This window comes from Uloborus diversus, chromosome 8 (assembly GCF_026930045.1).
Source record: "Uloborus diversus isolate 005 chromosome 8, Udiv.v.3.1, whole genome shotgun sequence".
Taxonomy (NCBI): domain Eukaryota; kingdom Metazoa; phylum Arthropoda; class Arachnida; order Araneae; family Uloboridae; genus Uloborus; species Uloborus diversus.
Genome location: NC_072738.1, coordinates 89,315,446 through 89,459,624, shown reverse-complemented (window position 1 = coordinate 89,459,624; position 144,179 = coordinate 89,315,446). Strand labels below are relative to the sequence as shown.

Sequence of the window (144,179 nt, the reverse complement as noted above, 5' to 3'; positions counted from 1 at the left end):
TGAAGAATGTGTTTATTTTACAACGGGGGGGGGGGAGGGATGAGTGATTTTCGCTTATGCAGAGAACTGTTTTTACCTTTATAATTTTTCAAAACAATATCCTTTCGATTGTTTTATTCTTTTTTATATGAGGGACGTTGCAGCGGGATTTCCCGTTTGTTCTAGATGGGTAGTTAGTTTTTTACACTTAATATTTGAGGACGCTTTTTATCGTTTGAGTATGGCTGAAGAAATAAATTATCAAGTACAGGGGAAAAATCGTTAATAAAACAACTGCTCAGTGGGCATTAGATAAATCAAGTTCTAATAAAATATACGCATTCTGACACCAAGCAGCTTAAAACATTTTCTTTTTACTTATTTTTTTCAAAAAAAACGATTCAAACACTTGATAGTTTCTTGAAATTTTTTAACTTTTCAATTTACAAAGTTTGAACAGAACAACGTCTGTCGGGTCCTCTAGTAAGTCATATACTTTTACACTTACCACTAAAAATGATACATAAAAATAAAGATAAACTGTCGGGTCCTCTAGTAAGTCATATACTTTTACACTTACCACTAAAAATGATACATAAAAATAAAGATAAACTGTCCAAGTTTTTTTTAACGTACGTAACTACTTAAACGTGCACGTTCCGCACTGCCGCAGCCAGAAATTACTTTAAGAGGGGGTTTTTTTGGTCACAACAGTCCTTACATGTTAGAATTGGCAATAATGTTAAAACCGAGACCTCTGGGGGCTGTTTTCACCCTCCCTCTCCCCACTTCGCTACGCCACCGCTGTCCGCAACGCTGGATTAGCCGTGCAGGTGATGATGATTTACTTTTTATACGTTGGCCAGTCAGATCCCCAAACCTAACCCCTAATGTTTTTTTTTCGGGGGGGGGGGCTTTTGTCAAAGACAGTGTTTATACCCCACCATATCCTAAAACATTACAAGAACTGAAGGATTGCATATTTGTAGCATCACGAAAAATTGACAGCAAAACACTCCAAAATGCATGTTAGATGTATGTCGCGTTACGAAAGGCGCTCACATCGAGCATTTCTGAGTGAAAAGAAACTTAGACAGTAAAGTAAAGGCACCAGTAACAGATAAGGGTCTAGCCGCCATCTTGGGGCCAAACGATGCTTTCTTCAATGTCTGCTATGGGCAAGTAGCGTGTTTTGCTTCTTGATTGGAGGGTCTTATTAACTCCATGTTAATCCGCAATCAAGAAACATCACATTCAAGTAGCAAAACACGCTACTTCACCATAGCAGGCATAGAAGAAAGCATCGTTTGGCCCCAAGATGGCGGACGTGTCGCTGCTTAAGCTACAATCTACAGCTTTAGTAACAAACAGTCGGAACTTTGGATTTAAATAATATGAATTTTAGGCGAGTGAAACTGATGTTGCTGCTACCCATGAATATGGTGCAAACATCTAGTGTTCAGTGGCGGATTGGTTGAAAAAATCGGCCCTGGCATTAGAAGGTGTAGCGGCCCCATAGCTCCTATAGATACTAAATTTTACCTAACGATTGGGATATCACTTAAATATGAGGAAATTATTCTTAACAACTAAATATGTTTTATTTAAACAAAATTTAACAGGTATGAACACTTCTGCGCTTTAATGGTGAGCAAATTGATATAGTATTAGCTAAACTTTATTTTGGAGGAAAATTGTGATTGTAATTGTCCATTTAAGTATTTTTATAATGCCCGGAACACTTTGAATATTTCCTTAATGGTAACACTGCTTGGCTAGAATGTCCTTTTCTGCAGTCAAAACAAGTAACTTAATAGCCCTGTTATATGAAACTGATCTAGCGATGTTCATGGGTGAAAGACTAGGGCCGTCTTAAAACGTGATGGATCCCTTGACACAAACATACATTACTGGGCCTGTCATAAACATTCCCTTTTTTATACTGCCATATCCTGACGACCCCCAGACTCGATGCGAGGTCAAAAACCTGGTGGGAGGGGTCGGGTACGAGTTTGGCAGCCCCTTAATATTTTTTCAAACGCATGTATCAATACAAAGAGAGAGAGAGAGAGAGAGGACTTAGCTTTCTGGCTTCTGGAAGTCATCAAAGTATTTGCAAACTTAATGGAGAGATTAACATTGAGTTTGAAATAGGGAGGGGGGGGGTCCAGGGGGCCTCTCCTCCGGAAATTTTTTGAAATTGTAGTCTTAAAAACTCAATTTTAAACAATGTGTGGTGATGTTAGGGGAGCGTAGATTCAGGGTTTCTCCTGCTGCAATTTTTCAGAAGTGGAAATTCAAAAACAGAATTTTAAATTATCTTCGAGTATATGGTGTGAAGAGCGGTTCCGGGGTCTTTCTCTAAAAATTTTAAAAATATATTAGCTCTGAAAACGCAATTTTAGAATATCTTTGGTGATTTTTAGTCGAGATAGACTCCAAGGCCACCCACGAGAAAATTTTCAGTTTGAAGACTTAACAGCCTTTTTTGGTAAAGACTAGGACACCGGCAGTTACTCGAAAATTAAGTTCCAAAAACGAAATTTTTGCTGACCTTCAGTGATGTTAGGAAAAGGAGTTTTCAGGAGGCTCACCCCAGAAAATTTTCGAAATTGAAGCACTAAGAACGAGATTTAAAACGTTCTTCATTCATGATGCTGAGAGAGGAGGGGACGAGGCACTTTCCAAAAAAATTTTTGATACTGTTAATTTAAAAACACAGTTTTAGACCATCTTTGGGAACGTTAAAAAAATAGGAGAGGATCGAGTACTTTCCTCCAGCAAATTTTCGAAACTGGGTGCTCCTCAATGGTATTTTAAGGTTGCATATTTTGAAATAATTTTACGGAAAAAAATATTTTGTCACTTTTATTCTAATTGTCATAAACAGGGTCACCGAGAGCAAAAGCGGATCCGAGAAAAAAATGACAAAAGTCAATTTTTTCACAAGCCTCCTTCTACACCTTTCACCATTAGAATATTGTACCCTCTGCACGAGTTCAATTCCGAGCCGGGACCCAATTCTCCAACTAAGCTGACATGACCTCACGTCGGCTCAGCGCCGTGTCCAAGGGGAGGGTTTTAGGGGTTAAACCCCTCCCTTGGGGAAAAAATAAGCAAAATGAAGAAAATGTATATTTGACTTAAATTTCCTTTAATGAGAGTTTGCGTTCAGCGTTTTTATTTTATTTTAATTTTCTCTGATGTTTTTTGCGATTTACAACTGCTAAAGCCTTACAAACTGATGTAATATTTCGGAAAAAGCAATGGCGGATACAGCCGGCGGGCAACCGGTCATTTGCCCGGTGGGCCGGTCATGCTTTGGGCCGATCAACTAACAGCAAAGTCTTTCGGGCCTATCTACTAACAGCAAAATCAAAATTTTGCGCGTTATGTGTTTAGAATAACGCAAATTCGGAAAACACAGCCTCAGCTCCTCTTTACGCAAAGGCTAAAGCTTGCGGGTGGAGGGAGGCAGGGCCGTCACCAAGAGAGGGGGGAGGGATTTCTGAAATGGGTTTGCTCAGGGTCTGATTACCACACAGGCTGACTAGGCCTAGGCCTGGGGCCCCATGTTTCAAAGGGGGCCCCACATTTTTTTAAAAATTATGCATAGCATTGAAACGATAAATAAAATACATGTATTTTTTTAAAAAAAAAATAAAAATTGAAAAAAAAACTTCTTCAAAGGGGAGTTTTTTTTATCATTCTGCCAGTAACGAATTTACTTGGTCACGATTATGAGGGGGCCCAAAGGGGATTCATAAATGCACATAAGTGATTTATACATAGTTGTGTGATTAGACAGAGGCCTCCAAAAGTGCATTCGTGCTTTAAAAATGTAAATAAAACACTGCATGGTCTTCAGGAAGCCTCCAAATTAATCGGGGCCTTGGGCCTCACTAACCCAGGGCCGGACTAACTTTTAGTTAGTCGGGCCCTGGAGCTGCCAATATATTTTTATTGGTTCCTTTAAAAAAATGAATTAATTAAAAAAAAACAGGGAAACCTTATCGATCGAAAAAAGTTAAAATACTTTTGGTCTCCTTGACGCTTTTATTTATAAATGACAATTCACAGTTGCTATAAAATGCAACTTACAACATGGGCCGACGTGAGGTCATGTCAGCTTAGTTCGAGAATAGGGGCCCTGCTCGGAATTGAACTCGGGCAGAGGGTAAAATAACCTAATGGTGAAAGGTGTAGAAGGGGGCCTGTGAAAAAAATTGACCTATGTCATTTTTTTCCCGGATCCGCTTTTGCTCTCGGCGACTCTGTTTATAACAATTGGAATAAAAGTGACAAAAAAAAATTTTCCGTAAAATTATTTTAAAAAATGCAATCTTAAAATACCATTGAGGAGCATGAAAGACTCTACATTGTAAAGATAATCAAATCAAAGGCCAAAGGCCGCCGAAATGTGAGTTTCAAACATTTTTTGACGAAACATAAAGTATTCTGTATGTAGTACGAACTGACGGCTTCGGCCCCTCAATTTAAAAAGAAAATAAGTTGATAAAAACTTATTAAAGAATTCCAGTGGTCCCCAGAACTCCCCCCCCCTCCTAATGTCATCGAAGATTGTGTAAAATTTAAATTTTGGGGCTTCCATTTTTAGTAACTTCATCAGAGAACAGCCGAATGCACTCCCGCTATAACATGGAATTCCAGTTTCGAAAATTTGCTGGAGGGAAGTATTCGAACCTCTCCCATTTTTTTTAACATTCCCAAAGATGGTCTAAGACTGTGTTTTTAAATTAACAGTATCAAACATTTTCTGGGAAAGTGTCCCGTCCCTTCCTCTCTCTCGGCATCATCAATGCAGAACGTTATAATCTCGTTTTTAGTGCTTCAATTTCGAAATTTTCCGGGGTGAGCCTCCTGAAAACTCCTTTTCCTGTCATCACTGAAGGTCAGCAAAAACTTCGTTTATAGAACTTAACTTTCGAGTAACTGCCGGTGCCCTAGTCTTTACCCAAAAAGGCTTTTAAGACTTCAATTTGAACATTTTCTGGTGGATGGCCTTAGAATCTATCTTGACATAAAATCACCAAAGATCTTCTAAAACTGTGTTTTCAGAGCTAATATTTTTTAAAAATTTCAGAGTTGAGCACCCAGAATCGCTCATCATACCATATACTCGAAGATAATTAAAAATTCTGTTTTTGGATTTCCAGTTCCGAAAAATTGCAGCAGGAGAAATCCTGAACCTACGCTCCCCTAACATCACCAAATGTTGTCTAAAATTGAGTTTTTAAGACTCCAATTTCGAAAATCTTTCATGGGAGAGGCCCCCGACCCCATTATTTCAGACTGAATGTTAATCTTTCCATTAAGTTTATATTGCTAATACTTTAATTACTCCCGGAGGCCAAAAAGCTAAGTCCACTCTCTCTCTCTCTCTTTGCATTGATACATGCCTTTGAAAAAAAATAATAAAGAGCTGCCAAACTCGTACCCGACCCCTCCCACCAGGTTTTTGACCTCGCATCGAGTCTGGGGGGTCGTCAGGGTATGGCAGCTTAAAAAAGGGAATGTTTATGACAGTATCCAATGTGTGTTTGTGTCGAGGGACCCATCACGTTCTAAAGACGGCCCTAGTCTTTCACTCATGAACATCGCCAGATCAGTTTTATAAAACAGGGCAATCAAGTTACTTGTTATGACTTCAGAAAAGGACATACTAAACAAGCAGTGTTTATCATTACGGAAATATTCAATCAAGTTCCGGACATTATAAAAATACTTAAATGGACAATTACAATCACAAATTTCCCCCAAAATAAGGTTTAGCTAATACTGTATTAATTTGTTCACCATTAAAACGCAGAAGTATTCCTATCTGTTAAATTTTGTTTAAATAAAACATATTTGTTGTTAAGAAGAATTTCCTCATATTTAAGTGACATCTCAATCGTTAGGTAAAATTTAATATCTATAAGAGCTATGGGGCCGCTACATCTTCTAATGCCAGGGCCGATTTTTTCAACCAATCCGCCACTGGGAAAAAGTATGGCGAACGAACCGCTGAATGATCTACCAATGCAAAGAAAGAACATTGCTTATTGTAAGGAGCTTATGGTGAATTCGGCATATGTTACGTCTATGAAGATGCGTTAGTGATTGTGCTTGGGTATGTAATTTGCATCTGCAAAGAGCTCTTTCTTGTTTAGTTTATTAAGCATTATTTCAGAACATAACAACCTGATATATATTCTACATTATAAAAGAATTTGTGAAGAGTTTTTAATACTCATTGCAATATACTGCATGGTAAACAGATTTAATTAAAAAGAAGCAAGAAAAGTTTGATTAAAGCGAATCTGTGAAACGAAGGAATACTTTGGTAACTTGTACAGCTATCCTTCAAGAATACAGCAGTCCTTACATGTGAGTAAGGGGGTTGAACTCCCCCCCCCCTACTGGTAAGATTAAAACCCCTCCCTTTATGAAAATCTGGACACGGGCCTGCGTCGGCTCTTGTTGTAAGTGGCATTTTATAGCAATTGTAAATTGGCATCTATAAATAAAAGCGCCAAAGAGACCAAAAGTATTTTAACTTTTTACGACCGCTAAGGTTTTCCTGTTTTTTTTTTTTTTTTAATTTTTTTATTACACCATTGGCAGCCCCAGAGCCCGACTAACTAAAAGTGAGGCCCTAGGCCCACATTAATTTGGAGGCCCCCTGAAGACTATGCAGTGTTTGATTTACATTTTTAAAGCACTATTGCACTTTGGGAGGCCTCTTTGTCTAATCACACAACTATGTATAAATCATTTAAGTGCATTTATGAATCCCCTTTGGGCCCCCTCATAATCGTGACCAAGTAAATTCGTTACTGGCAGAATGATTAAAAATTCCCCTTTAAAGAAGTTTTTTGCAATTAATAAGTCTTAATTTTTTATTTTTTAAAAATTACATGTATTTTTCATATTGTTGCAATGCTATGCATAATTCTTTAAAAAAAGTGGGCCCTCTTAGGAACTTAGAGCCCCAGGCCTAGGCCTAGTCAGCCTGTGTGGTATTTAGGCCCTGGGTAGCCCCATTTCAGAATTTCCCCCTCCCCCCTCTTGTGGTGACGGCCCTACCTCACTCCACCCACAAGTTTTAGTACATGTGTAAAGAGGAGCTGAGGCTGTGTTTTGCGAATTTGCGTTATTCTAAACACATGCAAAATTTACATTTTGCTGTTAGTAGACAGGCCCGAAAGACTTTGCTGTTAATTGATCGGCCCCAAGCATGACCGGCCCACCGGGCAAATGCCCGGTTGCCCGCCGGCTGTATCCGCCACTGCTAGTGTTATCAGAGTGAATTTTATGATCCAGTTAGTATTTACAAAGCAGTGGTGGAAGGTTACGAATAACCACCACGAGGTCAGCTGGTGTTTTTTAGGTTCATTTGAAAGGTTTTAGATCTAAAAATAAAGATCTTTTGCACATTTTGAAGAGAAAAGTGGGATTGTGTCCCTTAAACATTCTTTCCTCATCCTACGTGTTGCTGGGTATCGTCATAATTTTTGGTGTCTGTTACTGGGGGGGTCGGACCTTTTTTCGAAATCCAGAAAATAAAAATCGAATTAACTAATTCAAAGGATCTAGAAGCAGCGAAACGTTAGAAGAGATGTAGTTGCACGAGAGAAAAATAGTTTGAAAAGTCTAAATACATTAAAAGGCTCAGGAAATTGAGTTAACCTGAGAGTGATGTTTTAGGCATGTCTGTTACCGGTGCCGTTACCCTACATCTTTATTTTTATATATATTCTATAGCAGTGAGTGTAATAGTTTATGACATACGAATTTTCAAAACCCGGATAGTGTTTCATGCAAACTCTGCACATTAAAATTTAAAATATTGGATACAAAAGATGCATTTATCCGAAAAACTTTATAATCGCGACAATCATTGCCGAAATTGTGTCATAAGTTCAACTTTAAACCTTGTTCGAAAAATAGAAATTAGAAAATGAAGTGTTTTGTTTCCACTTCCCGTTCATCCTGAATCTCTCCGTGGCACAACTATAGTAAATGTGTGAATGTGTGTGAAAAAGATGCCTACCTCCATCATCTTTCAACCTCCAGAGGGAAAGTTTTAAGTTTATATTTTACTGTATATATTATTAGATACCTAACTGGAAACCCTATATTGCCGTGCTGTTATAAATTGAATCTTTTATTTTAGAAGGGGATCAAATCCCATTTTTCGGTAATCTGTGTTTTAATTTGTATATTTTATTGGATATCCCATTAGGTTTTGAAAAGACCCATTTCTAACTCGACTTGATTCATTGCTGTGAATGGTAGAGAATACGCTAACTAAAAAAAATTCCTGCAATACTAAAAGTTTTTTTTTTTTTTTTTTTTTTTTTTGAGAAGTTACGAATTGCTTATCATCCCCACTTGACCAAAATTGATGTTGCTCTGATTTTTCAGATTGCCATGACGACAGCTGTTTTTAATATTTTTTCCGAGAGCAATATTTTTGTGGTCATAGTTACAAAGCGTCTTCAGTTTGATTTTATTCAAATTTTTTCAGGGCTTAGCACAATCAGACTTTAGATTAAAAAGGAGATTTTTTGCGTAAAATTACGTTTTTTTCAGGAAAAAAAACCCTTTATAGATATATGTAAACAGCAAAACTTCATCCCAATACAAAATTTCCAAATTGCTAATTCCCATCATTTAAGATTGATAAGGAATAAAAAGACTTAATGTTATGCGTTGTAAATAAGCTTTATGATAAGTGTGGATATCAGCCATAAAATCGTTATCTTTATTACTGCATCTTAATCACCATTTCTTTTTTTTATCGACATACTTCGTATTACTTATTCTAGAATATTACCAGTCATAATATGACGGGTGCAAATTTCTTGGCCATTTACATTCCATTTCATTATTTGCAGAAATGAGAAACCCAACAAGTAGAGTCCTATCACCATTCGTGATTGCAAGAAGCAATTTGAATTTAAAACGTCATTTTTTTGAGCAATCACGAATTGCTTATTGTTTTCATTTGATTGTTCAATGATGTCTTTTGATTTTTCCCCCGCCTTCTTCTGCAGCAATATTTTTACAGCCCCTCCCGATGCTGCTCCTCTAGCGAAAACAGTCTCCAGATTGCGTCCATATCCTACAAACACGCCTACATACACACACAAGCCTACATACACGCGCGCCTACACGCATGAACGCTTACACACACGCGTACATACATACGAACGCGCGCGTAAATACACACACACGCCTCACACGCTCGTGATTGCGAAAAACATCATTTGAATTCAAGGTGCCAAAAATTCAAATTTCTTTTTTTTTTAATTATTTTTTTAGCAATCACGAATTGCTTAATGACCGTTTTAGGGGTCTGTCCATCCGTCCGTCCTTTGATTTTATTTCTGCACCCGTCTTCCTGCGATACATTTTGAAAATGACTAGTTTTCTCATGCGTGACAGAAGTTTGTGTCAAAATATTAGAAATTTTTATTTATTTTTCTTGACTTTCCGGTGCTGGGGAAATGATATTTATTACACTTACCTATTTCTATGTGAGGGGACTCTCCATATCTTGACGCTACACTAGTTAAATGCAGTCCCAAGACATTCGTTCATACCGGCATGCGTAGTGAAAAATGTAAACAAACCGCATGTTGCACGATTAACGGTTCAGTTAAAACTCACAGTGAAAAGATTTTTTTTTCGTCAAAGTAACAGTTTCAACGAAATTAAGTGTTGCCAATAATATTTTTTGAGTTTCTTTGGAGAATTTCATCGTACAGTCAAGTTGCAACTCCAACAAACTATTGGGGGCACTGCAGCCACCGTCTAATGGCGGATGAAAAAGGTAAAACAAACGCACGTCGTAGCGTAGAAAATGCTAATAAGCCTAGTAATTTTTGTTGGTATGCATGACTTTTTTGTTTTATTCCTTTTAAATCAATTTTCAAAGTCTTGTGGATATTCTGGCCAATGTAAAAAGAAATGAGAATTCAAGAAGCATTACTAAACATTAGAAATTAATACAAATTTCGTAGTTGTTAGCAGCCATTTCCACGATGTTGAATTCGAAATTTATCAATTCCTGATGAAACTACATTTTTATTGTAGCCATATGAACACTATAAATATTTCATGTAAATAAACCTTTGTTGACCAGTGTTATCAAAAGAGGAAGATGAAAGTTCTTTGTTTTGTTTGACTAGCGCTAATTGTTTTACATTCGGTTTCGTATGTTTCTAATTTCTGAATTATGATTCAATTCTGTCATGCATCATCAATAAAATTCTCATGGATGCATGGCGGTAGTTTTCTTTTTAATTGATCGTCCATTATTTCTTTAAACTTATCGAATTCTGTTATCTTTCTACCATTTTAATCCACACATGATAAAATAAAAAAATGATTTACAACTGAACATGAAAAATCTCGCCAAGTGTTCTTTGCTTGCACAATACTAAAACTATAACCCTAAACTATAATCGCACTATTTTGGCGATGAAAATTCTCAGCGTTAAACATTTTTCATTCCGTTCTACGATAATATATTCAGGAAAATATTTTGCATACTATCCTTCTTTTGAGCTTAAGATTTGAAAAAAAAAAAAAAAAAAACATATTCTTACAAATTCACACAAAACAATAAAAAAATTTACCTGGTATAAAGTTATCCTTTTCCAAAAAAAAAAAAAAAAAATGCTTCGAATAGACTTGCAAATGCGAAGTTTGTAAATCCAGAGTTTTCTTGCGTTTAGGATTTCACGCCATTTACGACAGTCAACTCCCTTTTTAGAGGGAAATAATAAAGACTAACATTACTTTGAGGAGCTCGAGAATACCATTAAGGGACAAAACACTTTCTATTGCTGAAAGCAATCCAAGACACATCGAATGCGTTAATAAATATTCATAACAAACCGCCTATGTTTACGTCAACAGACACACGTGGAACGCAATGTTTTAGTTTTTTCGGCAGTTATGTAAATCACCGCAAGGTAGCGTATTCGAGCGCTGGAGTTGCGAAGAGTGAACATGTAAATTGTGTGGAACGTCGTTGAGGTGGTATTTAAGCGGTGGACATCCGTCCATCGATCTCGCTTTCTCCTTCTTCCCAGGGCTTGGTCATCCTGCTGATGATGGAATCGTGCTTGATCCACCTGCTGAATGAATAAGTTAGGCCGGTCGGCCTTGCGTGAACTGCTCAAGATTTGGATTGGAAATTACCTGGTTGAAGACGATTCAAGACTACTGGACTTGTTTGTTATCAAGATGAATTTTTAGGAGCACCTGTGGTATAGCTATTTTTTTCTTGTTCTTGTTATGCTGCAATATTGTTTCATTGCTGGATTAGGATTCTACACGAATACCCTATTTTTTAAGAAGCTTTAGAAATGTTTGCTAACATGTTGTATTTTTACTGTACTAATAAATGTTAATGATTTACTTAAATATGCTTCCTAATTTGACTCAACCAAGACACATTTGTGAGGTCCGCTAAGAACTGTAAATAGTTTTTCCTCCTAATTGTTTGTCTCTCAAAGTCTGAAAATATACCATATACAGATGATTCTCACCAAAAAGGTTAAAATCATTTCTGAACAGAAAATCTTGCAAATAGCATTGATGAATGAGTTTACGCATGGTAAAGTTTTCGTGATGATATTTCTTATCGCTCATCATGTTTACACAATTTCTGTACCCAAAACGCCATCAAATCAATATGTTTTCTTATAATGTCTACCCTTGAGTATTAAAACAAATCTCCTTTTTCCCATTTATCTAATTCTTCTGCTGACCGATTCTCAATACTTACTTACGTCTTAGAAACTGCCTCATCAATAACGACATCATTCTTTGTTCTGATGGAACCGTCTGTTGCCATCGATTTGCGCAAAACTTTTCGTCTTAACTTCGTTTTGTTTCTCAAGACGAAATTACGATGTGTCACTATGACCTGTGCTCCAAATATTACAAATAATGGCATCATTCTTTTGTCATCATCTCTTACCTTATTGAAATACTTTTCCTAAGGATTGTTGTAGTGGAATGCTAAGCTGTCGTTAAATAAATAAGGAAATGTCCCGAACAAAGAAATTGCATTAACTTTTTTTTTCTAACGAATCGTTGCAATTTACTTTGGAACAGGTTATTTTAACTTAATGATTTGTAATAAATAGGGTCTAAATAACAATTAAGTTATTACACCACCATCACATTTTAAATACTTGTTCGATGAAAGTGCATTGATAAATAACATTACTTTGCTATTTTGCTAAGTTTCATTACTGATGAATTGTGTTTTTAAACACCATTAAATGCTACAAACAAAAGAGCTCTTATTTTCAGAATTCATTCCCGTATAATCTTTTCTCTTCTTTTAAACTCGTATTTCGTGAATATAAATCTACAGCAAATTCGAAGTAAAAAATAATTCAGGGTGGCGACAGGAACTGTGAAAAAAAGTTCCCTGACTTTTCCCTGATTTCCCTGATTAAGTTCACCAAATTTCCCTGATTTACGTTACCAATGATAATGGTTTTCTTTCTTTACTCTACTTGAAATCCATTGTATCTTTGTATAAAATAAAGTATTTTAAACGTTTTAAGTTGTGCAAAGTTGTTGAACTACAGATATGTTTTTTAAAAATGCTACTTTTTTAATAAAATGGTTAGAAAATAATATCAAGTCAATTTTTTTTGGAAAAAAACCCTACAAAACAGTATATTAATTTTTTCTACATGGAAAGATTATAGAAAATTTAAAAAAAAAAATACTTTACTTTCAGAAACCACTTAGCATAAAAATTTTAAGAAACTATTAAAATTACTCTTAAAAACATATGTGTATTTCTGATAGAACTAAAAAGTAATTGAAATTATTTTGAACTAAGTTTTCAAACAGTATAATAATTGTTGCAAGAATAACAAGTAATAGTGAAAGAATAGAAGTAATGTAGTTATTCTTATATAACTAATTGACATATTTATGCAAAACAGATGAAACCATTTGACATCCATTCATACGGAGCTTTTCTCTAATCAAGAACATAGGTTTTAATGAATGAATACAGAATTTTAACAATAAAAAAATAAAGATATTTACTTAAGTACACAAGTTAACTCTATTTCAAATGATTTCAGTACGTAACGAAAAAAAATCTTAGATTGCTTTTGTAACAAACAACTTTGAAATGCAAGAAAAAAAAGAAAAAAAAAGCAATTAGTTAATTTCAAAATATATAAAAGAAGAAAACAACTTGGTTATAAAATTAAAGAATCACTTCAGTCTGAAGAAAAGAAAACCTTTATAATTTGCGGCGACAACAAATAGTATAACGGCAAAAAGCAAAGTTTTTTTAATTGAAAGTTCAATTTTAGCAATTAAATTAAAAACGCGAAGAAGTAATAACTTTTAAGCTTTTATAGTATTAATTCAAAAATCAAAGATTTCTTCTTGAAATCGTGATTACAGTACGCTAATTACTTCGAGACAATGGAATAAAGGCAAAGGAGCTAAGGCATTAATGAAGGTTTCCTCTTTGCCTGTATGGTTGTTTATTTTACGTAGCATTGAAAGCGTAAAAGGAAATTTCAAGCTAGGTAAAATAAACAACCTAACAGACACAGAAGCAATCTTAGGAAGTCATCCTGTGGTTAATAAGTAAGATTCAGGACTTTGATGTGGGGGGAAAAAGATGCACAAATATGCGGCAGTGTATAATCGCACCTCATTAATTTTACTTTTTGTTTGAACAGATAATTGGCGGAAAATGCATAGGAATTAGAGTACTAAATTTTGTAAAGCGAAAAAAAATTTTTTTTTCTTCATAAAATAAATTTTCCCTGATTTTTTGTATTTTTTTCAAAATTCCCTGATATTTCCCTGACTTTTCCCTGATTCATAAAGTTCCCTGACTTTTCCCTGATCTCCCTGATTTCCCTGATCTGTCGCCACTCTGTAATTGGCATATTTTTATAGGGAAACACATCAACAGAATGGTTCAGAATTCATGATCTATGCAACAAACTGGAGTGTTATCTTCCATAAAAATACCATTGGAGTCGTAGGCTCACAGAAGAATATATTGCCGCTCCCTTGGATACTTAGTTTCGGCTTCAAATGGGCACAACATCACTCTTTGCTCGCAAGTGCAACGTGAAAACCAATTTAAACTCTTCTTTTATTATTATTATTGAAACTATTAATTGCACAAGTATATGATGTTTATTCGCTGTTTCAGACCTTAAATACGCCCCTTTGCGGTGATTAAAGAAATTAGCCAAAGAGGTAATACATTCAATTCTTCCCTTGGAACAAAACGTAGGCTTCAAACAGTTTGTGATGTAATTTCAAAAGAATACAAATGAAAAACCTAATAAACACGAAGAAAAATTACTGTATAATTCAAAAAGCTTAAGAGCAGTTAATAAGTTAAAGGATTTGTTAGTTTTACCTCTTTCAGCAGCCATCAGCCAGAGACTGCAGCGCCTTCTGTAGTTAATTGGAATTGCGAACTGTCACGCGATCATTTTACATACACTGCTTGACAATTGCTAAGGAACAATTACGTTTTCTGGAATAGTTAAGATTATACAATGATTAAACACACGGAACTAAGTATATAGTTAGTAGGGTTAGTTACTGCCTTTATTATAAGTACAAAATAGTACAGATATTACTGCATCAATGAAGTAGAAACTTAAAATTAAGAAAAAAACCCTACTTAGATGATTTTCAAACAACAACAAAAAAACTGATCTAGGTCAAAATGATGGAGACATGAGTACTTTAGTATGACGTGTGATTACCATGGACACTAATACACATTTTGCATCTGTTTTCCATACTCCCCATTAAACCATCAAGGAGTTCTTGGGGGATATTTTCCCACTCCTCTCTCAAGGCGGATTTGTGTTCTTGTACTGTTCTGGGAAGGATGGTTCTTTGCGCAACACGCCTGCTAAGACCCGCACAGGCATGTTCAATTGGATTTAAGTCGTTAGAGAACGCAGGCCACTACATACGGAGAATGTTTCCACTTTGCAGTGCGTCTGATACTTTAATGCTCCTGTGTGGCAGTGCATTACCGTCCATAAAGAGAAAGTCTGCACCTACAAACCCCCTAAAATGACTGACATAATCCAGTATAACTTCTCTGCAATACCTTTGCGACTTAACAGTTCCTTGTTCAAAAATGTGAAGCGCTGTTCCGCCATTGTGCATGATACCTGCCCGCACCATCACGCCTGGGCCGTATCGATCACGTTCACAAACAAATTTTTGTGCATAACGTGTTCCACGCTCTCTCCACAGTAGCTGGTGACCAGAATCACTTGTCACACTGAAACGAGATTCGTCAGAGAACATCACTCTAGACTAATTTTGACGATCCCAACCAACATGTTCCTTACAACAGCATAATCTCTCTCGACGATGGCGTGGTTGAAGTGGGATGCAACGTACGGGCTTCCGTGCATACAATCCAACATTTTTTAATCGCCATGAGATAGTTCTTGCAGAAACATGCACACCGGTAGCGGTTGTAAAATTTACAGCTATCCCTCCAGGAGTGAATTTTCTGTTCCTTTTTGCCACGAGGGCTACATAGCGATCCTCTGATGGTGTGGTGTTTTTACCACGACCCCCAGCATGCTTTTGCAAAGCATTTCCACCTTCAGCGGCCTTCTTTAATCGCGAAATGACACTTTTTATTACACCCATTTCAGAAGCTACAGAGGTGACACTTTGATCTGCTTCCAGTCGTACAACTGCTCGTCCACGATCGTAGGTTATCAAATGATGTCTTGCTGACATTTTACTCTGAAATATTTCAAGAACCAAACAGAATTTCAGAGAAAAAACTTTTTCAGCATCCAGTACTATTTTTGTTAAACACCAAACAGCGTGAAATTTCGTACGAATCTTGAGTTTGTATGCACTGTTTCTCATGCAGATAACGAGCCTTGATCTACCATGCCATCTGATCTTGAATTTATTTCCATTGGTCAGCTGTCTGAGGCACGAATTTGCATAAAACACTTGTTCCTTAGCAATTGTCAAGCAGTGTAGTTAACTAACGATATTTATTATTATATTCGTTTGAAGGTTGATATTTGAGTTATAAACAATTTGACGCAAAATTTGTATAGGAAACTTTTCATTTTTACTTTCTTGTACAAAGTACGAAAATGATTGTAAACAAAAAATTGTTTTGGTTTTTTTTTTAATTTCGACCATTCCATTTAATTTTATTTTATCCCTCACCCCCCCCCCCGGTAAATATTGGTTAGTTTTTTCGGCACATCCCTGAGTGCATTATATATCTTTACAAACAGGGTTTTTTCTTTTTTTTTAATTTTATTAAAGGGAGGGGGGGGATTTTTAGGTTTCGTGTCTTCAGGATTTCGGGATTTCAAAATTGGGGTTGGTACAATAATGTGCGTCCATCATGAAAGAACCTATGTTCCAAGCATAACTCTTGCATCTAACGGTAAAGGAACCCGGGACAAGGCGAAGAACATCGTATTTTAATTTTTAGACATAATTATAGCACTATTCTTGGATTGGTAAGAAAATAAGTACGAGAGACTCTGCTGACCAAATCAAAACGCTAGTAGAGAGGTTCGTTTATTTTTGATCAAGTGTTTATTGTTTGAAGAGCCTGCGAATCCAATTTTTGTTTATTTATCTATATATATAAATGGATGTATGTTTGGTGTGTGTGTGTGTGTTCCTTATACAAATCCACAGTTTTAGTCGGATATTTTCAAAATTTGACACAGAGGTTAATTGTTGCTCAGAAATTCATATAGGGAGGTTTTGGAATTTTGAAATGTACCCAAGAGGTCTAAATTTATATTTTTATTCTTTAAATTGCTCTCCTGAACACGAAAGAGTTTTCGTATAGTAATGAATTTAGTCTGAATAAAAAGCCTGTAATAAAACTGAATACATGAAGTTTCTTCAAAGATTAATTGCAATCGTTAAATTTGTGAACTTTTATTCCAAGCAAATGAAAATGATTAGCAACACATAACCACCAGGAAGTATTTCAAAGACAATCGGCACAGAAAGTATCCTTAACATTGGACGATAATGCCTATTAGCGCAAAGTGTAGAACATGTTTGGCAAGTAAGCTGAACAAAGGAAAAATGTTGCTATTTAGCGTTTCTTAAATTGCACTCTGCGAAGCCACAGAAATGCATTGAGGCCGCTGACGGTGCTACTTATAGTTTGCGTACTTCCTTTTACAAATATTTTTTCCAAGCAATAAATCCGTAACAAAAAGGGTTGCGCGAAATTTGTGATCAGTATTTTTTTAATCAATAGTACGAAAATACCAAAATGAGTTGGGTATTAATAACGCATTCATTATCGATGTACAATCTTCGACAGTTTTGGCATTAGAATAGGTAACTTTCATTAATACGATAGAGATATTTAGTGTTGTATGATCCTTATGCGAACCAATATGCAATATGCATATGTTCTTTATACTTTTCTATGATTTACGTCGGGTCTTTACTTAATTTGGTTCGTCTATGTTTAGCAGAAGTCGTTCCAGGCTAGCAAAGAACAGGGGTAAAAATTGTAATAAAGCAAATAAATTGCAAAATGATCATATTTATGCATAATAGCGTTAGCTATTAAAATACACTCTGTCACAAAAAAATGCATTCACCCAGAAGGAAACGAGCGATCTTCGTGAAACTTAAATTGCATGTAGTCTATTGAACGATATGAAAAAGATTACAAATTCATAGTAAAAGATTGTTTTATTAAGAAGTTGTGACACAATAAAGGTTACAAAACCGGAAGTAGTATAGCGTCCTCTAGCAGCTATACAAGACAAGACACGACGTGGTATGGAGTGAAATAGGTTACCTATGACCACTGGGACTAAATCGGGAGTCATCGTTGAAGATAAGAAGCCTACTATCTGTCACAACCCAGCTAATCAACGAAAAACCAATCCATCGCAATGGACGCCGATTCTAGAGACTAGCGTCTTCCAGTCTACTCCGGATTATTTTTCTTGATACCATCAGTTTCTTGCAAGGTGTAAAGCGGCATGGAACTAATGTTAGCGACCTTGTGGATACAGTAGTGGCCGCGCCTTTGATTTGCGATCTTCGTGTTCATATCTGTTTCTAGAATGCCTTAACCAACCGCAATGGAGTGATTCATTTTTTACTTTCGCCTACACTAAGCTACTATCATATCGCTCCGACCGAGGTGACGCAGATATGCCCGTACAACCAACCTACTTCTCTGAGACCTACTGTACGTCCCATTAAAAAGTCCAACAATTGTTCGTATACCTCTAAAAAGTCGTCCAAGTCACAATAGCGTCCTTACAACTCAACAGTTTCGTTTGAAGTGCCCTTTAACACAAGCTTTCCCACTTTCAATCGTACCGCATCTTGTATGCTCATAGCGCGCTTATCCTTTCCTCACTGGGGTCGAAATTTAAGTTATCTCTTACCAAACTACATTCCTGCCGAGTTTGTTGGTTGCAGCCGAATTTATTCTTGATGCATACATTTTTTTTTTTTTTTTTTTTGACAAAGTGTATTTCAACTTCTGAATACAGTTCAGTTTGCGCGATTTAATCACTCCCAATGATTCTGATTTTGAGCTGATAATTTAAGTTTAAGTCCTAGCATTAGAAAACATTTAATGAGATTCAAAAATAGCGGTAAAAAATAGTTGTTCGTTTTTCCAAGCTCTGAAGTGCCCTCTATCGGCATTTTTTAAACTACATCTTCAAAATTTATTTTCATGAAAATACTGATAAAAAGAATAATTTTACCGAAAACCGCAAACGAATCGACCAATTTTTCCGTTTTTTATGATCATTTGAAATTTTGGACCCTACACTTTAATGGCGCCTATCTTTTTCAGAAGACGTTTGGGACTCTTATTTTTAACATTATATTGTTTGTCCTGATATGGACAAACTATCAACCCCTTAAAGTTTTGCCCAAGAGTTCTGAAACACCCTGTATAGAGTAGAATAGATTGGGGCCTTAGATCAGCTGACCGTAAAGGTTATTTATTTTTTTCACTGAATATATATATATTTAAAACTGGCTACCAAGATCTCAAAAGTGGCTAACATTTTTTCTGACTGTGGCTATCACAGTCAGACCGTGGTATTCAGAATCCCTAGACTAGAGCTTTACTGTACCGTTTAACTGACTGAAGTTCAATATAATTAAATAAAATAACAGATCGTAAATCTCTGCCACATGAGGCAAAATAATGAATTCGGCATCTATTGCAAAGAATTATATCGCCGTGGTAAAGTTTCCAGCGCAAATCACTGAATATTGAACTTTGCATTTTTCGGACCACTAAAAATTTTTTTCTCCTCATGCTCTCGATGCTTCTTTGTCGCATCTAAATGAACCAGTTATGAAAAAAAATAAATAAAAACATATTTCTCAGCTCCTTAGCATTGCTCAATGCTATGTTTTGCATTAGATATAGAGCGAAAATTGTAATTATTCATGCTAAGTGCTCCGTTGTTGGAAATACTATATTTGTTTTATATTGTTTGAAACAAAATCTTCATCTTGCCTCGTAATGAAAGTCATTTTGCCAAGTATAAGGGTGATGAATAATTTCATTTTTCCAAAGTGACTGGATATGGGATGAACTTTTTACATCATTTTTTACGTTAATCACATTGTTTTATAAATCAAGATTCATCTCAAGCATTTCAGATAACTAATTATCAGCTGACTTTTCTTTTACGCTCGTGAAAAATAAAAACTGTTTAGGTTGTCATCTTGCCCCGTACTACTCTACTTCATTTTTGTGTTTTAAGAACAACTTTGTTCAGAATAAAAACAGAATCTTGAAGATTTTAGTAAGTACTTTTTGCAATAAAAAGCATATTTTTCGTTATATGATGTATAAAATGAAAATGACGTATTTTGAAACCGATTACAGAGAATATTGCTTTTTGTAATCAAAAGCATTCCAAGCACGTTTAAAACCACTTTCTTAAAATAGATTAAAAGACGAGAAAAGCAAAAAGCAATCGATTTAAATTTCTACTCACTTTTGAAAGAATTTACAAGGGCTTTTTAAGAAAGATCATTCTTCATTTCATTCCTAGAATATAGTAATTTCGAAGTAATTGGATTCTTTGCTCCGCATTTTCCATTCGCATTCATCCAGATCATTTAAAGAATGAGAGTAAAAATATAAAAAAGGCCTCGAAACGTCAAAGATTTTCCATGTTCATTAAGAACACTCCGGCAAGAGCGGGAAGGTCAAACGTAAAAGCAGGCACTCCAAAAATCAACTTAGAACTCCTCGAATAAATGGTCATCCGTTACACTAAAGTCTATTCCGGCTAGCTCATTAAACTTCGCAAATGATCCGTCTTTGCGCGTAAATCGCACTTGCTTCACGAAGCTTATTGGATGCATTTGTTGCGAAGGGGTGGGCTTAATTGGCACCAGTGAGAATGATGTCGGAGTTTCATCTTAATTAGAGAATAAATTCTTCGTTTTATTTGGATAAGAATTATGAAATGAAGAAATCTTTCATTTTTTTCCTTAAAAGAATGGAGTTATGTTTGCTTCTTCAGTTTATTTAAAAGGAGTTATTAGCACTATTCTTGTTTAAAATCAGTTCCTAATAAAATTTATTTTTCATAATAATAAAACCAATAAACGGTCTATAATCCAGTGCTATTTTCAAAAATATCCCTAATATTATTTGAGTACTGTCAAAGCTGTTTTGTAAGCACCTATTAACAAGCATTAATAATCAAGGTAAGCTAAATTAATTTTAGCAACTGTCTGAAATATATCTCAGCTTTAATGAGAGGGCAACTGTATCCAGTTCGGTTACAGCTATTCCTGACTTCTAGTCGCTAATAAGAGTGAAACTGCGGTACCTGGATGTCCTAAGCGAAATGTTTGGTATATCCGTGTACATATTCACGGAATATATAAACCGGAAGTATATAGATAAGTTTCCAGAAGGTTTGCCGCTATTCCTCTTTTGGGGATTTTATCTTGAATTAAAAAAAACGTTAACCAATAGGATTCGCATACACCGTTTGTTTGGCACCAATTTTTTCTTGTCTAAGTCAAACCTTTGAGCTTTATTATTAGAAAATATTAATAAAAGCTATATTTTAGCTTAAGAAAAAGTCATCTGCTTTTGTTTTCTTAGTTTTATGAACTTATGTACAGTAAATTATTACAATACTAGCTTAATACCCGGCGTTGCTCGGGTGCTTCTCAATGCAACATATCTTTTAGATAATTAAATGGAGGAATTCTATCTAAATGACAGTAAAAACCTGCATTCACACCACTCTAGGCTCAAATTTTCAAGACAGTAAATAGCACAGAAAGTTGAGCATTTGCAGAAAAAATAGCATCAAGTAAAAACGAAAAAGCATGAGGCATGTTATCGGGGTTATGTCAACAATGTTCTTTGGTTCTGTCGTGTTCACTGGCACGTTGTCTGCGGTTGAAACAGACGAGCGGTACATCCATTGTCTTAATGCAGAGACAAATGATTGTCTTGCATATCTTGTGGGACAACCTTTTACGTGGTGCTTCGAATACGAAAACCGTTGTGCTGTGTTTGAAACAGACGGGCGGTACATTCATTGTCTTAATGCAGAGACAAATGATTGTCTTGCATATCTTGTGGGACAACCTTTTACGTGGTGCTTCGAATACGAAAACCGTTGTGCTGTGTTTGAAACAGACGGGCGGTACATCCATTGTCTTAATGCAGAGACAAATGATTGTCTTGCATATCTTGTGGGACAACCTTTTACATGGTGCTTCGAATGCGAAAACCGTTGTGCTGTGTTTGAAACAGACGGGCGGTACATTCATTGTCTTAATGCAGAGACAAATGATTGTCTTGCATATCCTGTGGGACAACCTTTTACGTGGTGCTTCGAATACGAAAACCGTTGTGCTGTGTTTGAAACAGACGGGCGGTACATCCATTGTCTTAATGCAGAGACAAATGATTGTTTTGCATCTCTTGTGGGACAACCTTTTACGTGGTGCTTCGAATACGAAAACCGTTGTGCTGTGTTTGGAGGTTTTGTATACCTCAAGACATTAAAGCACGTTGTAGTACTCTTCAAATACATTTTATTCTGGAAAAAAAAATCATGGAATGTCTTCCTAGAAAGAGTCGTGAGTAAAATTCAATAGCTTTTATCAGTTATAAATATGTGCAAAATATGACACCGTTCAGTGGCGGATCCACGGGGGGGGGGGGCTAAGGGGGCTATAGCCCCCCCCCCCATGAGGTCTGAACTTACACTAGATAAAATCGAAATTTCAGAGATTTTTAATACTGCAATATTGTTACATGTTTAAGTTTGTATTATATTTAAATAAATATAGAAGCACTATCAGTGGCGGATCCACGGGGGGGGGCTAAAGGGGCTATAGCACCCCCCCCCCCCCCATGAGGTCTGAACTTACACTAGATAAAATCGAAATTTCAGAGATTTTTAATACTGCGATATTGTAACATGTTTAAGTTTGTATTATATTTAAATAAATATAGAAGCACTATATAGAGCGGCGTATACATGGGGGAGGGGAGAGGGCATAAGGGACTGTAGCTTCTTCTCTCATTTCGTCAAAACTTACGACAGATTAAATAGTGATCTGCAATGGCACGGAACGGCTCAGAGGGAATAATTTCATTCTGCGATCGAGGTATTTTTTAATCTGAAAGTTAGCCGTAATATATTTTACATCATTCCAAGGCAAAGGGAGCTATAGCCCCCCCCCCCCTCCTCTCCCATAAGGTCAAAATTTACACTAGATAAAACCGAAATTTCGAAGATTTTAAATACGTCAATACTTCTGCGAATTACAAACATGCATTATATTTTATTAAATATGTACACTATATACGGTGGTTTATTAATGGCGAGTTTGGGGTGGGAGGGGGGTAGTAAGGGGACTGTGACCCCTTCTCCCATTTGGCTAAAACTTACAACAGATTACAATGCGATTTGTAATTTCATGGAAAGTCTTCGAGACAATAACTTTGTTCTGCTATCGAGGTTTTTAATCTGAAGTTATTACTTTCCAATTAACGCCGTCAGTGGCGAATCTATGAGGGGGGGCAAGGGAGTATAGCCCCCCCCCTACCTCTATGAGGTCAAAACTTATACTAGATAAAACTGAAATTTTATATTTTTTAATACTGCACTACTTATGGATATTTTATGTTTGTATTATATTAAATTAAATTTATACATTTCACTGGCGGATCTATGCGGGGGGGGGGCTAAGGGGGTCTATAGTATCCCCTTGAGGTCAGAACTTACACTCGATAAAATTTCAGTTTTAGATATTTTTAATACTGCAATATTTTTACTAAGTTTGTAATATTTCATAAAATTTATACAGCTTCAATGGTGGATCTGTAGAGCAGTGGGGAGGAGGAGGAGGTGCTAAGGATACTATAGCAACCCTTACCATTTGGTTAAAAATTACATTCATAGAAAATGAAATTTCAGCGATTTTCATTACTGCACCACTTTTGTAAACTTAAGCTAGGATTATGTTTACTAAATTCTCTTCCTGTCAACGGACACCACTGTTCTTTCTTTGAAGCCCGCGACATCCAGAATGAAAACCTGTCGTTCACTAATCCTTTTCAAAACGTTTAGGCAGTAAATTAAGCAAGTGTACTAAGCAAGCCGGAGAGGACGATACATAATGGCTACTGACAGGTATCATCAGGAGCAGGTATGGTGGCTACATCCAATTTCTTCCCAAGTTCCTCTCCCTCGAGACGTCACCTGTCAGATTATCCATTGTAGACACTTCCTTTGTCAAAGGAAACAAACTTTAAAAGCAGGTACAATGTGTCCGCCATTACTGGTCACGCAAAATTTGTAAATCTCTGGATAGACGCTCGCCAAAAGAAGAAGGATAACAGGCCAAATTGTTGCAATCCTTCCAAAAGAGTTCTCTCTTCACAGTTCTTCGAAAATTCTCGGAAACCGTGAAACTGCTCTTTGCAGTGCAACGGGTGGTAGAAAAGAAATAAGAGATGCGTCACAGCATTCAGTATATAGTCGTTCTCACTCATTTTATTTTTTAATTTAAGACTATTTCTTAACATACCTTCTCTGTCATAATCAGGGCCGGATTAGCAATAGAGCAGAAGTAGCAAATGCTACGGGTCCCTCGCTTCTGGGGGCCCCGCGCCATGAGAAAAAATTCCAGAAAAAAAAGCTACTTCCCGTACTTTAACCCGTTTAAATTTCTCTCTATCTTTCTCTTCTCTCTCGATTTAGCTTTTCTAAATGCTCAGATAAAATAAAAATCTTATTTTTTCGATAGATTGCTTTCCAGAAATTTCTCCCAATTGAGGTCTTAAAAACGCAATTTTAGTTGATCTTTCTTAGTGGAAGGAGAAAAAGCTCTGTTGAGTCAGAAAAATTTCAAAAATGACCAAAAAATTACAATTTTTGGCAAAGTTTGGAGAACGGAGAATTGGGTTTTCTCTGGGTTTTTTTTTCTTTTTTTTTAATGAAGTCAATTTTAAGCTACCTTAGGAAATTTAAGGGAGTTAGGGTCCTAAAACTTTCAGCTAATTCAAGCCTAAAAAAAGGAAATTCTGGTTGTTTCATAATAATAGAGAAAAGGGGAAGGGGTTCTTTCCTGAAATTGTGCTCAAAACTGTAGTCAATTTCAGGATATCTTTGGGAGGAAAGGGTTTGAGGGATCGACCAATGGTTTAGCTGAAAACAAAATTTCAAGCTATGTGAGAAGATTAGAGAAAGGGATGAGGGTCTGAACTCCCCCAGAAACAATTCTGACTTCAAGTTTCAGACCGTGGTTTTAGATTATCACTGGAGACGTTATCGGGTGGGGGGGGGGGGGGTTGCTTCGCAGAATGTTAGAAACTAAAATCTTCAAGACGCAGGCTATCTTTAGTTCTAATTTTAGGTAAAGATTGATGCTTTGGAGCCTTTTCCCCCCGAATGTTGAGAAGCTAGGGAAGTAGGTGGGTATTCTCCTTTGGAATTTTTTTGAAATTTTGAAATCGAGATGGTTTAAGGGCTTTCTCCGGAATTTTTCGGATTTTAGGTTCTAAAAACTCAAATTTAAGCAGGAGAAGGAGGATGCCGAAATTCTTAAAGCACAAGTCCTAAAACCACATTTTAAGGCTTTCTTTGGTGATGCTAGATAAGAGAGGGGAAAAGGTTACCATCCAGAAATTGTTTAAAAGTGGCTTTCTTCTTAAAGCGTTCGAAATTGGAGTCCTAAAAAGGTAATTATTAGTCATTTTAAACTCTCTTTGGTTACTCAACTTCATTTCAATTTATCACCCTCAAAATTTTCCGCCCGTGACACGACCCCGTAGATCCGGCACTAAACAACAATGAGCAAAATTAAGAGATCATGATAGAAGAAAAAAAAAAGATTCTGAGACTTCACACTTATGTAGAGCGAAATAAATGAATTGTAAAGAGAACATTATTTTTTGATGAACTAAAATAATTATGCGTAGAAGAAAGACTTTAAATATCGTTTCTAATTTTTTCCTCTGAGTGGGAGGGAACTAAAAAGCTACAACCCATGCCCGAATCTTTTCTTTTGCATTACCAAAGGTAGCCGAAAACTTTTTTATTTGAACTTGAAATTCAGATAATTTCAGGAAGAAAATTGTTTAGCATAATCGAAAACCCGCTAAAACTGCTTTCCAGAACTTCAGTTTCGAAAAATTTCCATGGGTGTAATACCGAGCCCGATCCCGTCCTATAACGTCGTCTAATAAGGTGGCCTGCAAATGCGCGTTTTGGCCTATAATTTCGAAAAATTAAAATGGGTGTGTACCTCTCCCCCTCCAACATTGTTAACAATATTCTAAAATGCACTTTTAAGACTTTAACTTCGAAAATTTTCCGGGTTGCAACGGAGAGTGCCTTAACCCCATCCCATACCGAAAAGTAACCGCCGATGGCATACTATCTATCACGTTTTCACAACTTCACTTTCGAGAAATTTCCAGAAAATGGCTTTCACGAATTCCGCCCCAAAATCACCAAAGAACGTAAAAAAATACCATTTCAGAGTATATAATTTCGAGAATTTTTGCTTAAAATTGTGTTTTTAGATTAATAACAAATAATGAATTCAAAATTTTTTCCAATGGGAACTCCTTGAACACCACTTTTTCTTCTCTCTGCAACATCATTAAGGATAATCTAGTTTTATTTAAGACTTCAATTTTAAAAAACTGCCTGGAGAGTCGCTGTGAACCCAAATTTTTTACTTTGATCGCGTTCTTTGGCTTCAGTTTCTCCAAATAATGGCCTCTGAATCTTCTCTTCCGAATATGATCAGGGGTTGTTAGAATTGAATTTTTCATCATAAAATCAGCTTAACTATTCGCTATTCACCAGTACTTTTACTTCATTATTACTAAAAGTTTTGAGGATTCTTTTATTTTGGAAAACCATTTTAAAATTAGAAGACAGAAAATTTTCACGACAATTTCATGTCAATTTTCTAATGCGGGACCAGTACGTCTTGTTTCCTCTTTTGGAATGAAAATATGCAGTACAAATAATCGTTATATGTTGCGGAGATTTTCTTTTTCTAGTAGATTGAATAAATGTTACGTCCGCCATTTTGAAATCGTGGACACACGTGCTACCTATTCTTAATTTTCACTCACCTGTTTATGGGTGGGCAACCCCTTAAGACGCCAAGTAATCGCCAACTTCATTTTCAAAGGAAAAACAGTTTTGTATTCTCAAACATTTTCCTCTGCGGGAGGTATGGCTGGAGAGCATCGGCTAACAATAAGCGCTTTGTTAGCTCCCCCTATTCCCCCGGGTCTGAGGAAGAAATTGGAGTACACCAGGTAGGGTGCATCCCTATTTCCGCGGAAACCGATAATAGAGTCCCTCCCCATAGTTCCTTTCTGTAATGTTGAATTGCTGACCATGTGTCTCGTTAGGACTTATGTTTATTGTAAATGAACTCTTAATAGGCTGTTTTTGCCCAGAGATAACATTGAGTACTCCTCTTTTGAACAACCAGTAATAGCACAACGAAGTAGTAATGCTCATAATATGCTAAGGTTACTGATAAGGAAACACCAAGAGCGAAAATTTAGTTAAAATAATAAAAGGTGGAAAATTGTGGAAAAGTTTTTCTGGGACGCGGCATCGGTTGTCGCAGTATTGAACTGTTGTTTTAACGAATTGCTTGTATTAAAATTCATACTTGGATTCTTGGTTTTTTCACACTTGGAAGTTTTGTTAAGAAACAAATGTGGCGATTTTGTTGGACTGGCGCTTTAAAGGGCGGGCGCTAAATTGGAGTTTGACTTGATTTATTTCGCAATTGTTTTGATATTTTAAATATAAGTATTGTCGAGTGAATATGAAGCGTCGACTTACAGATTATTTTAGTAAAAGCAATACGCATATAACTGATGATTTCCAAGGACACGATGGAGTTAGTATCGATAAAATACCATCAGATTCCAAACAGCCGTATTCTAATAATGGACTACTACAACGCATGCCGACTACATCTAACGTTGAGAATGTGAACAACTGTACAGCTGGATGTGAGACTTCTAAAGAACAAGTAAATATATTTTCTTTAAAATTCAGCTATATTTTAAATATGTTATAACATACCAACTGTATATTGATATACAAAAATAAAATTAAAATTATCGTTTAAAGCATAAATAAGTAAAATAGTAATCATGATTGCTGGTACATGGGGGGGGTCATGTTAGCAGGAACCCCCTTTTTCAATGTAAAAAAAGGTGTGAGATTATGGAGTCTAAGACGTTTAACGAATTTCTGCATCCATAAGCTTGCACTTTTTTTTTTTTTTTGCATTGAAAAATCTTTTTTTTTTTTTTACCCCAAAACATGGGCAAAAGATGAGGTGATTTCAAAGCAATCTGATAAAAATCAGGTGCCTTTGTGCAATTTTTAATTCATTTATTTATTTTTCACATGTTAAGTTTCAACATTTTATACTGAGGGGTTTTTTTTTTTTTTTTTTTTTGCAATACTACTATAGTTTTTTCTCTCTTCTACATTGGTACTCTCATAAGTTGAAAAAATAAAGGTGTGAATTTAGAATGTTTGCTAATGAATTAGACAACTTTTTTGAAATTTACTAAAACTTTGAAAAGGAATCTTATTTGTTCATATATTATTAAATAACTATCTTTTTGCATGAGAAAGATAGTTTCGTTTTCAGAAAATTGGTTTAACCATAAAAAATAATGAAAAACTATAGTGCTTAAATTTAAGATTTTTAAATTTTTTTTCTAGAGAATAATTCTTAAAATCGTGAGTGTTCGTAAATAGAGTTTCGTAAAATTGAGTGTCAACTGCATTTTAAATGCATTTAAACCGTTTTGCACATTCAAGATTTTTTGTATCAGGTAAATTATTTCTATTTGAATGTATTTTTAAGATAGGAATATGTATTATAATTTGTAGGGAATATATTAAATTACTTAACTTATAAATGTATTTTTTTTTAGAATCCTACTGATATAACATCTTTAACAAATTATCAATTATATGATATTGGATTAGCTGTTGGAAAGATTTTAGATGACAATAAAAAGCTGAAATATTTAAATGAAACATGGAAGCCTCCGATGAGTTATAGCTTTCCAACAAGAGCTGAAGAAAAGCAGAACCGTAAATTTAGACGAGAATGGTTGGAGCAGTACAATTGGCTTGCTTACAGTGAGCTTTCGTCTGGTGGATTTTGTAAAATGTGCGTTCTCTTTGCACCAACTGGAGCTGGAATTGGAAATCAGGTGAGAAATTCCATCAGTTCATAAGTGGCATTTTTCAGAATTGAATTGAATTTTTTTTTTTAATAGTGTCAATATTCTTTATAGGCAAAATAATAGTTTAAGCGCTCTTCTCGATATTTTTTTCTGTTTTTTTTTTTTTTTTTTTTTGGTTTATTTCTTAGATTCTTCCATAAAGTGGTGGTCAAAAGTTCTTTTCGGCTATTTCATTTATACTGACTGTCGTTATTAAATACATTTGAAAAATAGAAAAATTCAAGATAAGAAAGACCGCGATCTTTTAAAAAACGGGAATCGCGCAACCCCGCGCCTTAGTGCGAACTCAGCTTTGGGTTTTACGCAAATCTCATGACCCACTGAATACATTTCACGATGTCAATATCGATCAAGCTTCCATCATTCACAAGCCAAAGAAAGAAATAGACCAAAACAAACTCGTAGATAGAAAAATTATTATTAAAACAGTTCATTTAAATTAATTTTTAATTATTTTTGAAACATCAATGACAAAATATCTATGTTAACAGTTTTAACGTCGATGGAATCGATACATCATATTTTTTACATATGTTTAAGGCTTGTAAACTAAAAGTTATCATATTAGACAAGTAAATTCATAAGCTGTATTTATTTATAACAAATTTTTTTAATTGTCTAAGCAAAGTCCATAAAAATAGGAAGAATGGTAATTTTAATGAATTATTGAAATTACCTCAATTCGAAATCAAGTAATACAAAGGAATAAGCAACTCATGCATACTGTTAAAAGATAAAACCTCGAATATCAACATAAATTAGTTTGAATAATTTCGAAAGACTTTTGCTTCTAATGTTCCACCCGGTTCTTAACACCTAAACTGGGATATTAATTGAGCGTCAAATTTTTTTTTATATTGCAGTTTAATAAGATGTTTATTTATTTTCAGGTGCTTAAAACATTCGTTAAGGAGCCGTTGATTAAGTTTAAGAAAGCTACAGAAGAACTAAAATATCACCAAACTACCCAATACCATCAATTTTCTGTGGAAAAAGCCCTGCATTTTAAACAATCCATGGAGCCTATTCCTGGAAGTTCAGTAAGTCATGTTGGCCTCCTGATAGACGCTAGAAAAGCCTCTATAATAGAGCAAAATTTAAAACGCTTGAAGCCTATAGTAAAAACCGTACTGTTTTGTGCCCATAACAATCTGCCTTTGAGAGGTCATAGGGATGATGGCAATTTGAACAGCAGGGAAGAGCAAGAAAATGCATTAAGAGGAAACCAGGGTGTTTTCAAAAGCCTATTGGCTTTTAGAATTGATGCTGGTGATGAAGATTTGAAAACGCACCTTACCACTTGCAGAAAAAACAGTACACATATCAGCAAAACAATCTAAAACGACATAATCGAATGCATTGGCGATTATATCCGCTCGGAGATTACGAGTAGTATACAAAAAGCCAAATACTTCTCAATAATATGTGATGAAACCACAGATGAAAGTAAGAAGGAGCAGCTTACGTTTTGTGTGCGATATGTCGACATAGACAGTTTCACAACCAGGGAAGATTTCCTTGGATTCGTGGAACTCAAAGCGACAACTGGTTTATCGATTAAATCCGCAATAGACGAAGAACTGACAAAACTGAATTTGTCTTACAAATACCTCTGTGGACAAGGCTACGATGGAGCAAGCAACATGTCTGGGCCATTTAAGGGCGTTCAAGCTCTAATTTCCTAGCAGCAACCCCTCGCCATTTATACTCATTGTTTCAGCCATTCCCTGAATTTGTGCATCACAAAAAGCTGCCAAATTCCTGTTATAAGAAACGTAATGGGAACAGTTGAGACTGTCTCTGTGTTTCTATCGGCTTCTGCGCACAGAACAAATGCATTAATCGATGTTGTAGAAAAGCAAGACTTTTCGGAAACTAAAAAAAAGAGATTGAAAGCACTTTGCCCTACACGGTGGGTAGAAAGGCATGACAGCCTAATAACATTTAAGGAACTACTTGTTCCTGTTGTGACTGTGCTGGAAAGTTTACATACAACTGCCTCTTCCGAAGCGTCAACAAAAGCATATATGTTAAATGCTTCAATAAAAAGGAGTGAATTTATTGTTGGCGTCGAAATATCAGTGTACTGTCTCAGTTTGACACTGAGGCTAAGTCAGCAGTTGCAAAGCCCGAAGCAGGATTTGTCTTCTGCATTAGCTAATGTGTCTCAAGTTTTGGACACTTTTCGGAGTGTAAGACAAAACGCAGAACTCGAATTTCAAACTCTTTACAAAAACTGCCTTGAAATTGCTGAAGAATTGGATCTGGAGTTAGAAATACCCAGATCAGGAAAGCGTAAAAGTGCTCGAGACTGTACACCTCCAGAAAATCCAGAAGTTTATTTCAGACGAACAGTCTTTCTTCCTCTGATAGATCACTTCATTTCCGAGATTGATTGCAGATTTAGCAGAGATTTTCTTGGAGTGCTTCTCCTCGAAGGTCTAATTCCATCGAACTTGTCGAGGTATACTGACAAAAATATTATAACTGCTGCAGACAAATACAGGAATTTTACAGATGAACTAGGAAGTTTGAGCTTGCTATTAGCAGAAATCAAGATGTGGAGGAATAAATGGCTGCCGATATGCGGTCCTCCTACAACAGCTATCGGGGCACTGAAAGAGCTAGACCCTTCGTTTTTCCCATCTATTGCTGTTCTTCTCCAAATTTTGGCAACAATCCTAGTAACGACTTCAACAGCTGAACGTAGTTTTTCTACCTTAAAAAGGATAAAAACCTATTTAAGAAGCACAATGGGAGAAGTACGGTTAAATGGACTTGCTCTAGCAAATGTGGCAAGAGATAGAGATGTATCTGTCGACAAAATAATTGAACTCTTCTGCAAAAGTAAGAAGAGGAGAATGTGCTTGGAAAACTGGGAACATGTCAAATAATGTTTAAAGTTTTTTTTTTTTTTTTTTTTTTAAACTAGAGTAACAAATTAAATCATTTTATTTTCTTACAACTAATGTGCCGACTGTGTTTTTGAAAAATTGTTTCATAATCATTTTAAAAAATAGACTCTTTTGACAATTTTTTAGTGTATTTCATGTTTTACAAGTTAAAAATAAACATATGCTTATTTTAAATAACAAATGTCGTAACATTCTCGTGTAAAGGATGCTGAACGATATTATACTGGATTTTTTTTTTTTAACAGACCTAAGTTAGCCCCCCCCCCCCCCCCCCTTGTCCAAGTTCTAGATCCGCCACTGACACCGTTACAATATTTTCAGATATAAAAATCATCCTCAACAGCCCAAAAGCTAAACAGATTGTCACTGTACAGAAAATAAGGAATCCGGTCATTGTTATTAATAGTCGTTAACGTTCCGTTTCACGGATTTTCTGGCGGTGTTTTTACTTTCACGGTTTCACGTGTTAGGTAGACTCATTTTATAAGTTTTTGTAAGTGTTCAGGTATGCAAGCACATTCCGTAGAAAACTGTCACTTAGTATAAATAATTTCACAAAATGTGTCTGTTTGCCCTTTCCGTGTAGATTTAGTAGCATGCCATGTAGTAAAATTGGATAAGTGTAAATTGCATAAAAAGACGTACGTCAACTACATTTTATTTTCGTATATTTATGTCAAATTTCTATTTTCGTAGGCGAAAATGACAGTTAGACATTAATATTGGTGTCTTGCAACGATTCAAAATTTGTCTTGATTAAAATTTTATTTCCAATTTTTAAAACCTCACACTTTTGCCGTAAATGTTGAACATGATAACTCAAACTGATGCAGGTAGTAAGAGCACTTATTTAAGTTTGCTGCTTTAAAGTATTCCTTTGAGAATATCGAAATTTTAATTTACATAGGCACAGTCGTAATGAGGGGTAGGAATGGTTCCACTGAATAATAGTTGCCATAGACATTGTTACAGTTATTATTTTAAGTTACATTAAGCATTAAAAATGGAGTACGTGAACACGAACTTATGAAACGAACTATATAAAACCCGTCAGTTGAACTGCCTTATAAAGAAATAGGCGTACAAATTTTGGTCACTATCTGCGTATTTTTTTAAAAGTTATTTGCAGGTCATGAAATTAAAAGAAAGAAAAAAACCGTCTTGTTTCTACTTACAACTGTATATTAGACAATTTTTTGTTTATGTTTTACAAAAGCTTGTTGCACATTCTATTCCCATATCCGCAGCTTCAAAACGAAGGAAATGTATTTCCACGTTTAGAAACGTAATCCAAATACTAAAAAGTTAAATTATTCAAAAAATTTTTATTTGTAAATTTAACTCAAATCTTGCTCCTAAATACAAATCTTAGTCCCCGTTCCAGCAGCAAAATGAAATACATTTTTGAGTGAACCCAACCTTAAGCATGCAACATAAAGTTATCTATATGGGAAATAGGTAATTTTCACATGCATTTAAAGTACTTAATCGCCTGCCCTTCTGACTTATTGATCGTGATACAGAACTTAAGTCTCACTGGAGATTTTAATTTCTTGAAGTTTAAAGAATGATGTATTGCGATTAGTGGTTATACATGGGATACAAATTGTTTCACCTTATCCCTCCACTGTGAACAGAGTTGCTTCTATAACACTGATACGTATCCATTTTTATCTTACACCATTTTTTCAATGATGGTTGAATTACTTAGTGATAGTTACAAACACTAATACGTATTTTTCGATTGTTTACAATAAAAATTATCGAACTGAGAGTCTTGGAATTGGAAATGGAGCTTTGCTCAACTAATTTCATGATGAAGACTAAAAAGAAAAAACTTTATAATGTGGTGTAATATTTCATCATGCCCATTTCAGTAGCAATCTCTTAGTGTCAAAAGTTGCATCATACCCGCTAATTGGTTTAAAATTATTGCTAGTCAGCGAAGATGCTCCATCAGGTGTACTATTGCTTCGAGCGTTAAAGTAACATAAAATTTTAAACGATTAAGAAATTTGTTTACATAAAAATGGAGACAGTTTATGCATTTTAAAAGTTTAAATTTAAATTAATATTTCTTTGCATTTTTTCAAACTTTAAACTTTTACCCTTCCAAAACTTTTAATTCCGCCGTATTACATTTCCGTATGGTTTCGGGTCTAAAGGTGCACAGTCTTTTATTTCACCACACATTAGCAATCCTAGTATGGTAGTTTATGTACATATGGTAGTTTAATGAACCCCATGACTATCCCCCTCCCCCTTGAAAGATAAATTCAATCTTCACTACTATGCACAAAAATGATTATTTTGCAATCCATTAGCCCTATTAGTACTTTTACCCCTTTTTCTTTGATAACCTGGAGCGATTTCGGTGAAACTTAGGTGAACCGAATTAGGTAAATCATGGAATAGTATAAATAACATATACATATTGATTTGTTTAAGGATAATACAATATTAAATTAAATTTCCGTTGCAAGGCTTTCCGTTGTCGATTTAATATACGTTTAGTATTCTAATGCTAAAACTGTTGAAGATTGTACTTCGATAATTGAATGCATTTTTAATACCTATCTCATTTTGGTATTTTCTGTGCTGGTTATGCAGAAAATACAGATCAAAATTTCGTTTATTGTTACGGTATTATCACTTGAAAACTTATTAGCAAAATGCGCAAGCAAATTGATGAAGATCCGACGGTGTTTCAATGCATCCCTATGTCTTTTCCGGGTGCAATTTAAGAACTACTGAAAAACAGCATTTCTTTTTCGTTCGGCTTTCTTTCCAAACATGCTTTATGCTTGTCTCTAATCGACATTAACGGCCATGGTTGAGGATACTTTTTGTGTTGATTGCATTTAAAATATCTCCTGGTGGTTATATGTTGCTAACCATTTTCATTTGCTTTGAACCAAGGTTCACAAATTTAACGATTACAGTTAAACTTTGAAGAAACTTCATCTAGGGCAGTTTTATACAGGCTTTTCATATAGACATAATTCATAACTATACAAAAATTCGATTGTGCAGCAAAAAGCAATTTTATGACTCAAAATATGAAATTAGACCTCTTTGGGTGCTTTTAAAATTCCAAAAACCCGCCTATATGAATTCCTGAGCAACAATTTACCTTTGTGCCAAATTTGGAAGAAATCCGACGAAAACTGTGGATTTGTATAAGGAACATACACACAGACCCACAAACATACATCCATTTTTATGTATATAGATTGCTATTACAACGTTCTTTCTATGTTGCTCAATTTTAGAAAAATGTGTTATTCTGCATTCTAAGCTATAGGAAGGAAACTTCTTTCCTCTTCTCTACATAGTATAAAATAAGTCTCCAAAAAGCGTATGTGTGTTTGAACCAGGGGCGGCAAATAGGGGGGTCAAGAGGGGGCGGTCGCACCCCCAAATGTTTCAAGAGGAATGATAAAAAACGAGCAAATTCAATTTACGTGAATCGCAAACCAATGTTCATGAGAAACGAATCTTGCTGGTTCTCTGTAATGGATGAAGAAACTCGACATTTTTTCAGATATGAGCAAGTGTTTTCCGTTTTTTTTTATAATTAGAAATTCATCAAGCCTTTACCGGCCTTTTCGGAACAGAAAAAACTGATGAAGAATCATGGTTAATTTTACCTAAAGACGTAAACTTCATATAGGCAGTGGTCATCCGTGCAGTGGTGTGGCCGCATGATTTTCACTAAATGCCTTGGTGTTTTACATTCATTGTTACGCTCATATTTTAAGTGTGTCTATTTAATGAGTGTTCATCACTTTCTTCTGCTAGAAACACATTTCAACTGCTCAATACATAGTATACTTTCATAGATACGTCTTAAAAATACATACATACTATTTAAAAAAAAAAAAATCTCACATCATCAAATATCTTTTCTGTGGGCTCTTTAACAATGCAATATCAGCTTGATACAAGAGGGTCTTCAAGAGACAACACAAGATGGTCTTTTAAACCATTAAAACCCTTCTCGATAATTTCAAAGCAGTGATTTTAGAAAACTGTTTCAATAATGAAGAAGCTAATATCCTTTAACATTTCTTCATATGAATTTTTATCCGTTTTGTTTGTATTGCAGAGAGAACATACTTTACTCTATTAAAGCATCTTCAATCAGCTAACCTTAATTTTTAGACAGTTCAAGCTTCAGTTTAAGCTACAAGTGAAACTATTAATGAATTTCACGTGGATGTATATTTCAGGCAAGCGTGGATTTTTTCAAAAAAATTCGTACTCCAAGAGAATTTTAAAAAGGTGCAAAGAATATTCAAATGAATTTAGAAGAGGTGACAAAAAAGCACATGATGATGTAAAGTCAAACCTTGATTTAACATATTGTATAAAATAATAGATTCAGTTTCTAATGAAATTAACACAAGACTTGATGATTAATGTTTTCCAGTATTGTTGGCTCTATATTATCTGGATTGGATGTAGAAAACAAAAAATAAAGTGTTTCAATTATGAGTAAAATTTTTAGCATGAGGCAAGAAGAATTGTTTAGAGACTAGCCTAGAATAAACTCTTCAACAATGAAAAAGGAAGATCATCACAATTTTTCAAGTTACCTGGGTGATTTTGAACAGCAAGATGTGAAAGTTGTGTTTTCATGCGTGACTTAGTTACTTCAATTTTTTTTTCAACTATACTAATTAGTTCAGTTAGTAGAGAAAAATCATTTTCGTTTTTCAGGAGGTTAGAGAATTATTGTCGACTTAGCTGAAAAAAGAGCATGACACTGGGCATTGCTCGATTAGTAACAAGATTTCCTGTTCTTCCACATTTTAAAAATAAAGTGTCAAAACTTTACTAAAAGGTGAAAACTGTAGTACCAAATATTTGGTATAATAACATATTATAAAACGAACTACAAATTTTGTCATAAAAATTTAAATTGCTTTTTGTCACACATTTTTTTTATTAATTTTAAACCCATATCGTGATTACTTGCTGTTAGCCAATATGTGTTTTGGTTCCATACCGGGGTAATTCATATTTAAGAAACTCGACCCCCCAAATGAAACGCTGAAATGCCGCCCCTGGTTTGAACTCGCAAAACTCGGGAATTACCCGACCGATATCAATATCGCTGAAATTTTCCCTGTTTCTTCCTTTAAGTCCTAAAAAGGTTTGCAGAGCAGTTCAAAAAAAATTCAGTGAATAGTTCTTTTTTTATTCCAATTTATGCCCAATTTTCACATAAATTGCTGAATATGGTGGTGAAAAATTATTTGCACATATCAATATTATATCCCGTTGGAAAGGGTAGAACTTCCCACGTTCTACGCAATTTCTTTCAATCCTCTAACCTACTTACGGCAGGAATTATTTGCTTTTTTAGCTCGAATTTGTTTAGGCTTAGCTGAAATTTAGGCACTACTTTCTTCATTGAATCTATCAAAAAAAAGTGAAGGAATTGTCCCACAGTTTTCTTTTTGACACCATTGGAAAAAGCGGCATTTCTTACTCCAGATCTATCTCGACCTATGGTCAAAAAACTAAGCTTCTTATCTCGAAAGGGAAAAAAAAGTTTCGAGCCTTTTTAAATCAAGTTCAAAAATATCGCATCTCTATTCAAATTGTTAATCATTTTCTTTCGCACTTTAATTCCTTAAACTTATTTTATTTTGTGTTTCCATGGTTACGCTTTTAAATCCATCTTTCTTGATTTAATTTCTTAAAAGTATTCTAATATCTGTCGTCATTGTTTGGAAGGGAAATTTTGCATGATGGTTTTTTAATTCCTTTTACAAAAAAGGAAGTATTGTATTCGCGAAAAAAAAAAATCACTCAAAAATCGACCTTAATTTCCATTTTGCTCACCCACGAATGAGTTTTGTTTTCGACTCGACCACACGTGGATAAGTGCCTAAGAACGTATAGACACGCGAAATATCCATTTTGACGATTCCCAAGTTAATTACAACGAGTTTTCTCGTGACGTCTGTATGTACGTATGTAATGTATGTGCATATGTACGGATGTGCGTATGTATGTCGCATAACTCAAGAACGGTATGTCCTGGAAAGTTGAAATTTGGTACGTAGACCTCTATTGGGGCCTAGTTGTGCACCTCCCCTTTTGGTTGCATTCGGGTGTTTCTAAAGGGGTCTTTTGTCGCTTTTTGGGAGGAAATCATTGTTAATTACCATGTAAACTCAAGTGGTGTTGCAAACTCAAGTGGTGTTATAGTTTTGTTGCCAACTTGAAGACAAATTTGGCGGGTTTTTTTTTTTGAGCAATCACTATTGCTTATTGTTCTCACTTGACTATTTTTGACGTTCCTTTGATTTTTCCCACCGCCACCCTCCGCACCATCAGAGTCGACGGGCTCCTCACGATGCTGCACCTCTAGCGAAAGCCGTCTCCAGGTTGCATCCATGTCCTACACACATGCGCATACATACACAACTACACACACCTACACACACATACACAAACACATACAAACTCATACACACACGCATACATACAGACACCCACACATACACACACAAAAACATACACACAACTACCCACACATTCATGCCTGCACACAGACATCACAAACACATATGCCTACACACACATACACCCCCCCCCCACAGACACACATGCCTACATACACATAACCCGTACACACAAACACATACCTCCACAGACACAAACACACATGCCTACATACACATAACTCGTACACACAAGCACACACGCCTACATACACACACTCGTGATTGCGAGAAACATAATTTGAATTCAAGATGTCAAAATTCAAATTAATTTTTTTTTTATTATTATTTTTTTATTTATTTATTTATTTATTTATTTATTGAGCAATTACGATTGCTTATTGCTTTTATTTGACCATCCTTGATGTTGTGGTTCCTGTTTCAGCTTGAACCAGGGACACCAGCACCACCGCCCACGTGGCTCGGCTCCGAACACTGCCTCCTGGAATCCGTTTCTCCTGGTCGATGGCGCCCATGTCCTACACACACGCGCGCTCATACACACACACACACACGCACGCGCTCATACACACACGCACACACACACACACACACACACGCACGCGCTCATACACACATACACACACGCCTATGTGCATACACACAGGTCTACGCACACACACTACACACAACTATACACACGTAACCGCCCAGGAGGAGGGGTAGGCTTGGGGGGACAGGAGCCGTTTCTAGAAACAATAGCCTCCAATGAGTAGGGCCGTGTCGCAACTCGTGATTGCGAAAAACATAATTTGAATTCAAAATTTCAGAATTCAAATTAATTTTGAAAATTCGATTTTTTTTTCTTTTTTTTTAAATCTGGTTTCAATTTGACTACTGTTGGTGATATTTAGAGAGTAAACTACTGAATCACATTAAAATTGTCAATAATGGTGAAATGACATTAAATTGGAGTAAAAGGAAGTCATGCGATGTTAAGCAATTATTGGAGTAAAGGAAGCCATGTAATGCACACATCAGCTCGTTTTTCTTTTATTTAAGCTTGATTGTTGAATATACGTCACTTGACAGAATATTTATTTTCAAGGTAAGCCGGGCAATGCAGCTAGTTTAAAATGTGTCTAAGGCTTCCGCTGTTTTCTGTCAAGCAATATGCTAAGTTTTCAAACCTGCCAAAAATATGAAGAGATGTTGAAAAAGAAAAAAAAAAAAAACCCGCAAAGTAGAGCATAGTTAACTGTAAGTATACAGGCGAACCAAATGACTTTTTAATATTCTAATACGGGCAAAGCCGTGCGGATCCCGCTAGTCAATGAATAAAGTAAAACGGACTTTCAACTGAAGAATGGAAATTCGTCCACCTATTTTTTTAAGATGGAATTCGTTCATCCGAACGGAAAAGTGGCACTCATTCGAAATTCTTTTCACAGCGGTACACCAGCGTTATAAATAAATAAACCTCTTTGTTTTCCTTTGTTGCTGGTATACAGCGTGGCTCATTTAAGTTGAATTATGACCTTAAAACTGTTTAACTCTTTTGGGGGTAATAGGAAAAAGCAATTTTCACTGAGTTGAGTTGCTTTACTTTCGTATTAGTTCTGCAAAAATATTCCAACTCCAAATTTGCGCCAATAAGAAGTTTCTTCTTCACTCACGCCCAAAAAAAGACAATATTGTCAACGTCATACATTAACTTATCAGACTCATACTATATTTAGTTTTTACAGTACAATAGAATCTACTCCTAATGACCACCAATTTTCAGTTTTCAAAAGACGAATCTGTCCCGTTTGGTAACCATTGAATTGGAATTTGATTTTAACAATTTTACAAAGCACAGTATGAGATATTCCATAAGAATGAAACAATTCATTAAGTGGCCGCAATTCTATTGGATGAGTGACAAATCATTGTTCCCCTGACGTCATGCTCATCAAAAGCTGTTAACGCCTTCTCTAACATAAGAATCTAATCAGTGAAAGCGAACAGGTGCCTGCCTTTAATTCACACTCAACGTATCTCAACTGCTAGGAACTAGAGTAACGAGTTAAACCCAGGATTGATTTTATCCAACTAATGACTTCCATTAGAATTTAAGCCATTTTAGGTAATGAATGTGTCACAAACATTTCCCGAGCCAGGATGTCATTCGACGAGTGTCTAATTGAATTTTAAAAGCCTGCGTTATATTTTCAATGTCGTTTACAATTGAAATAAGAATTTTAAAGACTTAGTTAACCTGCTTTACGTTTAAAGGTATTTGATTAAGAGTAAAGATTAGGTGAGGATAACAAATTCGTCCAGAATTAACGAACCTACTTTTCTGTATGACAACATCGCAAATTTGTCATTTGGGGATTGGGGAGGCAATTGCACCTCCAAGACATTGATGCATTTAGCACATAAGTTATATGTACGCATTTTGTTGCTTTTAATATAACACGTTATAAACCTCTGCGCCGCCCTCCCCCCTCCCTTAGAAAATGTGAAATCCGCTCTCTCCTAAACATTTTTAAAGCAAAAGCTTGTGTGTGGAAAAGAAACAATATTCATTAAGTATTCTATGGGGTATCGTCCCCCCTGCTAGCTGCCGTTCACCAACCCCCGAAGATTGCTTCAAAATCGTCAATATTTCAATGGGGTCGTTTCCAAAATTTTAAAAGTATTTCTTTCTGGAAGAACATGCTTAAAAACATAAGATTTAATTATTTTTTAAATAATTTGCTTAAGTTTAATATTTTTAAAAAATTACTTAAATCGTTGCGCTTTCATTGTTTACATTTCTTGTCGATGACACCACAAATGATGAAATGCCATTCTGTGTTGCCATTCACAAAGCAAAATATTTAATTCGCATCTTTACTCACGTGTATTGGCAACGATATGGTTGATAGCAAGCGCAGAGCGCAATTTTAATTCGCTTCTTGATTATCATAACGTGGAATCACTGTAGAAAGATACGGCAAAGTGCATCATTTTCGACGCCATCAAGAAAACGCCTTGTTTGAAAAATCGGACATTTAAAAAAAAATAATTAAAAAATAACTGTTGAGAAAATCAAAGTATTTTCTGGGTCCATGCTTTTTTTTTTTTTTTTGCTCATTCTATCCATTTCAATGACTAAAAGTAGTACTTTTGACTGAAGGAAACAACCCCTTTGTCTATTAGCAAGAATCAGATTTAAATACGCGTAACGATTAAAACAAAATGAAAATATTGCGCTCTCCTATAGGCTTCGTAGTTCTCGGATACAGGACTGTTTTCCACGAATGAATTTTCTACTTGCTCTGGGGAGCAAGCAAGTTCCCTTTCGGTGGTGAGTTTGCCACTTCATGGTTTTCGTTACCTAGGTAAGGTGCCTTTTGCTTTTTCTTGCTTTCTCCTTTTTTTGCATGCTCTCCCATCCTCATGGAGCCCCACAAGTACACCAAAGAAATACCAAATGCGAACATAGTAAAAACAGCATTTGAAAATGGCGTCACCTCGTTCCCCATACTTTTATCGGGTATCGACGCAGAAAAAATTCCTCGTAACAAACCAAAGCTTATCAAGGCTGAATTAATGGCTAAAATCAAACGCTCCAAGGAGATAACTAGCATCAACTTCACCAGAACTGACAGCCTTTTGATTATCACTGATAGCTTTGAATGTGCTAAAGAAATCACGTCAATAACGACCATACTTAATATAAAAGTCCAAGCCCATCTAATCATTGAAAACTACACCTCCCGCTTCCTCCTTAGGGACATCAATAACGACATAGGACTAACTGACCTGACATCTGAACTGGAACTAGAAAATGAAATTATCATATTGGAAGCTCGTCGCTTTCAGAAAAATACCCCTCAGGGGCAGATTCCGACAGAAATGATATTAATCACAATCATAGGGCACAAAGTGCCTGAGTATATCAAAGTGTTCATGATGAGAAAAAAAATATCTCTATTCATTGACAAGCCAAGACAATGCAGCAACTGTTTCTCTTTCTTCCATATCACCAGCAAAGGCACAGAGGCAAGTAAGTGCATACATTGCGGAGATAGACACAAAGAAATATGTACTTTCCCTCCAAAATGTATCAACTGCGAAAATGCACATCCAGCAAATTTCAATTTATGCCCAAAGAGGATAAAAGAAGCTGAAATCATGACATTCAAATGCATCAATCACTTAAGCTTAAGTGAAGCTAGAAGAAGAATAAAAAGTAACAACACCACTTATGCTAAGATTACTGTTAAGGGCGAGGAAAATAAATTCATAACCAAAGAGGTCATGGATAAAGCCATTCAAGAAAGAATGGAAAAATTCGAATCCAAAATTAGGGCTGAATTCATCAGCCAAATCAGCCAGCTACAATCATCAATTGAAATGGTGATGAAAAACTGTATACTTCAAATAAACACCAACGTGGCGAAAATGCTACAAAATCTAGTTACCAACTCTGGTAATAAAAAAAAAAATATCCTTTCAAAACATGGACTCCAAGATCGACTGGAACGCCTTTAAGAGGCAAAGAGGAGACACGGATTGTTTAGAAGACGAAAATCATATGGATCATGAGGCTCTTGGGCCGGTCCCTGCTGCTTCTTCTTTTGTGTATTGTTAGCTTTTCCGGCCGCTTTCTGGTGCGCTTGTACTTTTCCTTTTTTCGTCCTTTTTCCCCTTTTGTTTTCCATGGCAGGTTGCTACTTCTTACAGTGGAACGCTAGAAGCGTCTCTAACAAGCGCACCTGGCTGAACACGGATTTTTTTTTGGGCGCTGATGTTATCGCCATTCAAGAAACTTTTTCAAATAATCAAATTTATTTCAATCTGAAAGATAAGACCATCTTTCGTAAGGACAGGGGAAACCGTCCTGGGGGCGGGCTCATTACGGCCGTCAGTACAAAATATTCTGCTAAAATTATCAACATCACCCTACCTATCTCCAATGTTGAAGTACTTGGAATTGAAATCTTTTACAAAAAAAAAAAACCTAAAAATTTTTAATATCTATTCTCCATCCGGCTCATGGAACAAAAACTGGCTATCTACCTTTCAACAATATCTGAACCCTCCATTTTTAATTATGGGGGACTTCAATATCCACCACACCTCCCTTGGCAGTGATAATGACTCCCGGGATGCTGAAACAGTAATCGACTGGATAATTAACAACAACATGGTTCTTTTAAACTGCAGTACTCCCACATACTATTCAATCAACAATAAACCTGCTATTCTGGACTTAACAATCACATCCTTGGACCTTTACAATCATCTATCATACGAAGTAATTGCCGATACCTTTGACAGTGACCATCACCCTATCAAAATAAATATTCCGCATCTCGGGAGTCATTACCAAAACAGATGGAAAATAAACTGGAAAAATTTCAATTCTGATTTAAACAAATACCTTAATGATGCCAACAACATTAATATTAACGAATTTAATAATATCATAGAAAAAACCCTTTTCAAAAACAGCAAGAATGAAATTATAAAAACAAGCAGCAATAATCCCTGGTGGAATAGAGAATGCAGTTTTCTCCTGGGCCAAAAAAGAAAATATCATCGACTTTCAAGAAACTCTCTAAACCGTGATGCATGGGGAAAATACAAACAAATAGGGGCAAAACTAAGAAGATTATGTAATTGTTTACGAAGAATTTATTGGAATAAGACCATTAACATGGCAAAGGAAAATCACAGCATTTATAAAATTCTAAAGAGCCTTAATAACAGAACGTACGATGATACTAAATCTCACTTTATCCTAAATACGCCTGCGGGAGAGCTCCATTCACCTGTTGCCCAAGCTAATGCGTTCAGCAAATTTTTTATGCATCAGAAAATCAACGAATTTATTCCCCTAGACCTCAGTGGAAACTGTTACTTAGATGCACCTTTCACTTTAAACGAACTTAAAGAAGCAATCAATAAAAACAGGAATTCTGCCCCCGGACCTGATAAAATATCTGCAAAAGCATTAAAAAATATTTCAGCAAATAACCAGATTAAAATTCTGAATACCATTAACCATCTCTGGAATACCGGAGAGGTCCCAAACTCCTTTAAAAATGCTCATATAGTTCCAATTCACAAAAAAGGGAAGAATAAAGAAGACATAAACTCGTACAGACCAATTTCACTCACATCTACTCTCGCTAAAACTGTCGAACGCATGATCTTAACCAGGCTGACAAACCATAGTATTCACCAGAACCTTTTCCCTCCCAATCAATACGGCTTTATACCTTTTAGGGGCTGCGATGTAATTTTGGCAGAAATCCATCATGAGTTGTTCCGAGCAAGAAATGAAGGTCGTTTCACCTTCCTCGTCGCATTGGATCTTAAGGGAGCCTATGATGCAGTTTGGCATGATGGTCTAATATGGAAATTGCTACAAAACGGAATACAAGGAAAAACTGCACAATGGATACACAATTTCATCAGCCACAGATCTGCCCAGGTCCGATGGAGAGAACATTTTTCAACTAATATAACATCACAAAGAGGAATCCCCCAAGGCGCGGTATTGAGCCCGTTTCTTTTCCAAATTTACATCAAAGATCTTTGCCTCCTACATCTCAAAAATGTAAAAATAATCACCTACGCTGATGATATCTTTATCTTAGGCTCAGGTGTGGACATTGACAACACAATTAATGACGTTCAAAATTCGCTAAATAAAGTATATTCCTGGTGTAAAACTTGGCACATGACGATTGTACCGGAGAAATGTGTGGCAGTTAATTTTTCAAGTAAAAGAAAGAAGACGGATCGTAATTTATCTATAAACCAAGATACCATCGAATGGAGGGAAGATATCAGAATATTAGGCATTTACTTCAATAATAACCTCACCTTTAAATCACACATAAACTACTTAGCCAAAAAAGTCTTTAAATATACGAACATTCTAAAAGTTGTCGCCTCGAACAGATGGGGAGCAAGAACAAAAGATCTTTTAAAAATTGCGAATAGCTGCATCAAGAGCAAGATTAATTTTGGCAGTCACATCTATTCATCTTCTGCCCAGACAAATAAAAATAAAATTGAAATAATATACCATGCTGCTCTACGAGTAGCAACTGGCCTCCCAAAATTCACCCCAATCCCTATTCTGCTTAGAGAAGCAAATGAGACCTCCTGCAGCCAAACTCATGACCTCAAATCTGAGATGTTTTTTATCAGACAAGTTGCCTTGGACAAGCTCTCACCAATCAGAAAAACACTTCTCTCTTATGAGATTAAAAAAATTCCTACCAAATTAGAAAAACTCCTTTAGGAATTCGGAAAAAAAATTTACTGACAGACCTAAACATATATCCCAGCCAATGCATACCTATTTGTATTCCGTCAATTATTAATCCAAACAGAACTACAATTTCCCTCAAGTCCCTTCCTTTTCAAAAAGAAGACATTCCAAGACAACTAATTAGCAAAGCTTTTGACGACTACTGCTCCACCCACTGGAAAGACTGCCATATAATAGCAACTGATGCATCAAAAACCCAATATTCTACCGCAATAGGGGTCCACAATTCGAGCTCAAACGAAAATATAAAGGGAAAAATTTCAAACATGAACTCCATCTTCACTGCTGAAGGGCTCGCTCTGTGGCTCGCTATTGTTCGTTTTGGAAACACAGGTCCAAAGATAGTATTCTGCTCCGACAGTTTGTCAGTCCTTTCTGCCCTCGAAAAAGCTAACAATAAGTCTCCTCACATCATCACGATGATTTCAAAAAGTATTGCCAATCACACTTCAATCGGTCATACACTCGAATTCGTTTGGACCCCTGCCCACGTGGGAATCAAAGCAAATGAAACTGCAGACTGGCTAGCTTGGGACACGGGGAAAATATCATTCTCCACTGGATTGCCCCTGAAGACGTAATAAATAACCTGAAACAAAAGTACAGAGATAAAGCTACAACTTCCTGGAACAGATCAAAATACTATACCGGATACAGCCACTTAAATGGTCAAGGAAACAGCAAACACAATTTAACAAAAAATCGATATGAAGATGTCCTGCTATCAAGAGCTCAGACCCGTACCACTCTCACTCAATTCAATCAGCACCGAATCAAACATAGTAACTCCCCTTTGTGCTTAACATGCAATACTCCTGATACAGTAGACCATGCCATTCTAGTCTGCAATAAATATAACAAGGAAAGAGACAAAATTCGTGCCTATATGGGATGTGTCCCCTTGTCCTTTTCTCTTGTTTTCTCGGCTGCTCATGCTTCTCGCCGCTTGATGTCCCTTCTCATTGATTTGCTCAAGGCTATTGATTCATAATTTCCTTTACTTTGGTGTTCTCCTTCCTTGACTTTCCTCTGGTTGGGATTCAGCTTTGTTCCTTTTTAGCCTCTTTCTTGCCCTTTGCTCTCAGCCTCTAGTTCTTTATTGTTTTATCTTATTTTCTGAATATTGAACATTGTCCTTCCTTTTCGTTTCAAGTAGAAACAGGGAAAATTTTGGAGTAATAGAGGTGAAGCCACTGTGTTAGAGTGAAGCATATACCTCAAAATAGAGAAGAAGAAGAAGAAGAAGAAGAAAAATATTGCTCCCTCTCCATTTTGGGCCCACATTTGCACTTCAGCTACGGGCTGGAATTGAGTTTAGCCGAGGACTAATAATCTGTAGTAGAAGCCCTTATATTTTCTGCTCTAATAACGTAATAAAAACTTCATCTTGTGTAGAAAAAATAAAGGTTGTGTGAAGTCTTTCATCTTCTTAATAGGCAATTTTAGGGAAATTTTAGCTTGAAAATAATTTAAAAAAATTTTTTTAAAAAATTGAAATTTACAAAAAAAAAAACACTCCGAGGTCCGAATTTTTGAGGCCCGAAGTTATTTCTATGAAATTTCAAAGCTGTAGGTGCTAGGGGTCGCAAGACACAATTGACTTCAATTTTTTGAGCAATCACGATTGCTTATTGTTCTCATTTGACCGTTTTTGGTGTCCGTGCCTTTTTCAACTTGGACCAGAAGCCTTTGCAGCACCACCGCCCACCGTCTTCTGCTGGCGGCGCGGCGCAGCTGCTCCGGTTTTGAGCTATCCGCTTCTCTTGGTCGGAGGCTTCCATGTCCTACACACACGCACGTTCACACACACATGACTTCACACACATACACTCACACATGCCTACGTGCATACACATAGGTCTACGCACACACACAACTATGCACAAGTAACCGCCCAGGAGGAGAGGCAGATTTGGGGGGGGGGACAGGAGCCATTTCTAGAAACAATAACTCCAATGAGTAGGGTCCTGTCTCCGTTCGTGATTGCGAAAAACATAATTTGAATTCAAAATTTCAGAATTCAAATTATTATTTTTTTGTTCTCATTTGACCGTTTTTGATTTCTTGTTTCAAGTCGAGGACGCTTGAAAACTTCTTTTCACATGCAAATTCATTGCAAGCGAGACGTCCCCTAAGATTTTTTAACTGGATTTAAGTTCGGGCTTTGTGCTGGCCATACCATAATATAAACACTGAAATCAGCAAGCCATTTTTTGTGTAAGTATAGATGTATAAATCCATGAAGTATTGGTACAAATAATTCTGTTGGTACAAATAATTCGGATCACCAAAAAAGTTTCAGCAATTGACAAGTGAAAATTGAATAGTTCAGTATGCTCCTTAAACATCTGCTTACCTTCCAGGAGAGCAAGATATATTTGAAATTTCATCGAAAGCGAAAGCACCTTAAATCATTACAGAACTTCCTTTTATCTACAAGGTTCATATCCTAAATTGAGCCAATAAGAATTCAAACCATCTGGGACAGCCAAGTTGAATTTCTGCTCATCTGAAAAAATGACTTGCATACATTCATCATTCCAATGCATGTGATTTCTAGCCCAATGCAGCCTCCTTTTTTTGAGTTCTCCTTTTAATCAAGGAATTCTACACACAACTACACACTCCCCACACAAAGCATTTTTGTTTTCCTTTACAAAGCGATATAATTTGTCTTTTAGACCTCACTGTCACCTCATTGAAAAACTTGGGAGTGAATTTGATCAAAAAAAAAAAAAAAAAAATCCTGTTGCACACTCTTTTTACACAGGCCGTCACTCGTCTTTCTCTATCTGCCAGATCAATTTCTCATTTGAAGCTGTAAGCTTTTGATAAAACTTAATAAACTGCATCTTCGCTTCATCCACTATGCTTACATATTTAAGGAATTGCAGCTAAACTATTAGCTTTAAATCAACATATTATTCACATCTCATTATTGGAAAGTTTAATGTTCCTCCAGATCTTTGCAGTGGGAACAAGTCAAAAAAGCATGATAGTTTGTTGTTGCTTAAACCACATGGGCATCTGAGCTCGAATAGACAATGCCACCACAACCCAATTTAAGGCAGAAAAGTACAGCTTCCGTTTTACAGAGCACACTTAGGTGGAGGTTTGATTTAGCTCAGACAGGACGCAATAGATGGTAGCACCATCTGTCACCATTTTGATCCAAACCAGAAATCGAACAACACCTGGTTCAGCAGTCCCAGAGGTATTGATTTGGAATGTGAACTTGGCAATCTTTGTGACCATGACATATTTTATGAGCCCCTGTCACCTTTAGCGAACACAAAAGATCTTTGAATGGTTTGCAACAAACCCGGAGCCCTCTAATTACAAGCTCAACGCCTTATGAATCAGGCAAGCCATTATGGCATTAAGTGTACAAGTGCATTTAAAAAAAAAAAGCATTTGAAAGTTTAAAATTTGTTTTAGTATTTATGAAACAGCATATTTTTAATTTTTTTTTTTAATGTTACTTGAGTTGATATTATTTCATTTAAATTTAAATCCCAATATTTATTAGATCATTTCATTTCCTTAATATGAGGTATCAAACTTCTTAAACAGAATAAGTAAAATCTTATTTCAAAAACCTCTGTGTCTTCAAATTTAAAAGATAATCTTATAAATACCTTATTCTTACAGAATAAGGTTGACACTAAGAGTACTAGTACGCCTTTACAATTCGAGCTTTAAATATATGAATCAGCACTAACAATTTATCAATCAAATGTTTATTATCACACAAAACGTCACAAGGGACATAGAAATAAAAATATAAAATAATGAACAAATGATACAGCAACGCACAACTGGATATTCAGGTAGGTGCATTAAAGAAGGAAATATAAACATTCATGCTGTTGTGCAATCAGTTTGCTTATTTAAGTATAAGAAAAATGAAAAGACTTCAAATGAGATTCATAATTGTGATACAAGATAACCCATCATTAATTTAAAAAGAAACAACTGCTGCACACACCCTTAACACAGAGCTAGAATTTAACTAGAGCGTGTGCTAGGGTTATGTTTCGGCTGTAGCATGACACCAATTTTGACTAATACTTCGTGGACGAGCAAAGCTGTCTAAACAGCACAAAATTAGTTAACAATGTACTTTAAATTCACCATCATGTGACAAGAGAGATGCCAATTATAGAACTACCTGTTATTTGACCAACGCTTTATCATGTTGACAGCCAGTTTCAGCCTATTGGATAAAGAAGCACACACTCTAGTTGTATATTAGCTCTGTGAAAATGAACAAGTTGAAAAATTTCTAGAAAAAAAAAATTTGCAAAAGATTAAAAAAAAAGAGGAAATGGGAAAAAAGTTGGGAAATGTTTCGAATTAAATGTTGTTTCTTTTCATTTGAAATTTTTACAAAAAAAATCAAATTAAAACTCAATGATTTATATCAGTAGCGTCATGGGTGCCCATAAGGATGGTAATTAAAGAAATAATTTAATAAATATTATAATTGAATTATCATCTCTGTTCAGGTTATTTTTGAAAAAAAAAATATTTTCTCCATTGGTAAGAAGCCAGCAGTTGCTCATGGCTAGCCTTGTTTCAATGACTCAGTACTGTTAAAGATCAAGTATGGAGACAGTGCACAATACATGACTGCTCGAAAAAGTAGAGCGTGGTTACCAAACTTCCCCTTTTATCATTTTTAAATTTAAAAAAACGGTTTACTCTAGTTTCATTTGCAGTGAATATTAGCAATCACCTAAGAACTTGAGCCCAGCTAAAAATTTCTTCTTCACAAGCCCCAGATGGGTTTCTCTCTCCCCTCACTACTTTTTTTCATTTACATTTCAATTAAATTTCTTCACTTGACGCAAGTTGATGAACGTTTGCCAACCGCAATTCAATTTATTACAAAAGTTATGAATACAAGGAATTAACAGTCCACTTAAAGATTACCGCAATGCACTCTTTTTATTACATTTGTATTCATAATTTTTTCACATTCCAGCTCTCTATATTACAACTTTTTAAAATTTGTCTCCAAACAGTAATTATTAATCCAACATGAACTCAAAGCTTGTAGACCTCTAATAAACATTTTCATAACACACATTAACCTTGAATGCTCTAAAAGTAGACTCTTTTCACTTTTATATTTTAACTTCCTACTTAAAGACTATTCATAGATTACCATGGGTCTTTTTCATGCGGGGTGGCAGCAGAGAAAATTTTCTGAAAAGTCATTTGGAATTGCTATAGTTGTGCCATGGAGAGATATCGGATAAACTGGAAGCGGAAAAAGAACATTTCATTCTGTAGCAAGAATGATCAGCAAAAATGAGCGAGCAGAAAACTACTTAAAGCGTTCTCTCTAATCTTAAGGGGGTATATTTTAGTCCAGAAATTCAAAAAAATGTTTTTTTTCCCCTTTATATTCTAAAAGTTTAGCTCTTTAAGAATAAGTTTCTAAGAGGATTTATGGAAATTTGAATTATTTTTGGAGTTAAACTACTCTTTCGCTGAAAAGAGACTGCAAACTTTTTTCTTGAATCTAGTTTTTTTGATACGGTTGACAAGATACCTCAAATTCTAAAGCACCGATTTGCTTGAAATTGGGTAGACTTTCTTAGTACTTACCATCAAAATTGTCTCCATGTAAGGGTTTTTGTAATTTTTGATTTTTATTATTTTTTTAAAAATACCAAAGTTAAAAAAAAGAAACAAAAGATAAACTTTTTTTTTTCAAAATGACACCATTTTGTGAAATTTTTTAAATTTATTTTCAAATCCGCTACGTCTATACAATTTTACATCCTTGTTTAGTAAGAATTTACCTTAACTTTATGTATCAGATCACCTGCAGGATTGGAATCACAACCAGGAGACCCCCTTTTTTCTAGTCCCACTTTGACAGCCTCTACCAACTTCAATTTTGTATTATTTTCCACTGTTATGCATTTTTATACTTTTAAAATATGAATAAAAAACTAATAAAAACGGACAGTAAAAATAGCTAGGGGTTTTTTTTTCCTATTATGCCCGTAAAATCACCTTAAAATCAAGCCTCTAGATTAGAATACCCACTCAACTATTACAAAATGTAGAGGTCTTTTCTGCTTCCTGTTAGTATGCCATCTTCCCGTGCCACAGCTATAAATATTGTTTGATTTGGTAATAAAAAAAAAAAGAATGAAAAATGTTGATTTACATTATCTTTTTATTTTAAGTCTTTTATGAATTTAGGTACAATTTTTTACATGTTGTGAAAGTAAAAAACAAGGTCCAAGAAGTTTCCAAAGAGAGAGAAAACTGCTGATCTTTTCTGCAGGTCAAACTGCCAGCAATTACACCTTGATTATATTTATTTATTAACTTAATGATCTGTTTTAAAAACTTTGAATATATTATCTAGATAAAATGCTTAAAAAAATCACGTGATATTTGAAAGAAGTTAGACCCTCTAGAAAAATCATCATTTAAAATCACCTTTAATTAACAGGACTCATGTTGCCTGGAAATTATGAATGAACTTAAGATTGTGAATAACTGCTTTGAAAACTAAATAATGAAAATAATGATCTGAAATTGCAATCATAAACATGTAAAAAGAATGTTTGCACAGACAAATCATTCACATACAATGCAATATCTATGTCAGAGGAGAAAAAAAAATATTACTATTATTTTTTAAATAAAAGTTGCTTTCACCTTACGCAAATTTTCCAACAAATTTCACTTCAAAAATGAAGTATGATACAATTGATCAATATAACTTATTTCTTGAATTTACATATTTGTAACACTATAACTTCCTACCATTTTCTAACTTTTTAAATGATATATATCAATTACAACTCTAAATATTCATATAATTCATATTCATTACAAATTAAGTGCATTCAACATTTCAATGCAGAAACTCTATAAATAAATTTTAACTTCAACCATTTTCATTTTTCAATCAAAGAATTCCTTTTTTAGTCAAATATCTACAAAAAGCATATTGAAAAAAAAATATCTAATTAGATACAATGCTTATGTCGACAAAGAGGCAAAAGAAAAAATAGTTTCATCAAAATTTTTACCAACCTTTGATAACAGTTTTTCTGTTAAAGTAATTACAAGGGGGTAATCTCAACATGAACCTAATTTGATTAATTTAGTTAGAAGCATAGGAGAAATATTTTCGAATACTTATCCATCTTCTGTCTACAGTTGGCTCCACTTTTCTGACACACATTTGCTGTGATTATTTAAGAATCATTTTAGATTTTTTCACAGAAAGTTTATAAATGCAAAAATTGGGTTATTTGTTTGCAATTTCCAAAACTTATAGCAAATAGAAATTATCAATACATCAAAATACATCCAAAAATGTCAGCTATGATAAATGCTTACAAAGATAGCCAATTTTACACTTTAAGCAAATTATACGTACAAGGCTTCTTACAGCAAATTCTGCCTGAGTTAGGATCTATTGAAAATAAATTTCTTACTGTGGTTCTTAATACTCCAGTTTTGTAGGTTATTTCAACATTTATTTACAAGTACTGGAACCCTAAAATTCTTTCACTTTAGAGCAATTTTCACCTTAAAGTGTATAGACTAGATGGACAGAATTTAATGTATGAGCCAACCAGTATGCATTGTGCTAACACTAAGATTGTATCAATAAAAATTGAAATACATCAAAAGTATACCTAATAAAGAAAAAATTTGGGTATCAACACATGATACATATGAAAACGATATTACCAAAATACTAGATTAAGAAACATACTGGTTCACTTTCTTTCCAGGGAAAAAATCCTTACTTTCATAAAACCTAAACATAGGGATGCAGAAAAATGAATAAAATTACCCATCTACATAAATAAAGGATATAACCAGGCATTATTGATATTAAAAAATAAAGTGACACTTTGATGTAAATAGACCATGACTATCATTGTTTAAACAGGACAATATCTAAACTTGTGGTCCTTGCTCCATGTTGAGCTTAAAACAAAAATATGATACAGTGAAAGTTCAATATATAGTAGGTCAGTATATAGTCCCTTGTATAAGTCCTGTATAGTAGGCCCTTCCCTTTCATTCTTTCTTAAATTAGCAAGATAGAATCTTGAAATATAAATTCGTAGTTTAGGATAATTCATTTCTTAGAGATTTTCAGGTGACATGTGAAGTATCTCTTTTATGTATACAATCTGATTTAACTACAATAGTTAAATCAGATTGAGCGCCCTAATTTTAGTGCATCTATCCTCTTCAACTTGGTATGATTCAATGTCACAGAAAAATAATTATTATTTTTACTGTGAGCCGACTATGTTTAATACAAAGAATTTTTAATTAATCTAAAGGGATGTAAACTTTTAAAAGTTTCTTTTTTGTGTATCTTTTTAATGGATGGAAGCCATTGCTTGAGTACAATGAGATGATTTAATTCAAAAATTGTTGAATGCTGATCTCCATACAAACATTAAAGTAAATTGCGGAATTGAAAGCATTTTTTAACTATATTTTTTATGTTAATCACCATAAAGTACTTGGTATTTCAAAAAAAAAAAAGGAATATTTTAAACAATTAAAATTATGATCAAGTTTAAGATTGACCACATACACTGAACAATCACAGTATCTTTTTGTCATCTTTAATACAGTTTATAAAATGAATGCTCACTCTAATTTAGCTAACAAGTACATCACGATGTATAAAATGCAGACTGTTCCTTGTCAGCTATTAAATATGAAATGACCTTTCTGCAGTGCAGAAAATAGCAAACTTCCACAAGCAGTCTTTCTACAATTCTTTTATGCAAACCTGATTCAGCAGTAGTTTTGTTGAAGAAAACATTCTGATTCAGTTTTAAGTCATTATCAAAGCTTAAAATAGTTCAGAATAAAAGAAAAAATTTGAATTCACCCAAACGGAATTATGCAGTTGGATATCTTTGAAGAAAGCTCACTTTAATTTAGTTAGAAAGCATATAAGAGCTCACAAACATAAAATCTTGGCTGAACCGAACATACAAATTTTGCCTTCTCTTCACAAAGAACATACCTATTAGAGGTTACTTATGATAATCCTTTGGAACAATTGTTATCATAATTTTATTTGCTCTTTGCCAAGTTTTAACCTCTTTTAATACACATTCCATAAACTAAAGTTATGCCATGATCTAAAAGCTTACCCCTAACACTAAGGCTTAGAGTTGTACAAATCTGCATGGCATTGTAAATTAAACAGCAAATAATCATTTATATAAAAAAGATATCTTTAATGCTGAATCAAAAATTTTCCAATTAAATCAATAATGAACATTGAAAGCACTTTTAAAATTGCAAATGTTTTAAAGAAACGTTTGCACTTTTACAAAACAAAATGCTATGAACTTTGCATCTAACAGATACTAAAATTCGGATTTAAAAAAAAAAAATTTCTAACTGGTTCCTTAAAAAATTTTTTTAATAAAATATTGAGACTTCTAAGAATTTCCTAAATCATAAATTTGAGGACAAATTGTAATCTAAAATTAGATCTGCGGCACCTGTAGCACATCTATCTGCCTATTGTAGTGATTCAGCATCACTATGCGCATTTATGAGCTAAGAGAGAAATCGAAAAGATGAAAGCAAGTTGGCATCACATTTGGCGAGAAATAGCCAATTGTCACTGAATGTTACATGAATGTGATGATGGCCGACAGCCAACCAGATGCAACCTTTAGTCAAACATGCATGCACATATATAGTTGAATTTTAATAGGATAGGCTTAAAAATCTTGATTAAAATGAGATTATCTTATTAAAATAATTTGAACAGTACAAAAATAATTTCCCAAACAACTACTGAGTTTCAGGTTTGCATATTAGTTTAGAAAAGCACTGCTATCTATTTCAAACAAAAACCAAGCTTCATCGAGCTCATGCCAAATGCACTGCTGCAGCAAACTAATAAAAATATTGTATCCATCTCGATGCACGTCCCTTCATTTATACAAAAAGCAGAGTGATGATAGGAGCACACAAAAATATTCTCTGCAAATGCAAAAATGTCCCATTATAGAAATCACTGCTTTCCGTATTGCAACAGATGAGAACGTAAGCTGCACTTGGAGCGTGGCCTGCGATGTGCGAGTGTCTCTTCACTGGCAACCATGCGGCGATGATCTGCCACCACACGCAAGTTGGACACGACAGTTTCCTGGCGATCGTCATCGCTATCTTCCGTGATGAGGAAGGGACTGGACTCCGGGAAGCCGGAAGGATAAGATGCACTTCGAGAAGATGACCCTTTCTGAGATGAAGTTTCCTGCAAGTAAATGGATGGAATTGTTTACTTCTTGCTTTGAAATTCAGATTAACTCTTTGAGGCAGGGTTGTTGCAAAATCAGTTTGATGGTTTATTCTTTTTATATACTTTTTATATTTTCATTATGAGACCATATTTTGATATATCGTCGCCTCAGAGCAACACTAAGACATCTAATCCCAGGAATAACACTAAGATATCATACTGTTGCTCTGAGGTGACCAATATGCTACCCTTTCTTAATTTTATAATTTTTTGGGAAAGAGGTATCGGGTTCGGAGAAGGAATGCTCTGTCATTTAGAAGGGGGAGGGGGGGGTCGATCTTGGGGAGAACGAGCCTCCAGTTACAAAATATTAACTTTAAATAAATGTAGATTAAAAACAGATAGTTAAAATATTTTTATGCATTAAAATAGGCCCATATTTATTTACAGCTCAAATTCTATTGCAGATTTTTACAAAGAATGGTACTTAAAAATACTGTTAATGGTTTTTGTTATTGTTAGAAAATGATGATGTGAACGTTTAAACAAACAATTTGTCTCTGTTGTCACAACCATTGTTTATCACTTCCTAATAATATCAAGAAATGATAAACAATGGGGGCGGTGCATATAAAAAGTATAAATTTACACTAATGCTACATTATATGCATACTCAATTTAATTTTTAATGTTAATTACATTTGTGAATGTAACTTGAAAAAGTATAATTTATACTGGAAGGGTTTTTTTTTTTTTTTTTTTGAAGATTAGATATGTGACTCGTATGCAACATGTTGTGCCTCTAAGATTTTGTCAAAAAAAATTCTGAACCTGAACTCCATAGGACATGGGTGCAAGTTTGGTAATGTGTTCAAGACGGAAAATATTTTCAGCCCCCCCCTTCCCCGGCATACGTGCTAAAGGAAAAATTTATGTGTATAAATGTTGTAGATTTTAACAATGCCAATTTTTGAATCTGTGTTTAATTTGAATTTTAAGTCTTTAAATTGTAATATTTAAGCGTTATCGTAATTCCAAAAACCTAAAAACCGGCAATAACGGGGGGGGGGGGGCTGGGAGCTCTCCCCCAGAAATTTTTTTAAATTGAAGTCCAAAAAACGCAATGGTAGGCCATTTTGGTAACGTTCAGGGAAAGGAGGCTTAGGGACTCTTACATCAATTATTTCAAACTGATAGTCCCAAAATCAATATTGGGCGACCTTCAAAAATAATAGAGAAAGAGGGGGGGGGACGCTCTGGGCTCTTCCCGAAATTGAAGCTTTAGAAACGAAATTGCACTCCATTTTTCATAAGTTTATATGCTTTTTGAATGCATTATCGAAGGGCTGGAGTTCAGGAACCCTACCCTACTTCAGCAATATTTCGAAATTGAAGTTCTAAAAACGCAATTTTAGACGATGTTTTAAAAGGAAGGGGTATAAGCGTTCGCAGCTCCCCGCCATCAGTTTTTTGCCGATCGTAAATATTTTTATTGCAAGAAATAAGATCGCTTGGGACATAAGATTTTCACTTTTGCAACATAAATCAGTTCTGATCGGAAAGTTTCCCAAGGTAGCGCCAGAAAAGAAGGAAAGGGGGGGGGGGAGGGTATGGGCGACTAATGATAATGGAATGGCACCATTCCCCCATACAGTCTTCATTTGAAAAAGAATTCTTTTTTAGATAGCAGGTGGTGAAATTAGCAATAAAAAAACCGCTTCAGTAAAGTAGATATATTTTTTAAACGAAGTACACTTTCCAATATTCATTAATTAAAAAAAGAAATAGGGTAACTGAATCCTTACACCAGGCTGGGCACCCGAATCACATCCCTCTTAAGGCACTCAAATATAGCCTAAAGTGGCGTTTTAAATATTTCAGCATCAAAAAATTTTCGGAAGAGAACTCCCGAACCCCTTCCTCTGAGTTCACCACAAATGTCCTAAATTTGAATTTTTAAGGATGCAGTTTCTAAATTTTTTTCTAGGAATAGTACCCTTCCTTACCTAAAACATGACTTATGACCGCCTAAAAGTTTTAATACTTTAATTTCGGAAACTTTTTGAAAGATTCTTCCTATACCCTACCCCTTAAATCATACAAAGATAGCCCAAAACAGAGTTCTTAAAATTTTAGAAACGGAAATATTTCGGGCTGGGCGACGGAATACCCCCCCCCCCCCTCCTCCTCTTATTGTGTTTAATAAAGGCAATGTAAGTTTATGTTTGAGATTTATTTTTCTATTGAAAGAGCAACTCCCCAAAATTTTAAGACTTCAATTTCGAAAATGTTTCGAGAAAGACCCCCCCCCCCCCCCCTGAATTCCACTCAAAAATAGCCAAAATAGCCTTTCAATACTTCATCATGGAGAAATTTTCGGGGGAGAGAGCACCCGAACTCCTTCCCCTAAGTTCACTAAATTTGAGTTAAATTTGCGGTTCCCCCTTTTCATCACCGAAGTTTTAAGAATTTAAGTTCCAAAATTTATTGAGAGAAAGCCTTCGAATTCCCCCTTATTAAGGCTTCCAAAGATGACCTAAAGCTGAGTTCTGAACAAGTGCACCCAAACAGGGGGCAAGTGGGGGCTCAAGTTCCCCCCCCCCCTTTAAAATTAGAACTTCCTTGCTTTTAGTACCTTTTTCTTTGCAAAACTGAAAAACATTTCTTCTCCAACCTATAATGAATAGGTTATTAAAAATATCAAATTTTAATAACTCTTATCTGTACTGAAATCGGTCTCTACAGGGAAATTATCCTGCTAAACCATGGGTAAAATATCTGAGCCCCCCTTTAAATTTTGCATATGGGCGCTCATGGTTCTGAATACTTCAGCTTTGAATAATTTTCGGGGAAGGGGGACCCCGAGCCCCAAGATGGTCTAAAGTTGCACTTTTAAGACTCCACTTTCGAAATTTCGCCTAAAGAGAGCCCCCTCCTTCTCTTGACATTATTAAAGACAACCTAAAAGTTTTATGACTTCAATTACAAACACTTTTTGGGAGAGGGTCCCAAATTCCCTTTCTCTTAGGTCCATTTAAGTATAGTCTCAAAGAAATTTTAATATATCAGCTACAACATTTTCATGTTAGAACACCAAAACCATCTCTCATAAATTCACCAAAAATTGCCTAAACTAGTGTTTTTAATACTCCAGTTTTTCATTTTTTTAAACCTCCCCCTCCCCACTTTTACATCGTTAAAGACAGCCTAAACATTTTTGACTTTTAAATTTTTGAGAGTTTGCGGAGGAGAAATAATGAAGCACTCCTAGCTTCAAAAATGGCTTTCAATTCAGTTTTTCAATATTTTATACTGCAGCCCTTGAGTAGCCCCCCCCCCCCTAGATTGTCCAAGATATAAACGTTTTGAGACCTCAATATCGTGGGTTAATTTGCGAACTTACCCTCTTTGCAAGAGCAGGGTTTTTCGCAAACTCGTGCTGCCGTTATTTTTCTCGTTTAATTTCTCTTTCTCTCTCTCCCTCCCTCCCCCCTATTTCCATTCTAGCGAATGTTGTATTGAATGACATTGGAATTTTGTAATTCCTCAAGTCTATTGTTAAAACTGCAGGAACGGTTGCCCATCGATGTTTCAAACCCGCTTGAAATTTCACCCCGATTCTTTCTAAAATTCCCTTTGGATGCCCTTTGTTGTGGTGTAAACATTTCATCTCATCAGCAATCACTCTAAATAGATGATTCAGATTCAACTTGAAGACATTTTAAGAGCGCAGATAATTTTCACTTATGCGTGTAAAGTTTGCAAAAAAAAACTGCTAATGAAAAAAAAACGAAAGGATAATCTAAAATAGCAAGAGAAAAGGCTAAAATTTCAATTAGAGACGATTATTTCGAAAAATCAGGGAGAATAGCGAGCTACTCCGCGGTCTGCAATGCAGTGAGTTGGAAATAACAGAGTTTACACATTAAAAAAAAGTCAAACGGCGCGAGTCTAAAAAGCCACTCCTCCAAAAGCACGTTGCAAACAAAACAGGCCCATGGCAGAAAATCGAGAGAATGTCGATGTAAATTCGTGGTTATGGAACGATCTAGTGGTTAAAGCATATTTTTCAAACACTCAATTTTTCTTTTTTAGTAAAAACTGAAAGAAAATTCATCGAATTTCTTTCCGTCCCGACCTCCGTCTCGGAAATTTTGTCCAAGACGGAAATCCGTCCTGGGACGGAAGGTCTTGCACCCATGCCATAGAAGTGAGGCTCATACTCGTGTTTACACTAAGATATAAGAGAAAAAAAATGAAAAAACAAATCCAGAAAAAGATGGTTTTTGATGATTTTTTTTTTATAGTTCAGGGGGGGGGGGTAATACCTCCATAAGAATCTCCCTCCACAACAAATGTTCATGATTTTGAAATTTTCCATTCCTTAGCCCCTTAGAAGAATGTTAACTGCTAAGACAATGCTTCCTTCCCTTTCAAATAAAAATAATGGTTAAGAAGCTGTTAAAATATGAAAAACATTTGGGGCACCAAGTAGGGACGTGGGTGACGGGAAAAAACAGTGGTCATTTTTGAATTCAAGGTGTGGAAAAATCAGAGTGCTTGAAATTTAATCAGGGGTGTACAAGACAGAACTTTATTGTATCATTGTGACAACTAGATTTAAAATCTTACTTCTAACATTGACATTAGAACAAGAACTGTTTACATTACATTAAAATCTCAAAACATAAAATGTTAAACAATCTCATGTTTTGGAAAGGAAAGAAAATTTTGTTTGAAAAAGAAGTTATAGCAAATTTTAAAATGACTGTTAAATGAATGAGGGGGGGGGATGAACACTCAAACATGTTTTTATATTGTGGATAGGGACTGCATAAAAAAGTCTCACATAGAAAATAACCCAAAAACATACAAAATAACTAGGAATTGCTTCTCTTTAGAAGAAATCAAAGTAAACCAAGTGATGATAATTTTGCCAAATAGTCAGACAAAACTTTCTGGAATAAGAATTTTTTGAAAGGTCACAGTGCCTATGTTGTCACTTGAAGAATAAACCTTACACTTGTTTTTAAAATGAATTCGTCAATTGAGTCTCAATGTGATTGAAATTTTCGAATACCGCACGAAAAAAAAATTCATATTAAAAAAAATCGCACAGAAAAAGAACACACAAAAACAGGTTTGAGTGTATTTTCAAAATTTAATGACATATGCATACATATATTGAGATCCCATTGCAACACTTTTAGGATCGCAAATTTTATTTGTTGCACCAGGAATTTGGTTGTAGTAAAATTCAAGCAATTTAATAACATCTAAATGGGACTGAACATTTACTTTGTTGAGACAGATATTTTAAAATATTGGTATTCTTTGCAACGAGATTTCACTGTAAAAACAGGCAAAAAAAAAAAAAAAAACTAAGGAAAGGAATTCTTAAATTACCTGATTAGAAAATACCTTCTCATTGTGTTCTTTCATGCGGTGATGTGCTTCAGCTATGGCTAAAGTAGCCTGATGAACCTTGCGATAAATTCTATCACCTTCTAAAGTTTGAAACACAAACATGCCTTCGCCAGTAACACATTGCCTAAATTAAAAAATAAAAATAAAAGTTACAGAACTTGCAAAATCAATGAAAGCTAAATATCTAAACAAGCTAAATATATGCATGGATACAGTAACACCTTCAAGAATAACTTCTTGAATATTCACCAGTAATTTGGTTCTATAACAAGTTTGATGGCACATAAAATTCTTATCTTCAGAAACACTGAACAAGATTGTTTCATTTTTTAAAACTTTAATCAACAGAAAAAAAATAATACTGACAAAATATACCTAAATTGAATAGCACATTTTCCATTCAATATGATTCAATCAACATCAAATAATAATAAGTAAACATTTTTGATTTACTAATTTGAATTTTTGTTGAGAGATTTTTCTCCCCTTTATTTTTCTGAAAATCTCGACTATGAAAAAATTTCTTCATATTGTCATTATTTTACAGAATAATGGCTGGAAGATTGTTAGTGCAGCAGCATTCATTTGAATAAATTACCAAAGTATTTCAAAAAAGTCAATTGTGTCCTTGGTAGTTAAATTACTACATTTTTGGAGCACCTTGCTTACTGATAAGGACTGAACTCAACTGGATCTGTTGTCCACTCCTCCTAAAGAGGAGCAAAATCAACATCTGACAGAAGTCGAAAGGTAAAATTCTTATGCTTGCCATCAAGAGTGGATTTTTCCTATTATTGGGGATTCTCCCTTTGTTTTTATAGTTGGAAACTTTTTTGACTAAAAAAAAATCAAAAGTGCAAAGCAACCTAACACATATGTTGACAACATGGACATTTCGCGGCACCCTTCACCTCTTCCTACAGCACCCTAGGGTGCCCCGGCACCCAGTTTGACAACCCGAGTTTGAGGGTTCATTTTTGTAAGTTTTAGTAATTTTATAAATACAAGGCTACTCTTGTGCAATTTATTTTGCTTCATAAAGAAATTCATAAATTATGATCAGAAAAAAATAGGTGGTTTATTTCTTGCTTTAAAACATTGCATTGAATATATTTTTGCTACAATAAATGTCAGAAATTCAGCTTTGAAATTGCAAATTTCATGATTGATTGATTTTGGGTTCTGCTTCCAACTCCCCTTTTTCCAGGGGGGATGGCAGAAGGCAGAATCTTAGGAAAATGCATAATTTGTGCATAGCAAAATTACCTTGGAAGTCCTGCTTGATGATTTTTAAATTATGATTTTTTTTTCTCAACAGCCAACTTATAATGTAACTAATTAAAATACATGTTAGAAAATAAGACAACTAAAAATTACCCAAAAATCTACTGACCTGCCAGCTTCAAAAGTGAACTTGGATGGATCACTACCATATCTACGCAGTGCAGTCAATGGCCATGCTACCAGTTTTACCCGTGAGTTGTTGATGTCCCACAGATAAATATTCTCATGAGTAACCTGAAGTAGACACTCTCCAAATACATCCAACTTGGGTGTTGGCATCAAGTATACGTGAAACTGTTCTGCTCAAAAAAAAAATGTAAATCAGTACAAAAAAACCACGAAAGCAATTGCGCAAAAATATACTTATTAATCCCCAGATCAGAATAACAAACAAAACTACCAAAAATTTTATAATAATTACATTAATGTCATCAAATGATGAATGTTTAAAGGCATTATGAAATTCGGAGGAATTTGAGAAGGTGAAAAGAGAAAAAACAAATAGTAAAATTTAACTTAAGTTTAAAAACTTCAAAAAAAAAAAGGTCAAGGGCAAGGTTTTTTTTTTTTTTTTCTGAAAAAGCCTGTTTTCTAATTTTGCTGAGCATATGTATTTATTATAAGTAACCTTAAATGATAGCATAAATGCCAACTGCATAAAGGCCAGTTCCCAAAGTGGTCCACAGGGACCCCCCAGGAGTCCATAGCAATGAAATTAAAAATTATGGATCCAAGAGAAGCAAGTAAGGATCTACGAGCCTGAATCCCATGAAAGCAAGGTATCACGAAAATTCAGGCACTCTATTAGTGTTGCAGACTGTAGAGCACCTAACATAATTTTTGCTATATACTTACATAATATACTTATTTATATACAGTTGGGCCCTGATTTAACAAACCTCTATTTAACGAATTTCGCGTTTTAGCAAATTTTTCTTTTTCCTCCAACTAAAATGAAGGCAAAAACTCGTTTACCGGGTAATAAATCCTGAATTAACGAATTATTTTAACAGTCTTTTTTTTTTTTTTTTTTTGTTAATTTGAGATAGGAAATATTGGATTGTTTCCCAAATGATATCTCCATCTTGTGCAAAGAAGAAAAAGACATTTCTTGGGATCAGTTATGTTTGACGGGCAAGTGGGAATGAACAGCCATTCTGTTGTTGAAAATAATTATGAAACTCTTTCCAAAACTTACTTTTTCTAATGCTTTACATGGAATGGAAACAGTAAAAATATATCTCGTGTAGCAGGCTGCAAATGACACGGTATTTTATTTTTTCCATAAATTCGAAAGAGAACTATTTCGAGTTAAGTATCAAGAAAATTGTCAAAATCTATTACTCAGTACAACAAAATTTCAAATTAACTAGTTTGTAATAACTTGCGGAATGTTGAATAAAAAGTGTACTTTCTAATTATGGATCATTTAGTGTAGTTGCTTATTACGGCTTTTTAAAAAAATAAGTGTGATTATTAAAGAAATTTTTTTCGCACCCCGATATTACGAATAAACCCGATTTAACATATAAAAGTTTCTGTCACGATGAATTTGTTAAATCGGGGTTCGACTGTAATAGGAAAGCTAGCTTTCATATACAAGACAAAAACTAACTTCACCAAAATAAGTCTTAAAATTCTGTTTTAAATTTGGAGGAAATAAAGCTCTCACTCTCTCTCTGTGTAGAACAAACCTTCAGTAGTAGATTTTTTTCTGTATTCAATATTCATTGATGCCACTTGTTTGTGACAGGATAATTGTAATGAGAACAGACGAAATTTAAGGTTACCTAAAAACGGAAAAACTGCTTGTTTTAAAACTTCAAACTATTTAAAACATGAAAAAATTTTTGAGATAAATAAAAATTTATGATTTCATGCAAATTTGTTTATTGATTTATTTTGATTTTAAGTTAAGAAGAAGAAAAAATGCTGCAAAGAGTGCCCTATAAGTAAGTCTTAAATATTTGAAGCCAAACATTAGAAACATATTCTCAAAGCACCATTCTTGCTATTAATTTTTTTTTTACTTATTTATTTCTTAACTAATTTTGTTATTTAGTAATCTTTCTGAATTTGCATTAGGGGGCCTTTTTAATAATCAAAGTATGAAATAAAAGGCTACGTTCTTTTTCCTTTTATTCTTCCAGTGGAGAAAACTCTACCAAACTGAGTCTCTTGGCCAGTTAATGAAATGGTCTATGAAGTTATTCATTGTTTAAAAATTCAATATTGAAACAGGATTCTAAAATCTTCATTAATATTCACATAGTTCAGATAAATCTCTAATTTGCTGCATAACATGTCCAATGCAAAGTCCTCTTTCATTTGATGATTTTAAACACTTTATACAAAACAAAACCATCTAATTCATTTTGCTTTGAATGTTCAATTATGATATTTACAATACACTGCCTAATTGATTTGGAACTAGCCCTAGATAGAAGGTCTACGAAAAAAAGAAAAAAACAACTAGGATTCACAGAACAAAATAGGTTGGGAGCCACTGGTGAAGACCAGGAATTTAATTGCACTTTTAATTAGATGGTAACATTATGTAACATTTTGCTGACTTTTAAGAAAAAAAGTATTTCTTGTTTCAAATGTTAATGATATTTTTAAGGAAGTAAACTTATTAAAGTTAAAATATCATGCAATGGCACCAAGGCAATGAAAACCCTTCAGAAAAGTTTAACATTAGTGGATTGATCAAACTCTGTCATGGTTTTCATGCCAAAAGTTGTTTTGAGAACTTTGTAAAAAATAGTTTGAAATTTCCTGAAACATAAATTGGAATTTTGTGAAAAGGACTGTGTGTGTGTGTGAGTCAAAATAACTGAAGTCCTTCATTGCAACATGTATAACTTTAAAAAACTAAATGTTTGAAAACCTATGATATTTTAAACATGTGGGCATCATAAAACAGGAACATTTCAACAACAAATATCTTTACTAATAATAAAGCTGAAAGTCTCTCTGTCTGGATTTCTCTCTGTCTGGATCTTTCTCTATCTGGATCTCTCTCTTTCAGGATCTCTGTGACGCACATTGCACCTAGACCATTCGGCCGATTTTCATGAAATTTGGTACAAAATTAATTTGTAGCATGGGGTTGTGCACCTCGAAGCGATTTTTCGAAAATTCGATAATGATCTTTTTCTATTCCAATTTTAAGAAAATTTTATCGAGCAAATTATCAAAACGTGGACGAATAAATTACGAAATTATCATAACGTGGAACAGTAAAATGGGCAGGCAAATGAATATAGCAAATTGGCGAGAATTTTATCATCCATTATTTGTAAATATACAGGCGAACCAAACGACGTTTTAATTTTCTACTACGGGCAAAGCCATGCGGGTACCACTAGTATGTAATAAAGCAGTCTGAAAACTATGTCAGCAAGATCATTTTTAATAATCCTAATACATTTCAATAAGCTTAGAATTTCATGCAAGTTTCATGTTCGCTAGGATAGTTGAAAGTATTGAGAAAGATACATTTAAATTGTATTGGAATTTTCCAAAGGGTCAAATTTTGAAAGGGTCAAAATTTTGTAACAGGTCTGTAATGCAAACGGATTGAATTCCTGTCATTTGAAACCTTAACTTTCACAACCTACAACTTGTTTTGTCATTGCTATATTAATAGAGTGAAAATATAAACTAATTTATATAGCAAGTTACAAGTGCTTGACTTTGGATGTCTCACACGTGACGCATGCAAATTAATTTAACTACAAAAAACAAAATTAATTAATAACAATATAACTGTGTCAGAAGTAGCTTTGTATCAAATGTAAAGATTAAAAAATATGTTTACTTCTGTTTAAATAAAATATTAAGATTTATAACAAAATGTTGGGAAAAATTATTGCGTTAAATTGCACCACACATGAGAGTGAAATGGCTCACAAGTACATTGTGGGCCATTTTGGGAGAAATGGTCCATTTTGTGGGAAATGTGTTCCAATGTGTCATTACAGATTTATTCAATGAAATTCTAACCTTGCAACTCCTTCTGAATCCCTGGACTTAACACATCTGGCTCTCCAGTAGCAAAACCAGGCTGAGGAACAAGAGATTCTTGGACAAGAAGCTTAACCCATGTGTCTGCTTCCATATCTAATAAATCAAGAAAAAATAAATTAAAGTAAGAAAACTTCTGTTTAAGAAAAGTTTTGATACATGTGTTCATGATAAAAGACATTTTCACAAATACAAGAGAAAGATTTGTCGAATGGTAGATAAAAAATTATTAAATTTTTAACGTCTGCAAAAGGCCTGAATTTAAATAATACCAAAAAATTGAAACACTTCATGAGTTTTTCAGTAATTAGAAACATGGCATGGTCAATAGCAAAGATACAGTATACTCTCGATATCACGAAGTTGAAGGGACAGTAAACAAAAATCGAGATATCGAGTTTTCGAGATAATGAGGTCATAATCAATATACGATAACATTCTAAAAATTAGTTACAATTGTTAAAAATAAGTGGAAACATGTATTGAATGTTGAAAAAAGATCTTGACACAATAACAAAAATTTTAGTTTTTAAAATGAGAAAAAAATAATAGAGAAAAAATAACGTTCTAGTGAAGTAGCAATATGTAGTGATTTAACACGACCAAACTTATCAAAGATTTAGATTACCAAGTTGCAGAACGGCTTCAAACGAGTTGCGAGTGTCCGGAACAAAAGGAAGTTGGACAAAGGATTGCACCATTCCCTGTGTCTTAAAAGGGGTTTTCCATTCATCTACCCTTTTTACGAAGGTGGAAAGAGGGTCAAAAGGTCCAACGAAATGGCGTGAGAATGGGGCAAAAAGTTTTAGGTAGGTTTTTTGGGCTTCTAAGTACTTAAAATTTTGGACACCCCCAGGCTTTAGAATGAAAGTGACAGCAGATAAGCTTCTCCGAATCATTCCTAACTCTAACCCTTGAGAGAAATAATGAAGGGTGTGAGAAATTTTTGGAAACATTCCTCAAATTGCTTCGAGACAATAGACTGCAGTTTTCCTGAAACAATTATATTTGACTTTGAAAAATATTCGACATAACAAGGTTTTGATTAATAACTCTTTGACATAAGAATGAAAAATAACATTAGATAAATACGCAAAATCAAGGGGAAAAATAATTTTTCGTCATATCGAAGTTTTCGAGGCATCGAAGTTCGAGATATTAAGAGTATACAGTATTTATAAAAATTTCTGAACATTTTGATGAAAGAAAATAAGACAAAAGTGAGCTTTGAAAAAGAAAATGCCAACAAACTAAAAAGGCATCAACTTTTCTAACAGCCAAAATGTAAATTTCTAATATATATCACTAAAGAAATAAATAACAACTAATCCCTTCAAGAAAAAAAAAACAACATCTTTGAAAACCAGTAAAAAACTGATAGTTGTATTGAACCAGTTTTTTTCTATTCAATTATATTTGAATGCCCAATTACATTTCAAACATTCCAAAGAAAGGTTAAAAAACAAAACAGTAAACATCTTGTCTTTTTTCGTCATCTTCCATGTCATCCTTACAAATTTTGTTTTATTATGGATTTGATCATTACTTTTTCTTTCCTATTTGTACTGATTTTGTTTATTTCACTCCTCCAAACACTCACAAAGTATTTTCATGCCTTGAAAAAAATATTCTAAAAATACCTCTCGATGCGACTAATATTTAGATGGTTCTTGATAGTTTTTCATTTTCAAATAGAACAATCAAATCATGATCAACAGTACTACAAATTCTGAAACCTAATGAATATTTTATTTCCTTTTTAGATGAATTAATATGTTTAATAAGCGTGATGTACGTTAAAAAAATGCTTCCTGCACTTCTACTTTTATTCCAACTTATCACTAACAAGAAATTAACTTAATTACACATATTCTAGAAATCAATAAACATTTAAAATCAGAACCAGATACGAATTTATTTTGAATTAAATGCTATTAAACAAGATTAAGTTTCAGTATTATTTTGTTTATTAATACCTTCAATACATAAAAAAAAAAATGAAGAATTAAATTCAGAAAAAAAAATAAGATTTTAAAATGTTGACCAGGTCCTTGGTAACAGTTGTAAAAAAATTTAAAAGTATAAGTTGAAGTTATTTTTGTTTAAAAAGATTGCATTTCAACCATAGGCGCCCATATGGAGGACAAGTGGGGGCTCAAGCACCCCCCTCCCCCCAAAAAGAACTTCCTAGCTTTCAGAACTTTCTTCTTTGCAAAGTATAAAAACATTCCTTCTCCAGTCATTAATGAATAAGTTGCTAAAAGTGTCAAATTTTAATATCTCTAAACTGTACTGATATCGGTTTCCAAAAGGGAAAATATCTTGCTAAACTTCTAGGAAAATATTTGAGCCCCCCCCCCCCCCATATAATTTCAACACATATATGCAATACAGGAAAAGGAAGAAAAAATAGCAAGGAAAAAATCTTTTTTCCTTTAAGCATACAGGTATCTTTTTCATTCCTTTTTAACATACATTTTTTACTACCATTACTACAAGCAATCATACTCTAAAAACCTTTTGACCATTTGGAAAATCAGAAACATTGAAAACAGGCCACAGAAATGAAGACTTGACATTTTTGTGGAAATGTAAGTTTACTACCTGAGAGTACAGTAAAAAGGTTTTTATTTGCACTATTGCCATTGAAAATAGCAAATTCTTTGTAGAAGGGGATTTTAATTAGAGAAAAAAGCAAATGTGTTGAAATTTGGGGGAGGGGCGAAGGTTGTGGTTCTGGTCAGAAGACTGACAGATTAGTGGGGGTAGGAGAGTTGGCAGGTATGAATGGGTGATTAAAAAACCATTTTTGTTTTGTTTTGAAGAAACAAAATGAAAAAACAAGCAGAAGGGGAGTCCAGTTAGCTCTGCTAATTTTCTTGACTGTATGTAGTGCTAACACTAATACTTGAGGGGTCGAGGCTAAAAAATCTTCAAAACAAAAGGGTAGAAATTGAACTGGAGATATTCAATTTAAAACATTCAAGATGCAAAAGATTATTACAAGTATTTTATTAAATTTACATTTAAATAGCTATAATTTGATTTTTTTTTTAAAGTAATATATGAAAGTATAATATAGATGTATTTAAGTAAAAATTCTAAACCATCAATTTCATTTCAAAAGATTTTTTTTTTTTTTTTTTTTTATGAACACTTTTCAGAAATTACTACATTTTTTGAATGTGGGAAAACAAAAATGAAAGTCAACTGAGTAAATCATCGAAAAATATAGTAATAGAGGATACATATATATGAGAAACAGCAGATATCAGAGCAACTAATAAGATGTGAGAAATCTAACAATTTAAACAAATCAAGGTTGAGGTAAAACAAAAACACTAAGTCATAAATTGTTTCCTAAGCAAATATTATGTCCAGGCATTTGCATTTTTATGTGTGACAATCCTCAATGGAATGGGGCTCAGGGACGTTGTTTCCTTCAGTGTAATGCTGGGTTTGACCATGCAGGCTCTTTTGGAAAATAAGTTTCATTAAATTTTACTATTCTAGTAGCCCTTTTACAATGAAACAGCACCATTAGTAAAACATTTAGTGCAATTGTAACTGCCAATTACAAATAAATAAAAACATTTTTGCTAACAAGAAAAATTTCGGTTATTAAATCCAAAAATTTGCACAAAAAAAAAACTGCAGACATGTTTCGGGGTTTCAAGGTAGCCCTTTTTCAATACAAAAAAAAGGCCTGAGTTTATGAATATAAAGTCATTTGACAAATAAGTAGAGCTCCGAACAACCACCAGTCTCAAACATTTACAGAGCATAACTTTTTTTGTCACTTTGAACACTTGGAAAATTTAAGCTCAAGTTGCATTAATTTTTTTCTATTACAGTTATTTATTAAAACATTTACCCTACAATCATATAAAGAAACCTATGCAAATCCAGCTACATGGAAAAAAATTTAATTGAATGCCCCAAGCTTACCATACTTCACGCAGTAGGAGTAAAAGCAGGAATGCCCGAATGGGAGGGTCATTTTGGAGGTCACTGTGACTTCCAAAAAAAATTTTATTCTGCGAGTTTTGCTGTCGTAAATTTGAAGACAATATTGCAACGTTGAGATTATTTTTTGTTTTTATTTATTTATTTTTTAATGATGAGTAATATTTCTTCACATTAGATGCTATCTATGTATGTGTGCAATGTGAATGCTTGTGTTTTATCATTTGTTAAAATTTTGGAATTTTGTTAGTTAAATTGAGAATTTTCCCCCTCCCAAAATTTTAGTTTGGGGAACCCTCGAGTAAAGTGGGAATTTTCCTTACATAACAATTGCCAGAATCATAGATTACAACTTTTTTACGTTTACTGTAAAAAAAGTACACGAATGTATAGCTTAGCTATTTTACAATGAGATACCTACCGGAATCACAAGCGAAGCATTTTGTTGACCCATCCAAAAAACAGATAGAGAAAGCATGCTTCTTAACGCTGTTAGGGACTCTACATATTGTATTTACAGAGGTTAGAAGCGCAATTTTGTGACCAGTCACTGAACGAGCTGCCTTTTCATCCACAAATTTTTCTAAACGACATGGAGCTTTGCTGGATGCTCTTCGTAATACAATCCATCTTCTCTGCCACAACTAGAAAAATATTATTCAAAATGTTTAAAAAAGAAAATATATAGGCACATAAATCATCTATAAACAGTCAAATTAATTAGGTAATTAATTGCAGAACAAACCGAAAGTACAAATTTTTCTACATAGGATGGAATTTGTTTGGAATTTCCAAGCTATATAGAATGTGAATTATAGCCCTTTTTAGTAAATTTTAAATAGATTCCAAGCCTCTATTCCTGCTATTGGTAATGATTTCATTTTTGGAAGATAAGGAGAGCAAGCTCAATGATTCAACACTCATATCTGTGATCAGATTATATTTGTTAAGAAATAAAATACTAGTAACTGATTTTAGCAAGCAAGGCATTTAAAAGGATTTTCAATTTTCTTCATGATTCGGCTTTTGCGATTAGCAAAACTTAGTAAGTTGTGATTATCTTTCCTTTTCCGTGCTTTCCCATGTTATCTGGAAAAAATTAAATATATTCAAATTTTATAGGTTTTTCTGACCAATGAGATTTAACTTAATTGTGAAGTTGGCTATCAGGGTCAGGGACTGTTTTAAATTTTTAATTTAACATTAATTCTTGTTTTAATAGGAAGGGCCCTTGAAAGTTTGACATGTCTATCTGTGGTATTCAAGATTCTGAACAGATAAATTGATTTTGACAATAATATATACATAAAATATACTACATGGAATATTTCTGAAGGCTTGCAAATGTATTTTACTTTTTTTACTGTTTAACATTGGTAATATTTCATTACTATTTTACAAACTAATAATCTACAATAAAAAAATGTATGAATGAATGGTCTGATCGTGTGTGATTCCGTTAATTGAAAGATCAACAATGGAGCGAAAATGAACAGCTCAAGTAATTTCAGAATCAAATAAGGTTTTGGAATATTTTCGTGGAAATCTTGCAAGTATGCCCCTCACTACTGGGTCATTTTCCCTAAACAGCACAATTTGGACAGGGCAAGGAATGGCATTCACTGTGCCAGGGGAATGACACTTAAGAGGAAATAATGTGTTTTACTGACGATATTATAATTTATGTGGGAAAAGGAAACACTACTTTTATGAAATTGAAAAAGATCCAATGTCGTGGTGTCCAAAAAGTAGTTATTGTGGTTATTTGTTTCCCTTACATTTTACAGGCGAAGGACGACAGGGGAATGACAAAAATTAAAGTTAACTTATATATTGTCGTAACTGCAAACAACAAATATCAATGTCGCTTAAAGTAAGGGGGAGAAACTCTATACAAACAAAAGTCAATCATTCATTGAGCGATTATTACAAAATTAAATGAATTATCAAAGACAGGGTAATGACAGTCATTAAAAATACTTATCAAGATTTAACTTGAGATCACCCGAATATACTCGACACCGTGTATTTATTCAAAAAGAACTAATTAAGATTATTTCTATGATGAGACCAGAACTCAAAGATTAAATTATGAGTTAATACAACTATTACCAGGTGTGAGAAACATTCATTCCATTCCTCGACAGGGGAATGACAAAAAATCAAAGGACATTTTTTACTATTTTTTTTTAAATAGTGCAAACCTTGAAAAGTTTTTATTTTTCAATTTTACAACATCGCATAACACTTGTTAAGAGGTTAAACAACAATTTCTGTACAAATATACATGGCTTCCTGAATCTTTAGAGCTGATTTTGCTTTAAGATGGAAGTAGGGACACACAGGGGAATGACATTTATCATGTCAAAAAATTATTTAAATGTATAATAATAATAGAGTGTTTGTTTTAACTTATTTTACAAACATAAAAACATGTTGTTAAAGCATTCTAGCATCAGTTTTATTTCTATACTAGTTAGTTTGTTATTTTTGGAGCAAGGACAAGAATTTAGCAGTTTAGAGAAAATGACCCTACTACAAATGAAGGAGTAGTCTACTCTTTCTCACAAAGGATAGTTTTCAATGGCTAATTATGAAAACTTAAAAGATTGGCCAAATTTGCTTTGCTTGGCCCATTTTAATTTTTACAAAAGGGAAAATATGAGTAAATCATACAGTTTCAATTGATTAGAATAAATATTGGAAAAAAATTCAGAAGTTTAAGAAAAAATGGAAGACTCTCATTTTTGGAGATCAGATTTTAGAACTTAAACATATAAAAAATCTTCAGAACATCATGAAGTTCACAAAATTTAAAAAAAAAAAATCAAGTGTTGCTAGTCCCGTTTTTTTCTTTATTAAAGGGAAAAAAATTTTGCTTAATGACAAAGAAGTCCTAGTTTTTGGTTCAATAAAAATGATATAAGGAAAATATCAGTGCTTAAATACTTACACCCAGTTTGCGACTTCGAATCCTCAGGTAACCCTGCTTCACAATATCACTGACATCAGTTGCCATAGCTCAAAATATGCTATGAGGAATCAACTACAAACCTATGAGATTTATATAAGAATGTAGCTATATTTTTAAAAAGTCAACACACATTTGCTTAAAACTATCAAAAACATTTGATATTTTTAATTTTCCTAATTAATTCACCAATACATGTTTTTTAGGAACTTTTCAGCAAAATCCAATATCTAGATAAATATTATTCAAAATGTTTACTTTGTATCTCACAAGAAAGATTATTTTTAATATTACAACAATACATTAGGTAAGGCAGTGAAAAGCTAAAAGATGTAAGTGCCATAATTAAAATTGTGGAACAGTACAAATAATAGGGGACCCTCTAATCTGCTTTGGGGCAAGAGCTGGTACTAGTAGCTATAGTGGCTGCTGCTATACAGCATGATTTAGAAAAAAAGTTCAATGACAGCCTACATAGGATCTGAACTTTAAACCTGTTTTACTAAAAACTTTATAAAGTCCACTTATATTCCTTTGCTTCTCACTGCCTCAATTGTGCATTGAATGTATTATTTTAATAAGATGAAAAAAATAGTGCATTTATTAATTAGTAAAGTAATTTTAACACTTCATTCTAAGATTTACTTCACATTCTTGTTATAATGATAGTAATACCTCTAAAAATTTCTTGAATTTTAGTGGAAATACGGACATTTTTTAATAGTCCCCCTGTTTATAACGAGGTTGAATGGACCATATAGAAATTCCATTATAATTATGCTAGCCAAATGTCCAGGTTTGACCAGGGGCGGATACAGAATACCATTTTAGGGGGGGGGGGGAGGTCACATTGAAGAATGACCCTTCGATTTTGGGTAGAAAATTTTTTGAAAATACCTGTGAGTCATTAAAATGCATCAAATTGGCCAGGAATAAGGCCTCTAATAGGACATAAGCAGTGTAATTAATTTCAAAAGCAAGGGAAAGAGGTTGAAGTTTAAATACTTACTGTTAAAAATAATTACTGAATTGAAAATGATACTAAATTGTTCACGTTTTATTCATAAAGTGTTTGAACACAATGTGAACGGAGAATATTTTGGAAAGTTTTTTTTTTGGGGGGGGGGGGGTCATGACCCTCCTCCCCCCTTGTATCTGCCACTGGGTTTGACCCCCAAATTTTGCAGGACATAATCAAAAATTTTTATAAATTTCAAAATTCGAAGTCAATCCTGAAAATTTCGTCAGGGAAGAGACCTGAACTCCTCCTGCCTGACTATTTTCTTTGCTCCCTCCTTTTACTTTCCTTCACAACAATAATATGTACATAATTTCTCAATAATAAACCTTCCTTATACTTTATAAATTCACTATATTGTTGCCTAAGAGTAATAGTGGGATATCTTATTGTTGCTCCGAGACGATGATATATGTATTTTTTTAATATGCAAATTCAAACTAGATATTGAAACTGAAAATAAGATGAATTAAGGCGCCAGTTTCAAATCTCAGCCAAGTCTCAGAAAAATTGAAGATCTGGCTCTGATAAGATACACTATTTTAGTGTTACAAAGAATAACCTTTTTCTATGCTATTAAAATTTATGTGTCTGTTGCCTTGAGAACAGCAGCAAGCTGAGAGTTGATCTAGGCATCGAACAATTTTTAAATTTCCTCGGATATCTCGGTCTCAGTTTTGTACAACTTTTATTAGTAGGAATAATGATTAAAACATCAATTCTGAGAAATTTTACAGCTGCTGGGCAAAACTCATAAGCTGTTGGCATCTTGCCAAATTTTCCTGGTTCAAGTGAAAGTAGATTAAAAGTAAGGCACATATTTCGATCTAAACTAAAATACAATGGAAACATCAACTGGTGCAGGCAGGTTCCGCAAGCTGAGGGAGCCTCGGAGGCTACGTGTTTAACGGAACACCCACATTTGTCTTTGTATATGAAAAATCCTCAGGGTAGATTTAATTAGTTGGAAATTGTACTAAGTTTTAAATTTTTAGCTTTGCCAGAACTAAAACTCTGAACAATAAAAAAAAAATTTTGCATACTAATTCTACTAATTTTTTTGCATACTAATACCAACACGGGTGACACACAACCAAAAACGTTCACATTGAAAATTCTGAGCCATTCCTAAGCGATAGAAATGATTTTTCTGATTTGTTAGTGAAGGAAGATTCTATCATGGAAATGAGGCAAGTGGTCAAGGATGTGTTAATACTCTGCAAAAAATTAGAGAAAAATTCTTAATGACTGCCAAAAGACTATCATACCCAGCTCCTTTTTACAAACAGAACACAAAATTAATTTATGTTTTCTTTATGCATACTGTGCATAGAAATCGATATAAGTACACATTAAACTTATTATGCAATTAGTCATCACTAGAATGAAGTATTTATTTTTTATTTACAGAACCTAACCCCTATTTTAACACTACTATTAGGTCTCAATTTACGTGGAATTTCTGTGGAATGTAACCAATGCGTAAAACGAGGGCCTACTGTACTACAAATTAAATTTGTGGAATGTTGATGTAACATTTTTGAATAATTTAAGTATATTTGAGAAACGAATGGGGATACGCCAAAAGAGTGACTTTCTGGTTATTCAAAAATTTTTGTAGGTAAAAATAAAGGAGTTATTGTTTAAATAGGAAGGCAATAACACCGGAAAAGTTATTTCTAACTATTAAAAACAGGTGGAAAAAATTCCAGGCCAAACAATCCTTGTGTTAGGCTCCAGGGACATAATATAGTTAAGATTTTGCAGAATCACCCAAATACATTTATGCCTGGGTAGTGCATTAAGATAAAAAAAAAACCTATTGTATTTCCAAAATATGTAGGCCCTTGATATAACAATATATCCCTATACAACAGCATGTTTCTTAGCTCCCCAAAATATCGTTGTAGCAAGTTTTTACTGTATTAAAAATTTGAATCTCAGAAACTTTTATAAGTTTTACGAAGAATGTAGAATAAATACAAATTTTCAAGAAAGAAATTAGATTTCATTATTTTTATAAATTTAATTTATAATTATATTAATGCACAGGGTCCTGAAAATCCCAGGTGAGTAACAAAACAACTTGGCAAGTAGTTTTTTTCAAAAAAAAAATCCCCAGAAGCCACATTAGACTGAATTTTCCAATGTTGCTTATGAATGATTTTAGAAATGAAGGATTGGATTAGGAAAACAAGGGAGTTATGTTTCAAAGTCAGGTGTGCATGAATTTTTACCTCGCCCTTGAGAAAATTTGCTTTCAAAAACAAGTGTTTTAAACTTCAAATGGGCAAAGAAGGTGTATTGAAAAGAGGGCAGGCAGGGCATGTTAAAAGTTAATTTGAAAGGCATAGGGCACAGCCACCTCAGCGAATTCCTATTACTATTTATCAGCAAATAATTGATTACATATTTTTAAATAAAGTTATAACTATTTTTTGATGATCAAAATACAAATTATTAAAAAGTTACATAGCACCACTTTTGCTCCCAACGTCTTACATATGCTTCACAATAGAAAAGGGGAAATATTCTTTTTAAAGAAAATAAATCATTAATAATTAACCGTATATAATTTAGTAAAGATATCTAATTACTTTCACTTCAAGAGACAAATCCGATAGATTTGTTGATAAATTGTACACAATATTTGCGAAAACAGTTCTAGGGGGACATGATTAAAATAAATTTAAAACATTTTCTAATTCCAGATAACAATGAGGTTAAATGGATAAATTACAAAAATATAGCACATACCTTTGCAAATGAAAATAAATTGATGCAAGCGCTTGCATACTATAAATGAAGAATATCTGCAACAATGTCCAACAGAATTATGACTACAATGTTTAAGCAAACGATTTTTAATCATGATTTTTCCGATTAAAAAATATTATTAACATTTCTCAATAATGTAATTAGCACCAGATTAAATGAATTTCTTCAATACTGTAAAGAAAATCTGTAACCTTTGTTTTTAGAGCAGAAAAGAAACGTCAGAACATTTTGACACGTTTGATATTACAGGACAAATTATTAGTTTGTAATCAAGCCGAACTCGAACGAAAATAACTTCAAATCACAATGGATTACAAACAAATTGCAACCTTTAAGGTTTCTAGAGATTTTGATGAATATTGCAAAAGAATTTAATAATTCTTTACAATTTTACTAAAAACTTTTCAACGCTTGACCCACCATAACTATTTGCACGTCAGAACCGCTGCGGACCTCCACCAGAGTTTCCTCTGGCTTCGAGCCATAACTAAAATTTTTATTTATTTTTTACGCACTTCACAAGACCTGCCAGATTTGTAATGAGAAATACGAGACACTATTTTCAAGCGGTCTTGATATTCCATTTTACTTCATAATAAATTTTAATTCAAATTTTCTGAATAATTTTTTTCTTCAGTTCCTAAAGAAAGAGAAAAAAGTCTTAAAGACTTTCATTTTCAATAAGATATTTATTTATTTTTTCTTTAACGGTTAACTGTTTCTGTCACTGTAACTACGACAGATTGCGTAACTATGGGCCATGGAGAACATTTCTTAAAAGTCGGAGGTTGTGATTTTTTCTCGAGTTTGTGAGTTAGGTTTTGTTAAAGGGGTTTTTCTTTTATTTCCAATTGCGTTTCTCCAGCTATGCATGTTGCTCGTGCATGGTTTTTGTTTTTATTTTTATAAGAGGAACTTGTTAATATGGGGCCAAAAAGGAAGGCTAGCCCTAATAAGGAGGTGGTTGTTAATGGTAAAGAGAAAATTACCAAGCGAAATGAATTTATATATGAAGCTAGTATGTCTAGGAAAGAAAAAATTAGGGCTGCCATGACAAATGGAGCCGATAAAATTAAAATAGTTATTTTCGGTGTTAACAAGGAGATACCAAAGAACAAAGGGATGAAGTTCCACAAAGAAATAGAAAACTTAATCTCAAAAGAAGATGAAGTATATTTTACCAGGAACGGCAACATAATTGTGAGTACCAAAAACGAAGACACCATGAAAAAGGTGAGTGAAACTAAAACTTTTCTGGATATTGAAGTTGGAACAAGACTATTAGAAGATGCCATAAGCACAAAGTATATACTAAGAAATGTAGATGAAGATTTGACCGTAAAATTCATTGCAAACAAACTTGAGGAAAGGGGAGTTTACGTAACGCAGGTGATAAGATTTAAGAAAAAAGAGACTGAGGTACCAATCCCGATTGTTTTGATAAAAGAGTTGGGAATCACAAATAGAACAGAATTTAAAATAGGATGCATTAACTTCCGAGCTAATAAATACATAGAAAAACCTTTGATTTGCAAAAAATGCAAAAAAATAGGTCACCCAGCAAAATATTGCAAGGGAGAAGTTAGATGCTCCGATTGTGGAATGACACACGAAAATTGTGGAAAAATAACAGCTTGCTTTAGATGCAATGGTAGTCACAGTGCAGAGGATAAAAGTTGTCCTGTTCTAAAGAATTATACAAACAATAAAGACAGGAAAGAACAAGAAAAAAATAAAACATATGCAAAAGTAGCTAGTGAAAATAAAGTTGAAAATGAAAACAAAGACTTAATCATTAAGCAGTTAAAAAAAGAATTAGGAGAGAAAGATGAAGAAATAAAAATGCTGAAGCAGGAAATAGACAAAATTAAAATTGAATTACAAATATTGAGGTACAATAACACCTACAACGACAAAGCTGAAAATAGTAATTTTAATACAGTAGAAGTTCAGCTGATTAAGCAATATAGAGAGATGAGGAAGGAAAATCCAAAAATCAATTTAATCCCAAGTGCAGAGAATCTTCTTCCTGAAGCTGAACTGTTGGGAGGTCTACCAATTGATGGAGACCCGATGGAAAGTGACCAAGAGGAATACAACTCTCTTTAGGGGGTTGTTCTTTTTCTTTTTTCATGTTCAGGGACTGTTTTCTTTTGTCATGGAATTGCCGCAGCTTGGCTAAGAATCTTATTTACTTAAAAAATTTAATTTCATGGTTATCTCCTTTCGTTATTTGTCTCCAGGAGACCTGGTGCACAAAGAATAAAATCCCCACTATAAGTGGCTATCATAATTTTAGTTATGAAAGACCACCTCCCTGCAAAGGGGGTGGACTTTGTATATATGTCAAAACAGACATTCCTGTCACTGAAGAAGTAATAGACATTACCAATTCCAATTTTGAAATTAATAGTGTGACTATTTTTTACAATAGCAAGTATTATCAAATTATTAACTGTTACAGACCACCAGGTAAATTCACTGAAGAGGACTTAAACGTTTTAAAAAAGATCCAAAAGGGAAATAATCAAATTTTTACTGGTGATTTTAACGCTAGAAATAAAATAACAGGAGACAAAAAAACATACAATAGCTCAATTAAATTCTATGACTGGATCCAAGAAAAAAATATCTGCATAATCAATAAAAATATTCCAACCCATATCAACAAACAAAAAGATGAGGGAATATTAGACCTAACAATAGTCAGTTCTGAGCTAATTACAGAAATGGATTGGCATAGAAGCGATGAAAACGGCGAAAGTGATCACTACCCCACTATAATCAGGATTGCTGAAACAAAAACACACACTAAAATTAAAAGGTATGTAAATTGGGACAAATTCAAAGATAATATGGATAAAATCATTCCTAATATAAATTTCAAGATTCTTAATTGCAATACATTTAATCAAGTGACAGAAATTATTACATCAAATATAGATAACGTAACAAAAATAGTGAAATATAGAAACAACAAATCAAACAACAACTGGTGGAACTTAGAATGCTCAAAAAAGAAAAAACAGAAGAACCAAGCAAAAAACAAAGCCTACAGAACTCAAATGATAACTGATTGGATAGATTACAAAAGAAAACTTGCTCTTTTTAGGAAAAGTATAATAGAAGCAAAAAGAAAATATTGGGAAAACATAAATTATAACATTAAACAACCTAAAGACATATATAGATCGGTAAATAAATTAAAAAATATCATAAACAAATCAGCAAGTCCCAACCAAGTACTTATCAAGGAGGGAATTAAGTATTTTGAAGATAACGAACAGGCAGAAATGTTTGTGGAATACTTTAGCAAGAAAGACAAAACAGATGAAGAGAAACACATACTGGAAATTAATAATATAGGAAGTCTTCAATCTTTTACGATGAAAGAACTTTTGGCCGAGATCAATAGTTTAAAGAATACGGCAGCAGGATCAGATGGAATAACAAACAGCATTATAAGAATGTTACCAGAAAAACCAAGGAGCTATGCTTAAGACTTTTTAATTATAGCATACATACGGGTAATATGCCAAGTAACTGGAAGATTTCAATGATTATTCCAATTTGCAAACCAGGAAAAAACCCACAGAATTTGGAGAGTTATCGACCAGTTGCACTAACACAATGTTTGTGTAAACTTATGGAAAAATTGATACTTAAAAGACTCACATGGTGGGAGGAGAAGAACCAGATTTTCCCAGAATTTTTACATGGCTTCAGAAAAGGGAAAAGTGCAGAAAACTGCATAGTACAAATTATTAATACACTAAAAAGGCTAAGAAAAGAAAAAAACTTTATCTTCCTCATCTCATTAGATTTGAAGGGTGCTTATGATAACATAAAATCAGATATACTGTTAAGAAAATTAAACAATTTAAAAATGGATCATAAATATATTAAATGGATAAAAGAATGGTTGACTAATAGAAAAATAGTGATTAGATGGAGAAACAAGATGTCTAAAGAAAGAAGTATTGAGTATGGACTGCCTCAAGGTTCCATATTATCACCATTCCTTTTCAATTGTTTCATGTCAGATCTGGTAGGTAATGATGAAAGAAACAAACTATTTGTATACGCAGATGACATTTCATGTATTATATTCGACAAAAGTAGAGATGCAGCCATTAGGGCTATCAAGAATTTTATAGAAAAAATAGAAGAATGGTCGGACGACAACAAAATGATATTTTCGGCTGAAAAGAGTAGCATACAAAATATGACAGCGACTAGAAACAAATTCACTGAAAATATAAAGATAAACGGAAGGGACATTCCATGGAATTCTCAGAACAAACTTCTTGGAGTATACATTGACTATAATTTGTCCTGGAACAAACACACACAAGTTATTGAAAGGAAAATCAACAAGACTGCAAATGTCATTAAATTTTTGGGAAGTAGGACAGGTTTCTGTAATGATAACTTACTCAAAATAATCAAGCAAGTTATACTCCCACAAATTGACTATGGCAACCTGAGTAGAATCAAAGATACAAAATATAATAAGAATAAAATGGATGTCATCACAAACAAAGTCATAAGGAATGCTCTGAAATTAAACAATTTTGCCCCAAATGAAGTTATAAGACATTTTACAAATATTGACACATATGAAAGAAGACTAAATTGGAAAGCCACTAAGTGGGTCTTAAAGAAAATGTATCAAGATAATTCTTCAGAAAATATTAACTTGATTAATTCAATGGAACTGGATGAAAACATAGTAGATTTTTGTAACAACTTTATGACAAATTATAATACAAAAATATGGAAGGATACAAATTATGAAGAATACCCACCATGGCAATGCAGAAAACTGAAAATCATTACAGATGAAAGAAAATTTCAACAGACACAAATAAAAGAAGAAATTAAGCAAGACTTCCTAAAGTTTCTTACAGAAAATAAAGACAAAGAAATATGGGCTACTGATGGCTCCAAAAATGAAACATATGTAGGCTTTGGACTGTTAAACCAAGACAAATCTATTAAGAGAAAAATCAGAATCCCTAACTTCTGTTCCATTTTTACAGCGGAGCTTTCGGCTCTATATTATGCTGCTAAATATCTTATAAAAGCTGATATGCCAACAATTATTCTCACTGATAGTCTTAGTGCAATCAACGCCATCAGAAGTGAAAACAAAAATCAAGACCCACTTGTGAAAATTACCAGATATTATTTGGAGAAGTTATCCAGCAAAAATTATATTTATTTAGTATGGTCCCCCAGTCATTCAAATATTGAATTAAATGAGGATGCTGATGCTCTTGCAAAGGAAGCAGCAAGTGGCTCAAACATTCCAAGCTTAAATATCACTACATGGAAAGACTGTAATAATTATCTGTTGAAAATGAAACATGAGGAGCAAATGAAAAATTGGGAAAAATCCAAATACTTTGAAAAATTTAAATTTAGAAAAATTCCCTCAAACAAAGGAAGTTACAAAGTCCAAAATAGAAGGATTGAAATTTTCCTGAATAGACTAATCTGTGACTGTTATATTACAAAAAGCAAACTTTTCAAAATGAAAAATACGAACTCCCCAAACTGTGATTTGTGTGACTCTCCTGAAACAATTGATCATATACTACATCATTGTACAAAAACAAAATCAAATAGAAAACGTTTAATAGAGCTTATTCAGAAATACAAAAATCCTCTTCGTATCAAATTTCTTGAGCAAGATATTTTGTTTACTCCTGGGGTCGCTCAGGCTTTGTTTTCTTTCTTTGGTTGAGACTGTTTCGATGTTGCATGCTTTCCCCGTTTGCTTTTTTTTTTCATTTGCTTTGGGGTTTCTTTCTCTTGTTGCATGCTTTTCTGCTATAATCTATAACTTTTACCAAATAGTCTTCTATTTTTGGTTGAGAAAGTATCTTATCGTGATATTCTACTTTTATAGGAACAAGATAGACAAAGTTGGAAGAACTCTTCAATAGTGACTTTTATTCAAGGAAGTGAGGCAAGGCGAAAAGAATTCGCAGCCCTCCATAAATTTTTGGAGTCCCAGGACTCGAGATCAAATCAAATCAAAAAAAATATGGGCCATGGAGTCTTGCACAACATTGCGGGACTGATAATTCTGTCATGATTACCTGCAAAGAATCACTTAACAGGCAATTGATTGTTCATTTACGACGGTCACAAGACAAAAAGTATCTGCTGTAGTGTTCACGATTTTGGACTGTGTAAGTGATCTCTCAAGTAAATATATTCTTTTTAAAGTTTGAAAAATCATTAATGTTGCCTATATGTTTGTTTTGGTTATTGAACTCTTTTTGGCATATCATATTACTAACAACTTAACATGAATTGTAAATGAAAGAGATTAAATATATTGCTTATAAAAAGTGTTAGAAAGCAAGATGAATTGTTTTTTTTTTAATTGTAAAAATGATACAATATGGCCATATTGCACTTTTTAAAAAAGCTACTTACCTACAGACAATTCTAACCCCTAACTCGCAATAGCTGTCATATTGTAGGGGGAAGTGGGGTACGTTGGGCCGTTGGACACGATGGCCGGGTCTCAATTATTTTAACAGTATTAATATTTTTTATTTTATTTTATGACAAACAAATTGCCCCAACAATAATTGGTCCACTTTACAAGGTTTCATTAAAAAATTAATATAGCATAAAAGTTTATCAATTCAACACTTACAAAAAAAATCTGTGGTGTTGAGAAGTGGTTAGTGAAACTTGTTGTAGAGAATCGAACTGCTCATTAAATTCATGAAATACACCGCCAGCTCAGTCAATTCCAGCCGAGGACTGTAGTTTCGTGCTTATTAACAATCATCAGCCCGACATAGGAGTGACTAAGCTGGAGGTGGAAAACCTCTTAAGGAAGCCACGAGAGCCAAACAAACAGTCCTTGGCTGGAATTGACTGAGTTGGCTTTGTATTTCATGTATTTCTGCCTTAGCCCTGGCTATAGGGTAATAACTTACTGAATATGTTCATTATTTTTTTTTTTTTTTACAAGCTAAAATGTGATAAGGGTCTCTAGAAAATGTAACTTTTGAACGCAAATATTTTTCAATTTTGAAACCTTTTGTTTTCTTTTTTTCATCCTTACATGAAAGTGTTACCTACTAGAAGTAACCATAAACAATGGCCCAGCTAAGTTCAAATTATTTTACTCATAAATTAAAAAAATTAAACAATGTCTTGTTCATGGAAATACAAAAAAAAAAAAAGAAAAAAACTTTTAATATTTAAAAATCAAGGTCAATTTAATATCAAAGTAGTAATTTTGTTAATTGTGCAAACAATCAGCTATTTTAATGATTAGTGGGAATATAATATTAAGTTCTCTTAATTAAAGTATTTCTTAATTACTAGTTTCAAATGAATGTTAAAAAATTGTATTTAGTAAATTTGAGGATATTTACTGGCAATTTATAATTTTAGTAGAGTGCCTATTATTGATGTATTTCCCCTCCATCATTTATTTTCACCTCAGAAATAATTCATAAGAGGTCTGTCACGGAGGTGAGGAATTTTCCATTAATATAGGCCTAATAGATGCATTTTTCAGGGATTTTTTTTTCTTCGTTGCTACAATCTGCACATATTAAGCATATGAAAACATGTTCATTTCTTTTCTTACATTTATTTAAAACATCTTTGAAGTTTAAGTTCATGGAGGTGAGAAGTCAGAATAACACCACTAAGTTTTTAAAGCAAAATCTGTCTTGTGTTTTCACAAAAATCTCACAACTTCAACTGTGGCTGAATATAAATAAGGGGGCTCCCTTGTATCATGGAAAATAAAATTTGATGTCATTACTGCCACGTGTTAATGAGAAATGGCACGTTGTGTTTAGGTAATGGAGATGAGACTTTATTGTGTGACATGACCCCTTGTCCTACTTAAACGAACTAAAACACAATATTAAAAAATTAAATATACTTAAACGATTAGTATTTGAGATATTTATGAAAAGAATAATAAATAAATAAGCATATATACTTTTAATTAAACAAGTTATTAAGCAATATAAACTCGGTGTGTGACATGCCACGGAGGTGAGAATTCACATGTTGTGAACTAAAAATATACTAAAATAAAAATTATTATTAAAAAATTGTTGGTAGGTTTAAATAGATATATTTTTTACGAAATTAAAAATCATTGTTAAATGAACTGTTCCTTAAAGTAAACTGTAAAAGCCGTGTGACAGAAAAGTTATACTTTTTGAAAAATGACCCATAAATAAAAACGCGGGCCAACATGTCCCACTTCCCTTTAACCTATGTAAATCAACATTCAAACTAAACATTTTATTTTTATGTGGTGACCGGAGCAGAATAGTCCCAATATAGTCCATGTGTGTCGTAAGAGGGGACTAAAATGGACACCCAATCTAAAGTGTGAGGTGCTGTGCTGATGAATGGATGGCATCTGGGTTGTATGTCTTAAACGTCCCCTCGAGGAACAGGGCAAAACCTCTTTGTATTTAGCCTTACTCTTGTACAGGGCGGTTGTGCGGGTGTTGACCTTTTACCACCTCACAGTTCCCAGACCCCGTGGACTGGCTTAAAGGAGAAAACCAGCAACCTTGCTGCTGGAGGAGGTGAGGCTGCGGGTCTGCAACCCACCAACCAAGAGGGGTGAGGGTGCAGGTCTGCAACCCACTGACTCTGCAGTAGGAGGGCAGGGAGTACTCAATTTTGCACAAAAATGTAACAGGTACGGGCGGGAGAGGGGGAGGCTGGTACAGGAGGCGAAAACCACTGAGCCAGCCTTTCCCGAGGAGGTAGGAGAAACCAAACTTCTTTGGTCGGAGGTTTCAACTCCTTCCCTTGCACAAACTACTGCATCTTTAAGAGTAAGGACAGGTCAACCACGGTCCTATGCTCAAGCAGGGAGTATGTTTATGATGGCTGTTGTGTGTGTGGGAGAAACCTCCTCTTCGGAGAAGTTATCTCACAATGACATTGAACGTATTCAGCTGGTCATCCTAAGAAGGACGGTTCTGATTCTTTCGGGGGACCACATGCCGAAAATGCAAAAGACTTCTTAACAAAAATAGTATTACGAAGGCTTTTAGTCTTCTTATTGGTCATTTCACCTTAAAGCAGAACCTTGTGTTAAATGGGTGTCAGTAAGGATCCAACTCAAGGGCACCCATATAGGGGGGCTCGAGCCCCCTCCCCCCTTGGAAATTAGAACTTCCTTACTTTTAGTACTTTTTTCTTTGCAAAAATATAAAAATATTTCTTCTCCAGCCATTAATGAATAAATAATTAGAAATGTCAAATTTTAATGACTCTAATCTGTCCTAAAATCTGCTTCCATGGGGGAAAGTATCTTGCTAAACCATGGTTAAAATTTCTGAGCCCCCCCCCCCCACAATTTTGCATATCGGCGCCCATGATCCATCTCTTTCTGAGGTTGCCTCTTTCTTGAGGAAATTGTTACTCATATCATGTGTGATTGTGAAGGGTTTTTTGCCTATAGTTTTGAACACCTTAGTCGTCATTTACTTGAACCATAGGAGATTCATAACATTCCTATTAGATATTTTCAGTAAGTTACCAAGGTGGTAACTTACTGAAAATACCATGCCTTGCCTTCAATCTTCGAGTTGAACTGAACCATAGTTTCGGTCACTCGTCTGATCTGTGCTAATTTTATATCAGTTACCAGTTTGTTTGGCTATCTTGGCTCAGTTCAGAGATTTTCCACCTCCAGCTCTGTAACTAACTATTCCAGGCTGATGAGTGCTAATAAGAACGAAACTGCAGTCCTCCAATGGAATGACTGAGCTGGCGGTGTATTTTATGTATTTCTATTAGGTGTTCGTTGAATTTTGCTTCAGCTACTGGTCTGTTTTAAGTTTGGGGACTAGTACAATAGACCTTTGGTCGCAGTGCTTGTTTCGGTTGAACCTCCCTTTCATTTCATTTCATTTCTACTAAATCATCAAAACTTTTTTTTTTTTTGTAGTACTGAAAATTTTGGACTGTCTGATTACTTGTATTTTTTTAATAATTAAGAGGATACCTAATGGAATAGCTCATTTACCCTTTAATTCAGCGATTCCCAACCCATGGGCGAGAGCAGCTTCTTACTGGGCCGTGAACACTGGTTGAGAATCTGAACCAAAATAAATCTTGGGGTCTTAATTTCTGTTTTTTTGTGAAAATTTACTTATTAGATGTACTGTCACTCAAGAGCTCTCCCTGACTCATAGCCAATAAGGAACTTTAGGATAAAGACTCTTCATATTTCTTGGGAACTTTCCCCAGTAGTTGAAGATGAAATTTAATAAAACCGAAACTCCATTAAAGAAAATTGCCAAAGAAAGTAGTGTAAGCTTCAAGTTAAAAATGCTCTTTCTCTGTTGAACTAGCATGACTAATCAGTGAATTGAGACACTTGAGGGGCTTTTCGATGACCTATCTATTTGAAAGAGACTTTTCATTTCAATTTTTTTTTTTTAATATATAGAAATGCATTAATGTTGCGAGTTATTTGAGACTAAAACTATCTAGTTTCAATTCAAATATCAACTCCCTTGTAGACAGGGTTGGCAAGTTTCTGCTAAGGTGGTTAAAACCACTGGTAGAAACCGGTTAAAACCGGCATGGCAAAAACTACTTTCTGCCACATTTGTGGCGGAAACTGGCAAAAACTCACAAAATGACAAAAAATTAACTATTGATATACAATAGGAAATGCATGGAGAAAATAATTAGTTGTTAACCAAAGCACACAATTTAATTACAATATTATCTCAATTCAAAATCAAATGTTACATTGTTTGAACCCCGCAGTTGCTCCTTAGAAAAGGTGGTTCCTAAAATCTAACCAGTTTTTGAACTCAATATGCACAAATGAGAAACTTCAGAATATTCTTCAAACAGAAGAGCTAGCAGGCAATGCATCAAGGAACAAGCAATGTTCGTGAAACTTTAATCTGTTGCATATTTTTTTTAACTGGTCCTCCATGCAGTAGTAAATGTAATGATAAAAATTTAACTGGAAAAATAAGTTTCGAGAAATGGGGCCAATTTGTTTTGCAAAGCTGTGATAATAAGTACAAAATCTAGCTTAGTATTGGCAAAGTAAAATTCTGGCACTTTCTTCTTGAAGCACATGATAATTTCAACCACAAGCAATTTAGAGCGAGCAAATTACAATCAGGAATGCCTGTTTAATTCTCTATGTCACTCCTCTTTCCCAAGCCCCAATATGATTTTCGTCCTTTGTTTGATTAATCCAAATATTACGAGCATCTGCAATCGAAAAGCTCTCTTTCTAAACTAAATCAAGAGCATTAGCATAGGATTTTATTTTTTCAAATGATGAAATGAAGTTTAATTTTTTATTTTATTTAAACAAATATCATTTTGTAATTACTGGAGTTATTAAAGACTCTTAAGTTTTTGCCAGTTTCTGCCGGTTTTTACGGGTTATAACCAGTTTCTGCCACTGGCAGGGCAAAAAACTAGTTTCTGCGGGCAGAAAGACAACCCTGCTTGTAGAGGAAAAACAACGTCAAAAATATTCCATGGGTCTTTAACTTCGATTTTCTTACTGCTATGCTACCTAAGTGAATGCAATATAAAGTTATTTTCTTCCTTAAATATTGTTTTGAAAATTATTCTCGTACAGTGTATCTATACCAATGGTGCAGCATGAGAGGGGAAGGGGATTAACATCTCATTTCAGACCGAATATGGTATATTATTTACACTTGACAGGGGGGGGGAACTGGCGGGCCACACAACCAATAAGGTTGGCAACCGCTGCTTTAATTTGATCGCACTTCAGTAACTTTTCAAGTTCAATCCTCTCTAATTGAAACAATTCATTTCCTGGATTAATGACTACTGTAGCTATTTCATACTTCAGCTTAATTTTACTTTATGAAGAGTGCATTTAATAAAATTAATTTCCAGAATTTTATATATTCAAACTCAGTTACAGCCACCCATCGGTGCAAGATCTTCCGTCTCAGGACGGATTTCCGTCTTGGACAAAATTTCCGAGACGGATGTCGGACGGAAACAAATTCAATGACTTTCTTTCAGTATTTATTTAAAAAAGAAAAATTGAGTGTTTGAAAAATATGCTTTAATATATTACAGTTACCGTTCCATAACCACGAATATACATCGACATTCTCTTGATTTTCTGCCATGGGCTTGTTTTGTTTGCAACGTGCTGTTGTAGGAGTGGCTTTTAGACTGGCGCCGTTTGACTTTTTTTTTGGTTGCTCTGTTATTTCCAAAACTCACTGCATTGCAAACCGCGGAGTTGCTCACTATTCTCCCTGATTTATCGTCTCTATTTGAAAATTTAGCCTTTTCTCTTCCTATTTTCGACTAAGACTTGAAGAATCACTAAATTCCAATGGCTTTCAATCTAACACTCGCTAGAATGGAAATATGGGGGTGGGGGAGGGGAGAAAGAGAAAGGAAACGAGAAAAATAATGGCAGCACGAATTTGTGAAAAAACGCTGCTCTTGCAAAGAGGGTGGTCTTGCAAAGAGGGTAAGTCCGCAAATTAACCCGCAATACTGAGGTTCTAAAACGTTTGTATCTTGGACAATCTACGAGGGGGGGGGGGGGGGCTACTCAAGGGCTCCATAATAAAATATAGAAAAACTGAATTGAAAGTCATTTTTAAAGCTAGGAGTGGTTTGGGATTTTTGCTCTGCTAACTCTTAAAAATTTAAAAGTCGAAAGATGTTTAGGCTGTCTTTAATGATGTAAAAGTGGGGAGTGGGAGATTTTAAAAAAAAATCGTAAACTGGAGTCTTAAAAACAAGTTTAGGCAATCTTTGGTGAATTGGTGAGAGGTGGTTTTGTTGTTCTAACCTGAAAATGTTTTGTAGCTGATGTATTAAAAACTATTTGAGGCTATACTTAAATTTCTTTAGAGAAAGGGAATTTGGGACCTTCTCCCAAAAAGTGTTTGTAATTGAAGTCTTAAAACTTTTAGGCTGTCTTTGGCAATGTCAAGAGGAGGGGAGGGGGCTCTCTTCAGGCGAAATTACGAAACTGGAGTCGTAAAAGCGAACCTTTAGATCATCTTGGGGTTCGGGGTCCCCCTTCCCGAAAAAAAATTCAAAGCTGAAGCATTCAGAACTCAGCTTTAGGTAATCTTTGAGGGACTTAAGAAGAGGGAATTCAAAGACTTTCAACAAAATTTAGAACTTTAATTCTTAAAACTTTGGTGATGAAAAGGGGGAACTGCAAATTTAATGAACTTAGGGGAAGGGGAGCGGGGGGGGGGGGGCTCTCGGCTCTCTCCCCCAAAAATTTCTCCATGCTGAAGCATTGAAATGCTATTTTGGCTATTTTTGAGTGAATTAAGAGTTATACAGAATTCGGGGGGTCTTTCTCGGAACATTTTCGAAATTGAAGTCTTTGGGTTGTCTTTGGCGATGTGGGGAGGGGAATTGCTCTTTCAATAGAAAAATAAATCTTAACTCAAACTTACACTGCCTTTAATAAACACAAAAAGAGGGGGGCGGGTATTCCGCCGCCCAGCCCGAAATATTTCCGTTTCTGAGATTTTAAGAGCTCTGTTTTGGGCTATCTTTGGATGACTTAAGGGGGGAAGGAGTAGGAAGCTTCTTTCAAAAAGTTTCCGATATTAAAGTATTAAAACTTTTAGGCGGTCATAAGTCATGTTTATAGGTAAGGGGGTACTGTTCCTAGAAAAAATTCAGAAACTGAAGCCTTAAAACTGAAATTTATGATACTTGTGGTGAATTCAGAAAAAGGGGTTCGGGAGTTCTCTTCCGAAAATTTTTCGATGCTAAAATATTTAATACGCCACTTTAGGCTATATTTGAGTGCCTTAAGAGGGATGTGATTCGAGGGCCCTCCCTGGGGTGAGGAGTCATTTCCCCTATTGCTTTTTTTTTAATTAATGAATATTGGAAAGTGTACCTCGTTTAAAAAATATCTACTTCACTGAAGTGGTTTTTTTATGGCTAATTTCACCACCTGCTATCTTATAAAAGAATTATTTTTCAAATGAAGACTGTGTGGGGAAATGGTGCCAGTTTTTTATAATTAGTCGCCCATACCCTTCCCCCATCTTTCCTTCTTTTCTGGTTTGTTGACGCTGGTTTGTAGACTTTCCGATCATAACTGGTTTATGTTGCAGAATTGAAAATCTTAGGTCCCAAACGATTTTATTGCTGCAATAAAAATGTTTACAATCGGCAAAACATTAATGGCGGGGAGCTCTGAACGCTTTTACCCCTAACATTTTCCAACATCGTCTAAAATTGCGTTTTTGGAACTTTAATTTCGAAATATTGCCGAAGGAGAGTTCTTGAACCCCATTCCTTCGATAATGCATTCAAAAAGCACATAAACGCTATGAAAGATGGAGTACAGTTTCGTTTTTAATGCTTTAATTTCGAGGAGAGTCCAGAGCGCCCCCTCTTCTCTTTCTCTAATATTTTTGAAGGTTGCCCAATATTGTGATTTTGAGACTATCAGTTTGAAAAAATTGATGTAAGAGAATCAATCCCTGAACCCTTCCTTTCCCTGAACTTTACCAAAATGGCCTCCCATTGGGCGATTCCACGGAAAGTGGTCCGTTTTAGCAAAAAAAAAATTTTTCGAAGATTCAATTTTTCTGCAGTTATATATTATTCATTAATATGTATTTTGTTAGAAAAATTACGAAAATCGGATTAAAAAAAATTTATATGCTAAAAATCAAAGGAAATTATGAGTATAGTATTCATGGTTTAGAAAAGTCAAATTGCAGTTCGGTTTTCATCTCCCTCTCTACAACATTCTGTGAAAAATTAAACTAATACAAGTGCTATTCTAACTTTTGTTAACCTTCCTTTATAATTTAATTAAAGTTTTGAATAAAAAATAAAATATTTAAGATGGATAAATGACATAAAATACATATGTGTAAAAAATATCACACACGTTACAAATAAAAGGTATTTTTAATCATCTAAGTAGTTAAAATTTGACACAATTGATGATAGTTTATATTATAAGTTAGCTAGTCATAAGAAACTTGTAACAGAAATTTTAAGCATAAATCCTAATTTGTTAGCTCTCCCCAGGTCCAAATCTACATGTCACACACGTTACGTAACAAGAGTGACTTTTTTTGCATGATGCATAAAAAATTTTTTTAACTGCAAAATAATTGCTTTAAAAAAAATTCCATTATTTTCCTACAGATGGCAGTAGCAACAAATTCTTCAAATTTTAATTCTTTTATTTTGGCACTATATCTTAGTCAAATTTTATTTCTGAGCAGTTAGTACAGTTGGCTCTCTGTTTAACGACGCTCTATTTAACGACTTTCTCTATTTAACGACGGCTTTTCACGGTCCCAGATGATCCATTAAATGTTAAAAGCATTCTATTTAAGGACGCTTTCTACTTAAGGACGATTTTTTGTGGTCCCTTGAAAGTCGTTAAACAGAGAACCAACTGTATCAGCAACTTCAGTAGAAGTAAAAGCAAGTGGGAAGAAAAATTTGTTTGTAGCCAAATTCTACTTCTGAGTAATTAGCATCAACAACTTTAGTTGATGTAAAAGCAAGTGTGAAGAAAAATTTCTTTTTGCCATTTTCATTTTATTGCTTTAGTAATTCTAAAAGAATAGAAAAACAGACATCTGAGAAAAAAGGAAAAAGTACTGCTGAAAGAATGAAACAGTACAGAGAGAGAAAAGTTAAAAGATAAGGATTATCAAAAGAATGAAAATGTAAGAATAGAAAAGATAAGAAAAAATAGTATTTTGCATATGACAGCTATTGAAAAGAAAGAAGTATCAAGTTTCAGCAGCTGCAAGGCAATTTAAATACCAACAGAATAAGAAACAGCAATTAGCAAAAAACATTGAAATTCCAAGCTTAGAATCAGCTAGTACTAGTAGCTCAACTGAAACCACTTGTGTGTACAGAACTCCTCAAAGTTTGGGAAAAGCTGTAAGAAGGACACTACTTAGTCTTCCAAAATCTCCTAGGAAAAAAGTTGCTGTAATTACTGGATTGGCCAAAAAATTGGTGTGTCACTTGGAGAAAAAATGAGCACTCAGTTAAATCAAAAGCGTGGACTCTCGGATACAGTGGTTGAACTAGCTAAGAATTTTTATTTCAGAAGTGATATTGTTTATACTGCTCCTGGATTAAAAGATAATATGGTGACATGAACTGGGGGAAAAAAACAATGCTTACGCAAACATTATTTAACCATGTTTCTACGTGAAACCTATGCTCTTTTTAAATTTGAATACCCAGACGAAGAAATTTCCTTTTCCAAATTTGCCAGTTTGCGTCCAGAAAATGTTTTACTTTTAAAAAGTACACCATGTGATCAGTGCTTATGCAAAATCCATGAAAATTTTAGATTGAAATTGAAAGGTCTTTCAATTGCATACGATAATACTTGGTGGGAACAACAACTTTGTAATAGTAATGATTTGAATTCCGAAAGTTGGAAAGGTTTATGTAATAGTTGTAAGGATGGTAAAAAATTTTGCCTTCCGTGCAATCCAGAAGAAGCTGTTACATGGAAAGAGTGGGTTACAGAGACTACAGGCCGCTTAGTTATAAAAATTAATGAAGGGTGCGTAGCAGAACTCCACAATCATATCGCAGAAAGTTTCTGCCAAATATTAGAACATACTCTCATTAAAAGAATTCAAGCAAAGGCGTTCAAGGAGGATAAAAAAAATTGCAGAATCCTCCAAGTTGATTTTGCCATGGCATTTTCGAGTGACTACCAAAATGAAATCCAGTCTGCTCTATGGCACAGACAGACTGTACAATTATTTACAGCAGCAGTTTTTGATAATGGATCGTGCAAATCTTATTTAGTGTGCTCAGACACCACAGACAAGGGCAAGGACACAATTTTTGTCTTCATTACTACCTTATGCGATTTCATTTTCAAAGATATACCTGTGGATACTAAACCAAATAATATTATAGCGATGGCCCTTCCTCAGAGTTTAAAAACAGATTTATGGTTAAATTACTATATGTCCTTTCTGTAAAGTACAATTTAGATTTTCAATGGAAGTACTTTGCCACTTCTCATGGAAAAGGGGTCGTGGATGGAATTGGAGGAAGAGCAAAATCTCTTGTTAGGCAAAAGTGCATGAGTATATGTGAAAAATCCATCGTGCAGTCTTCAAAAGATTTTGCTGCTCTTGCAAGTGAATTCATGCCAAAAACCAAAGTTTTTCACATAAGCAGTGATGAAATAAGCAAACAAATTTCAGTCAAAAAGCCATGGTGTGTTGTGCCAAAAATTGATGGTATACAAAGAATGCATGTGATAGAAGTGAAACACATAGAAAATGGAATTAATTTATGGTACGTGCAAGAAAAGAAACAGCTAGATATTGTTATTAAAAATTATTGCCAGTCGTCTGATTTGACGACTTTGACATTTAACATAGTACCTGGAAATTGGTGTGCTGTGCGATATGATGACAACATATTTCCATGGGAAATCTTATCTATTACAAAAGATGACATAGAAATCAGTGCAATGGTAAAATCGGGAAAATACTGGAAATGGCCAACTCATCCTGACGTTCTAAAATCTTATTTAACGAAGTTGTAAAGAAAATCGGTCCACCAGAAGTAGCAGGGTCTCGTAGGCAGTTCACATTTCAGGACATTCTTGGTGATAAAAACTAGAAGCATTGTATATAGCTGGACACAGACATTTTTATAATTCTTAATTTCATAATTTTTTTTCAAATGTACCCATTTTGTTAGTGATTGTTTAAGTTTCACAGTAAGTGTACATATTCATCACAGTATTTATGCAAATGTAATTAAATAAATTAATGTTAACATGTTAAAAAAATGTGTGAGAGAAAGCACTGCTTGAAAATATTTCACACAATTACAGTAGTTTAATATAACAAAGTGAAATACAATAAGTGTAACCTGAAATTTCAGAGCTAGTCACACACGTTACATAGATCTCACACAAGTTACAACTACTGTTTTGCATTTTCCCCCCAAAATTAAATGAATTTAAGGATTTATAAAAATATTAGAGGACCCGACAGACGTTGTTCTGTTCAAACTTTGTAAATTGAAAAGTTAAAAAACTTCAATAAACTATCAAGTGTATGAACCGTTTTGTTGAAAAAAAATAAGTAAAAAGAAAAGGTTTTAAGCTGCTTGGTGTCAGAATGCGTTCATTTATTACAAATTGATTTATCTAATGCCCAATGGGCAGTTGTTTTATTAATTATTTTTTCTCCCGTACTTGATGGTTTGTTCCTTCATCCATACTCAAAGGATAAGAAGTGTTCTCATATAATAAGTGTAAAAAACTACCCATCCAGAATAAACGGAAAATCCCGCTGCAACATCCCCCATATGAAAAAGAATAAAACAATCGAAAGGATATCGTCTAAAAAAATGATAAAGGTAAAAACATTTCTCTGCATAAGCAAAAATCACTCCCCCCCCCCCCTCCGATGTAAAATAAACACATTCTTCAATTAAAGTGACGAAACACTCTTTAAAAACGAAAAACAATTCTTTGCAATTCGAAATATTTCGCCAAATAAACAAAAAAATACAATAAATTTCATTAACAGTAGCTTTAAAATGTAAACAAATGATCACGCAGCTCTATTGTTTATAGCCAAAGCCGCCAAGCTACCACGTTACTGTAATCCAGCGGATCAGTGAGCGAAGCTAACGCTGACCGATTAGCGCTCCGATCTTTTGAACGAAAACTTTTAAAACTTCAAATACTTCTGTGTACAGAACTACCCTGTTGTAACTTATCTGGACGAAAATAAAATTTGTTTCGTCTTTAAATTCCATCATCTTTTCCTTTAAGGATTATCAAACTAATCAGTTTAATATTAAAGTATTCTTGACATTGGTGGTCGGTCACATGGTTCAACTACAACGAACGTTTTGCGTGAACACACACACACTCTCTCTCTCTCTCTCTCTCTCCCTCTCTCTCTCTCTCGCGCGCGATGGATAGAACGTTTCCGATTCTATCCATCGCGCTTCGAAACCATGCTTGCCACAACTTAATTACACACAAAAAATTTGATCATGATTGCGAAAAACATAATTTGAATTCAAGATGTCAAAACTCTTTTTCTTTTTGAATCTATAGTACATTCACGAAATGACATGAGTTCAAAAATAAGGTTTAAAAAACATCTCACTATTTTGCACGCCTAGTACAACACTGCTACGTCTGCAAAAACTACTTTTCGAGAAAAATCAATTTAAATGTAATGCGCCTTAGCTTACATTCTTATAGTAACACACTGACACATCTCAAAAATGAGGTAAAACAATTTTTTTTTCGTTTGTGGCTGTCTTGCGTTTTAATAGAACTAATAAAAATGCACCAGGACATGTATGTTGAAAGTCAAAATTGACAATTTTTGACTTGTGGTGGTGTTGTATTTGGTGAGCAATTTATTTATTGAAGTTAAGAAGTTTTCTCATTTAATACACGGGTGCCAACCTAGGGGGAGTGTTTTGAGTGATATTTTTCACTTTTTTGGGAGGTCTTTGCGACATTCAGGGAGGTGGGCACCCCTGTTTAATGCAGTATCAAATTGGTCTTTAAATTTTAATTGACTTAGTGAAAACAAAAGCATGGAGTTGCGTAGTATTAAAAGAGTGGATTTAAAATGAAATCTAGCCAGTTTTACCGGTGATTCTAAAAATTTAGTAGCATTGCAAAAAATGTAGAGGGTTCATAATTAGTATCTGTAGTTATTTGAAATTTAATTTAAAAAATAAAATATTGTATGTGCATGGGAATGGGCAGGAAAAAATGGTTGGGGGGGGGGGTGACATCACAAATTGCCGTCCCAGGTGTCACATATGCTAGGTACGCCACTGCATTATGTAATCAGATTTTTATAATATATTTATATTCCAATGTTTTTTTTATGTTCAGTATCTCGCATATAACACCGCTTTTAATAAGGCAATCTGTCAGATAATTTAATTTCCCTGCTAACTTAAGTAGTTAAGTTTAAAATGCCCTTAATGTATAATATACATATTTAATTCAAGCTTTGAAATGATTATTTTTTTAATTTGTTAGCAAAACTTTAACTTTATATATATATTTTTTTATTTTTCATTGTCTTTGGCAGGGTTGTTTAGTTTAAACCAAGTGGGTTTTTTTTAACCGTGTGTTTCTTTTTAAAATGTTTTCATTGTTTACCCCAAATTTTTTCGTAAATTTTACATATTATTGCAAAGAGCAAAGTCTAATTAATCCAAAGTATCTAGCATAGTTTTATATATAAATTACAGATTTAATAAAATTGGAAACTTTTATTTTTTAAGATTATGCAAGTTTGCTAAATAGTTTTTATTTTATTTTATTTTTTCTTTTTTTAAACTTATGCAACTTCCCTATTGTGTACATAAACACACCAGACATACCAGCTAAGTTTTTCTAAAATTAAATGTAAAAAAAGTCGCTCTTTTTTACATTTCAATTAGGGGGTGGTGGGGTACGTTGGATCGGTTTCAATTATTTTAATACTTTTAACTCATTTTATTTTATTTTATGACCAACAAATAGCACCTGTGGTCCTACAAATCCTATAATAAAATCACATGGTACAGCTATATTGAACAAATTTTATTCCAGAAAGTGTTATTTCAGTAGTAGTATATTCAGTAGTCTTGAGTAATTTTCAGAAAACTAACTTTATTTTTTGTTATGGTTTTCATCAAGATTAGGGGGGGTGGGATTCAGCTCCTTTTTTCAAGTAAGTTCTTTTAGTTCATAATATAATTGGCATTTTTTTCATTTTTTGTCAAAAAGAAAAAAATTATGACAGCATGTTTTCAGACCAAGAACGTGGGGTAGGTTGGTCCGCTCTTTGTGGGGCACGTTGGACCTGACCAACCTACCCCACCCAAAATTTAAAAACTTTTATTCTCTTAAGTCTCAATAATTATAACAATATTCTAAGTGTTTGTATATTATACATTCATTTAATGTTACACATGTTTCAAAATAATAATAATAATAAGTTGAGGCAGCAAAAACAAAAATATATTTTATAATTATTTAACTAAAATTATACTAAATTAATTTTACCAAAAGATTTATTTCATATCTGCATTTTTTTATTATTTATATTTTTAAATATACTTCTGAATTTTTGCTGACAATTGTTTTCTAAGAGTAAAATATGAAATAGAGTAAAATATGCTATAAGAAAGTTCTGTATTAAATAAAAAAAAAAAATTCTAAACAAGCATTCTACATAGAAACAAAATAAAACAAATAATTGATTACAAGTATACTGTTACTTAAGGTTATTTAATTTTGATTTTAGAAAACAATGCTAACTTAAAGCTATCAATTTTATTGTAGTTTTTCTTTGAAATACATATGGTTTTAGTATAACAGGATTCTTTTCTTTTTGGAGTTGTTTCATGCAATGCAATGAAGAAAAAAAGAGCTTTTTCCCCCTAACAAATATTGATGTAACTTCGCATAAAAGTAACATATGACTTATCCTCCTAAAGCTCTGGAAGTAGCACTTTTATATTCCCAGATATCATTTAACACATCTTTAGTTACTTCAATCTGCATTAACTGTCTCAAGAACATTCAATAACTGATTTTTTTTTTAAATAATTGTGTACTAATTATGAATGCTTGTTGCTGTTTTTAATTAAAGATGATTTATCAATTAAAATCAATTTAATATGTTATTTGTATATTGATCTTTAAACTTTATATTTTTCACTCTACATACAAAAGAGAATAAGGTAGTTACAATGTTTGATAGTATTTATCACTAAATTTAATGATATAAAAAATGATAAGTAAAAAAGCGGACCAACGTGCCCCACCTCCCCTTATAATTATTTTTCAGACTTTTGCATTTCAAACTAGTCAAAAAATGCATATTTCAACCAAAACTTCATTTACTGCCTAATTTGCTTGATTAATTAAGATTTATTGAGATAGATTATGTACCATTGAAGTGATGCATTGCGTATATAAATCTTAACACTAGAATATTTAAATGACAAGAGAAAAAAAAACTAAAGAAGTCCAAGAACACTTAGCGTAGGCATAAAATTGCGCTTATACCTGCACAAGAAATAATGTCTACAATGGAAAACATATAATGATTTTCTCAAAACCTACTTCTCCTGTTTCTAAAATTGTTGTCATTGATACATTAGGTAACTACATTACATGTTTTGTAACTTTTTTTTAAATCTTTAAACAAAATATTCGTTGATCTTTTGATTTTTAAGTTATGTAATGTACATCAGACTTATGATTTATTTGTAGATACAGCACAATACTTTCCGTGTTAAAGAATGCATGATTTTAATTTTACTTTTACTCTTTTATTTACAGTAAATAACTATGGTTATGAGGGAATTAATTTGCGATAATTAGTACTTGGTTATTTGTACTTAAATTGAAACTGTAGGTAAAAATCTTACCGTTTGCGGATTCTTCTTGGTCGCTTGCATCTTTTATTACTTAGAGAGTTATTGAAATTGACTAAAGAAAATGCACAATACTATCTAAACGAAAAACTCACTATATTAACAAAATATTGACAACTTAGAATAACAAATTTACAAATCGGACTCCATAAAAGATCATTCTTCCGTGTTCCATAAATTCTATTTATTTTATTTCGCGCTGACGTTGATCGTCTGCTACGATCAACGCCCACTGTTGCTAGGATATCCACCAGTCACATGGTTTGGTTTATGAGCAACAAAAGGGTTGCCATAGCTCGGTCTACTCTTATTATTATACTCAATTCAGCGAGAGCTGATAGAGGAAGTAAACAAAGAGGGTTACTACTTTCATGACTTACTCGCCCGATTGGCAATGCTGTTCGCATTGAAAGCGCGGACATTTCGCTTATCTGATTGGCGCTGTTTTCAATCATCCCAGCGCCAAGCAGACAGCGGTAACGCCAATTGTCACGTTGCTTTGTTTACGTCCACTATCAGCTCTCGCTAAATGGACTATAGTCTATGGATAATATTTCCGATCATTTCCATACAATTAAAATCACGAGAAATACGCAGACGACAATCTATTACGATTTATCTTTCTTATTGTTGCATTAATAAAGCTATTTTTATTCGCAAAAAAAAAAAAAAAAAAAAAAAAAATCAACACCTCTTGGAGCGATTGGCGTCAAAATTGAACCAAAGCCTGTTTACATATGGATTCACATATATTCCAAATTTCAACCAGAACGTAGCATTACTTCTTGAGATAGGGCACTCACAATGGAAAAAAAGAACGGGCGATTGCGCTACCCCCTTTTTAGCTGTTGACACCAAAATAAAATCAGCTCTTATACCCACTAAGGACTACTTGCCGATAAATTTTTCTTTCATTCTGTTCATTATTTCTTGAGATACAGCAGTCACAATTGACGACAAAAAACGTTCTATAGCTCAACCCTCGTTTGAGTTATTGACACCAAAATTGAATCAGCACCTGTTCCTGTTAATGGCAACATATGGACCAAATTTTGTTTGATTCCGCCAATTACTTCCTGAGGAATAGCAAGCACGCGTAACTCAAAAAACGTCCCATTGCTCCACCCCCCTTGGAGGAATTCGCGCCAAAAACCAATGGGCACAAGTTCACATAGGGGCACATATGTGTACCAAATTTCGTTCGATTTCATGCGGTAGTTTTTGCTATAGAGCGGCCACAAAAAAACTGGTCACACACAGACGTGACACACACACACACACATACATACACACACACAGACAGACAGACATTTTCCAAAAATAGTCGAAATGAACTCAGCACACCTCAAAACGTTCGAATCCGTCAAAATTCGAAATTCGAAAATTTGCACGAATCCAATACTTTCTTCTATATATAAGATATAAAAGAAAGTAAAAATCCTGGACATTATGACAAAGAATGCAAGTTGAGAAATAGTTTTGAAAAATCAGTTATGTTTCCAAATTTATCTTAACCATTAAAAAATTTTACTTTAATTATTACTAATTATGTCACCTTCAAAACAGGGCCGTAGCCAGGGGAGGGCATCAGGGGGGCATTGCCCTATCTTTTGTGGCTTGATGCCTTACCTTTAAACTAAGATGATAAAAAATTATATAGTCACCAAAAGTTTTGCAGTCAAGAAAAAGGAATGCTGTTAAAATTTCTTGGGACAATTAAAAATGCTTTTTCGTATCTTCTACGATTCTTCCCCTCGTCTGGTCATTAGTGCCTAGGGAATGAGTCTTCTCAGCCTACACAGGATAGCTTCTCTTTCACCGGAAACTATTGCTATTGTATAAAAAGAGCACTGAAACCACCGAAAACCCCTAGGTAATAAATAATTCTCTTCCCTTGCTTGACCTATCTTTTAAACAAAAGAATCGATCTGGGACAGTCTCTGACCCTAAAGTCAATAAATATAACCTATAATTAAGGCTTCAATTTCTAGAAATTTCCACCGAGACCCTAACATCAGCAAAGAAAGCCTAAAACGGCGTTTTTAAACTACAAAGTTTAAAAAAAATTTCCGGGGGAGGACCCCTGGACCCCACTTTCTATCAGGTCAGTTTTTCCCCTTCAATGTGCCGCCTTCTCCTCCCACCACCAAAAACACTTTTTGACTGCGCTACTAGTCACGAAATGTTTTTGTCCTAGCAATTAAGTGAATTTGAAACTCTAAGTGCCAATAGTTAGTATAAAAATTAATTCCATGAATTTAATGATGTGTCTGAAAATATTTTATGATTAAAAGGGCCTCGCAAAACTGCATCGCCGACATCTACTTTTGCAAAATAAGTTAGAATACTTATTTACCTTTCTTATTTAATTTTCCCTTACTTTTGAATCCAACTCTGACAAAAGTAGCATTTATTGAACGCTCTTGCAGAGCATAGTTTTATAACACAAACACTACATTTTATTTATCGTTATTTAAACTCGTGTAAAGGAGGATTTATAGTATGCCAATGAAAAACCAACTAAGGATAGTAAATACTTAAAATGTATTTATTTACCTTTGAAAGTGCTTGGTTTTTGAAATTATGTAATCAACGAGCTCTTTATATGTAATATGTTTTATGAACCTCACATGTTATTCAGTATCAAAATTTATTTTTCTAAAATTTTATTGTTTCGATAATTTTGTTTATTTTAGCTTTTAGCAAAGTTAGCTTATGCAGATGGTTCTACAGTTTGTCCACGGGGTGTATGGAATTGGCAAATGTCCAGTTAAGGCGAGTCTATCCAGGGGGAAAAGTAAAAATTTGATTCTCGTGTTCCGCTCATTTGAATGTGACTCTGCTTAATTTAGAAGACACATGTGCAAATGCTGGTATCCCTGAAAACTAATAGATGCTTCCATTTCTGCTTCTAAACCGGAAGTTTGCCTTTCCATCTTATCGGTGGTCAGACTGTAAAACGTTTTCCTCTGACTTTTCGCACAAAGGTATTGCTATAATTCTTAAGTACTATTTTTTTTTTTAATTCTGTTTCTTTATTTTGGTACATATTTGGATGGCTGAAAGTTAAGTTTCTCTACAATTGTTTGTTTACCGAACTTTTTCACGGAGGAAGTTGTCTTACAACATTACTTTATAGTTGAATTTATATTTAAATAAACTATGTGTATGAATTTTCGACGGCAAAAGAATTGTTGCAATAACTTACTTAAAGTAAAATAAAACGTAATATTTAATGCTTCTTCAATGAATATGAATAAGAAATGTGGAATAACCCCCTTCCCCCCCCCCCAAAAAAATAGAGTGCCTTCCATGTAAATCAAGTGCCCTACCTTATACCAATGCCTAGCTACGGCCCTGCTTCAAAACTGAATGAAAAATTCAACTTACCTGTTATTTGTGTAGCTTCGCTTAAACTTTGAAGTCGTTATAATCCGCAAACTCGGGAGTGTTCTGTTGAGAATTTAAAATGAAATCTCTGTATTCTGCGTGATGTTTCTCCGCCTGAAACCTTTGTCGATCTGTCTCCCCACCTCGAAATTACCTGCGAAGAAAACTTAGAATGTGGTGGCAACAAAAACAAAACAGTCGTGGCGAAATTTCATTGGCTTTTTTTACCAAAAATGAAAAAAAAAGGCTATTCATTCTTTTACATTTGGTCACGAAAAAACAAAAACTTCAACTTCTTCAATCCAACATTTTCTTATATGGGTCATCGAACACTTGCAATAAACAAGTACAGTCGAAGATCTTGGAATTGCGACTGACTACCCACACTTGCTAGCATTTCTCGCGAGAGGAAATAGTAATCAATTCCACACTATTATTATTTAAAAGTTTGATTCAGAAATCAGTCAAGCGTTAAGCTCTAAAATTGCGAAAACATTTTTAGCGTCCAGCTGAAGCGTCTTTGATAAGGATTACAGCATTTTGAACTGAAAAGTGTCCATATTTGTCTCAGTAAAAATCGTTGTTATCACTGTTTAATAATTTAATATTATGGTGTAGATGTTTTCCAAAAATTAGAAATTTTGGTATTTGACTTGTTTCTGATATGAACGATTTAATTTAGCTAGACAAGGCATTTTTAAACTTAATATTAAATTTAAAAAAAAAACTAGTATGTTGTGGTCATCACGCAACTTTCCTCTATATTTATCTTATAAACTCTTAAATCTAAATCGCTACTACAAAATTCTGCTATTTGCAAAAGCGGGAAGATTTCGATAATTGGGAAATTGGCGATCTTAATTCATTAGCGATAAATTTTTGGCACCAATGCCTGCGCCAGGAATGTTTTTCATTTTCATGTGTAAACAAAGAGTGGAGAAATATCTATTTGCATAGAGTTGCCATAAAACAACAGAGTTATCAAAATAAAATTACGCACGCAAACATTTCATTCCCAAATTTGTCCAAATTGATTTCCCAGTTAAAGAAAGATCCCCGCAGAAGCAGAATCAAAGAGCGAAAGATGAAAATTATTTCTAAAGCCTTGCTTACACTGTTAAAAGAAATCCTGAAATTTTATGGTAAAAGTTACTGGCATCCATGTTGCCAGTAACTTTTACCGTGAAATCGTATTTTATTATAAAATTTTACGGTAGTATAAACGAGAGTAAAAAAAAATACAAAGCACAGGCTCGAACTCGGGACCTTCGTATCGGTGGGCGGCTTTGCTGCCCACCATACGAGTTGGGACACGTGGAGTGAGGGGAAATACGGTGTTATATGCTTCGCACTGTAAGTCACATGGTGTATCAGTTGGCGCTGCTATCGTTTATTTTTTTCGGTACTATTTATTGTAAATTTCTTTTTGTACTGCAAACATTCCGTTTTACAGTAATATTTATCATAAAAGTTTCCTGACTTTTCAACAGTGTACACACAGGCGCACCGCATAGGTTCGAGGCCGCAAAAAAAAATAATAATAATAATAATAATAATAATAATAATTTCAATTAAGAAATTTTGAATTTAAATTATGTTTTTCGCAATCACGAGTTGCGACAGGACCCTACTCATTGATTACTACCCTACTTACTTGTTTCTAGACACGGCTGCCCCTCCAAGCCTACCTCTCCTCTTGAACGGAGACGTGTGTATTAGTTGTGTATGTGTAGGCTTTTGTGTGTGTGTAGACCTGTGTGTATGCACGTTGGCGTATATGTATGTGTGTAAAGGCGCGTGTGTGTGTACGCATGTGTATGATCGTGCATGTGTGTAGGACATGGACGCCGCCGACTAGGAGCGGCTACCGGGGGACGGAGTCGCGCCTGCATGTGACGGTGGGGCTGAAAAAGTCAAGGACATCAAAGACGGTCAAATGAGAACAATAAGCAATCGTGATTGCTCAAAAAAAAAAAAAAAAAAAACACGAAGGCACACAGGACGGAGGGCGCGCCGGCCCGCGGTCCAGTCCGCCCCTGGTTTTGTTTTATTTGCCTCAAAAACAGATTTATTTCTACCGTGGTCAAACATGGCGTCCGATAACCTCGCATTTTTACGCTAACCGCAAGTGTTTCTTTATTTCTCCTACGATTTTTGTTGTTGTTTTAAGATGAGGTTCTATTTTCTTTTTCGTTCATTTGCGTGCCGTCCCCCAAATCTAATTTTAATGGGTAGTTTCTTAGATTATTCTGTTTAGTCCAGTCAATAGGTAGAAAAAAACGAGCTTGCCTTACAAAAAATGGGGTCAAAGATTTTATTTTTTAAATTTGTGTATACTAGTGCCAATATGAAAAAACCAAGTTATCCAACACGAAAGACCTCGGGAGAAGTTTTGGGGGCCGAAAACCCCCCCAAATTTGTGACTTTTTGTAGTATTTTCAAAATATCTCAAAAATGGTTAAAATTACAAAAAAACTTCCAATGCAAATGTTAAAGGGGATTAAATTTCCTACAACTTTTGTCATTACAACATTTTTGTAGCATGAAAAGCAAGCGAGTTACAGCTTCTTGAAAGTCACACTTTTTCTGAACCCCCCCAGCGAAGTGCGTGAAAGCGCATCGGATAACGGAGGAAAAAAGGGGAAACGCCGGCAGTCTGACCTTGGAAATCATTTGTCTTTCAAAATTGAGGGTAAATGCCTCCGTTCCCTTTAACTTAAACAAAACACCCCCCATTCCATCCCCCCCCCTTTTTTTATCCAAATGAGATGAATCGACTCAATAGCTACTCACGTTGGTCACTTCAGGGTTTGAGCGAGAGTATGTTTTATCAATTTGTGTGTTCTGTATTATAATTTTTTCCCTAGAAATGATTACGCCTGACCAAGGTGTTTTTTTTTTAATTATTATTATTATTATTTGCGAAATCAGTTTGCATGAATGCGAAATAAAGATTGTGAAGGAGAAGGGAATAGAAAATCTTCAAAGATGCAGCGCAAAACGGCAAAATGAAGAACATCAGCGTTTTTTGAAGTTCTTAAAAGAAGTGACAATTCACACTGCCTGTCACAAATGCTATATCAATGAGCAATCAATCTCTTCCCTTGAAGTAATGGTTGAACCTAACATGTTAACTAAATTCCTCAAGAAAGATTACTGGCAAATTATAACAACAAGAATTGTCTTATTCAACTTCTTGAGACATATTTTGAAAAGTTTCATTGAAGTCAGGCAGACTGAAGATGAAGCTGACTTACTTACTGCTCTTTCAAAGGCAAAAGAAATTACATTTCATCTTTGGATGAGACTGCTGAAGGAGATTTGTTCCAGAAGCTTTTGGAATTACCGCAACAAGGAGATGAACAATTAAAAGGACCACAGCTTCTTTCTACCCCCTACAGATTCTGAACCGGGAGAACCTGGACCTTCAAAACGGCTTCGAAGAAGATACACAGCGTATTCTGTTGTCCTTTCTCTATTTGCTTTAAGGTCGAATGAATCTCTCTGTAATTTAGATCTGTATTATTCTGTCTGTAATTAATCTGTATTAAGCTTCTACAGTTTGATTTTCATTTTGAAAGGTAATTCTTTTGGGTTTTTCATGCCTCAAAAAGTCAGTTTCTGCAGAATTTTTTCGAAGTGTTCATTACGTATTACTATTGTACCTTTATTTACGCATTATTATGTCTATTGTTTGCTTATTATCACTCTAATATTTATTCATTCACATTTATATTCGAATATTGCATTTTCGCTTGTAATAGATGGTACGAATTATGTGCTTTAAATGAATGAGAAGATTATGTAATTCAATTACAAACTGCAATATAAATCATATGCTATTGGAGTCTGACTGAAGACTACCTTTGTCAGACTAGAAATATTAGTTCGTGAGCGGTGGGGGAGGGTTTATTATTATTATTGTATCAGAGCATAGGATGCATGACTGTGTTGATTGTTTGCTTATTAGCTGCCTAATATTCATTCCTTCACATTAATATTTAAAAATCGCATCTCTGTTTGCAATAATTAGACTAGAATGTACGAATTATATCCCTCAAATGAATGTATATATTGTGTAATCCAGTTACAAATAGCAATATATCATCTATTATTGGAGACTGATGAAGACTACCTCTGTCAGATCAGAAAAGTTAGTTCGTGAGCAGTGGGGAAGGGTTTTTTTTTTTTAATTATTATTGCATCGTCGTATGTGCTTTAAATGAATGTGTATATATGTATTTCAGTTTCATAATGCATCGTTTGTTTTTGGAGTCTAGTGGGAACTAATCTGTCAGCCAGATTTGCTACTCTGTGTCCAGCGAGGGAGGGGGGGGGGAGCAAAAAACTCAAACTACTCTAACTGTCAATAAACTCTCTGAAACTAAAGTTTCTATTCAAGTTCTAATAGTTATGACGCCTTGCTTTCGGTGTGAAAGCTTTTTTTTTCGGAGTGGAGGAAAACTGCCTATTTTCAAAGAGCTATAGCAAGCTTGTTATTTGTGCTACAAAAAAGTTGTAAATGCAAAAGTTGTAGGAAATTTTATGTTCTTTAAACTTTATATTTAAAACTTTTTTCTAAGTTGAACCATTTCGGAGATATTTTGGAAAAAACAAAAAAAGTCATAAATTTTTGTGGTTTTTCGGCCCCCAAAAGTTCTCCCGGGGTCTTTCGTGTTGGATAACTTGGTTTTTCCTTGTCGGCACCAATATGAACAAATTAAAAAAATAAAATCTTTGACCCCATTTTTTGCAAGGTAAAATGTATCTATTGACTGGACTAGTTGTGTTATGCTCTCCAAACTCGCCTCTCCCCGATCTTTTATACCTGCTCGTTTTTCTGCTTTTTTCGTTGCATTCAGAGAATTCTTCAAAAGAAAAGCATTGATTTTATTTTAGAACTTGCTGAAATTTGAAAGATTATTTTCAAAAATCAACTTTAGTTTGGCTACTGGAGTGCCTATCGTTTTTACTCCTATTGCTGTTTACATTTTTTCTTCAATTCAGCTGCTAATAACTAGGAGTGCCCCCTTAAGAGCAAGGGTGAATCCTACCTAAATGTCACAATCCCCCCCCCCCAAAAAAAAAGCAGTAAGTACCCTAAGTAAAAAAGTACCCCTCAAAACACCCCCTTAAAAATTTTAATGGCGCAGTCTGCGCCATGACCATGTGAACACCCCTGTAATAACTGCACCATGAAGCAGATCTGCTGCTAAATATAGTTTTTGTCTTAACATGTAAGTCATTCAGAACATTTTAAAATGTCCAAACATTTTTAAATGAAAAAACCTTATTTATATGATGAAAACAGCTAAAGAGTAATGAAATGTTTCCTCAAACTATGTCCCTAACTACACAGATCTCTGTAAAGCAAAAATACCTTTTTGAAAATTAATATCTCAAAAAGTGTTGAACTTAAATTTTGCAAGGTTAATTAGGGTAGCAACTGGAACAAATTTTTAAAAAATTTTAAAAAAATGTTAAGAGGGATCTGAAACAATGGTCGCCTAGACTAGATAAAGTGGTATGGATTGAATCAATGAAAAAGAAGTTTCAGATTTTTTACTTTACTTACTTAAATATCTTTTCTTTTTCTTATCTTCTTTTATTCTTTTGCAACCTCTAATTTATTTGATTAAAAGGACTTCAAACTTTCAAAATAATTGAAATACTTAACAAGGTACAAGTGCTGCAATATATAAATATAGTTATCCCAAACACTGCACTCGATTTCCAGTCCAATTCATATGCTAAAAGTTAGAATGTTTTCAAAAAATACGTTTTTGCAGCATGCAATAGAAATCATTAAAGTTTACACGGCGCAATTATAAATTTTAAACCAGTAAACGCAAAAAGGGAAATTTTTGGTATGCTTACCGTGGTTCGAATAAAATGCTACTAAAGTCGCGACTCCTCGTGTCGTTATTTACGACGTGTTTAAACATCCCTCAAACTGTCTCAAATTATTCCAAAACTATTTTGCCGGTCCCTACGTCAAGAACTGAATTTATACTGTATTTTGTTTTCTAAAAGGTGTCTTATTCAACATAAACGATGCACAAAATCTCTCAATTGTAAGAAACTTTCTCTGCCTCTTCTCATCTTCACTAGCTTTGGATGAAGTAGCGTGCAAAGGTGCCATTTCGTTAAATTTTCACCCTTAGAGTGAAAAAAAAAAGAAAGAAAGATATGGAATGGTTATTTGTGCTCTAGGTAAAGCGAGGTTTATACTGGTACGGTAAGAGTTCGGTTTTTCGGTTTTTCGTGATGCAAACAAGAAGTTCTGACTAGAACTAAACGAGCCTACTTTCCCGTATACCAATATCGACTTTCTAGTATCTGATCAGTATTCTCAAAATTAGCTAAAATCATATATTATTTCAAACATATTTTTTTAATATTTTAAGCTGATTTCGAAAAATAAAGTATGCCTCACTCATCTAAAGAAGTAGATACGTAAAAAATAAATAAAAGAACAAATAAAATAGCAGCACCTTTTAAACAAAGCAGCTAAACATATTTTTTCCATCAAAAAAAAATGTTCAACCTCCTTCAAAAAGGAAAAAAAAAAAAGAATTCAAATTAAAAGCTCATTAAAATAATCATATCAAAAAAAAAATCGTTTGTTTTTCCCCTGTGGGCAAAAAAATTTTTAAGAATGAATTAATGTACTTTCAAAAATAAGTAAAAACAATAAAATGTCAACTTGAAGAAATAATTTTCATTGTCAAAAAAAAAAGAAAATCGTCTGTGCGCATCTTTATGTAGAAACATAAAGGACTCCGAATTTCTCTGCCAAAAACTGAATACTTACATAAATTAAAACTTTAGCTTGAAAATAAAATCAAAACATATTTAAAACAATTATTTCACAGTTAAAACCATAGCTGTGGATTCGGAGTCCATCTGATTTTGGAAGAGTTGGATTCGAGAGCCGAAAGTTTTAAATTCAAGGACTCGGAGTTGAAATCGGTCATTTCCCCAAAAAGTCCGCAAGTCTGCCAATATTTGCAGAGACGGAGTAGGACTTATTATTTGATACAGGAGTTGGAGTCAGAGTCGAATATCCAAGAGTCGGAGTCAGCCATTTTCCCTCCATGCATAAATTTTTGCCAAAGCTACGATGTCAGATTCAAAGTCGGGAAGTAGGAGTACGAGTAATTTTCGGGCTCAGGAGTCGGAATCAGGAGCGCCATAATTGTCGGAGTCGGGAGTCAAGAGCTATTTCCAACAAAGTTTGTTTGAAGTAAATCCGCCTTTAAGTTCGGAATCTATATTGACTTTCAGTTTCCCCTTAGGCGCTAATGTTAAGAGATTTGAACTGTTCAAAATTGAACGAAAACTTGTTCAAATGAAAAAGATATTTTCGATAAATGTTTTTCATCAAAAGCTTTTCCCTACAAAGTTTGTTTGGAGCCACTTCGCTTCTAAGTTCAAGATTTATTTTTGATTTGAATTTCCCCGTAGCGCTAATGTTAAGTTTTTTTTAACTGTTCAAAATTAAACGAAAAATTGTTCAAATCAAAAAATGAATTATGGGAATGAGATGTCCTCGTCGAGATCTTTCTAACAAAAAAATTTTTGTTCGAATCGGACTATTCATTCAAAAGTTATTGGGGGGGGGGGGGGGACAGACGGACCGACAGACCGACAGGCATTTTTCCCCATCTCAATACCCTACTTTCCAATTTTTAATTTTTCAATATTTATCTAACTATTTTATTTATTTTTGACTTTTTTTTTGTTTTTCGGGATATTTTTAAGATGTATTAAGCCTTCTTTCATGCTTTTTTCTTCGTTCTCTGACTTTTACTGGGAAAGTAGGCTAAAAAAATGAAAGTCCCTATCACAAAGTCAATATTTACTCTGTAAAAACGATTCAGAAACGTTCCTGGAAAATAATGGGCAGCTGATGTGCCCAATTTCTGCCAGTAACATATCTTGCAAAAAAACAGGAATGTTTTCCGCTAAAAATCAGTAACCTTCCTGAAATCATCCTTCAATCTTTCTAAATAATTCAGAAATATAATATTTGCGGGTAAAGCCAGTCATGTGTCTGGAAACTTCAAAGAAATTTTAAGTAGGTTCGAAGTAGTTGTAACTTGGCCCCTTCCAGATTTGTTAAGAATGTTCCAAAAGCATTATAGTAACTAGGGCCAACGTTAAGACAGAATTGCAAGTACCAAGCATGTCACTTGCTTGCAAAGCTGTGGAACCCAGGGATTTAGTCGCTCTCATTTTGAGCTTAGCCGGTGGGTGTGGGCCCCGTAATCGCTCTTAAACTGATACACTTAATAAATACGTTCAGTTAATATTTAAACTGGCAGCTAAATATATTTTTCCCAACAGTGAGAAGTCTGCATTCATGAAACTTGGAATATATCAGGAAACTTTTTGACTAAAATACATAACTTCCACAGGAAATTGGTAAACACCTGTGAAATCGCGAAACGTTCCTTGGAAATTACCAGTAACGTTTCGGAATTTTTTAGTGTAGTGGCTAGTGGGCAATAACGAAGCAGATGCTTACGCTTCGCGCTTCTCATCCGAAAAATCTCGTGTTGTGAACTTGGAATTCGCGTTAGCTGTAAAATACGTTTCTCGCGAGAAACTCGCGTAAAATCCATTTCGCGAAATCGAATCGCGTTGTTTTGCAAACTATTTAGTAGCGAATACCCCCCCTCCCCCCAAAGAACATTTTACATGTCGCATAATCATGCGGCATGGGCGCTGACGATTTTCTGCATCTTCAAAATCCACCGACTGGCCACCTCGGGTCAGAACTCGGGACCCCGGCGCAGAAAGCCAACGCCTTACCGAAAATACCGGTATTTTACCTCAGCAAATATCGGTATTACGAAATTGCAGAATTTGCTCGAAATACCGGTATTTGGTATACCGGTATTGCAATCACTATTATCAATGAATAAAAGATTTTCTTTAGCAAAATTTCCAAGGCAAAACTTGCCACAATATCAGATACGCAGAAAAAAAAAATACCATGGAATAAAATGATACAACGTAATTTGCGTTAGATCTGAGAATTTATATACTTTGTGCTGCAAAATACTCTTATACCAAGGGAAAGTTAAAAACATTTTTGTTAGTGTTACTTTTTCGTGCAATAATTAGAATTAATGAAAATGTTTTATAAAATTACCTTGCGAAAAAGAACGGGGGAGGGGAGGGTTTTTATTACTTGTTATGCACTTGTTACTAACCACGAGGGATTCGCGAATTTCGTTAAGACATTGGAAGTAACGCCCCTACAATAGTAGATCCTCTCCAGTTATAGGGTTTCTAATTGGAAGGGGTTCGTAACAGAAGAAAGGTTGAGAACCGCTGGTGCAAACTAACTTTTAGCATTTGTTTGCTGTACAAAAGAAACCTTTAACCTGGTACTTTTGCAAGGCATTCATTGATTCACTTCAAATCACCTACTTTTGTTTGAACCCGCGAAACCGGAAAAATTAAAAAATTTTGTACTTGAAATATTTTGCATTGTATTGAAAATTCGTTGTTTTGATGTCACTCAAACTATAAATAAGAATTCTGAAAAGAAAGGAAACGAAATGCAACCACAAGTAGATCTTTTTGGTAGGGCAAAGAAGGAAAAAAACTGAGTTTTTTTAGCCTCTAATTTGTTTAAAAAATCGCTTCTAATTTCATTGCAGCTGAATCCATGACTCGTTTTTTTCCACCTATTCGTAAAATAGTTGCCCTTCGAAAATTATTTTAGATACCTTTTTAGCTACCCTTGCCATTTGTATTTGATGAATGGTGTTTTTTTCCCATCAGACAAGTACATTCTTTATTCTTCTTACTTTCCAGAATTCTCTTGAATTTTTTGGAAAAAAATTTAATGATTTTTTGTTTTAAGAGTTTGGCATGTTGTTAGTATTTAAAGTTATCCAAAATTGACTGGGAGGCATTGCCATCCCAGCCAACTACTCCCCTATAAATCGCCCATATGAGTTACCCTTTGTATTCCCCACCCCCAGCTATCGCACTGGTTGTCGCCCAGTTTCTTGCAAAATTGGATGTAGTACACTGTGAAAACAATTCAGAAACGTTCATGGAAAATAATAGCCAGCTGATGTGCCTAATTTCTGCCATTAACATAGCTTGCAAAAACCAGGAACGTTTTCCGCTAAAAGTCAGTAACCTTCCTGAAACTATCCCTGCATCTTTAGGAATTGGAAAATCTCCCCTGTTTAAGCCAATCATGTCTCGAGAACCGTCAAGAAAAAACAGGTTGGTTTTATCTAATTGATTAGAACCTTCCTGATTTACCAAGAAAGTTCCAGACGTATTGAAGCAGCTATGGCAGAATTGCAAGTAAGAACCAAGCACATTTCTTGCCTTGCAAAGCTGCAGCTATTCAGTGACTTATTCGCTGCCATTGAGAGCTTAGTCAATCTGGGCGGACAGTAGTCGAACTGAAGTCGATACATTTAATAACACGCTTAGTCAATCTCTAAACTGGTAGCAAAAAAATTTTTCCACAAGAGTGAAAAGTCTGCATTTGTGCATCTTTTAGAAATTCAGGAAACCTTTTAACAAGATAGTTGATTTTCTCAGGAAGTGGATGAAAACCTGTGAAATCCCGAAACGTATCACCGAAATAACCAGTAACGTTTCGGAAATGTTCTTGTTGTCCCTGTGTTCTGAATGATAGTCACCTATTTTTTTAAGTTGCATTATCTGCAAATAAACTAGGGTGCATGCAATATACCAGACACCCCGATTATCACATCTTGAGACTGCAGTTTCGTTCTTATTAGAACTCATCAGTCTGGAATAGCGAATAACCGAGCTGGAGGCAAAGTTGTCATCTTATTGAAGCTGAAAGTGCCAAGCCAACAAGCTAGTAGATAATGTAAATTTATCTCACCAACGAGTGTCCGTAGCATGGTGCGGTTCAACTCGTGATACACATGCAGTATACCAGACAGCTAAAATACCAGACTAATCCGCTGCCACTAATCCAGACTGATGAGTTCTAATAGGAACGAAACTGCATTCTCTGGATGTGATAATTGGGCTGTCTGGTAGTTCTGCCTAGTAGTAAACTGAGGTGGTTCTGAAACTGACATCTGGGTGGGGCATTATAGAATACGTTCTTTATGAACTAAAATTGATTTAACTTCGTGTTACGGGAAGTTCAGAGCTGTAACTTGACTTGAAAATTAAAAACACGTGTGTCTGTTTTTCTTATTAGTAAAATGAATAAAAATTATAATGATGGCATTAAAACCGAAACTAAACTAAAAAACGACACATAAAGGACAGAGTTTTCCTAAAGAATAAAGTAATCAAAATTTTTTGAAAATGAAAGAAATCCTTAATGTGGCATAACAGATTATTTTCATTTTTCTAGATGGCTGAAAAAGGAAAGAAAGGAAAGCATAGAGGTAGCTCCGGCAAGGAGACACCAACTAGTGAAACAACTGAAGACGCCGTCAAAAAACCGTCCATGAAAACTGCTACTGATGTCATCTCTAGACTGCTCTGGGATGACTCCTTGCCTGCAGAGAAATTTACGGTTGGTTATTTAGATCGATTCGAAGGAATAATGGAAAAACCTTTCGAATCCCTTGACTGGCAGGACCCCGCCATTGTAGACAACTATACCCTGGCGTTGCCAAAACATCGCATTGTGTATTTCAAGTACAGAAATCGGAAAGTGTGGGACAAAAGCACCAGGAAGGATTTTGTTTTTGGATCAACTGGGTCGCCGTTCAGTATAAACGAATTTATGGCCTTAGTTGATCAAGAAAGATTGAATTTTCAAGATGAGGGCATTAAACCATTGACGAAGGACGACTCGGAATGTGAAGACAATGTGGGAAGTGATGATGAGTATGATGTTTCTGATAGAGCGAATTTCTTCATTGCTGCCAGAATATCGAATGAAGATTCTGTCAAAAAATTGAGGCAGGTTTCCGATTATATGATATCTAGAGAAGATGTCTTGGAACAGTGTAGTATCAAACCTGAAATGTACCATTTGACTCTTTCCATTCTCAAGTTGGATTCTCCCGACGATATAATGAACGCTGTTACAGCTTTGAAATCTGTTGCTTCTCGGGATTTACCTACTGTGACGTTGCACCTAGAGGGCTTGGATAATTTTCGCCACAGAGTTTTATACTCCAGGGTAGAAGATAATAAAAACTTGATGATACTAAGAAACGCATTAGTCCAGGAACTGACATCGAACAAAGTTAATATTACTGATAAATTTACCTTCGTTCCACATGTGACTGTTGTCAAACTGAATCGCCCTGTTACTCGTTTACGAAATAGCAAATATTTAGATCAGTATCTTTATTTAAAGTTTGAGGACAATGACTTCGGTTGTGAAACAATTGATAAACTGTATTTATGTGAAATGGGTGACTCTAGGAGAGAAGATGGTTTTTATAGGTGTGCTTGTGAAATGCCTCTCACAAGTAAATAAATATATTTTCGGAAAACGTCTCAATTTAAATTGGGCTATTTTTTTTTCACATTTGTCGTTATTGAGCCTTTTTAATGGTATCTTATACATATAAAATCTGAGTATCTATCTATCTATCTATCTATGTCCAAGCTTCTTCTCCTGAACGACAGTGAACTGACCATCGAACCAGGTATCGATGGATTCGTCATCTTCCCGTCTTCATGTTTGGCTATTTAACATAATCCTCCGATAATAATTAGCGGAGATATCAATTAAAAACTATTAATTATGACTCTTAGATTTCAAAATCAAATCCCTATTTTTCGAAGGCTTTCCTCCATTCAAATTATTATTCAGTGCTTCATCTCAACTTTCCATAACAATGCTTTTATTAAAATGTATAGCGGGTGAAGAAAATCATTGAGATGAGAGATCTGTTGCCATTTTTTTTCTCGAATATAAAGAAATAAAATTAGGCTTTTGTTTTAAGGCTTTTCCTGTAATCAGGGTGTTTAAGTTGTTTACTTTTCGATTATTTTGCCGTAATCTGCAGCAAAATTTTGCTGTTTTTTTTTTTTTTTTTTTTTTTGTTCAAGCCTGATTGTTAAATACGCGTCACATGACATAACTTTCATTTTCGAGGAGGACCGTGCACGTCGTAAAGTAAATGAGTGATTTACATGCAGTTTATTTTTAGTTTGCATAGTACTGATTTAGAATGTGAGTTTCCCTGTTTTTGTGTGGACAATCTTAGAGAACACTTCCCACTGATATAAATCTTGGTGGGAAGATTTTGATAATGGGGTTATTTCCTTCAGTGAAGAGTACTACTTTTCGTCACTGAAATTGATTAAATAAGCAAAAAATAAAAAAATAAATAAAATAACATGGACCCTGAAAATACCTTTTTTTTTCAACTTATTTTTTAATTATTTTTTTATATGCCAGATTTTTCAAACTTTGCGTTGTCTTTATTACGTCACAAATGATGCACTTTGACGCATCTTTCTGTGGCATTCCCACGTTATGATAATCAAGAAGCGAATTAAATATGGCGCTCTACGCTTGCTATCAACCCTATCGTTTCCAAAACACGTGAGTAAAGATGCGAATTAAATGTCACACGGCCACAATGAGGGAGTTCATTTGTAAAACATTACAAGGAGCGGGGAGAGGGGGGGGGTGCTTCTAAAAACTTAGTCGGCGCAAAAAAATTCAAATATCTTTGGAATTGAGAAATTCAAGTCATAAATATTCAATTAAAACATCATATTTTGTGTTTTAAGGTAAAATAATAAGGCTTTCCTCCATTCAAATTATTATTGAATGCTCCATCTCAACTTTCCGTAACAACACTTTTATTAAAATTTGTAGCGTGAAGAAAATCACTGAGAAAAAATATCTGTTGCCATTTTTTCCTCGAATATGAACAAATAAAATTTTGAGCTTTGTTTTGAGGCTTTTCCTGAAATCGAAGAATTTAAAATGTTTACTTTTTGGTTATTTTTCCGCAATCTGATTTTTTTTTTGTTCAAGCCTGATTGTTGAACATGCGTCACAACTACTATTATTTTCGAGGTGCACCGTGCTTCATCTCAGCTTTCCGTCGATTGCTAATTTAACGTTTCATATTGTCTTTGTTTCATGAGTGATTTTTTGAGGCTTTTCTCAAGTCAAATAATTAAGTAATTTAAGTAAATTACCGCCCTATAGCACCACCACACTAGAGTCACTCTAGTGTGGTGATGCCTATAGCCAGGGCTTAGGCAGAAATACTCGAAATACATCGCCAGCTCAGACATTCCCAGTCGAGCTGGGAATGTCTGAGCTGGCGGTGTATTTCGAATTAAGTAATGTTTCTTTCGGGAGTATTCGACCTAAAATACTTTAGGGAATCATAACAAATACAATAAATGAAGCATTTAAGTTTTATTTCACGTCGTAAAGTAAATGAGTGATTTACATGCAATTTATTATTACTTTGCATAGTACTGATTTAGAATGTGAATTTTCCTGTTTTCGTGTAATATAAACAATCTTGGTGTAAATTAATGGTGTAAATCTTCGTGTAAATTAAACAATCACTTCCCACTGATATAAATCTTGGTGAGAAGATTTTGATAATAGGATTGTTTATTTCAAACAAGAGTACTACTTTTAGTCACAGAAATTGATAGAACAAGCAAAAAAAAAAAAAAAAAAAAAAACAAGGACCCAGAAAATAATTTTATTTTCCCAACAGTTATTTTTTAATTAATTTTTTAAAATATCCGATTTTTCAAACAAGCCGTGGTCTTTATACGTCACAAATGATGTACTTTGGCGCATCTTTCTATCGGCTTTCATTTTTTAGGTAGCCCGTGCAACGCCGGGCACGCAGCTAGTTTCACATATAAAGTTCGAATAATGTAAAGGAGTTATTTATTGTTAATTCATTTAGTTTTGTCAATTTCTTAGATCGCTTTTGAATTTTACTTTCTCGTTACTTTTACGTACCTGAATTTGAAGCGGGAGAGCATAATCTCTATATATTTATATTTAAAAAAAAGCAACGTCAAAATAATTGAATCTTTGTTTGTGGTGGGCCAGTGTCCAGGAAACCCCGTAGCACCTACAGCTATGAAATTTTCAACAAACTTACTCTGAGCCCCGGAAATTTGCCACTGTTTTTTTTTCTTTTTTTTTTTTTTTTTTTTTTTGAGCAATCACGATTGCTTATTGCTTTTATTTGACTGTTTTGATGTGCTATCATTTTATTTTCCAGCACCCTCTGCAGCATCACCGTCGACCGGCTCCTCACGATGCTGCTCCTCTAGCGCAAGCCATCTCCAGGTTGAGTCAATATCCTACACTTACACACTTAAATGCACGTACAAACAAACACATTCACACACATACATACACCTACACACAAACACATACGCACACACGCATACATACAGACACCTACACACACAACTACCCACATACTCATGCCTGCACACAGATGCAAACACATATGCTTACACACACATACACATCCCCCCCCCCCACAAACACTCATACACACAACTACCCACACACTCATACCTGCACACAGACACTAACACACATGCCTACATACACACACACACTCTTGATTGCAAAAAACATAATTTAAGTTCCAGATGTCAAAACTCAAATTATTATTTTTTTTCCCCCCAATTTTAGAGCAAAAAACACAAAGGAAAAAAGTAGTGTAATATCTTTTTTCGGGCTTAAACAGATTAATACTATGCAGTACAAGTAAGATAAAAGCAAGCAATACAAAAGAATTTCCAAATTCTGCATTCGTGATTAAATAAATAGCAAGATATGTAACATGTGAGTTACAAAAATTTACCTCAAGTAATTACAGAAACGTGAGAACCATAATCTTTACATTTTTGATGCAGGATGTAGCAGGAGCTAAATTTGACATTTTTGGGCATTTGATAGAAATTTTGAAATTTAAGGTTTGTAGGGTAGGTGCACCAATTGTGGTCACTTTAAGGCCAAGAGAAAGTTCTAAGGGACATAGTTCCTGTTGTATTCACACTATAACAATAAAATATATGTCAGTTTTCTCAGAATTTAAGTTTCTTTAACATGCATATAAACTCATAAGCATATAAATAAGCAAAACGAACGTAAGTCAATTCAACTGAAAAGGTGTACATTTCACCAGTTCAGGGTTGCCAACCTTGGAGGAACAATTTGAGGAGCATATGTGGTGATTTTGAGGAGCATTTTGAAATTTTGCGGAGCAGCTCGGTACCTCCCCCCCCCCTTTGCATAAAATTAAATGATATGTAACGAGAACCACTTATCTAAAAGTATTTTAAAGCTATGATAATCATTTTCAGCACTAGCATAGTTGTGGAGAAAAGTATCTAGGGCTGCAACGTGGTGCGGTGAGCAGGGTTCGTACGGGTCATGGAAATCCTGGAAAGTCATGGAAAAAAATTAACAGAATTTCAGACCTGGAAAAGTCATGGAATTTTTTTTCAAGTCATGGAAAAATGTCCTGGACAAAGAGAAAGGAACAGTAGCTAAAGGAGCATTATAAATCTTGAGTGATTTAACAGTATAGCACATAAAAGCTATTAAAAGTGGAAAACTACACGTTTCAAAAATCAAATCTAAATTTTTAAATCTCATTGCATCCACACTTCTGTCGCAACCGCTTGCCATTTTTTGCGATGTGATTTTACTGCCTAGACATCACTTATTTTGAATTTTTTGTTATTTTCAACACTTCTTATGTTTCATATTCTGTAGTAGCAAAATTTCACGTTCTTAGTTTCGCCACGCCCACTCAAAAAAAAAAAAAAGCAATTCAATTGCATGCAAGTTCGATTCCATCACTCGTGAGGACTTTATTATTAAATTTATCAGAGTTTATCTTAATTTGTTGAATGTTTTAGAAAATAAAGATCTATAAGTCAGGCGATAGAATACAGAAAAAGAGGAATTCTAATGCTCTAAAACAGTAGTGCCCAACATACGGCACGCAAAACTAATCCATGCGACCCACTACTACGTTCAATGTCGGGAATTACAAGTGTGCTGGAATTTCTGAACCTATTAATTTATATGCATTTGAAAATATGCAAATTTGTAAACAAAACAAATATACTTTTGAAGCAGAAGATTGATTCATTACTGAATGTTTTTTTTCAAAAAAGATCTGGTTTAGAAACATAAAGAACTAATTTATGTGGCTTTACTTTAAAGAACCAAAATACTGTCAAGTTACGTGGATGATTAAAGGCACTGTTGACACTAAAAGGAAACTTTTGAAGCAAATTTATTGAAACTTAGTGATAACTCATTCAACCTTTGTCTCATTCAATATCATTCTGCCTGTTTAAAAAAAAAAACATTTAAGCATCATCATATTTGTTTCACTGCATTTTTACTTTACGAAAATTTATATGTTGAAGACAAATAAGAATAGTTTTTTAAGTGTGCACTTATATTTTTTCCATCACGAGTAAGTGCTTCAATGAGGCTGTGGCATTCATATAGACATTTTGCTAATGCTCATTTCCAAATATTACCAGGTTTGAGATTAAATAGTGCTATTCTCTTCGTGTAACGAGGTCATGGAAATTTTCATTGAAGTCATGAAAAAGTCATGGAATTTTTTCATCCAAATAGAGTATGAACCCTGGGTGAGTAATACCGCATCTCATAGTGAGCAAGGTTCACACACTAAGGGGTAAACTCCCAGCTGGGCTGACGCCCAGCACGGGGACTTTCCCCGGCCCAAAAAGTATCATACCCCCCCGGGACCTTCCGTGGATTTTTTCCCCTCTATCTCTCTCTCTCCCATCAGAAAAGGACACTCTGTATTCTCTTTAAAGGGGAAAAAATCATGTTTTTTTGCTTCAAGATTTTGGAAAGTGTGATGTTATCATATACCTGTAAAGTCCTCCCATCACTGCCAACCCCCCTACAAAAAAAAAATCCACCCATCCCCTCATACCACAGTCGTTTATAATAACGGAATCCATAATAGACATCTTTACGTTGCCCCGTCCTTTCGAATTTTTCCGCGAGTGGGATGAGGAGGGGAGTGGAGATGAAAGGTAATACTCAATGTGTAAATTAAAGCTAAAACAGAAAAAATACATCCACTAAACTATAAATTTTTATTAATTTCCTAAAGCCAGGGGAGAAATTAACCCCTATAAATGAATAGAATGCCTCTCTGCATAAGGTAATCGATTATACAACAGTGATTCTCAACTCAAGTACTCGGAGCCGTGGCAGAAGCTTTCGTCTTCTAAGCCGGAGGTCGTGGGTGTTATTTTCTTCTCTTCTGTCGTAAACAAAAACGAACACAAAGCGCTCAGATCGCTAAATTAGTATAAATATTTCGTAGATGTTTTGAGGACAGCAGTTTCGTAACCACGGGGAGGAATTTGGGGATGTATCCCCTTTCGAAATTCGGAATATATATATATATATATTTTTTCCTTTTTGGCCATAGGGAAAGGACTAAAAACGGATAATATCTCTTTCTGATTTTTTTTTCTGGTTGCACTCCGGGGGACAATGTTTTCAAAAAAAAAAAAAAAAAAAAAACCCGAATTTGGGGACTGTCCCCGAAATTTGAGGACATATGAGGCAGTGAGAAGCAAAGGGATGTAAGTGGACATTTTCAAGTTTTAAATGAAACGCATTAAAAGATAAAGTTCTAGGTAGGCTTTCATTGATTTTTTTTTCTAAATCATGCTGCATAGCGGCACCTACTAGGGCTACTAGTACTATCTCTTGTCCCAAGACAAAGGAGAGGTTCCCCTACCTAGAGTCCCCCCTACCATTTGTACAGGTTATCTCCAAATTTTTGATTTTGCCACTTCCATCCCTCTGCTTCTAACTGCCTCATATGCTCAACATTATCTTGTATCCTCCGGAATAATAAGATTGGATTAATGAAGAAAATACTGAAAGTAAAATGAACACAAGTTAATTAAAGGCAAACATAAATAAACTTTCTGTCAAACTTTATCCTCCATTCATTCATTTTTTAAATGCTTTTCCTCCAAGAATCGAAAGAAAATTGACTGTAACTGTCACTGCAACGCATTCAAGTTGTTTACATTTTTCGTTTTGTTTTGTTTTTCTATATTTGCTCTCTGTGGTTTGAAAGCGATAATGCCCTGAACTCTCTCAATATGTCGGTAGACCGTGGATTTACGTGGATGGATGATGAAACTGTCGCTTTGATTGACATTTTTTCCAAAGAAGAAATTCAGCTAGAATTACTCGGATCTAAACGTAACATAACCGTATATGAGAGAATAGCTACAGAGTTGTCTAATGTAGGATTTCGGAGAACTGCTTATCAGTGTCGAGAGAAAATTAAACGCTTAAGGAAGGAATATCAGGTAGCTAAATACTGTGTGCAGAATAATATTCCCCCGAAAAAACCAATGAAACATTTCGATTTAGTGGATAAAGTGTTAAATCGGAAAACGGAGCCAAGTACCTGTGACATCAGTTTATTAAACTCTGATCAGGAAGATGAGTTCCATTTCTCATTCAATCATGATCAAGAATCAGATGCATCCAACAGCTGCACTGGCATTGAATCTTTACCTCAGCAAATTATTCTTCCTGGGCCATCTTGTTCACCACTACTTGACGAAATGGGTTCACCACCGAATTTGCATACAGATAGCAATGACACTTTGCTGATGAATGGGGAGCACAGTTTCGATTGCTCTGACAAAGGTAGATAGAAAAACAACTTCAATTTTATTTTGAAGGGGACATAACTGTGTTTGCGAAAATCTAGTTTAAATTTTTTCAGTCCCAAGAAAAGACATTGTTGCATAAAACATAAAATATTAGATTTTTTCTAGGTGGTCCCATGAGGAATCCCAGATTACTTTATTTTATGTGGAGGAATATTGATTGGCAATAAATACACTAGACAGCCATAAAACTATTAATGTCTAATTTGAAGCAGTAGGTTTAGTGGTGGGTTTTGAAAATCAGAAATCAGTGACGATTGCTCAAGCTCAGAGTCTTGATTTGGAGAAAAATTCTAAGGAGCGGTCAATTTCAAAATTTTATTCTTGTGAAAATATGCCTTTTTTAGGTATTCTCCTAGTTAAAATTATTTACCAAATCGTCACATCAGCTCTTTTATCCCTATCAAATTTTCGGTGGTTTGCAAAATTTTTGAAACATTGATAAAAATTAAGATAGTAAATTTTCTAGAGACTAATAATTTATTGACTAGTTTTCAGTACGGTTTCAGGAAAGGTAAATCTTGTGCAACTAATTTATTACATTTCTATGACAAAGTTACCATGGCTTTGGATTCTCATTTAGATTACGATTCCAGGCTTAGAAGGCTAAAAATGTATAGTCTTGAGCAAAGAAGAGACCGAGGGGACATGATTCAGTTGTTTAAATTTATTAAAATGAAAGATGTTACGGGGCTAAAGTTTAGCACTGAAAACAGGACAAGGGGTCATTGTTTTAAGCTATTTAAATCTCAGGCTAACATGGATGTTAGGAAAAATTATTATTTTAGCAGGGTAGTGGAACCTTGGAACAGTTTACCGGAAGAGGTGGTAATGAGCAAGGGAGTAGATAGTTTTAAGAGAGCCATTGATCTTCACTGGGGATTGTAAATTGACTAGGAACCAGTCTAGCTGGGCCCAGAGCCTGTTGCTGGTCGTCACTTTTGTATTTGTAAATCCCTTATCTTATGAATCATCAGTTGTCGTATTGTTGAGTGAACTGGGTTATTTACTCTGCTATTATGTCCACATCCAGGTGGTTTGACCATTAACCTTGCCACAAAAATTATGTCATTTTATTCATTTAAAGTCAATTAATACACTGCATTGTAATGTTCTGGTTTATTTATATTCCATAAAAAGATTACATGTACATGCATTCACCATTTATACTTTTATATAGGTACATCTTTTTTTTTTTTTTTTTAATCATGCAGGTCAACTGCCCTCTCTTGAACTCTTAAATGATGGGTCTGCAATCTACATTTTAGGAGCTTTTACATTTCATGACATCATCCTTTCTATTCTTTTGAATTTAGCCTGTGTTTAAGGGTTAAATCAATGCTAGGTACAGAAGTTAAAAAGGTGGTAGAAGAAATGTTGGATTCATTATGATTTTAAACAAATGTCATTAGATATTTAAAAACAAATCAGACATGTGATTTTTCAGTATTTTTACAGATTTCAATCTTTTGAGAGAGCAAAATACTGTATGCAGAAAAAAAGAAGGGGTATTGGAAGTTAAATTCAACATGTTCCAGTTAATTTCATGCATCCAATTAAAATAATCTGCTATGTACAAAAATGCATGGGAAAGCTCTCAGTTGTAGATCCTACTGACAGTGTTGTGTTAGTTCACACAGCTAAGCAATTTGAGTATTTTTCATTCTGTTTGGATCACATGTCTGACAAATGGATTTATTTAAAATCATAATGAATCCTCCTTTCCATGGGAAAATTTGAAATAGAGCCTAAAAAGTAACTTCTATTCAATATTCCTATTTTATTTCCTTCTTTTTTGTATAACTCATCAAGACATGTTCTTCTTCTACTTTGCTGGTACTACAGCCTGTTCCAGGCCAAGATAGTCTCTCCAAGTTTTTCCTACCTAGCCCTATCCTGTGCAATGGCCCTCAATCGATTCACTCCTATAGCGTTAAAGTCCTTATCTACACCATCCAGCCATCTGACTGGGGAGGGTTGGGTCTTCCTTTTCGATGTTTTCCTTCAGTGTTGGAAAAGGTGATTCTTTTTGCGGGGAACGCATCTTCATATCGAAAAATGTGGCCCAGCCACCAAATGCAAGACTCCTTTATAACCTTTAAGATGTTAGATTCATCATAGTTTTTTTAAATTTCGTAATTATAAGCTATTCTCTAACAGTTGTCTTGTTTTACTGATCCAAAATTTTTTCTTAAAATTTTTCTCTCAAAAATAAATAAAGAACAATGCATCAAGACATGTATGCATTGTATTTTTCCTGATTATTTTTATATAATTAAACTCCATTTAGATTCTGCTTTGGAAGAATGCGAATCTCCATGGGTTCCAAATGTTGTTTTAGTAGAAAATGATTTAGAGAATGGGACACTGGAACAACCCTCTACGGATCCTGACACATTTGAAAGTCAATTCAGTGAAGCTGAAAGACTTCCCGATTTTCTTCAAGAACATCAAAAATCACCAGCTTTTGCAGGTTAGTTTTATATTTCAATTTATTTAAATTTTAAATTATCATCTGCCCTAAGGATCTATCCAGAAAAATTATTAATGGCCATTTTCTTGAGGATTTTTTTAATGCATAGGTACAACTAATGGATTAAATAAAATAAAACCAGTAACATTGAGGTAAAACTGCATGTTGTATATTTATGGCTGCTTACAATAAAACAAATTTTGTTATTTTGCCCGTCTAAAAATTATCAGTAAAAGATCACAAATTTCTAGTACCTCAAAGCAGTCACTTATAGTCACAAAATGAGTTCGTGATTTTTGGGTCAGATTTTTTTGATTTAACGCAGGATTTTTTAAAATTCAAATCAGCATTCTGTGATTCTTTTTTAAATCTTAAAAAATTTGTAGATATTAATTATTTTAAGTTCATTAACATAATATATTTCACACAATAAATGAATCCATTCAATTTAATTTTAAAATTAAGATAAGTTCTCTAACTATTCAATACATTTTTAAGATTTATAAATATGTTATAATGTGTAGATAAGATGCGATTTTGTTTTATGCTTTGCTTAAAGATAAGGTTTCCATCATATACATTTTTAGTGTAAAATAATATGATGAACAATTACTTTTCTTAACTATATTAGTCATGGTGTATAGGAAAAACTGCAATTTTTTTATTTTGTTCTAAACTATAATTTTGGAGTAAAAATAACATTGCAAGAGTGAATATCTGTTACACACACATAAAGTGGGATCTATGTAGTTTTGCTTGTTGAAGTAAAGTGTAGTTAAATTTAGAGCAACATTCTAAAAATGCAAAATTAATTTATAAAAATAAAATCAACTGATTTTAATTAATGATTTTGTTTAAAAAAATCACTTGATTCAAATCAATTGATTAAATCAGTGATTTTAATCATGATTTAAATCAACAAACCTTGGTTTTAAAGGTTCCACTTAAGCATTAACCCTAGAGAAGTCACATTTCCTTTTGTTACGCTAGTGCTCGCGCTTCGGTCTTTTTCCCACCTTAGCAATCCGTGAGACCAAAGCAGAAGAAAGGAATTGCCAGAGAGAAAATGACACCTCACTAGGATGGCTCGCTAATGGTCTAAATGACCAACATACATTTCCAAAAGCTATGCAACCTTGAAATACCGAAGAAAATTCTCAGAACTAAGTGTGTGAGCTGGGGAGAGTGACCGTCAGCTTCACAGATGGGCCCCATTATTAGAATAAGGGGTAGTGGGATAGAGAGAAATATCTGACAGCGGGCGGGGAATCGACCGAAGCACGACTTTTCTAGCGTTAAAAGTTGAATTCACTTTGTAGAAATATGATAGTCACAAAATTATCTGTGATGGCGCAAGTGAAAAGCTGATTTGTTATTGTAAAGAATCTATGTTTTGGTTCTGGCTACATTGTTATTCTTCTCTCACCAGATTGTTTTCCATATGGTGTGGTGTCGTTCCCTATTTTACCTTACATAAATGTGTAGTGTATATTACATGTTTAATAAATGTATGTAGTTACACATGCAATTATCGTAACAACCTATCAAATGCAGTCACATCTGACATTAAGTTGGTGACGTAGACGTAATGTGACCAGGGTTTGAAAATATTATGATATTTTCAAAAATATTGAAAATATCTGATATTTTGATATATGTCGGATATTTTGATATGAATCCGATATTTTCAACTAGCACAAACTCAAGTCTTTAAAATAGTAAATACATCCTCAAATCATTCTTTATTATCTTATATGATAATTACAATATGTAGACTTAAAATTATGGTTTCTTTCAATATTTGTATCTAATATTTTGTTTTGCATTTCTATCAATTTTAATGGAGTTAATTTAGCATTTAGCTGTTTTACTCATTTTCATTCTGTTAAATACTTTTACACAGTTATATGATTCATCAGAAACAAATAATGTGTATTAGTCAGTGCAGTCATAAAACATTTTCTTCTTTACTGAACAATGTTTAATTTTGAATTAGGCACTTTGAATATGAATTAAAATTGTTACATTGCTAATAATTTTATGGATACAAAATACAAGTAAAAAAGGAATATTGTACTATTTAGTTATATTATTGATGTATTAATACATCATAAAAATATAGTACAAAACTTTGTGGATATTTTTAATGATAAATGAACAATATTACTATGATTAATGTACTTTTTATATTGAAAACACCGTAGTTGAAAAAATAAATATCGAAAATATCAAAATATCATGATATTTTCAAATTAAATATCCTATATATATATTGTGATATATGTCGACTGATATATATCGGGGAACCCTGATGATGACCCACCACTTGTTGGCCAAACCTTCTGAATACATATTTTTCACACAAGAAGATACCATTCTCGGGTGATCAGAGCAATTGAAATATTTTACTGAATTTAAGGGCTGTCATTATGTCTTACATGTCCAGTCATTGGGTACCTGCTGTGTTGCTTGAACTTCACACTATCTTTCAAAAAGATCTCCAGTGCTCCCCATTGAGATGGCTTGTGAAAAAAAAAGACATTTGGCTACCCACTATCTAGTGGATTTTTTGTCAAACATGAACAACAGCCGACAGAAAACATTTCATAGAAAAGCTAAAAAATCATATTCAACAGTTGCTATTCCAGTGTCTGAGCATTCAGTAAAAGTTTCCTTAGTTGTATGCAGATGCTGTGAAACCTCTATATCGCAGCCATATACTATACATGACCAACCAACAACCACCTGTATATATTAGTATTGCAACTCAAAATTACTAAATTAGAAAAACATGTTAAACTTTTTCACAATTATTATGTCCAATTTATTATATATAGTGGACTCTCTCTGATGAGAACTCCCCAATATTCAGAAAACATTTTGATGGACCCGCGAATACATATGCATTATCCAGTGTCCCTCCATAATGAACACCCCTATACACTGAAAAAAATTTCCCAGTCACATGAGTGTTCAGATTATTACTGTATATTCTATTTTGATAGATATTGTCCAAATCTAATTCTGTTAACTAATAAAATAGAGACAACTCTTGTAATAAATCTTAGGATATACCTATTCAGATTGGCAAATAATTGAGATTTATATTTAATTCTCACTTCAAAACATTCAGTTTGATTGAACTTTCATTCTAGAACTTGCAAGGTTGTATAAAGTTGCCAAATTTCATTTCTTATCATTTTGCATAAATCCTATTATCGGCTTTGCTAGAATTCATCTTCTAAAAGAGAGCAGATAACACTTTATAATAGCATTCAATTTACAATTTCACTTTCCATTATGCAATATTTTAAATATATTGTGCATAAAAGTAGACTTATATGCACTTTGATTTTCCTCCACCAACAGTTGAACCCTGTTTATCAAGATCTCATCAAAATGGATTTTCAGATAGTCCAGGTAAATTTTAAACGTCTCTCTGTATTTCATTTGTTTTATTAATTCATAAGAGTTTAAATCATTTTGAAAGTTTTTAAAATAAGAAAATCACTTAAAATAATTTTGAAGATAAAAATCAGGGGTGGCGACAGATCAGCGAAAAGTCGGGGGAACTTCATTAATCAGGGAAATATCAGGGAATTTTGAAAAAAATAACAAAAATTCAGGAAAAATTGATTAAATGAAAAAAAAAAATTTTTTTTGTTGCTTTGCAAAATTAAGTACCTTTTTTCCTGTACATTTTCCGCCAATTATTTGTTTAAAAAAAAAACTAGAATTAATGAGGTGTGATTATACACTGCCGCATATTTGTGTATCTTTTTTCCTCAAGGTCATAGTGTTGAATCTTAAATACAGGATGAAGATTGTAAAGTAAGAAAAAACAATGTCAAAACGCTCAAATTGTAATATGTAATTTGTGCTTTTGGACGTTGTTATTTCTTACTTTGCTATTCAGCACAAAGGCATTTATTTATATTCCTAAGATTGCTTCTGTATCTGTAAAGTTGCTTATTTTATGTAGCTTGAGTCTTTCTTCCACACATTCCATGCTACATAAAATAAACAACCCCTACAGGCAAAGAGGAAGCCGTCAGCTTCTTTGCCTTTACTCACTGTCTTGAAGTAAATAGCTTCCTGTAATCACGGTTTCAAGAAAAATCTTTGTTTTTTAAATTAATACTGATAAAAGCTTAAAAGTTATTACTTGGCATTTTTAATTTAATTGCTAAAATCGAATGTTAAATGAAAATCAACTTCGTTTTTTGCCATTGTATTATTTGCTGTTTCCTCAGATTATATGAAGGGTTCTTTCTTTTCAGACTTTAAAATTCTTTTATTTTAAAACCAAGTTATATACCTGTACATTTTGATATTAATGATTGTTTTTTGCATTTCAATGTTGTTTGTTACAAAAGTATTTTTTTTTTTTTTTTTTTTTTGACAAATTATGAAATCATTTGAAATTGAGTTGTGTACATAAGTAAATATTTCTACTATTTTTCAAAAGCTAAAATGATGTACTCATTCATTGAAACCAAAGTTCTTGATTAGAGAATTGCTCAATGTGACTGGTTGTTAAAAGGTTTCAATTTGTTTTACGTAAATATGTCTATTATTTACTTAAGTAAAACTACATTACTTCTATATTTTCACTATCACTTGTTATTCTTGCAGCAACAATTATACTGTTTGAAAATTCAGTTCAAAATTATTTCTATATAAACTTTTTACTTTTATCACGATTAACCATGTCTTTAAAAGTGGTTTTAATAATTTCTTGGAGTTCTTATGTTAACTGGTTACTGGAAGTAAAGTATTTGTTTTAGATTCCTGTAATATTTCTCTGTAGATAATTTAATATATAATTTTTACTAAAAAAGGAGCATCTTTTCAAAATATATCTTTAATTAACAGCTTAAAATGTTTAAAACACTGCGTCTTATTTAACATGCAATGATTTTCAGGTATTGTAAAGAAAGGAAACCATTATTATTGATAACATAAATCAGGGAAATTCAGTGAACTTAATCACGGAAATCAGGGAAAAGTCAGGGAACTTTTTTTCGCAGTTCATGTCGCCACCCTGAAAATTTTACATCCAGGTGTAATTTTATTCAGTGTATCCTTTTATTTAAATGCTCAACTATCAGAAAAGCAACAAGTAAATCCCCTTTGAAGGGGGAAAGAGGTTCTTGACATTTTGACAGTTTATCACAAGGAAGAGGGTAGGGTGGCAAAAGTGAGATCATACATTTTGGTTGAATCAAAACCATTTTTTCATAACAATTAGCTCATATAGCTAGACATGTGACAAGGTGACTACAGGGTTATAAAATGAAGTACAACACTTAATAGAAAAGAAAAAGGGGGAGGGGGGGGGGGTAAACATGTCAAAAAATGTATGACATCATTTGTGGACAGTCCCCAAAGAAAATTACACTCAAAACTTAGATACAGTAGAACTCTAATTATCTGAATTGCTTATAGAATTCCAGAAGAAAAAAAAGTTAAGATGGAAACATACTGTAATGCACGAAATAATAATTGTCTACTAGCACTATAGTCCTTCCCTCTGCAAAGCTAGAGCAGGCTCAGCACAAACAATACTGAGATGAGGAGTGTTCGTCTCATAGGGCTGCTCTTATTCACTTTTAGTGTACGCTTAACATGCTGCTTACAGAGAGCACTTAGAAGTACGCTTAACATGCAAAAGGGCCTCTCATTAAGTTAGTTAAAAAGCTATTTTTATTTAAATAGTTTTTTCCCCCCATTTTCAACAAACATACAGTAATGAAATGAAATTGGCCCCTTTTTTTTTAAGGAAAATCGCACTATTAAAATTTTTGATTTTGCGAATTCATCTGGTCCCAAGTGAGTTCGATAATGGGGTCGTTTCCAAAATTTTAAAAGTATTTTTTTTTTCTGAAAGAGCATACTTAAAAACATAGGACCTGGCCATTTTTTAAATAATTTGAGTAAGTTTAATGTTTAAAAAAATTACTTTAGTTTGTGCGCTTTCATTGTTTACGCTTCTACCCATGACATCATAAATGATGAAATGTCATTCACAGAGCATAATATTTAATGCTCTTCTTTACTCACATGTGTTGTTATCGATATGTTTGATAGCAAGGGAAGAGCGCAATTATTTAATTTGCTTCTTGATTATCATTACGCAGAAACGGCGTAGACAGATGTGCCAAAGTACATCATTTGTCACATCATAAAGACCACCCTTAATTTCAAAATCGGGCATTTTTAAAAAATAATTAAAAATTAAGCATTGGGAAAATAAAAGTTTTTTCTTGCTCCATGTTATTTTATTTATTTTGCTCCTTCTATCAATTTCAGTGACTAAAAGTAATACTTTTGACTGAAGGAAACAACTCCATTGAAATTCTACTGTAGTTCCACTTATATCTCTTTGTTTCATACTATCCAATTGAACCAATTTTATAACAATAATCTTTGCCTTCGATTTCATAGCTTAGTTTTAATGAAACCAGTTTTTCATTTTTGACAGTTCTGTCTTTTAATTAGATTCAGAAACAGCTACAGGGAAAAGAAAAAAGACTGCATCTGCTCGTAAATTGCTACAGAATGTTGTAGATAATGTGACTGAGAATTTTCTTAAATACCAAGAAAATGCCGAGTCTCGATTTTTAGAAAGGTTCACGCAGATCGAGCAGGAAAGGATGAGAAAAGAGGAAAGCATGCAAAAGCTATGGATGGAGTTTGAAGAAAGGCGGAGGAAAGAAGAACAGGAACATGAACTACGAATGATGTCTCTTTTTGGCCAATTTTTATGCCAAATGAATGATAAAGATATTGCAAGAACATAGCATGAATGTTAACCTGTTATTGAGATGGTATATTGCTCAGTCTATTTGCACGGGTGTGAGATTATTAGTCCACCTTTGGCAAGTTGAACTCCGCTGCCTGACAGATTAAACGATTCCATTTGTCAAAATAGGGGTGAGGAAAAACAGCTTAAGAACTTGCGGATTTAGTTTGTAGGGTTATTGCCTATTTGGATAACAATATAATTCAGGTAAGACGTAGCTAGAACACCTATAACTGGAGAGGCCGACGCATCCACCATTTTGGAGCAAACGTACAACAGGGAAGGCTACCTTTATTGGCAATTATTCGCCAAACAGAGAACGAGAGAGTCAGAGAGCGAAGGTGAACATTGGCGAAATTTTGGATACAGTTGGCATCGTTTCCAGGCTGCCAGTCACTTCACAGGCTATTATTTACCCATTTCTTTTTTCCTTCTGCATCTGCTGGAAATCTGAGGAGCTGAAATCCTTTTTTGGAGCTGTTTGCACGATTAACAGCCGAACAACCACCTATTTGACTCAATTTAACGCATGTTAAATAAATGTAAACATCAGCAGCAATGCTATCGCTACGAAGCACTGGATCAAGTTTGCTCCAAAATGGCGGATGCGTCGGCTTCTCCACTATAAGGGCCTTAGGCGTAGCAAGCGGTACAGGATTTTCTCGCCAATAAAAGGGTCACAATGGTAGCTCAACTCTGCGCCTAACAATTCCTCTTCTTACCGATTTCTCTCTCTTGAAAGAAATGAACTTGCTCAAGGCCATAGCTCAACTTCTCAGAGGTGGACAGTGCTCATATAACCATATGGTCATGCCCGCAACAAATCATTATTTTTTAAGTACAAAAACATTTCAGAAAGCTGATACAGTAGAACCTCAATTAACCAAATATTCTGTAAACCAAGCTGATAATGCAGTCTTCTTTTCCTTTTTTCTAAATAGGTAAACCTGGAAAAAATAAGGTTTTTTTCTGTTTTTCGGGTGTTTTATTTATTTTTTAAATCATAATGTAAATTTTATAAAATAAAGAGTTTTCAATTTGAAAATAAAAATATTTTCTGGATTTTTTTAAATGAATTTTTTAACATTTAACTTGACATCATAAAAAAAGTCAATTGACTTTTTAAAATTTAGTACAAATTATTTTCGTATTTTAGTTTTTTTAAGTGTAAAACTTTTTTTTTTTTTTTAATGTGGGTTTTTTTTTTTATTTATTTTTTTTTTTTTTATGAATTTTTAATGAATACATTTTGAAACTTTGTGATCCTAACAAGTTTTATACAAAGGTTCTATTAACCGATATTTCTGATATCCAAGGCACTAACGGTTCCAATCAGCATAAGTATTCAAGTTTCTACTATACTTCATATTATGATACATAATGATTTCTTTTGCTGGAATATATGAAAATTCAAAGCCAAAGTTTAAAATTCCGAGCATGAGGTACAAATATATATGTGTACAAATGTATGATTTGTGCAAATGGATTGGAACAATATATATATATACTCCTGTCTTTCTTCGAGACTTATAAAAAGATATATGAAGTGATATCAACTTCTTGTAATAAGACAATTAGTTGCCATAAAAATCAAAAAATGTTTGAAAGCATGTTTCAAACATCAAGTAACCAGAAAAAGTCTCATTAAAATTAATCTTTCAGTACATCTAAACACCCTATAACAGGGATTCCCAAAATGGTTGCAGCTGGTAAAGGCAAAGAGTACCTCCAAGTGTCTATGATATCCAAGTGTAGATCCAGATGGTGGGTCATGCCTCCCCCCCCCCCTTTTTAGCACCCAAATGTAGCCAAAACTGCATTTTGGGGACTTATATTTCGAAAAACTTGTCCCAAACTGAATTTGTTCCCAAGTATTGCACTTTAACATCCTTTTCTGGTAATGACCCCTTCCATGGTCGCTCATATGCAAAATTTTAAGGGGAGGAGGGGATCAGATATTTTCCCCATGGTTTAGCAGTATATTTTTTCTATTAGTAACCACTTTAAGTACAGATTAGAGTTATTAAAATTTGACCTTTTTAATAACTTATTCATTAATGACTGGAGAAGAACTGGTTTTACATTTGTTGCAAAGAAAAGAGTATTAAAAGAAGAAAGTTCTCATTTCTAGGGAATGGGGGGGGACTTGAACTCTACTCCAAGGGTACCTATATGGAGGGATGACGAAATAAGACGTCATTAGTTTTGTAGAAACATGGGCTATTCAATATTAATGAGTTTGTAAATTACTCTACTATTATATGGTTTAAAAGAAAATAACTAGGGATGAAAAAAATTACCTAACACTGCGAAAAAACAGCTTTTTCTCGCGCAAACCCGTTTGGTTTGGCAGATTTCACTGAAAATACACTGACAGTAGCGAGGCATCTACATGGTTACGTGGCAGCTCACTCAGAGCTGTTAAACCAAGAATAGGAAAATTATTTAACATTCACACACTTACACCTTCGCATACTAGACCCAGTCTCCCCTATGGGAGATTAGTATCGATACCACTTAAGTCCTGCTTCCAAAAATGTTAGCTAAAACATAAAAATATTTTAAACGTAACATATTAATTTTTTTTTTTTTGAGCATAGGTTTTTTTTCCTAAGGTTTATTTTCTAAATGATTCTTTGGTGTCACGGGCCGTGGGCCCCACCGCACTGCGGGTACGTAGATATGGGCCTGCCTACAATTGTATTGGAAAATTAAATTTAGTTATTATACAATCAGAGTTTGTTACAAAACGAACTTTACATCTGGGCTTAGTTTGTAGAGGAGGTCATGTAGCTAATCTCCTGCACTTTATGCAAATTTTAACATTTTAGGCTAAATTCAAGTTATTTATATGCACAAAAATCAGTTGTGTGGGAACTATAAGGCTCTTTTTTTTTTTTGGTGGACATTAAGCCATGCTTTACATGAAAACAAGTCATATCATGATAGTTTTCAAACATTTTTTCATCAATGTATTTGCTAGTCATTTTTTCTCATTTTTATTTATTTTTTTGTTAAGTTAGTTGGGAAACAAAGAGAGCCATGCACTCACGAAGGGAAGTGCTACGGAAATAGATCCCAACCTAAAAAGGACCCAGCATGAAAAAATGTGATTAAAACTTCATTTTGTATTCCCATCATATTGACAGAAACTGAAGGGCACTATGGCAGGCTGTGCCACTGCCGGATCTAGGGGAGGCAAGTCAGGCTTTGCCATGGGCAGTAAATTCTGGAGGCCTGCAAATTAACCCTATCTCTGTTTTTTCCCATGAACCTTGTTGTAAAAGCAGGAAGAAAAATGGTTAAGGGCGGCAGTTCCCAACAGTCTTAAGTAAAGCAATAGGTTCATTAGAATGACTGTATTTAAGAAAAAAAAAATTCATCATCTAATGATTGCTTTTTTGTTTGCTGATCTTAAAAATAAAGAAATCCAGCATTGCAGAAACTATATACTTATGTTTACTGTATGGTTACTTCTGTGTTAGAGTTAAAGGGCTTCTTTTGTTATAGATGTAATCTTTTTTCTAAATAACGACAAATAACATTTCTGTATTTCTGAAAAGTTTCAAATAATGTGTTATTTATACATTGATTAATTTTTCATATTGATGTGATATATGTATATATGATGTTTGAATAAATGACTTTATTATTGAACTTGTACATTTTATGAATTAAAACAAATGTGAGACGATTGGTTTTAATTTATAATTTTCTACACTGATTCAGGGGTGCAAATCCCCCCCCCGAAACTCAATGGTGCAATTCCCCCCCCCCCCAAAAAAAAAAAGAAAATTCTCTCTTTCGAATCGGATGAAACATAACAGTTTTTAGAGAGTAATTTCCAGTTAAATTCACGGGGAGGGGGTATCGCTAACAAATATCAATTGAACTGAAGTATTGTTGGATTTTTGACCTTGCCTTCCCAAATTTTACAACGTGGACCTTGAGTAAACAAGTTTTGGGTACCCCTGAATTTTACTACACTTTTTTTTTTTTCAAACGTATGAATAATTACAGGGAAAGTGGATTCAACTGTTCTGGCTTATGGGATGGAGTCATTTCTAGATGTGTACAGTATGAATCTTAAAACGGAAATTTATTGTCACTTAGATAGGGGATCTAGGGGGGTTTCCCCCGGAAAATTTTTTGAAATTGTAGTTTTAAAACCAGTTTTAGACCATCTCTGGTGATGTTAGGGGGTTAAATGGTTTGGCGGCCCCTTCCCGGTATTTTTTCAGTATGGAAACTTTAATTTAAAACGGAAATTGTAGATAGTCTAACGTTGTGTTAAGGAGGGCTCTCCTTTGTTTTCACAATTGTAGTTCTGAAAACGCAGTTTTAGACTATCTGTGGTAATGTTAGGGAAAGAAGAGATCCTAGGGTTTGCCCCAGGAAAAATTTCAAAATTAAAGTCTTAAAAACGCTATATATGGTCAGGGGAAAAGCAGTTTTCTGAAATTGAAGCTCTAAACCCGCAATTGTAGCCTACCTTTGTGACGTTAAGAAAAGAGTTTTCGGAAGCTCTCCCGGAATTGTCTCGAAATTGAAGCCCTTCAAACCAAATTTAAGACGAATCTTTTAATAATGCTGACGAGAGTGGGAGAGGGAGAGGGGCGCTCGACTTAAATTTTCGAACTTGTAGCTTTAAAAACGCAGTTTTGATAGATTTTGATAATGTTAGTGGAAAGTAAATTTCGGTGCCATTCCCCCGGCAATTTTTTGAAATTGATACTCCAAAAACGCAATTCTGGGCTTGTCTTTTATCGTGTTAAGGAAAGAGGGGGGAATCAGGGGCTCTCTCCTATAAATGTTTCAAAATTGCAGTATTACAAACGCAGTTTTAAATGACTCTTGATGATAAAGAAAGTGCTATTCTGGCGTTACAGGGGGGGCACTCTCCTGGAAGTTTTCCAAAATTGAAGTCGCGTAGCCATTAAAGATGGATCACACACACCGTGACAGATATTTTTCGGAAAGCCTCACAAATGTATTCATCTATTCAGCACACATCGAAAACCTGAACTCGAGAATTCTAACGAACCAAATATCCTTCCTATACATATCAGATATAGAAGAAAGTAAATATGATTTACGAAAAATAATTCAAGCACCTTAAGAAAAGACTGTTCTACTTCCATCAGCGAAAACCAACATCACTGTAAGTTTTAATAAAAATCATCTAATGATAAATTGAAACAATCAGTTTAAAAATGGTAGAGAAGATGGGAGTCAAGTGAAATGAAAAAATCTTCCTAAGCTCAAGCCAGTTAATAAAGAAAATATATTAATTGTCGACTAGAGGGAAAAAAATATGTTGTTCGCAAACTTCAAAACTATTTCTTAACGATTGTCAAGGTGACAATGAATAAGAGAAAGACTAGAGCATACTGGTCAGAATTATTACAAGCAATAAAACATTTTTAACCTCTCCCTCTCATCAATGTCACACGTATTCATCATGCAAAATTGTGCTACTTCCAGAAAATTTGTAAAAAATTGAAAAGAAATCAAATCGTCTGATCCAGCTGTGAAACGGTCACCAACTCCATGCCGTCTGTGTTCCCTTAATTGAAAAAAAAAAGACACGGTCATTAAATTTTGGAAAGAGTACCAGGGCCGTCTCTAGATCAAAAAACATGGGGAGGGAGGGTACGCTTTTGGCGACTCCTTAATTATTTTAAACATGGGGGTCATATTACTAGACCTTAGTACTAGCAATATAAATTTTATCGTAAGGATAAAATTCAGTCAGAATTAGGGTGGGGGGAGTCGGAGAGCTACCTTCTTGCATTATTTCGAAATTGACATAAAAACAGGTTTAGACTTTATTTTAAGTTTGTTAGGAGGGGGGGGGGGGTCCAGGATGAAAGGGGGGGTCTGAAGGGGCTCGCGATCAGAAATATTTCGTAATTGAAGCACTAAAAACGGGATTTAAGACATTTTTCGATGATGCTGGTGAGAGAGAGAGAAAGAGGAGGACGGGGGAATGGGGAGCATTCTCTCGAAAAAATTTCGATCTGTTGAAACCGCAGTTTTAGAAAATTTTTGGTAATATTAATGGGTGAAGAGATTCAGAGTCCTCCCCTCGCAAATTTTCAAAATGGAAATTCAATTAATGCAATCGTAGACGGTTTTAAATACTGTAGAGGGGGTAGAAGGTTTTGGAAGTCTCCTCCCAAAAATTTTCTGAATCGAAACCTTCCTTAACAATGAAATTTTTGAGGATCTTCGGTAATATTTGGAGGAAGACAGTTTCAGGACACCTCAGGGAGTTTTTTTTAAAAATTAAAGTCTAAAAGACGAAATTTATTCAGCCTAGAATGATGATGAATGAGTAATTGAAAGGGCGTTTCTCGGAGGTTACGTTGGGAGCAAGCACTCTTACGGTGTAGGTCATCTTTAATGACGTTAGGGTAGGGGATGGGGTTTGAAAACGTTTTCCCGGGATTTTTTCAAAACCTAAGTTTTAAAAACTCACTTCCAGGCCAGCTTTGGAAAGAAGGGTTTGAAATTCCCCACTCTTCGTTTCAGTTTGCCTACGTCCCTTCTATCTTCATTGCAAATTTTAATTATTGTTAAACATGTTGTGGTAATATTTTCTTCCAATTTTTCTTTTACACGATTATTTGCTTGGATTTTCCATAATAAAATTTTTAATTTCCCGCCTAATATTTTTGTTTTCTTGCAATACAAGCTTTTGCAACCTTAGATAAGGGACTTCTAACATTTTGAACGGATGGGTAATTTTCTGTGATATTTTATTACTTTTACTTCATTTTATTTTAAATATGCCACCTGCATCTCTTGATCAAGCCTTGATTTACTTACGATTTTTACATTCAAACATTTAGAACTTTTGGTGTGAGTCTTCATTACAATACTTTGAATCTCTCTTTGTATTTAAGTGTTTTTTTTTTCTATCTCTCTCTCTCTTTGTCTATTTCAAATTTATTTTGGCGACCCATACACTTGTCTCCACTTAGCAATGATTTTCAAGACAATATTTTTCATTAAAAAAAAATACATATGGGAATGATTCGCGACCCCTATCCTAAGGGCTGTCCTAATGAAGCTGTCCTATTTATTTATGGTTTTTTTTTTTTTTTAAACTGAAGAACCATGAAGAACCGTTTTGTACAATGTTAGCATGTTAGCAGAGCCGGCCTTAAACCGATTAGAGCAAAAGAGCCCAATGGGGCCCCGCGGCAGCAGGGGCCCCGCTCAAAAAAAAAAAAAAAAAAAAAAACAAATCGCTCGCAAAAGATAATTAAGAAAATAAAGAAAATAAAAAGTTCAAATGAACTTAACTGATAATAATCATAATATACTTAACTGATATTTAAGCTGGGGGTGTTGAGCTACTTTCAGTGTGATTAAGGAAGTAGGGGGAGTTCCCTGAGAGTTTTAGCATCCCTATTAAAGTAAGCAAATATCTGTCCCTAGAAACCTATCTGAAACTAGTACTATCAGATAAATTTTCAGAAGAAAAAAATAAAACATACACAAATCCATATCTAAGGCCGTACCCGCTGTACCCTATAACTTTCGGTCAAGGGAAAGGAACTAGGTAGTGGGAAACAAAGTACAAATTTTTAATGATTATCAGCAATTAATACGGGCCCCTATCCTAGGATCTTACTATCACATTGGCAATGCGTAAACTTACCCCTGAGACTCCGAAATTTCAGGAATCTCCAAAGCTATCTTTTTAATTTATTTCATTTATATATTCACTTTTATTATTTTTTTACTTTCTTTATTTGTGTTGATAAAAAATCTTAAAACTCAGCAGCAATGACAATTTTTTTACTACACAATTAACACTAACTTACGTGCAATTCTGAAAAATAAACAAAGGATACTTCAAATACTGCGTGCTTTTATTAGGGTAAAACATCTCCATAACAATTCTATAAAGCAAATTGCAATTAATCTTCTAACGTTTCTACATATAGCCTGGAAATATGTTTTTAAATCTTCAAGCCCAAAAAATTTCTTGGGTCAGCCACCAAACCCTGACATATCTCCTAACGTGACTGAAAAGATGCGTTTTTTAAATTCAATTTCAAAAAATTCAGGAGGAGGCTACTCAAATGCCCACCCTTACCTCAACTTTATCACAAAAAACTGAGTAAAATTACATCATTCAGTTTCAATTTTAAAGGATTTCCAAGGAAGGGAAGGAGGGTGGTGAAATTTATGAATTTTCCAAGGAAAATTCATAAATTTCACCACCCTCCTCCCCTTCTTCTCTTCTAACGTCTCCAAAGCAGGGGCGTGCACAAAAATTTTGGGGCCGTCACAAATGACTTTTCCGGGCCCCCCTTCCATATTGCTTACCCCTATATTTCACCCCTAGTTTAAAAAATATTGGGCCCCCTTCAAGCTCGGGCCCGGGCCAACAGGTGCCCCATCTCTCGCCCCCCTCCCCTGTGCACGCCCCTGCTCCAAAGGCAGCCTAAAATAGTGTTTTTAAGATTTAAATTTCAAAATGTTTTCTGGTAAAGGCCTCTGAAATCAGCACAATAGCTTAAAATTTCCGTTTTTAGAAAATACTACTACGAGTGAACCCTCGAACCCTTCTTTCTCATGGATAGCATAAAATTGATTTCAGTTTCGAAAAAAATTAAAGGGAGAATCTCTTCCCTTTCCCTCGATCGCTTCCAAACAGAGCCTAAAATTGAGTTTTTAACATTTCAATATCGAAAAATTTTCAAAGAGTCACTGAATCTCCTAATGTCACCAATTATAGTCTAAAATTGCGCCTTAAAGCCCTCTGTAGGAGATCAACAAATTCCTTTCATCTCCATTTTCATCAACATCACCTTGGGACTAAAATTTCGGAAAAAAAAAAAAAAAATCTGAGAGGAGCCGTCAATTCCCTATCATTACCAAAATTAATCAAAACTTATCTTAAATTTTAAAAATAATTCGGTAGACGGAGAACCTCCGCCTTCCTCCTTTCCCTTCATTTTACACAGAATTGTCCAAATTTGCGATTTTAGACGTCAGCTTTGAAGACTCTTCCGGGGACCGTGCGTGGTTTATCTGATCTCTGACGATCCCCCACCCCAAACCTTGTCTCCGTATTAAAACTGCTTTTTTTAAACTTCCAATTTCGAAAAGTTTCCCAAGAAAAGCTTCCCCGTTCCCTGCAATTCCGTTCCACTTCTGACATCCCAAAGACGGCTTACTTTTTGCATGTAGTCTAAAATTCCTTTTTTTAGAACTGATAAATTTTGGTGCATTTTCTTTTTCCGTCTAAGCTGTAAATTGCGTAGGCGACTCGTACGAGAGGGGGGGGGGGAGGCAACCGCCCGCTCACTTCCAATAGTGAAGGGAATTGCCCCCTCACTTCTCATTTTCTCAAAGTTGCACAATAATGATCGATACAAAAATGATTTTTTATGGGTGGATTGATTTATTCCACGAAAATAAAATTCTAACTAAATAGATTTTTCTAGAGTTATTTCACGATAATCGAACTTTGAATTGGAAGAAGAAAGTCTACGGTGGCCATCCGTCCCGGTTTTGGAGGCCATATTCCACATTTTTTGGAAAATATTTAATCAGTCATGTTAAAATCCCACAATATCGTCCAATTTTACCAAAAAAAAAAAAGGAACAAGAAATCAGCAGCCGGGGCGCCGTTCCCTAACCCCCACACTTCTTTTCACCCCCCCCCCCCCCCCACTTTTCTCGTGCACCAAACGCATGTGATTGAGCATAAATATTCTCAGAGCTATTTTTCTTACGTTCTTAAAATTTACTTATTTTTGTGGTCATTCATTCATTCATTTCTTTAATAATGAAAAAAAAAAAAAAGATGCAAAAATCAAATGTGATGTAGAAATTTGAAGGAAGACGGACAATTGCGACAGTTTCGAATCCTTGCCCGAATCAGAAAAATCGGTCGGCACTTGTCGAATTTGTATCACCGTTCTATAAAGGGCCCCGCCAGCAGTGGCGGCGCGAGAGCAAAAGTAGACGTCGGCGATGCAGTTTTGCGAGGCCCTTTTAATCGTAAAATATTCTCAGACAAATAATTGAATTCATGGAATTTAATTTTTGTACTGCTAGGACAAAAACATTTCGTGGTTAGTAGCGTAGTAAAGAAGTTTTTTTGGTGGTGGGGGGAGGAGGCGGCATATTGACGGGGAAAAAATTACCTGATAGAAAGGGGGGTTCGGGGGTTCTCCCCCGAAAAAATTTGAAATTTATAGTTTAAAAACGCCATTTTACGCTTTCTTTGCTGATATTAAGGGAAAAAAGGTACAGGGGGTCTCGGTGGAAATTTCTAGAAATTGAAGCTTTAAAAACGCAATTATAGGCCATATTTATTGACTTTAGGATCAGAGACTGTCCCAGATCGATTCTTAAAGAAAAAAAAAGTCAAAATCAATCTTCTGCAAATTCTCGAAATTAAAGTTTCAAAAACGAAATTTTAGACAAACTTTGAAGATTTTACGGGAAGGAAGGGAGCTCTTCCCTCGAAAAATTTTGAAAATTATGGTACTAAAACTTTAGCAATATTTTATATTCAGGAGCCATTCCACTTGAACTTTTTGTTAATGTAGTTTAAAAAGCCTAATTGCTTATGGTGTAAAAGAAAAACCGTATGGGGACCCTTGACCAAATATTTTCTGAAATTCAAGCCTTAAAAATGCGATTGTAGGGCCATTTTTTGTAATATGTAATTGTAATTTTTGAAATTCAAGCTAAAAACGCAATTTTAAGCGATTTTTGATGTTGTTGAGTATTTGGGGGCTATAAGCTGGAAATATCGCGAAATGTTAGATCTAGAAACAAAATTTCAGTTGCTCCATAATGCTTTCGGTGTGTGTGTGTGTGTGTGTGGAGGGAGGGGGAGTTTGGAGGAGCAGCATTTTGAACATTTTCTTACTTTTAGATGAACTTAGGAAACAAGAGAAAAAAGAAAAGAACTGAAAAGAAGAGCAAAAAGAAGGGGGGGGGGGTAGAGTTAGCTGATCAATAAGCTGTTGCCATTGAATATTTTTAACTCAGGCCCCGACAGAATTGGGCCAAGCATTTGCTAAGGCTGGGCTCTGTGCAGTTTCCCCTGCACACACTATTTTGATTACTTTTGCGTCTGTTGTATTTAATAAGAGTTTCAATCAAAGACATGGAATTATCTTAAAACGTCTGAGAATTTACTTCGGAGAATTTTGCGAGGCCCTACCTGCGCGAGGCCGTCGGCATTTGCCGACGTCGCCGACGCCTAGCGCCGCCACTGCCCGCCAGATCTCTCCAATCGGGCCCCTCATCTGCTAAGACCGGCTCTGCATGTTAGCATGTTTTGTATAACGTTGCATCATGTTAGTTTTGTCGCCGGTCCTCTCTTCCATTATGCTAATTTTACTCTATGCACAATACTTTAATTTGAGCATAGTTTCCGACTAGGCAGACATACCTACTCTGCGACCCAGTGAAGAGTGTTCTGTACTGAATACTTTGAATACTTTTTTTTTTCCTTTTTTGTGTTAGTAAAACTGTTTGAAGCGTACATTTCCACGGCCCTTAGATACTCTTAATAAAAGAGAATCATTAATGTTCCTAAATTGAATTTTAAGATTACATTTTCTATTAATATTTTACAGAAAAAATACTTTTTGTCACTATTTCAATTGTTCATTTGTAATAACTATTTTAATTTTGAAAAACAACTAAGAATTTCCCTTTTTCTTCGTTAGTTGCATCGCTAAAATGAAATTGGCGGCCCCAATTCTGAAAAACGGGGGGTGTGGGGGGGGGGAATCAGTGCCACGGCGATGGCCCTGAAGAGTACGTGAAAAAAATATTATTAATGCATCTATTTCTTGTTGAATGAGTTTAAATATTTTTTCTTTCCAAAATTCAAAAATTTTATGTTCTGAAGAAAAAAACCCATCTGGACATAAAAAAATCCCCACCCCCCAAAAACCCAAAAAATCCCCCCCCCCCATTCAACTTGCGCCATAATCCTACCTGTGGGCACCCCTGCACTGATTGAAGAGAAAAAAA

General features: G+C 34.3%; 3 protein-coding genes across 3 annotated transcripts; 2 read left to right on the top strand and 1 right to left on the bottom strand.

Moving 5' to 3' along the window:
* Positions 1-55,020: 55,020 nt before the first annotated feature.
* On the bottom strand, positions 55,021-77,712 carry LOC129227784 (docking protein 5-like). Its single transcript, XM_054862393.1, has 7 exons — positions 77,275-77,712; positions 73,482-73,582; positions 70,950-71,172; positions 66,542-66,658; positions 62,643-62,832; positions 61,229-61,373; positions 55,021-55,837 (listed from the first exon to the last, which is right to left on the bottom strand). The coding sequence occupies exons 2-7, from the start codon at positions 73,545-73,547 to the stop codon at positions 55,595-55,597; spliced, it is 984 nt and encodes a 327-aa protein (XP_054718368.1). The 5' UTR covers positions 73,548-73,582; positions 77,275-77,712; the 3' UTR covers positions 55,021-55,594.
* Positions 77,713-83,353: 5,641 nt separating this feature from the next.
* LOC129227395 (uncharacterized) lies at positions 83,354-115,660 on the top strand. Its single transcript, XM_054861946.1, has 2 exons — positions 83,354-83,495; positions 114,548-115,660. The coding sequence occupies exon 2, from the start codon at positions 114,548-114,550 to the stop codon at positions 115,628-115,630; it is 1,083 nt and encodes a 360-aa protein (XP_054717921.1). The 5' UTR covers positions 83,354-83,495; the 3' UTR covers positions 115,631-115,660.
* Positions 115,661-122,295: 6,635 nt separating this feature from the next.
* LOC129228476 (uncharacterized) lies at positions 122,296-132,153 on the top strand. Its single transcript, XM_054863157.1, has 3 exons — positions 122,296-122,854; positions 125,168-125,350; positions 131,852-132,153. Exons 1-3 carry the CDS (start codon positions 122,296-122,298, stop codon positions 132,151-132,153), a joined length of 1,044 nt encoding a protein of 347 aa, XP_054719132.1.
* Positions 132,154-144,179: the final 12,026 nt, after the last annotated feature.

Coding starts and splice junctions, on each gene's coding strand:
- LOC129228476 (XM_054863157.1), top strand. CDS start 122,296: ATGTCGGTAGACCGTGGATTTACGTGGATGGATGATGAAACTGTCGCT. Junction 122,855..125,167: donor TTTCGATTGCTCTGACAAAG/GTAGATAGAAAA, acceptor AACTCCATTTAG/ATTCTGCTTTGGAAGAATGC. Junction 125,351..131,851: donor AAAATCACCAGCTTTTGCAG/GTTAGTTTTATA, acceptor TCTTTTAATTAG/ATTCAGAAACAGCTACAGGG.
- LOC129227395 (XM_054861946.1), top strand. CDS start 114,548: ATGGCTGAAAAAGGAAAGAAAGGAAAGCATAGAGGTAGCTCCGGCAAG.
- LOC129227784 (XM_054862393.1), bottom strand. CDS start 73,547: ATGGCAACTGATGTCAGTGATATTGTGAAGCAGGGTTACCTGAGGATT. Junction 62,833..66,541: donor GATTCAGAAGGAGTTGCAAG/GTTAGAATTTCA, acceptor TTTTTTGAGCAG/AACAGTTTCACGTATACTTG. Junction 55,838..61,228: donor AGAAGGTATTTTCTAATCAG/GTAATTTAAGAA, acceptor ATTTACTTGCAG/GAAACTTCATCTCAGAAAGG.